A 137,837-nucleotide genomic window follows, 5' to 3' on the forward strand; every position below is an offset into this window, starting at 1 on the left:
GGCAGCCAGGTTCAGGATGCCTCATTTGATTTTACAGTCATTTCAGGGTGTACTGCCCCGTGTACTGTCCCGTGAACAGTCCGGTTTTCCTAGAGGGGCTGCTACACAGAAGCTCAGCGCAGGCATCCGGAGGCCCTCGCTCTCCTGAACGACACCCTGACCATTTAGCTCAGTGCTACAGGCTTGGATAGTTCAATGTCAACTTTCTAGACATAGCTGTTTTTGTTTGTTTTGATGGTTAAATCAGTGGGCAGCAGGGCCACAGCATCTGTGAACGAGCAGTACTCCTGGAAGCAGGTGCTGCAGCCCCAAGAGCAGTGGCACAAGATTCTGTTACTGCGGAGAGAAAAATAGAAAAGTGACTCTAAGAGGTCGGGCCAGGTAGAGATGGCTGTGACAGTGAGGACCAGGGAATTGATTGGATGTGAGTGGGGATGGAGAGATTGGGGGAGTTTATTAAGGAGGCAGTGATTCGAGCCAAGCAGCAAGGGATGAATGGATTTCAGAGATTCAAAGCAATAGGCAGAGGGTCCAAGTGGTGCTTTCAGAGTGGCTAAGATGCTGGAGGTGACACAAAAACTTGGGGGCTGCTGTACTGCTGAGCACCACTGTCGCCCACACAGATCCAAGATTTTCCAGAATTCCAAAGGAAATGAGGCAGAAAGCCTGAAAGCCTTGAACTTGTGCTTTGCGCTCAGAAGGGTTAACCCCAGTTGACCCCAGGCATAGCCCGGGCGAAGTTTCTGATGGGGAAAGCGGTGTGCAAGGCCAGGACCTCAGTGGGAGAGTGAGGGAGAAACCAGCTGTTCCACAGGCAGGTGGCCATGGCTCCCTGGCCACTCACTGGCCACTCCCTGGCCCAGCTGCAAAGCAAGGCTCCACCCGGAGGATGGGGAGCTCTGGTCCCGGCTGCAGACAGCTGAGGAGGCCAATGTTGTCTGCGAGGACAGCAGAGTCGGCACGTACTCTCACAGGCTCCCTCCCACACCTTTCTTTTCCTCCTCTGTTTCTCCCACCCCCACCCCTGGGCCCCTTTGTTACTCTCCTGAGCTAGGTAGGACCCCTGTATAATGGGGAGAGATGAGTTTTAGCTGGAAGAGAAAGTCTGTATACACTTAATAACACAGAGACCTTCAAGAACGAAATGATATCCTCCGCTGTGGTGGAGCTTTTAGTCGACTTGTATAATTCAATGGCTCAAACACACCACACACACACACACACAATCAGAAAAGACAGAGATCTGAACAGTAAGTACAGTGTGTAGTAGCCTTGAGCGAGTGAACTTGTAAAGACTGGGTTCAATAAGACAACATACTCGTTCCTCTCTCTCTCTCTCTCTCTCTCTCTCTCGGTTATCTTGGATTTATTTTTATTTGAAAGAAGAGACACACAGAGGACTTCCATCCACAAATTCATCCTCCAAATGGCTACAGGGGCCAGAGTGGGCCGTCCTCTGCTGCTTTCCTCGGCCATTAGCAGGGAGCTGGATGGAAAGTGGAGCAACTGGGACTCAAACCTGCGCCCATGTGAGGTGCAGGTACTGCAGGTGGAGACCTAACCTGCAATACCATGGCACTGGCCCCAGAAAGCATACTCCTTTCAAGTCAAAAGTGTATCCTGTTCTAGGCCATAAGGTTAACAAATGCTGAAGAGGCTTGGTCTTCTGGTAGGCCCTCTGGTGACCTGCCAGAGGTGACAGAAGGAATCACTTTGCTTTCCCTCATCTTCGTTTGTGAAAGGTGGACAGCATTGCTCGGTTCACAGACTTGCAAGAACTGAACGACGTTTATTAGGTTGCCAGCACACAGTGCCTCGGGGTGGGGTGCCCTGGCTGCTGAGACCTTGAGTCAGGACTCTATAAAGACAACGTCTGGGATGATGCAGCTGCGAAGCCAGTAGGTGTCCACAGAGGATGCCCCATGTCGTCCGCGCCCATGTCCACCATGCTGGGCAGCACAGGGCCGAAGTGTTGGTCTGACCCCTGGGAGATGGGGCCTTAAAGCACCTGCAGCTTCAGTTTTCCTGCTCATGCCCCGTCTCTGATCACTTGCTCTGGGGAAGAGCAGCTGTGGGATTAGGAAACCCCTGGGAAGCCCCTGCAGAGCCCACATGGTGATGAGAACTCCAGGCCATGGTCAGCAACAGACAGGTGTGGCAGCACCCTTGGGAGTAAGTGTGGAGACCCACCTGCAGTCAAACTCTGTCCAGGCTGGCGGCCTAACCGTGTCATTCTGAGAGATGCTGGGCTAGAACCTTCCAGGTCTGGCTACTTCCAGCTCCCTGGCCCTTGGAAACTGAAAAAACAAATCTTTATAATTTAGGCTTCTTTCAGTGCAACTTTTATGCAATAGTGTGTGTTTATAAAATAACGTTAAAATTACTGGTACCGATCAGCTCAGATAGCCAAAGTGTGTTGGGTGATCATATTGGTCAGACAAAATAATCCTTACACAATGCAGAAACTTCCACAAGAGGGGATTGGCACTGGAAGCTGGAGTGGCACTCTACAGCATAACAAAGAGACCCTAAGCAGGGAAGCTGGGAGGCCTCAGTGGGGCATGTCGGAGCCATGGGCTGGAGCGATGCCGGGTCCTGGCTCAGCATCCTGAGAATGTCTGTGACTGTCAAGGATGAGTAAGGCAGGCGAGCAGGAAGACAGGTGCCTCCCACGGAGCTGTGCTTGTTAAACTCAGCCAGGAGGAACATGGCCTAGACTCAGTCTCTCAAAGGAGAGTGAGGGGAGGGCGCTCCGAGGGCTGGGGGGCCAGGGGCAGGGGTGAGTCCTCAAGGAGGGATAGGGCAGAGGAGAGTCAGCGGGGCTTGGAAGCCATCAGTGGGAATATGTCAAGGAGGCAGATGGCCGTCAGTGGCCTGACCTTCGGAACTCAGCATGGACAAGGCCATGCTGCCAGCCTGGTACCATGGTCTCCTCTTGGAGATCAGGCCCCTGTGTGATCAGGCCCCTCTAACCAACAAGAAAGCCCAGAGGCTGCATTATTTGGGGACCAAGGGGAACTCAAAACTGGGACCGCCCCAGCCCTGATCCCTAAAGCCCTGCCCTTGAAAGCCCAATCCCGTCTCCTTTCCTTGTCTCCCTTGGCTGTCTTTAGTCCAACCTGCCCTCCCTGGACGCTGCCTCACGAGAGCCGTGGATCTGTCCGTGGCCTTCAGGCTGTGCAAGGTCAAAGACCATGATGACAGACCCACAAGCCCACCCTGTTCTCTGCGGGGGCAGATGTCAGAATTGGCACCGCAAGCTGATGACTAAATGACAATACTGCTGGGCATGGAAGGGCGTGGGTAGCACCAAAGCAGGGACTTGGTCCTCCTGCCTGGCTGCCCACTGGCTTTGCTGGATCCTGGCTGGCAGGCAGTGTGCACCACTGCTTGGTCTCCTGAATTTCCCGAGCTTCTGTCGAAGATAGAACTGAGCCCTTTTGGGGACCTTGATCACTGGTACATAGGATTGGAGGATGGGACTGGAGCTCTGAGGTGGTTCCGGATTGTGTGTCTTTATCCAGGTCTGTCTGAGACTGAGTTGGATTGGGGTGCTGCAAAGAGCTGATGGATATAAAAAGTTTGTTTTGAGGGCCCAGTGCCATAGCCTAGTGACTGAATCCTAGCCTTGTATTCCCCGGGATTCTATATGGGCACTGATTCATTTCTTGGCTGCTCCACTTCCCATCCACTTCCCATCCAGCTCCCTGCCTGTGGCTTGGGAAAGCATTGGAGGACGGCCCAAAGCCTTGGGGCCCTCACCTGCATGGGAGACCTGGAGGAGGCTCCTGGCTCCTGGCTTCGGATCAGCTCAGCACTGGCCATTATAGCCAGTTGGGGAGTGACCCAGAGAATGGAACATCTTCCTCTCTGTCTCTCCTTCTCTCTGTAATTCTGACTTTCCAATAAAAATAAAATCTTTTTAAAAAATTTACTTTGATGTAAAAATATTTTGAAATGGGTGCACATGAGCAGGGAGCATGTTGGGCTCTGAGTTGGGCCAGTGTGGTGCCATCTCTCTGAACTTGCCCGTTAATAGACTGTGGTTTTATCGAGGCTCCCGATTAGCTCAGAGTGAGCCTCAGCAGCATTGATGGACTGTCACAGGCTTCGTTCTGGTCCCAGTGTGACTAGATCTCGGCAGGGATGGCTGGGATTAGCATCCAGGGCTGCTGGCAGCTGTATTGCGGTTATTGGAGCCACCTGCTTGGGTTCCTCCGGGCTGTACCAGGCGGCCTGTAGCCTCGGTCACATCTCTGAACCCTGTCCGCACCCCCGCCCCAGTCCAGCTTAGCTGTTGAAGCTGGGTAGCAGTGAGTTCTATTCCATTTGTCGTCTGTCACGCTACCTGCGTGGCTGTGCGGCTCAGGAAGGTTTCTGCCTTAGGGGGTGGGCTCAGGACGGCAGCGTGGCATTTGTGTACCAGGCGATGTGGGTCTTCAGATGAGGTCCCTGCAGGAGGCCGGGGCTGCTGTATAGTAGGAGCGGGCTGCAGGACAGCAGCCCAGCCGGGTCACCTGCTCCTGGCCCACCTGCCGGGACTCCATGGCCCCAGACCATCCTAAGGCACAGATCCCTCCCTGTGTCTGCTCTGTGGGAGGTGATTGGATGCAGCCCGACCCCGGAGGGCCACCTGGTTACACCAGCTTTCCGCGCTGTTCCACCTCCCTGCACCTCCTCCTGAGGCAGACGCCCAGTCAGCAGCCTGTGGTGACCCCGTAAGGTGGTGTGCCCACAGCTCCTCTAACTCGGAGCTCAGAGTTGGCGAATCCTTTTAATGTCACTGACTGCCCGAGCTGGTGCCTGGACCACGCAGGGAGGGTGATCAGGGACCAGTCTGGGTTTTGAAAGTAAAGCAGGCCAAAACCCCGAGCTATTGCTGTGTCTGTTGTCAGTTCCCAATCATGGCCATCAACATGAGAGACCCTGGGACTTGGGTTGTTCTAGTGCTTTGTGGGTGCCCAGTGCCTGGACACTGACCTAGGGAAGCTAGCAGCCCGGGCAGGACAGGGCAGGGAAGCTGGGGCCTTAAGCCAGACCCTTGTTTTATGTCCCTGTTTCCTTAATGGTCTTACTACTCACATCTCCTTTTTACAAATGTGTTGAGGCCCAGCCACAAGAGCATGGGAGGTGGTCTCTCCCCACCCATATGCCCCTCCCCACGACCTTCCTCTCCACACTCAGGCTCCAAGATCTCAGCGGATGGTGGCCTAGATGGGACCACGTCTGGTCCTCCCATACCAGATCTGAGGTGGAGGTGGGGAGCAGTGGGTCCTTGATCAAGGGCTTACAATGTGGGTGCATTTCTAATGCTCGCTGTTGCCCTTCCTGGCTGCATCAAGTGTGTGTGGCTTTATTGAGTCAGGAGGATGGTGCACTTCCTCTGTTGGGTTGCAGTCTGCTGCCCCCTGGTGGATGAGCGTGCCATGGCCTCCTTGTGGGCCCGCTTCCCTTCAGCTGGTAGAAACACCTGCTCTGGAATCTTTCAAACAGGCCTCCTAGTGCAGACAAAGGGAACGTTTATCTCCAGGCTGGTATTCTTGAGGTGAAATAACATGTTCTTAGCTCTATGAAGGCGTAATTCATGTACTCCAAAATTCATCTTGTCTTCTGTATGTGATTCAATGATTTTAAATAAATGCATGGAGTTGGGTTTCCTCCCACTGGGTGGCTCATTTCCACCCAGCACTGGAGCACTTCTGTCATTCCGCACAAAGAGGCTATCAGTCCTGTCCCCTTCCTGCCTCTGCGTCCTGAGAGTAAAGCTTGGGCCGATGTGGACATTGAACTTGTGCGGCTCCTTCCACGTGGCCTAGCGTTTCCAAGGCTTGTCCCCACCGCGGCATCTGCCAGCGTCTGGCTCCTTCCCCAGGCTGAGTAACGCTCCATCACACGGAACATTCTGCAGCTCACTGCACTTGTCCATCAGCCGGTGGCCACCAGGCAGTTTGCACTTTTTGACTCCCTTGAGTAAGGCTGCTGTGGTCTTTAATTTCCCTTGCAAAACTAAAATGAGGCATGAAGGGGTCATGTTTGACTTTTTAAGAAACGTCCACACTGTTTGCAGCGAAGCCATACTGTTTGTGTTTCCACTAGTGGCGTGTCAGTTTCCCACATCCTCACCAACAGTTCTGCTTATGAGGCGTCTAATGGGTCTAAAGCATTCACTCCTGGAGCTTTTTATTTTAACTTCATTTCTCTAATGACTAGCAGTGTTGGGAATCTTCTATGTGCTTATTCACCAGTGGTGTGAATACTTTCACTGGGAAACTATTCAGGATTTTTTTTGGTCCATCTTAACTGGGCTGTTTTCTGCTATTGGAAATGACAAAAGTCAGATGCACATCCTTTATTATATGTCTGATTTTAAAAATATCTCCCCCAGCTTGTCGGCTTCATTTCTGTTTTTATGGACTGGTGTCCCTGGGACCCCAGCTACCATCTCCCCTCTGCCCCCCACCATTTCCCATCCCAGCAAATAGCTGTCCACTCCCCAAGTTGAACTGGAATCTTTTTTCAACGATTCAGTATTTTTTTCTCTTTAATAAACTTATAGGTCCCACATAGGTGTCCCTATCCCTCCAGTGGCCTTGAACTTGGCAGGATGCCATGCTAGAACTAGCTCTTGCTCTCCCCATAAGAAATCCCCCCACCCAGGCCAAACCCTAAGTCATGCCACATAAGAAAAAAAAAAAAAGGATGTCAAGAACAAGATACTGGGTTCGTGACAGGTGCAGGGTACCGCCTGGACTTGTGTAGCTGTATCGGGAGCCACGCCCCAGGAACTGGGGGCAGACATGACCTCAGTCCTGCCTACCAAGGTCATCACTCCAGTCCTTGCTGATCAGATCAGGAAATGTGAGCTGCCTGGGCCACTCTGCCCTGATCACCGTGTTCACAGCTCCCCACCTGTCTTCCACCCATCTTCCACCGCTGCTGTTCCCCGTAACTACCACACGGTGGCGCCAGGGAGCAAAGCATCCACTCCAGCCTCAGTCCAGAGCAACACTTGGCTTCCTGCCCTCTGGCAGGTGGGCAGGCCGCTGGCTGGCCTCTGTTCCTGGGACACAGCTCCTACCTGCACTCCAGCAGTCGAGCAAGACCCGGCTGGCTCCTGCTCCTAGGATGATGCCTTTAGCAGCGCTCATTTCACTCCATTTCCATCCTGTAATGGGCGAGTGGCCTGCTGCCCATGGTTAAGGCTGAAGGATCATGCTGGGAAGGTGAAAGATGCATACAGAGAGGTGGACGAGGGGCCTGGCGGTTATGTCGCCTGTGACCCATACCGGAGTGCCTGGGTTTGAAACCCACTTGTGGTTCTTGACTCCATTTTCCTCCGGTTTCTAAGCAAGCAGAGGCTCAAGTGATTGTGCCTCGCATGTGAGAGGCCTGGATTGAGCTCCCAGCTTTGGCCAGACCCCGGCCACTGCAGACATCTGGGGGACAAACTCGTCAAAGGGGTGGGGGCTCCCTCTCCCCCTCTCAAATAACTGATTTAAGAAGCACTCCTCTAGATCCCCACATATCCACCTTCTGGTGAAAAGCTCGTATGCCCTCAACACTTGGATGTCACCCCATGCCACCGAGACCTCTAGGAAGTCCTCACCTCGATTCTCCACAGCTGCTAAGGAAGTCCAGGCTCAGCGGGGTCGCTGTTTACCTGGAGCCACACAGCAAGCCAGTGTTCTCCCGCACCCCCTGCCCGGCTCTTGCGCTGCAAGTCTGGACCGCCATCTCCTGAGCCAAGATGGTGCCCTTGGACACAGCCCAGGCAGCCGGTGCCAGACATACCCTTTCCTACTGTCATCCTGGAAGCAGACGGGAACCCCCAGCCCTGGGAGAGCCTGGGACAACGGGAAGGCTGAAGGTCAAGTTCCTGCACAGCCCTGGTTGGGTCCCCTGAATCAGCCACTACCCCAGGCCTCTCCCCAAGACTCGCCCACCGTCTCCATCTCTGTTTCTATGATCACAGCAAGGTGGGCACCTCACCCGGCTCACCTCTCCTGGGAGGGGGCGTTGGGTCCTGGCAGTCCTGGACAGCCGACACCTGCGGACCCCTTCCTGGGACTGACTGCCTTGGGACAGAAATGACTCAGGTCGGCTGGCCTCTGGGCTGCGGTTCCTGCTTCTGTACCCTCTTTGGCCGAAAGTCCTCAGCCTGTGACCACTGGCACTGCTGCGTCCATCTCAGGGGCCAGAGCCCGGCACAAGGATTCCTTGTGTTTGCACTTGGGACTGCTGGCATCCAGGGCCATCCAAGCAAAAAGGGCCTGGATTTCTCCTCTCCCAGCCCCCAGTTCCTGAAACGGGGAGCAGTTGTCACCTGTGTATCCCTGACCGACCATATTCTTCATGCCAGGGGGCCAGGTCCAGCTGCGATGGGCTCCAGAATGTTCTGAGCCACAGTTGAGATGCCGCGCTGTAGACTGTGAACAGGTACTAACAGTGCCCCTTCTAGATGAGTCACAGGCCTGGGGAGGCAGAGCCATGGGCTTCACACAAGAAAAAAGTGGCAGACCAAGCCTGGCAGACAGGAAGTGAGGCATCAGAACCCAAGCCCTAACCAAGCACACTCTCTCCCTCAGACCTGAACCTGCTGACTCCTGAGGCTGCAGCCAGGGCTCGGGTCAAGGCCGACCAGAAACAGAACCTCCCCACAGCTCCAGGGTGAGGATGGCACTTCTGGATGATTTCTTCTAGAAGTTTCCAGAACCTGAATGAAGTAAGGCCTTGGCTACGAAATGGGTAGATGTAGGTGCTACCGTATGGATGCAGGGAGCTGCAGTGCCAGCCAGCCCGGCCCACATGCTGTGGTCTTCACTGCCAAAGCCAGGGGACATCAGGCTGGAACTAGAACCCCAGAGGTCCATGGTTGCCATGGTCCTGACTGTGACCTCAGAGGTTTCTGCGGCCTGCCAGGCCATTCCTGGCCAGAGGCCGGGGCCACAGCCCTGCATCAGCAGCCAAGGCGATGGCCACAGTGGGCCCCTCTGGCGACACGCAGCACATAGCTCCCGTGGCCACAGCCCCACAGTTGGCTCGCGCTCTCTCTTCTGGCTGGAGGACCATAGCAGCCCCTCCCTGGGCACACACATCCCCCTGAGACGGAGGCTGCGACAACAGGGCCCCAGCCAGCTCTGCACCCAGGGGCTCTCCAAGCAGGTGCCTTCCTGGACAGAGGCAGTTCCGGGACCTTTGGATCCAAGCCCTGGTAGTTGCCAAGGCCAGGAATTGGGCAGGGCTATCTGGTGAGTTCTGGACAACTGAGCACCGGGAAGAGTGACCCCAAAGCCATTGGGAGAGCCAGTGAATGGGGGCAGGTGGTCAGAGGTTAGAGGTCAGAGGATGCCTAGGACTCAGCAGTGGCCTCACTGCCCTTGGCGGAAGCAGGCTTGGCTGAGTTCACGTACAGAGAGGACTGTACCCGCGACTTCCAGAGACAGACAAGGGAGGAGCAGGCAACTCCCCTGTGCTCACACCCTCCCCTTCATCACGTGGATGCAGACACAGTAGGTGGGCTTCGGAATCAAATTCCCTTCCCTGAAAACTGGGTGACAATCCGAATTCTCCATCAAGTAGAGGAAATGAAGCCAAATGCACAGAGGTGAGCAGACCCAGCCCAGGCCTCAGAGCCTGTACCCGGACCTGCTGTCCAGTCTGACCCTCCTGGGACACCCCTACGAAAGCCAAGGCCAAGGGCTGGTGACTGGCCTGTAAGCACCCTATGGGAAAAGGCCACGTAGGATCTGACAGGCTGGGGCAAGGACTACCTCCTCTAAAAACTGGTGGTCATGTACAGGACTGAAGTCTCAGGGTCCGGGAGGCTGACCAGAGGACAGATCATGACAGGTTGGTGGCATTTCTGGGTCAGTGGGAAGGACCCCCGGGCTGGCAGATCTTTCAGGGCCAGCTCACAGGTGTCCAGTGCGTTCCGTGCTGAGGTTGGGACCAGTGTGTACTTAAGGCCAGCAGCGCCCCAACTGTCTGTCCTCTGCAGGGTTTCCAGCAGCCCCTTGCAGTCCCACGGTGGGACGTGTGGGGGCAGCACAGCCCAGGAATGTAACCACCGCCCAGGTCATTGGCCTTCTGAGGACACAATACCAGGCAGGGTCAAGCCCTCTGGGTTCTGTCTGAGGCTCTCGCCACATGGCATCATGTTCCTCCACTTGCCTCCTTGGACTGGAGAAGGGATGACACAGGGCTGGAAGCCAGATTGGGCAGGAAAACCAGGATGAAGAGCCGAGTACAAGAGGCAGAGCAGTCGCACTACGCAGCGGGGTGGAAGGAGGCAGGGAGGGAGGACGGGAAAGACACCTGTCTGTGTGTGTGTGTATGTGTGAGTGTGCGCACGCGCGCACGTGTGTGTGTGTGGCTAAGTCAGCGATGGGGTCGTGAGGAGGACCTGTTAGCTCTGCGCGTTTTCAACCTGCGTTCCCCAAGCTGACATTGGCAATGATCGCAGGGAATCACTCCTGCTCCCCCAGCCCACCCCTCTGCACTCGGTTCTCCAGGAGCAGGTGCTGGGGGGACTGCGCAGGTGCAGGTGGCTTCCTCAGGAGCCCAGAGTCCCCTGTCAGGGCGGGGGAGGGGAGAACAGGAAGTGAGAAGGGAAGAGAAATGCTTGAGGCTGTGTCAGTACCTGGTAGGCAGCTCTCCCCAGTGCCCAGTGATGGCGCGGAGTGCGGCTTGGAGTCATCGCAGCTCAGGGGTCAGCTCCCCGCAGCCTCCGCCTCAGCCTTGCCTGCGGCCATTTCATCTGCACAGGTGGAGTTGCAGATCTAGCCGCCAGACACAGAGGTGGGGAAGGGGAGGTGACAGGCCCATGCATCCGTGCTCCCCACTCAGCCAAGGAGGTTGGCAGAGGCCAGACTCCTGCTTCCACCACATGGGCAAGGATGCCGCGTCCCTGCTCTGACGGGGCCCTCTGTCTCTCAGCCATGGCTAAGAGCCGTGCCACAGCCTAGCCCTCTACCGAGATGGATCTGAAGGCACCCAGGAAGTCTCATCTAAGCAAGTCCAGAATCAAGGCCCAGGAGAGATTTGCCAAGAACTTCCCATACAGGTGCAAGGCTCCCAGACTTCCCTACAATCAAGCCCTGCTTCCCAGGACTCCCTGGGGGACAAGTTCTGCCTGGGGTGGAGGGGTGGGCAGCAGGGGGTGGACAAGAGTGGAGTGAGCACCTCTGGGCCCCAGGGAGCCCCTGAACCCCGCCTCCTTGCTCTGTTGACAGCTGGAGGGAGGGGGTCCTCCTTTACCCCCTCCCCCATTGCAGCCTAAACTGAGGGGCCTAATGGGGTTCTGTTCACAAGGCACTCAGAGCAGTTGCTGTGCATAGAAAGTTCTCGAGAGCTGCTGGGTTTGCCTAGTGGCTGCAGGTCCCCGCCACATCCCAGGTGTCCACTGCTGCAGGCTGTCCTGGCTGTCAGAGCCTGGCCCGGAGTCACTGAAACCCTGGGAGGTCAAGGACACCACGCAGAAGGAGAAGCTGCCCCCGCAGAAGAAGCTGGTGCCCACCAGGTCCATCCCAATCCGAGGGTAAGCCTCCTTGGTATCCATATGCCCCTAACCGCTGGGCTTCTGCATGCCAGGTCCACGCTGTCCTCCCTATGTGCTCCATTCCACAGCCCGGAAGGCTGAGTCCAGGAAGAGGATATAGAAGGCAGGCAGGCAGCTGCCCACACAGGCACTTCCGGGTGAGGTGCAGGGCACTGGACATAGGGGAAAGGCAGAGTGACCAACATGTTCTCAAACTCACCTTCAGATAGACCATGTTAACATACACGGGCACACACACACACCCTGCTCCCCACAACCATAACCCTGACCCCTGCCCTAGGCTTTCTGCCACCCACCCTACCCCTGCCCTGTGGGCTGTAGGTGCACAGCAGCCCCAGGCTTCTGCCCCAGAGCGGGGTGGCTGCGGGGAGGTGTGCTGCACTGGGGCAGGGAGCAGGGCCGTGCACGCATGCCCAGAGATGGGAGAGCAAATGAGAACAAGTACAAACATCATGACCACACGGAGGGTCCAGCTTCCAGAGAAGTTTGAGGACTACTTGCAGGATGGGCCAGCAGGGTGCTAAAGGCCTGCCTGGACCTGGGATAGGAATGCTGCACTGAAGCAGACAGCTGGCAGGGTCAGATCTGGATTTAGCTGCTGGAGAAGGTGGGATGGAAGTGACTGGGTGCTTCACAGGTGCGGGTTAGGGGTGAGGTGAGGGCAGGGAGCAGCGTCTTGGGAGGACTGGGTTGTAGGGATGGGATGTAGGGGAGAGGGGTGGTTTGTGGGGGAGGAAATCCATGTCCCAGGGCAGATTGGCATGACTCAGCCTATCAGCAGGAGTAGGATCTCACCCAGTGACCAAGCAGGATTCTGGACCATGCCCCCAGCCACACACGGGGGCTAGGGAGAGGCTGTGGGAAGAGCTGGGAGGGCTGGAAAGGGGTCTGGTTTCCTCGGTCACCTGGTTCCTCCTGTCCCCCCTCTTCAATCTGTGGCCTGCTCTGGAGAGTCATCCTGTGTGGTTTCCTGTAGGCTCGGAGCTCCAGATTTTGCAGCCTTATGGGGCTTCTGTCCGCGGCCATCGCTGCCTCTGCCACCGCAGCTGTGTAACCTCTGGGAGCTCAAGTTACTCAGCTGTCGCTTCCCCAAACAGCTGGCTCAAGAACTGTCCCTGCTGCATGCCCATACTAACCATCCCTACATTCCCAAGGAGGCAGCAAGGCCCTCCAGGAGCCTGGTCTAGAGCCCAGATGCTGGCCAGGCGTCCCTTGGGCTGCCTTCTGGGCACCTTGCCCTGGGTGGTGCACACAGACCTGAGCCTCTTGGCCATGGTGAACCAGGAGCTCCCCGTCTCCCTTCAGACAATGCCATGCCAATAAATTTTGCAGGTTCAACCCCACTTGCATGCTGTGTATCTGCTTTGCCTCCCTGAACCCACCCTGAGCACAAGGAGTTTTCATTTGCAGGCTTGGAGTAAGGACTGACTCAACACACACAGGAGACACTGGGCCAAGCTGTCCATTCTAGAACAACTAGGAACACCTGAATATCCACTCATGACAGACAGTCCTACTATGTAGCTACAGGTCTGCAATATTAGGCAGCCATCAAAATGAAGCAGCGGGCATTAGTCCATTTCTTGCTGTAGCAAGATACCCAAGGCTGGGGGCTGTGTGAGGAGGAGCAGTTTGTGGAGCTCATGATTTTGGAAACTAGAAGTTCAGGAAGCAGCAGCCCTGTGATCCGGGGCCCTGGCATGGGCCTGCTGACACCCAGTGTCATGGCGGGAGCCGAGTCGTGCAGCAAACAACACCCCCTGCCAATCCCAGGTCTTCCCAGTGCCACCTTCTCCCCTTGCTGCCAGCACCTGCACCCTTAGGGGACAAGCCCCAGCCAAGCTCCACCAAGCGGACCAAAGTGGAGTCTCCTGTGGGGAGCACTAGGAGGAGAGTACACCAGTGTGTATCATGCTACCCCCTTGTGTAGAACAGGGCTGTGGGTGTGGAGCAGGGGGAGCCTGGGAAAGGGCAGGCAGGAAGGCACACCTTTGTCTGAAGTTGTTACTGGCTAATTGAGCACCACATTGTTGCTGGATTGTGTGTGGCTAAATGAGAAGCAGCCTGTAATACAACAGGGGGACTCCCTGCTTACACCCGCCTGGGTGGCTGGGATAAGCCCCCGGAGCCCATGGAGCCCATGGGTTGTGGACATTTTTCTTTCAAATAAATTCAACTGAGGAAAAATGGTATCTCGATATCTTGCGCCCTGCTGATGGGGTACATAAGGAAGAATCGTGCCCGATGCCACTTGCTTTTCCACCCAGCCTCAAGTGGCGGAGAGTCCTAGGGTAACGACCGTTGTTCACGCACGCTTCAGTGTTTGGGTTTCTCCATCCACTTTCCAGCAGAGACGTCTCTGCTGCTGTGGATGCTGCTGCTACTCAGGGAATTCCTGTTCCCCAACCCCAATTCTACCTGGAGGACACCCCCTGAAGGAAGGAATTGTGGGTGGGATGGGCGGGTCCTGCCACCTGCCCCTCCAGCCCACTGACCTGTTGGCTGCTGCAACACTTAACTGGAGCAGCAGGGGGCAGCAGGGAAGCTTGCCTGGCCCAGGGTGGCCAGCCGGTGGGCACAGTGTGTGGATGGCAGGCAGCTGTGCCTCTCCAGCCGCGTGAGGCATGGGAGTCAGGCTGTTGTTGGCAGCGAGGCAGCAATGTATTTTAGACAAATGCTAGTCTCCCAGAAAGCTGCCTGGATGACAAAGTCACAAGATTAAAAACAAAAACACCACAATTGCCAAAATAAAAAAGGGGGGAGGAAGCACATTTATTTTCCTGGTCATGAAAACCAGGGAAGCAAAACAACGTTTGAACTTAAGCTAAACAACGTCTTTGTAACTCCATCCACCAGAGCTACCTCTGTCCTGGACACAGGTCAGCACCCTGTATTTTTGAGAGACCGGGAGGCTGGCAAGTGAAAGCCAACTTCAAGTTCAACCTCAGTGTAGGCTCTCAGTCCCTTTGGAATTTGCCTGCGGCTTGACTAGACAATCACGGGGTGAAAAGGGCGCCCTCTTCTCTCGTCCAGCTTGACTCAACCAGGAAGGACCTTACTGGTGGGTGGCAGGCGAGCAGCCTGTGACTTGTCAGGCCAGAGACGTCTGGCAGCAGCCGAAGAGGTCAGGGGACAGACCACAGCAGGTGGAACCCCCTGATGATAGCAAGGGGATAAGAAAGAGACCCCTCCCCCCGAGTTGCTACCATTCCCTCCAGCCCGTGGAGGCCTGGGCATGGCCCCCCACATACAGAGTACAGAGCCACGTGGCAGTGGGCACAGCTACACGCAAGACCTCAGCACTGACATGGGCGTCATAGCCAACAGCAACGGGGAGGACAGAGTAGTGTAGTGGCTGCCCCACCCAGGGGGGAATTGACAGGTATCAGAATGTCAAGGTGGGTGAAGAGGGGACTCAGCAGAGTGGCAGGGTGGCATTGAATCGTGGTCCCTGCTGGGCTGTGACATTGGCTGACATTGGTCAGCACACAGGTCCCATAGAGGCCATACAGAGGCCAAGTTAGCTGCAAGCCAAGCTGTATGTCATCACACTAGGTGTGTGCCTGCTAAGCGCACAGTGACAGGTGACAGTGGAGGCTGCAGAGCACCTAGTACTGGCTGTGTCCATGCTTCCACTGCAGGCCAGGCTCAGAAGGACTGGACAGTGGTCTAGGGAGGCCTGGTACTAGGTGTGGAGGGTTGTGAGGTTTTTGTGTCCCCACAGTGAAGGAAAATGGCCCAAACTCAGGGGAAAGCTAGTAGTGTAGCATCATGCCTTCCGGGGTGCCCCAGGGCTGGCCACCTCAATCCTCGCAGAAAGGGCCCCTGGACACAGCCTCGGGGTGAGGGCCCTGGGAGGGACAGTGTCAAGGTCAGGGGACAGCAGAGGCCAAGGCTGCATGGGAGTGGAAGTGGACTGTTGATCACTGGCTACCCACAGCTGGTGTTGGGCCTCACCCTTGCCAAGCCAACCTTCCTCATTGTTTCTTGTTTCCAAAGACTCAAGCACGCACTGCCAAAGTTCTGGCGTGTTCCCCAAGGAAAGTGACAGTAGCTATTAAAGTGACATGCAGCTTCTCTTAGGGGTCTCTCGTGACCTGCTGTGTCCCCAAAGGCAGCAGGACAAGCTGGGGCCTCATGGCGCCACAGTCCAGCACTTGCATATGCACACACACACACACACACACACACACACACGCATACTCTCACACATAAGAGGCCAAGCAAGGCCTGGGGTTGGCTAAGCTAGCTTGGGCTTTAATCCGTACCTGGGGAACTGCCTGGAATTTAACCTCCCGCACAGTGCCACCTCTCCCCACGTAGGCTTTCATGTCTGTGGGGACCCAGGCTGTGCTAGCATCTTCTCTTTGCAAGCATGTGTCAGTCTTCGGCCACCTAAGAGTAGCGAAGCTGATGTTCTGAGACCTAAGTGAGTTGCCCAAGACCAGGCAGCACTGTGCCCTCTGAGAATAGCACCGGGAAGTAGAGAGATGCCCCCCATTTCCACATACCCCTGTGCCAAACACAGAAAGTAACAAAAGGTTTATTGTTACTATTTTTTAAAAAGCCAGGTCCTGAGCAAACCTGCCACAGCATTGCAGCCGGGGCTCAGTGGACATTGGAGAAATCCAGCACCTTGCCGAGGAGACAGCAAAAGTGCCAGCCACACGGAGGCAGGGTGAGTGGGGGTGGGCTTTTCCTGGCTGACACAGTGCAGGCTGCTCACACTGGTCCCTGCAAACTTCTCACAAGAATGACCCTGCCCTGTGAGTGGACAATGGAAGGGCCTCTCTCCTTGCCAGCATGGGCCAGGTGGACGGAGCTGCTGGCTGGACCACAGGCTGCTGAGAGCCACATGTCCCACATCCTGTGAAGCTTACACAATGTACAGGTTTAGGGGTACACAGTTGATCCCCACGGGGGCCCCCAAAAAACCTGGTTATGAAGGAACTGTCCACAGCAGGAGGTGCCTGCCAGCTCAATGTATGGCTACTTTAGTGGGCTGCATCCAACCAAGCCTGGCGTGACCTGATAGCCAGGCCAGCTGACAATCAGGCAAGCAGTGGTGCCGTAGTTCTTCCAGCGGGGTTCCGGGGTCCCTGGATCTTGCCAGAAATGTGCCCAATTCGGTCCCACCGGAAGCCTGGGCGTTAGTGCAGCCGCAGGTAGGGGGGCGCGGAGTAATTGAAAAGCAGGAAGTCCATCTTGTAGAGGTCGAAGAGGCGCCTCTGGTAGAATGGGCTGATGTCCCGGAAGAGGAGCGCTGCGTAATCGCGCGCCGCCATCACAGCTTTGGGCCTCGGGGGTGCGGGGAAGCGCAGCCCCGGCTCGCCCGCCAGGCCTAGCACAAAGGCCGCGTCCTCAGCCAGCGTCTCGAACTTGCCCACCACGTCGTAACGCAGGCGGCACGGGTGGCAGAGCGCATGTGCGCGCTCCCAGTGCTCGTTGAAGGGCTCCTGGCGGCGCGTGCGCGGGTCCAGCAGGTAGGCCAGGAACTCGGCGAAGCGCACGTCGTGGCCGCGCGCCAGCGCCTCCGGCCCGGCCTGGGGCCGCAGGCGGCGTACGATGCGCGTGCCATAGCGCCGCTGGAAGGCCGCGCTGTAGGGCCGAGCGAACTTGTTGCGGTAGGCGGACGCCAGGCGCTCGAAGGGGTCGCGCACGAACAGGAAGGCCAGGTAGGTGCGAAGACGCCGGTTGATCTCGGCCGGGCTGAAGTCGGCCAGCGAGGGCAGGCGGCCGGGCAGGTGCGCCTCGTGCGCGGGGATGCCGCGTGGGTCTCCGCGGGCGCCGCCACTCAGCGTCAGCAGCACGCGCTTCCAATTGGTGCAGGCCACCTTAGGCACGTAGCAATAGAGTAGGCCGTGCGTGTCATCCACCAGCACGTGCCTCAAGTCCTCTGGCCGCAGCAGGCGCTGCCGGCGTGTATGGCGGCTGCAGGCTCGGCGCAGCTGGTCGCGCCGCTGCCGGTGCACCTCGGCCAGGGGCGAGCGCAGGCCCTGCGGGGCGAGACGACTGTGGGGACTCTAAAACTTGTTGGCTGATCGGCAAAGCTGAAAGAAGGCTCCAGCTTGTAGGCAAAGAAATGCAGGCTTCCAATTCTCCTGGCCTGCGAGCAGGGGCCGGCTTAGGAGGCCGTGTGTGCCAGGGACCCTTAGACCGTCCACGTGGATGGCTTCACCTATGGCAGCCAGCCATGGTGACAGTTTGAAAAGGTGACGGAGCCATCTGGTGAGGCACCATCCCTGCTGACTGGTGGCTGCGGGGTCCCCAGCAAGCAAGGCACCCTCTCTGAGCCAGGGCCTCCCCAGTTAGCTCCTCGGGGTGTGGGTCCAGCTCTGCCGCACTCAGATCTTTCTCCACACAGCAGCCCGAGGATTCTGACAATGCCACTCCTGCTTAACTCTACCCCCATACATGGCTCTCTACTGTCCCTGCCACATCTCTGGGGCGTGCTGGGTTGCTGCCAGCCCCTGCAGATCAACCCACATGCCCTCTTCTGCCCTCCAAACCCTGCCAGGCCCATGGCACCACAGTTTCCTCTGCCTGCTTGACCCCTACTGTCTTGCCCTTGATTGTTGACTTGAGGCCCCAGCACCAGGGATGATGGGACAATGGACCCCGCTTCTGACCCTGCCACCCTGCCATGGGACTGTCAGTTTTGTAAGGGCAGGAGCCCAGGCCACCTGCAACCACCAGATCTCAGCATCCTGAGCATGCAGTAGGCGCCCAGTGCATGCTGTCTGCACAGGTGCTCCTGTGTGCCTGGGTGTGCAGGCTCCCCCTGACCTCCAGTGGACTTTCTGACTGCATGGTAAGCTGGCAATGGGGGTCTTTCCTGGGAGGGGGATGGATAGTCTGACCCTCACCCCCTGGGGTCGTGGGGGGACACACCAGTGTGCTGCAGCAGCGTGTAGTGCTGCCTGGTGTAGGGCAGAGGGCAAAGCTTGCATTGCTGATATGATGATGTTTTCCACTGGGATGGGTGATCAGGCCATTCCTCCCACGCCCACCCAGGGTGCTAAGAGTGTCCATTCCGGTGTCTGTGTGTGTGTGTGAGAGAGAGAGAGAGAGAGAGAGAGACATGGAGGACCTAGCAGACATTGGAAGTGGGGGCAAGCGAGTCACCTGGGCCCTGTGCTTGAGGCTCCGTGGTGGTGGGGCAGCCTGCACATTGCCATGTTAGCTCAAGGTGCTGAGGTTACCAGGACCACTGTCCTCGCACTGAGGGCAGGCACAGGGCCTGGTTCTTGCAGTGATGACGTCAGGCGCAGGGTCACACAGTGTGGCCACAATCTACTATGAATGGGGAGGGCCACAAGAGTGCAGATGGCTGGGAACTGCTGCTCTCTAACATTCATCCCTTGGTGTTGGTGTCTGGATTGAGGCTATAACTGTAGGAAGGCCCAGGATGGCCAGTGTGGGGTCCAGACCCACAGCAGGTGAGTGCTGGGGCTGTTGGCTCCCATTCCTGGGAATCTGCCAGTCCACCTACCTGGTCCAGGTCATGGAGCCTTTGCAGAGGACTTTTCCTCCCTCTGAGCCAGTTGGGGCCCAGGGCCCTGCTCTCCAATGCTGTAGGGGGGGGGGGCAGAAGAGAGGTGCCAGTCAGCCGGTAGGGCAGGTGGTTCAGCTAACCTGCTGAAGTCACCTTTGGCCCCTCTGTGTCCACCCGGATGCAGGGGGGCTTGCTGGAGACAGGGAGGACTCTCCACTGGGGCAATATCTTTGGTGCCATGCCTGCCCCCATGTCCTGCTACCGAAACTGCAGGATGTCAGGCAAGAGGAACCGAGAAGAAGGAAGATGGCCCATAAACCACAGACCTTTCAGAAAAGTTCTGCCTGTCACCATCACCTGCTTCTGTCTGTTCTTGTCCCGTGCCCTCCCACCACGCCAGGCCAGGCCCCTCCCCGCCTCCAGGATGTCCACTGGACTCCGGCTCAAGGCTCAGGGGTCAGTGAATTCCAAACACTTGAATCCATCTCTGGGCTCCACTTCCTGCCTAAGGCACAGCCATTTCTGCTGAGAGACTGTGGGTCCTTCTCACCTTCTCACACATGAGGAGGGTCCCCCTGGCTGGGGTCACGCAGTGCCAGCCATGCTGGGGCCTTAGAGATGCAGGTGCCCATGGGTAAGGGTCAGGAGGAGGCAGTTCCCCCAGGTCCCAGGGCTTGCAGGCACCCAGCCTTCCAGAAATATCAATCTTGCCGAGCGTCTTTCATTCCTGGCCAGGCATAACTTGCAGGAGAGACCCCTCCCCACCACCCAAAAACTGTTGGTGGGGAGGGGGAGGGGGAAGCAGGCCCTGAGAGGCCCAGAGTAGCTGTTGGCAGTGATTACAGGGCTGGGCTGCCTCAGGCAGGCCCTGCCCTTCCTGCCATATGGATGGAGGATGGAGGGTGGGCAGGCCAGTTAGGAAGGGAGAGCCGTGGGTGGAGGAGTGTGGGGAGGGGGGCTAGCATGGAGATGCCTGGGCTCAGGACACCTGGGAGTGTCCCCAGCCCTTTAACGCCCACTGTCAGTGTCCCTGGTGTCTGGCCTGTGTCCTTCAGGGCTGCACTTCACGTCCAAGGTTCCAGGGCTGGGAGCTTCCTGGTTGACATAGATGTGGTGAGCCAAGGAGAGTGGCACTGGGCTGGGTCTGAGGGTGGTATAGGAAGTGTCTGCGGCCCAGAGGGAGTCCCCCAAAGATTCAGAGGGGAGTGGGGAGTGGGAAGGTGCTTTGTATACACTTCCCCATCAGGCTGTGCCCCCATTTCACAGACAGGAAAAGTGAGAGGCAGAGAAGCTTGCCCAAAGCCTCACAGTCTGCTTGCTGTGCCCGCACAGAGTTGGAGCCCAGTCCTGCCTGTGCCTCCATCCCTCCTCCACGCCGCCAGGCCAGTTGTCTCCATGGCAGTGTGGGTGCCCTGGGTACAGTGCCACCCCCAGAGGGGTGGCAAGAAGGTGACCAAGAAGGATGGCATGGTCCTTGGCACACCCACTGACTGTACAGGGTAGCAGGGCACAGGGGACCCCTGCGGGGTGATGTTCGTCCCACACATGCCTGGTGCAGCAAGTTGAGGTTACGCCATGCAGCACCTGGTTAATAAATTGCCACTGGTCAGTGTTGCAAAAGCTACTGTAGCCAGGCTGACTCCATGAGGAGCTTTGTGGTGGGGCCTGTGCTCCAGGGGACTTCCAGGGGGACCTTCCTTCTGGTGACACATGGGACAAGCACATGGGACAAGCACATGGGACAAGCCCTTCATGAAGACAAACCAACCGCACCCCCAGATTTTTGGGGGGGACTGGAAATTTTGGGTTAATTCAGACCCCACCTGTGGGACTTCACCACCTGTGCACAGTGGAACCCTGGTCAGCCCCGGGCAGTGCTTGGATGTGCATCTATCCGCTTTTGCCCTGCAGTGATCGGAACTCCACTTCTGCCTCCCCCGGCACAGTTAGCTGTGGCCAGGCCCCAGCAGGCATCCTGGGATGAGGAGTTTCTTACAGGGTCTGCAGGGTCTGTCCCCCTCCCTTCCAGGGACACGTGTCTAGAGAGTGCCAGAGGCTGCCAGTCACAGACGCTATGGAACCACACCCCAGACTGTGCCGGGGGACACACAGGGTCAAGGTGGGGTTGGGCATGGGTTGGCGAAAACGACTTCAGCTCCCTCCTGTGGGCTCCAGGAAACATCCAGGTATGGCTGGTTGGGTCCAGCCTCAGGGGAAGATGTGCCAGCCACTCACCTGACCCCACCCTAGCCTCATCCCAAAGACCAGAGGAGACCATGGAGGGAGGAACAGAGCATGGCCAGCAGAAGGGGATATTCAGCCCTTGCCGTCCACAATCTTATTGAAGTTCCTCTTCCAGCAGCCCTATATGTAAACACTTAGTGTTCCATTTTACAGATAGGACTGTTGAGGCCCAGGGAAGGGAGGGGGGAGGCTGATGACCCTGGCTGCTGCTGCCTCCCTTCCTGGGCCTAAGTCACCACCATGTTTCCCTTCCCCCCTCCTACCCCTGCTAAGACAGCCTCCTACCACTGCCCAGGGCCCGGCTCACCCTGGGGCATGGTCTCATGAGCTGGGGCCGAGTCTGAAGGATACAAGGGTGGCACTGGCCCACTGTGAGGGTGGAGGAGTGGACCCCCAAGCCCATGGCTCCCTGCACACTCACAGGGAGGGTGGACAGGACTGCAGTCCCCACCCTGGGTGGCCTGTGTACCTAGCACAGGAGGAAGACCCAGGTACGCAGGCTGCATGGATGGGCCCAATGTTGGGGGAACCTGCAGTGAAGGGTCAGATCGCTGGAGCAGAGCAGGGGGCGGGGGAGACAGAGGGCCCAGCTGCCACTCACCTGGATACAGGGCGCGGGGTGCCACGCACAGGAGCAGGAGCGCGGTGCCCAGGCACGTGGTCGCCAGCCAGCGCCGCCGGGCGCAGCGCTTTCCCATGCTGTGCAGGCGCGCAACGGTGTCGCAGGCAACTGGCCAGGGGGAGCGGGGCCCGGCCCCCACACAGGACCCGCCCTTCGGACTGGCTCTGCCTGTCCCACCCCTCCCTGCGGGTGGCGGTGGACCCAGGCGCCTGGCTCGCCTCGGGAGTGGAGTCTGAGGCGAATCCCTGCCGCCTGCTGGTGGTGGATCTGTCTCCCTGCCCTGCTGGATAGAGTCGGGCGCCACTTGTGCGGGGCAGAGCGGGACTGTGACGCTCCTGGGATCTGCCCTCGTCCGTGGGGAGACGGGGGAGGAGCAGGAGTACTGTCACATGGCCAGGGTGGGGGGCACTCCTGGGCAGTGCCCCTTTCTAAGCCAGGTCTGTGGTGAGCCAGGGCATCCAGTGGGCCCTGTCCCACTGCTCCCCCAAGCATGTCCCCTTCTCCAGGCCCTTCTCTCCATTGGCTCCAGGTACTGCCTGAACCCCAGGTCAGGAGCAGCCAGATTCTGGAAGGAAAAAATAGGGTCTCCGGGTCACCCTGTACCCTGGGTCTCAGGGCTGTTATCTTCATCTTACCCCCCAGGTAGTTGCCTGCACTAACCTGGGGGAGGGGGAGGGGTGCTGTCAGCACAGATAGGACAGAGTGAGAGTAAAGTCCAGCTTTGAAAGATAAACACAGGTGGCCAGCCTGGTGGAGGTGGGGATGGAGAGCCCTGGCCAACCCCCAGGGTCGTGCTGCCCAGAAGTGGAGCCGCAGGGTCCCCCAGCAGGCAGGTGGTTGTCCTGGGTGTGTGGAGGTGTGCCTGTGAATCATGGTTGAACAGTGGGGGTGTGAAGAGCAAACCCTGCCTTGAACTCTGGCTGCTCTTGGAACATGTGGGGACTCCAGAGTTTGCTGCTGTCACTCACGGACTGTGGGCTGGGGAGAGCCTGGGCGCTCTGTGTACCAGCTCTGTGCGCAACTTGTAAATATTTGGTGTTCCTGATCGTTTCACGGCTACTGCTTGGCGTGTGGTTCTGGTTCCTCTCCCACTTGTGCCGTACAGAAATTCCTTATGGTTGCATTTGTGGAAGTTTTGGGAGCTCTACTTAGAAACATTGAGCAGACAATAGCTGCAATGGCTTCAAGATGAGACTTTAAATGGTAATGTGGCAGAGGAATAGGAAACCAAGCTCCCAGAGATAGGAAGGTCCTCATGGTGACTTTCCCGGCTTTGGTAGCCTCCAGCTCATCCCAAGCCTGGTCATCACGTCCATGCTGGCTCCTGGTCTCATCTAAACCTATGTTCCTAAGCTCCTACCAACCCTCCCTCTCTAGTCCCCGGCCCTCCGTGCCAGAGTCTTGGTCCTCTTGTCTGCCATCTGGTGGCCAAAATTGAGTATAGCGTCTCAGGCCCACCTTGCCAGAGCCGGGCCTGGAAATAGGCAGATCTCAATGTGTGAGGGTGGAGAGGTCTGGCTACGGGTGCAGACCCCATTAGGAGCTCCCCCGAGAGAGAAGTGGCTCCTGTATCCTGCTGGCCGCTCATGGGCATCGTGTCTGCTGACTCACACATCCACTCAATGCCAGCAGCTAAAACCCCTGTCCTTCATGGAGACTTTCTTATAGACGAGGCCTAGGAAATAGTAGCAAGAATCAGGCCACATGCCCCGTGTCCCTATGAAGGGAAGAGCTGGGGTGGTTGTCCTGGGGGAGAGCTGTTGCTCCCTCTCGGCTCGGCCTTGAACGGCCTCTCATAGTGGGGGCCTCCGTGCCCTATGTCCTGCCAGCACAGACCTTGGGCTGTCCTCAGACCCTCAGGGTTCGCTGAACCCCATCCTCAAATCTGAAATACTTCATGTGTCCAAAGGCTTTGAGGCTTTCGCAGAAGGCTCCTCATGCAGGCACGGCTGGGGCCGTCACGGCCATGGGTGATCCACGAGCTTTCAGGGACTCTGCGGCCCCAGCTCCACCCCCGACCCCCCATGAAGATTCACCTCCGGCCTCAGTCTTCGTGACGTGGGAGGGTGAGAGGACCAGGGAAACCGCCTCCCCCGCTGATGGCAGATGACGTCCCCCTGTCCGCACAGGCGCTCACGTGGCTGTCCGCACCTGAGCTTCTGACACTCCTGTCCCCCCCAGGTGGCTGCCCTCACAGGTGTCTGGGAGGGTGGGGGGTGCAACATCCTCCATGTCACAGGGCTCTGCCCCCTGGTATGTGTAACGCTCTCATGGGACTGCACAGAAAACCGTGTTATGGCCCTGCAAGCTCCCTCTCCACCACACCAGCTCAGCCCGAGCCTCCTGCCTCAAGTCCAGACTGTAGCAGCCCGCCCATCGGCCGGTGACGCCCCAGCCTGCCCCTCGGACCTGCCTGTGGCTCCTTCCACACAGCCTGGGCCCAATGAGGGGCTGGGGGGAGGTGGCCCTGGGGGCGGGAGGTCCCTGCCCTGCTAGTTCCTGACCGCTTAGTCTCTTCCTGACCTCCCGTGGTGCAGGGTGCAGGCCGCCACCTCCCTCTCAGTCAGGCATGTCCAGTCTCCATGCACTGTGCTCCGGCCTGCCCCTACGACCGCTCCCAGAAAACCGGGGACGGCGGGCCGGGGTACCCCATGCCCCGGTCAGGACCCCCGGCCTCAGCCCTGCTGAGCAGCAGGTAAGACATCAGCCTGTGTACCCCACTTCCTCACCCCCACCACCCTCCCCAGCCAACCTGTGCACCCCCTCCTCCCTCAGCCCCACCACTCTCGTGGCCTCCAGGAGCTCCTGGGCGCTGACCTGGCCACACTGGCTGTTCCCTGGGGGTGACTGCCCTGGGCTCATCTCTGGGTGTAGGATTGTGCCCCCCCCCCCACAGTACCTATTAAGGTGAGGCTCAAGGTCACCCAGACAGGAAGTGGTGTTGCTACAGCCACCTCCCTGGAGGGAACAGGCGCCAGGCAGGTGTGAAGTGCCCCAATCCCTGCCAAGTAAACTTGGCCCTCACCTTAGCCCCAGTGGACTGTGCTCTGGTTTCTGTTGCAAACGACCTGCCCCCTCTCCCTGACCCGGGGGCATTCATGGCTGGTGGGAGTTGGGCATGCCCTATCCGACTGACCCAACCTGGCTGCCCAATGCCATGGCGAGCCCCGGGGTCTTTCTCAGTTGTTGAGCAGTTTCCCAGGGACTTGTGGAGGAGCTTACGTGGACAAAAGCAGGTAACACTGCTCCATATCATGGGTGTCCTCCTTTCTTGTCCTCACTCGGTTACAAAGAGACAGTGGGAGAGGGGCTTGGGGAAATACAGGGAAAATTAACGAGGGGCTCTCCCCTATACTCCTCAGATAGAGATGTTTTTCCCCTCCCTGGCAAGCACGGGGACAGATGGGAGTGGCTTGCTGGGCTCAGGCCATTTGGGCCAGTTCGGTGCCAGCTCAGTGCGAGCTCAGTGCCGGGGGGGCCTGGTTAATGTTTCTGCCCCATGCTCACCTGCCTGCTGGGCACCAGTGCCCTGACCTTCCACCAGCCGGGAGGGCAGGGACTGTGTTGGAGGTGGACATGGAGGGGCTAGAAGACTGGGAAGCCCTGGGGGTGGTGCCAGGGTCGCTGCCCTCCAGCTGATCCCAGACACCAGCCACGGTGGCTTCCTGGGCAGCTGCTGGCTTTGTACCGTAACTTGTTTTCCGCTGTTGTGCTTTTGTGATGTGTTGCTTTGCCTCAGACTTAACAATTTCAAAGGCAACTTTACCCAGATCAAGTAGACTTGTCTGAAAGTCTAATTTCCCAGTCACCCTCACCTCCATCAAGTCTGCATGACTGTGTGTTTTGCTCAGCCTTCCGGACACAAGCTGAGCCCCAGGAGGTGTCTGTCTGTGCGTCTGAAAAAGACAAGCAGACAGAAGGACGTTCTGGAAGCCTCCTCTGTTAGGAGGTCCTGGTCAGGTCCCTCTCTGCCCCACAGCCTAGTCTCCGGGGCCAGAGGTGGGTCCATGAGCGGCAAGAAGCGGGAGGGACCGGAGGTCTGCCATCGTTGGGGGAATCATGGAAAGCCTCCTGTAGGTGGTGACATTGCCGGTGGCCCTGCCTGGAGCAGTAGGCTCCTTCTGAGAGGGCAGAAGCAAGTCCAGTGGGGAGAGGCCACCATGGATGTTTGGCCTGAAGCCCCCAGCCCTCGTTACCCCCCCTGTCCTGCAGCTGGCACTGAGGAACGCCCTGCGCTACTTCCCGCCAGATGTCCAGGAGCTGCTGGCCCCCGAGTTCGCCCAGGAGCTGCAGCTGTATGGGCACATCTACATGTATCGGTTCTGCCCTGACCTTGAGATGAAGTGAGCACTGCTGGGCGTAGTGCCCAAGGGGGCCCAGGAGGAGCGGGAGGGCGCCCCGGGGAGGGACCAGGCTGGGGATGGGGATGGTCAGCAGTGGTGGGGGATCCAGGCCCTGCACACAGAGTGGGAGTGGTACATTGTCACCTGCCAAGTCTGGAGCCCGGGAACGACTGTGGCCCCCGGTCTGGCCAGAGGGCGGCAGGGCACCTGACAGACAAGAGTCTAAGACCGGGCCCTCCCGGCCCAGGCTGGAAGAACTGTGCCTTCTGGGGTACAAGAGTATTCTAGTGTTCCATGGCAGATCTCCCTCCCTCCCCCGGCGTGGTCCCGAGGCAGTCTCCCGGCCCCTGGAACTCCAGCTGGGATTTCCCACTGTGGTGCACCTGGCATTCACAGGCCTTGTGAAAGCCTGTGGGGCTGGGCCTCACCCTGGCTTCCTCACCCAGCAGCAGTGGGCCAGGACCTCCCTGGGTGAGACTGGCACCCTGGTATCACTCTCGGTTGCTCCTGCACCAGTCCGAGGCCAGAGTGGCCTGGAGTCATCTGAGAGCCAGTCATGTCCCAGTCTCTGATCCTTGGGTGCCTCCCAGTCTGGTGTCCATGGTAGAACTGGTGCCCAGGGGTGTTTGTTGAGTGAATGGCCAAACACGTGAATATATGCTACCCAGAGGCAGAGCCTGAGGAAAGCTGGACACACTCCACCCCTCCACCCATGCAGGGCCTATCCGATTGATCAGTACCCCTGCCGGACACGGGCGGCCGCGGCCATCATGCACATGATCATGAACAACCTGGACCCCGCCGTGGCCCAGGTAACAGCCAGGGAAGCCCAGAGCTAGTGCAGCAGACTGGCAGGAGTTGACTGGAGATTCACAGAAAGTTACAAAGCTGGGACTGGGAGGCCCCTGTCCCTGTTCCTCTGCTGCCCCCTGGTGCTGGCATCATTTCCATAGCACAACCTCAGAACTAGCCTGTCCATCAACACCATCGTAACAGACATGTTTGGAAAAGTGAGCCCAAAATGAGCTTAATTCTGCATTTTGTCCCAAGTCACCCATGAAGTTCTGATCTTAAGTCTTCCACCTAAACGTCCTTAGGGAAATGTTTGCCCTCTCTTTCCATGCTGAGTCTTTGCAAGCGTGGTTGCTAGCTGCCGTGTTGGATCCAGCCACATGAGCTTGTTGCAGCCTTCTTTAAGTACATGGGAGGGACAGCCTGTGAGACCCTGGTCCCCTTCCAGCAGACCCAGGCAAGGGGCCAGGGGTCTGCCACTCCGCATCCATCTGTGGCTCCATGGCCCCTGCCTGGATCCTTGTCTCATATGCCCTGGTGTCTCCTGCAGTTCCCCCAGGAGCTGGTGACCTATGGAGGAAACGGGCAGGTGTTCAACAACTGGGCTCAGGTAGGTGAGCCGTGCGGCCTCTCCCTGTCCTTTCTGGTCCAGAAGGGACCTTTAGAGATCCCAGGTCTCAACCTCTGAGATGCCTGTTGTGCCAGCCCTGGAGTTGGGCTGGTGACCCTTCAGTTACAAGGATGGGCAGAGGTGGGGGACCACTGGGGGCGCCAAGCCCTCTAGAGCACTGTGGTGACCTGAAGGGACTGGATTGTGGGGCAGGGACCAGGGTGGTGGCTAAGGGGCCCCAGAGTGGCTCTGTAAGCCCCGTCTGTGGTCTCCCTCCAGTTCTGGCTGACCATGTCCTACCTGGCCAAGATGACGGAGGAGCAGACTCTGGTCATGTACAGTGGACATCCTCTGGGCCTCTTCCCTAGCAGCCCAGGTGCCCCTCGGCTGATCATCACCAACGGCATGGTGGGTCCAAGCGGCGGGCATCGCACCTGCCAGGGCTGGCACAGTGGGTTGGGCCATAGGAGCTGGTATGCTAGGGGCTGGGAGGAGAGCCTGGTGACCTGGTTCCCTTGTAAACCCAGCACCTCTGCCTGCTGCCTCCCTCCTTTCCAGGTCATTCCCAACTACTCCTCCAGGGCGGACTATGAGAAGCTCTTTGCTTTGGGGGTCACCATGTAAGTTACTGTTCTCCTTTGTTAATCGCCTTAGCCACACCTCACCCTAAAACAAAACGTCAAAGTTGGGTATAAGTTTTGAAAACTCCCACCATTAAAATGGAGTGCTGGGATTGGTTCCATTCTTTCATGTTCTCCAGCAGGTTATTTTTTATATATAAATTCCATGGTTTTTAGACATATGTGAGCAACACAGCATATGAGCATGATTTTGAATTCTGCCTCTCCCCCTATACCTGACCATGAGAGATGTCAACCTAAGAAAATTGGAAGAATCTGCGTGGTTCTCTACCACTCCACTTGCTTCACTGCGTGTCTGTGTGTGCCTTGGTCCACTCATTTTCTCAGCTTATTTCTCTGTGCCTCACAAAGTGAGTTGTAAATCTGACTGATTGGAATTCAGTGGTTTTGTTTTTCTTGAAGTGAAGTTTGCACGTGGCGAGACACACATTTTAAGTTTTAAAGTGTTTATTCATTTATTTGAAAGAGAAAGAGAATCTTCCATCTGTTGATTCAGTCCTCAAATTGCTGCAATAGCCAGACCCAAAAGAGCCAGGAACCCCCTTCAGGCCTCCCCTTTGGGTGAAGGACCCCAAGAACTTGAGCCAGTCTCTGCTACTTTCCCAGGCATGTTAACAGGGAGCTGGATTGAAAGTGGAGCAGCCAGGACTCGAACTGGCATCCATAGGGAATTTGGCATGCAGGTGTTGACTTAACTTGGCGTGCCATAGCACCCTCAGGCAATACATGTCTCAACATGCCCCATGTGATGGGCACTGCAAACTCTGCACCTGTGTGATTTCTAACCTCTGCCTCCACCCCAGAGAGCTCCCTGGTGCCGCTGTCCCCTGAGTGTTTCTTGCTTGACAGCTCTGCCATCAGGTGTGGTCATGGGGGGCGGCTGTGGTGGAGAACAAGATCCTACACTATCCCAGATCCTCCAGAGCAGGTCTAGCTAATGCTTGCCCACATGTGATCTGGAGAGTTTTGGCATAGGTGTGCCCAGTCACCCCATGTAGAAAAGGTGTCCTGCCAGCTCACGTGTGCCTCCACAGCCTGGCCCCTGGGCTGTGTGCCACAGGACACCATGCTTATGCTCCACCTCATCATATCCCGTCACCTGTCACAATGTATGGCACCTTCCCCTGTGCTTCCAGAACCTTCTCACGGTCAGTTGCTGTCTGTGTGGCCAGATATTCTTCAGCATGGCTGTTTTTTTTTTTTTTAAAGATTTATTTTTATTATTTTTTCATTGGAAAGGCGGATATACAGAGAGGAGAGACAGAGAGGAAGATCTTCCGTCCGATGATTCACTCCCCAAGTGAGCACAATGGGCCGATACTATGCCGATCCGAAGCCAGGAGCCTCTTCCGGGTCTCCCACTTGGGTGCAGGGTCCCAAAGCCTTGGGCCGTCCTTGACTGCTTCCCCAGGCCACAGGCAGGGAGCTGGAAGGGAAGCGGGGCTGCCGGGATTAGAACCGGCGCCCATATGGGATCCCGGGCGTGCAAGGAGAGGACCTTTAACCACTTGCGCCACCGCGCCGGGCCCAGCATGGCTGTTTTAAACAAGCAAATACACAACCATTTGGTAGAGAATAAAATTTGGTTTTGTCTTTCGGGGTAGTTAACCGTTCATTTGAAGTCTTTTGAAGTGGGATCCTGTCCCCGGCCTCAGCCCATGCTTGCCCCTCTCTCGCTCTCTCTGTGGGCAGGTACGGCCAGATGACAGCGGGCAGCTACTGCTACATAGGGCCCCAAGGGATTGTCCACGGCACAGTGGTAAGAGGAAAAGGCCCAGACCTCGCCGCGGTGGGTGGCTTGTGGCTGTGGGGCCTGGGTAGTGGCTGTGCCTGAGCGACCTCCTCTCTCTGCAGCTCACCGTGCTGAACGCCGGGCGCCGGTACCTGGGGGCAGAGGACATGGCTGGGAAGGTCTTTGTCACCTCTGGGCTGGGTGGCATGAGTGGGGCTCAGGCCAAGGCCGCCGTCATCGTGGGCTGCATTGGTGTGATCGCGGAGGTGCGCTGGCTGGGGATGGGGGACGCTCCTGTCTGCAGCCCTGCCTACCCCCTCCTTCCTTTGTGACTGGACCCCTCGCCTTCCTCCCTGGACCCTCCCCCGCCTTCCCCAGAGAAAGGTGACAGGAGAAACAGAAAGGAGACCAGGAGTTTTGATTAGTCACAACTGTGTGATTTGTCTTGCATTGACGTTACACCTGCACCATTTATACCCGTATCTCAAACCAACCTGCAGATACTTCCATAAAGAAGGTTTTGTTGTTTTGTTTGTGTTGTTTTTCTCATGCAACCAGCTATGCTGGCCCGGGTTCTGTAGTTCAGAGACGGCAGGGCCACATCTCTAGATTCCCCACAAGTGCAATGGTGCCACTCAAGCACCAGCCATCAACTTCTGAGACAGGAAGAAGCAAGGAGGGAAGCTGTGAGACAACTCTGAGTAGGAAAGCTCCATTCCAGGAACTCTTTCCTCCCAGGAGAGGGTGGAAACAGACCACAGGCTGCTGTGGTCGGCTGGGATGTGATGTATGTCACGGGGCTGGGCACACTGTCATTCTGAGGAAAACCCAGGCTGTGCTGATGAGGGGCAGGTGGCATGAGGGTGGCTCAGTGCCTGCCCCCAGACTGCGGGAAAGGCAGGGTGATCTCTGTGGAGGGTGGTGCTTTCCTACTGAGCGTGGCACCCTTAGGGGCCGTGCGTCACTGTGTGGCCTGTGTCTTGTGACCCCAGGTGGATAAAGCGGCTCTTGTGAAGCGCCACCAGCAGGGCTGGCTGATGGAAGTGACCGACAGCCTGGACCGCTGCATTGAGAGACTCAGGTACAGGCCCACGCTCAGCTCAGCGCGAGGGGATGTGGGGAAACCTGCAGAGAGGCCTGGGGAGGGCTGAGCTGCTCCGCATGGGCATGATGAACGCATGGCAGCTGGCCCAGGTGGGCACCACCCTCCCAGAGGTCATGCTATGACAGCATCACAGGAGAGAGGGAGAGACAACTGCAGACATTCTGTTCCCGCCGGAAGTCATCGGGTCTGTGCCCGTGGTGCGCTGATGTACGGCTCATGGGTGTCCTGTCAGTGTGTGATGCTCCCAAGCTCAGCCACCGTGTGGCCTCACAGAGCCTGTCCCGTGGCAGGTACACAGCTGCCCGCCTGTGGAGGAGGAGGGGAGCTGTGGAGTTGGTTCTATGTGCATATCTCCGTGTGTACACGAGTGTCCTCTTGTGCCTGTACATATGTGTGTGCGCGTGTGTGTACATGTGTATGCGTCTGCAGGAGTGTGTGTCTGTGGAGGGGAGTGACCCCTCCTTCTTCACAGTTTTGTTTTCAGCAGCTTCAGTTGCCCCCGGTGAACAGCATTCTGGAAATAATAGTTGGATAATTCTAGAAATAAAGAATTCTTCAGTTTCAAATAGCTGTAACTCCAGTACATGGTTATGACTGCTTGAGTTTCTCCCAAGTGGGTTGTTGTGCATCGCTTACTGTGCCTGATTAATAAGCTGAACTTGACCCTGGGGTATATGGGCAGCATGGGGCACAGCAGACAGGGTTCAGCTGCCAGGGATCTTAGCAGAGATCCTCCCTGAGTAAGAAGACACACACTGTGTGCACATGTGAGCATGTGTGTGCTTGCACGCATGTGCACACTACATGCATTGCTCATGTGTATGCATGTGTGTGCATATGTGGATTCAAGAAACCGAACAGCCTGGACAGGTGTGTTTCCTGTTGCCAGTCCCCTGGGAGGGGGTGGGTGGGGGAGAGGCTGTGGGCAGCTGTGAGCAGCTGTGGCAAGGTCCTCTCTCCTGCTCTGTATCCTTTCAGGGAAGCAAGGAAAAAGAAGGAGGTGCTCAGCCTTGGTTACCATGGCAATGTGGTGGATCTTTGGTGAGTGGCAGGTGTTAAGTTGGTGACCTCAGGGACCCCAAGACACCAGATCCTCTGGCAGAGGCCTCAATGCTAACCCAGCGGTTCTCTGTCTCTACCGTGGCCAATCTGCCACCTTGCCCAGGGGGACACAGACCTGCTGACAGGTATGAGGGTGGCACAGTATACTGCCACCCCCGCCACCCATCCTGCCTGGCTTCCCCAGGGAGCGCCTGGTCTATGAACTGGATACAACCGGGGAGCTCCTGGTGGACCTGGGCTCAGATCAGACGTCCTGCCACAACCCATTCAACGGCGGCTACTATCCGGTGCAGCTCAGCTTCCCGGAGGCCCAGAGCCTCATGGCATCTGACCCTGCTGCATTCAAGGCCCTGGTGCAGGAAAGGTGAGGGCAGCCCACACTGCTGCCCTGGGCAGCCTGACTCATCCTACTGTCAGCACTCCTGCTTCTCCAGTGGCCAGCTGTGCTGCCCCAGGCAGGATTACAGCCTCTCTGTGTATTTGCCTTTTCCTGTTAGATGGGATCATGGTTGGTCATAGGGACATGCACCCCTCCTGGGAAGGCTGGGCAAAGCCCCTATTTCCTAGTGCGACTCCTGGCCACAGTATCTTCTTTGAGGGTGTTTGGAGGACTCAGCAGGGCACTAGGGGCAGAAGTGGCAGGGGGTGGAGTGGGCTTGGAGGGGGCAGCCCCCCAAGGCCCCAGACTCTCCTTGGTGCCGGGATTAGAAGTCAGCAGCAAGTTGAATGAACAGGGAAATGGGAGGGACAGGCCGCTCAGGTGCCTCCCTGATGGGTGGAACTGACACCCCCCTTCCCCTGTTGCTGCAGCCTGAGAAGGCAGGTCTCAGCCATCAACAGACTGGCCCAGGAACACTTCTTCTTCTGGGACTACGGCAACGCCTTCCTCCTGGAGGCCCAGAGAGCAGGTGGGAGAGGGAAGGGACTTTGGGCCTGGGCGGTTCACACCTGCCCCTGCTCTGGGGTTCCCAGTTTCCCTTTGTAAGTTCTTCCCTCTCCCACTTCACATTCAGAGTGGAGTCATCCAGGTAAGGCAAAGGGAGACTTCCCTGTCCCTCAGCCCAGGCCTTCCTTCTGGTAGCTGGGCTTGCTGGTGGGACCCTCTCTGGGCCCCAGTGTCCCCACGTGCTTGATGAACATGACCTACTGTCAGGAGAGCAGGTGCAAGGCTCAGGTCTGCGCTCCAGTGCCTGAGGATGCTGCTGTCCATTGCTGTGATGGGAAACACGCTCCCCAGCTGTGGGGCAGGTGCCTCTGTCATTCAGGCCCTGCCCCGCCTCCTCCCTGGGATGGTGTGCCTCTTTCCCTTCACAGACTCCATGTCCTGAGGCACACAAATGGCCATCTGCCATCTCAGGCCATGTCTGCCTTCTCCTCCTTCTTTTATTTAAAAGGGGACCCCTCTGGTCCCTCCCAGCCTCCCACGGAGTTCTTTGTGGACCTCATGTGCTCACCTGGGGCTGATGCCTCTGTCTACAGGGGCAGATGTGGAGAAAAAAGGTGCCAATAAGATGGAATTCCGCTACCCTTCATATGTCCAGCACATCATGGGGTAAGTGACCAGGTAGCCACTGGTTCTAGGACACCCATTGCTGCCTGCATCCCCTGTTAGGGCCTGGGGCCCAGCCGTCCAGGAGGGCAAAATCTCAACCTCTGACTGCCACTGAGACCTGCTGGTGGCCTGAGACGTCTGGGCATGGGTCACAGAATTTCTGAGCATGGGACAAAGGAAGGAAGCCCAAGGGGCTGCACCCAGCTAACTCTTGCAGGTGCAGGAGCCCTGAGTGAGCCCTGGGCCTGTGCACCTAAGGTCACTGGCCTCAGGAACTTGCCACCTGCGAAGGCTGGTTCAGCCCCTGTGACATCACCCAAGGCCAGGTCCTCACACTGGCTCCTTTCTCCAAACTCCTGAGTGTCAGTGGCTGACCTGTGGCTGGCCTGCAGCAGCATCTTGAACAGCCTGCAGCCAGAGCTAGAGAGAGGGCAGGCAGAGTTCTGGAAGGGCCATGGAGGGTGGGGGTACTTGGAGGGCTGGGAATGGGCACAGGGGATCAGGGGTCCTCTGAACTCTGTCCATGTCGGGACTTAGGGTTCCCAGCCCGTGTGCTGGATGCTGACCTCGGTGTCACAGGTCTGTCCGCCTGCTGCACATTCCTGGCCTAGCCGGTAGGTGTGGGCAGCTGGGAGTGGCAGCTGAGGAGGCTGTGTCCTTGCAGGGACATTTTCTCCCAGGGATTTGGGCCTTTCCGCTGGGTATGCACGTCAGGGGATCCCCAGGACCTGGCCGTCACAGACCAGCTGGCCACATCTGTGCTGGAGGATGTCATTGCTGCTGGAGGTGACACCACTGGGTGGGGACACTTGTGGGGGTTGGGTGGTCCCTAGAACTGCTGCCTCTGTAGGCACAAGATGCCTGTTCTCCCTGGGATCCCACATGCCACTGGCTGGTTTGAGCCTACTGGGTTCTCAGCTGACCACACCAAAGGGCTCAACCTCCTGGAAAGCCAGGGGGAGACCTGGTCCCCAGATGTCATGCAGGTGCCACATGGACACTGAGTTCTTGCCCTCCAGAGGGGACCTCAGCTCTGCTACATGGTAATCACTGCAAGAGGCTCATGCTCAGATGGCTCCCAGGGCTCAGGAAACTGACATTCAGGCTGCCCTGGATATCCCACAGTCCCTCTGCCACCCTGTCCCTGCTGTCCCCCACGGCCATGTCCCCGGGAGTACACCTCAGCTTGTGTCTCAGGCTGAGCTGCCCCCACCACTCTGGGCATCATGACCTTTCACTTGTACCAGGCCCATGGAGATTTCCCTTAGGTCTGTGCCTCTCACGTTCATCTTGAGTTACCTCATGTGTATATGAGGCAGACAGGGAGACAGCCAGAGAGTAAGCTCTCAGCCAGTGAGTCACTGCTGACGTACCTCCAGTGACCACGGCTGGGCCGGGCTCAAGTTGCTAGCCAGAAGCACAAGCCAGGCCCCCCGAAGAAGGGGCAGATACCCAGGTACTATGCCATCCTATGCTGCCTGCCAGGATCTGCACTGGCAGGAAGCTGGAGCCAGGGAAGACCCCCAAGCACATGTCCCCAGCACATGGGCACCTTAACCACAGTCTTCGATGCTGGGTCTGAGTCCTGTCCTGTGATGACTGCCTGAGCCTGCCTGACCAGAGCCTGCTCTAAGTGCATGTATTGGACACTGTCCATCAGCCTCGGGGGAGAAGGCAGTGCTATGACAAAACTTCCTCAGTTGCTGGAGCCCTTGCCTGTCCCCACCATGGCTTTTTTTTTTTTTTTAAGATTCATTTATTTTTATTGGAAAGACAGATTTTTACAGAAAGAAGCAGAGACAGAAAAGTCTTCCGTCTGCTGGTCCACTTCCCAAGTGGCCGCAATGGCCAGAGCTGAGCTGGTCTGACCTGAAGCTGGGTGCCATCCAGGTCTCCCATGTGGGTGCAGGGTCTCAATGCTTTGAGCCATCTTCCACCACTTTCCTAGGCCATACTCGGAGAGCTGGATGGGAAGTGGAGCAGCTGAGACATGAAGCAACACACATATAAGATCCTGGCACTTTGCTAGGGGAGGATTAGCCAAGTGAGCCATTGCACACTCCCCATTCTCCCCTTCCCCTTTCTCTGGGGCTTTTTGGCAGGTCTAGAGATACCCTCCTCTGGACCTGTCCTTTGACCTTGCTGTCCACTTTAAAGCCAGTTGCAGGTTCATTGGGCTGGGGTGGGGCTGGAGAACCAGGCTGAAGTTAAACAGGGCCACCTGCTGTGGGCAGGAAACCTGGGGCAGAGACCCTGCCCACAGCAGGTGGACTGCTGGATGTTTAGCCATCAGCCCTCCTGGAAGAACCACTGGGCTCTTGCAGCCGTTGCTGACTGTGGCATGGGCACTGCCAACATGGCCTAGGTGGCCCTGTGTCTGGGACTGGGCCATCCAGGGAGAGGCCCACGCCATCCTGCGGCATTTCCACTGGACAGATGACCTTGGCAGGACAGTTCCCAGGAAAGTGTGGTAAAGTCCGAGGAGGTGATAGCCTTTGTGTATTCTCTTCATTTTTGACACATTTTTAAAAATATATATGAGTTAATTTCTTTAAAATATCAATGACCTCTATGTTAATCCTTGGCTCATAGAATTCTAGAACAAATGCCTTATGTGCTCTCAGGAGCAAGAATGGACTGGCTCCTGGGCACCTGGGCCTCTGCCTGCCGCCATACTCCTCCAGCCTGAGCCCTCACAGGCTTGTCCTCCCAGGATGGGCTGAGCCTGGCCCTGCCCCAGGGCCTTTACACGTGCTGCTTCTCAGCGTGCGAGTTGACTCTTGGCCCTTAGTGCTCAGTTTGTTAACCTTCTCAGACAGCTTTAGGTCTCCCCTCACCACACCCCAGTGATTTGTTCTCATCACAGCTACAGTAGCTGCCATTCCTGAGCCTGGCACGGTGTGTCTGTGCTCAGCAGGCCCTCTCGGAGGAGAGAGGGCACTACAGGGCTGCATGTGCCCATGCAGTCATTCACAGGACTGTTGGCATCTCCTGAAGTCAGTAAGGCTGGCATGGTATGGGGTGGGTGCTAGGTCCGAGGCATGGCTCCAGGGCAAGGTCAGGCCCTCCGGGTGGCAGGGTCGGGGGCTGCTGTGGCACATGACCCTCTTCTGCTCTCCCCACACCCCGCAGTGAGGCCATCTGTGAAGCTGCAGTACTTGGACAATATCCGCTGGATCCGAGAGGCTGCCAAGCACCGCCTGGTAAGGGCATGGGGCCAGGGGCCAAGAGAGCAGTAGCGCTGGGCGCAGGCCCACAGGGGGCAGCTGGAGGACACTCCAAGCCAGCGGGTGGAGTCCCAGCAACCCATGAGCACGGTGCTGGTGCCACACTGAGCATGCGTCATCCTGCCAGGCTGTGTGCTTAGAAAGGCTGCAGGTGCTAAATGGTCCCCATTATGTGTCCCAGCACTACCAGACAAGTTCAGCGAGGGGTGTGTAGCCTGGAGTTCGGGGGTGCTGTGGCCTGAGTCAGTCCATTGCCCTTCATCCGGTGGCATGGCAGGGGTGGCCCTGTGGAAACAGAATGCTCAGACTCTGGAGCAAGATCCACTGGGCCAGGCCTGGGTCCCTTGCCGTGTTCTCAGCCGTGTGACTCCGCCCCTCTGTCTGGTCTGCGGAGGTTGAAGTGGTGCTCCAAGGGGCCCTGGCCGCACGCGGACCGCAGTGTCTGGGTCTGAGCACGTGGCCCCGTCCCAGCCCACGATTGGGATCCTGCCTGTGAGAGCAGGACGGGGGCTGCTCCCTGCAGAGTGCTTGCCATCTGACGTGTGTTCAGGACTACATGCTGGGTTGGTGTCAGCAGCTGGGCCATCCTCAGGGGGAGGCTAAGGGCGCCGATAGGATGGAGGACAACAGAGAGGACATTTGGTACATGCATTTTCAGCTGTGGGCCTCGTGTGGCCCAGTGGGTCCTTGGCCTGGGGTGGCAGGGATCGACGGACAGCTCTGGTCTCCTGGGCTCTCAACCTTGAGCTGTGGTTTGCATTAATCCCACAGCCACAAAACCTCTTATGCCAACCACAGGCTCCAGGAGACCCCCTTCCCAGTGGGAGGAACGCCTGGGGCTCAGGGAGGCTGTAGCTGCAGGTGGGATGTGGGGTGGAGGAGTGAGCCTTGAAGGAGGGGCCATAGCATGTCTGTGTAGGGGACACAGAAGGAGGAGGCCAGGGTGAGCCTTGTGACATGGCTGCAGGGATGGGGCTGTGCTTGTCTTCATCCTTTGTCTTTTCATTTCATTTTTATTTCTTTGAAAGGCAGAGTTACAGAGAGAGAGAAAGAGAGAGAGAGTCAGAGAGACAAGGATCTTCCATCTGCTGGTTCACTCCCCAGTGGCTGTAATGGCTGGGATTGGACTATATTAAAGATAGGAACATAGAACTCCATCCTGGTCTCCCATCAGGGAGCAGGGTCCGAGGAGTCACACCATCCTTCCCAGGTGCATGAGCAGGGAGCTTGCCTGGAAGTGCAGCAGCTGGGATGTGACCTTCAGCCCCACATGAGATGCCAGTGTGGCAGGTGGTTAAGCTCCTATGCCACCACTGCCATGTCCCCGTCCCTTGGCTTGGTGATCACAGAAGGGAGTCTGTGTTAAAGACTTCTGTGCCATTTCTTCTCCTGTTCTCTCTTGACCAAGTTGGCAGCCTTGTCTCACTTCCTCCCCAGTTCTTCTACCAGTGCTGGAGCCAAATTGCGACATCAATTTACACTGGAAGTTTTACAAAACGGATTTGAGGAGCAGGTGTGAGTAAAATAAGAGCTGTGTGCTTGGAACTTGCAAGAAGAAGGAAGCAAGTAGACTAGCTATTCTGGCCAAGCCCCAACTCACCAGCAGATGCCAGGCTGCCTCCCTTACTGGGTCCTGCCACTTTTGCCCTGGCCCATGCCAGGCGGCTGTGGCAGACCCTACTTCCTTCAGGCAAACCATGGTTCCTATGCCTCCACACTGTTGACTTGTGGGCCAGACCAGTTGCTTACATTATAAAGCAAATTATTTTCATTTTATTTAGGGGTAGGTAGGGGGCAGGAAGAAAGAAAGAGAGAGGTCTTGCATCCAGTGGTTCACTTCCCAAACGTCTATGATAGGCAGGCTGGGCTACCTGAAGCCAGGAGCCTGGCTTCATGACCCAAGTACTTGAGACCACACCTGCTGCCTCCACGGTCCATGTCAGCCGGAAATCGGGTCAGTGGAGGTGAAATGGATCCCAGCCACTCAGGTATGGAATGTGGATGTCCCCAAGGTGCAACTTAGGCCACTGTACCCAACAGCTACCCTTATTTCATTATTGTAGTGTATTCATTTGCAGGGCAAAGTTACAGAGAGAGAGAGTGAGAGCAAGACAGAGAGGAGAAGCCAGGAACCTTGAATTTTATCCAGGACTCCCACATGAGACAGCAGCCCAAGCACTTGGACCATCTGCCACTGCTCTCGCAAAGCACATTAGCAGAGAGGTGGATCAGGAGCAGAGTAGCCAGGATTCAAACTGACACTCTGCCACAGGATGCTGACCTTGTAGGTGGCTGCTTAACCTGATGTGCCATGATGCCAACCCCTGGCTTATTTCTCTCAGCATCATATCCTCAGGGTCTGTTCATGCGGAGGTCAGAATGCCCCCCCTTTGCTGGGCCTTGTGAAGGATGGTGACCCCACATTACATGTTACCTAAAGTGCGTGCACTATGCCTACCCATGCCAGCAGTACCCTCTGGACCCTAGTCATGGCCGGATTCCATCCTGGGGCTAAGCAATGACTCATTTTCGATCACTGAAGCTTTGCCTCCTGGAAACAGGGGCCAGTGTCCTCAAGAGGTGCCACCCCCAGACATACAGACACCAGGATCCCAGTTCCAACCTCTGTGTGGGTTGCTCAGCCTTCCCATGCCCCTGTCTCCTGACCTGTAAGAGAGAGTTTTGGACGACAATGACATCGTCTTTCTTGGAGGAGTGACGCATGAGAACTTGTGCATAACAGGCGTGAAAGCCCGATTTGAAACCACGCCAGGTGGTGTTGGCACTGTGGCTGGCACAACGCTCTCCGTAGGCACCTCCTGTTCTTACACATTCAATTCATGTTGTTAACGAGCATGCTTGGTGCGGTTGGCGGTCCAGGGTCGCTTCCTCACCATTTCTTTCCCCACTCCGTCTGGATCCAAGAAATCTGGAAATTTCTGCAGCACTTAAAATTCCCAAACAGGAGTGGAGGCCAGCGGCATGAGCTGCTCCAGGCATGAGCTCGTGGAGGGGCGTTGGGGGGGGGGGTCCCTGTGTGCTTGAGGACACGTTGAAACTGATGAGCTTGAGATTCTGCCTAGGGACCCACAGCCTCGACAGTGGTCCTGCTCCCAGGGGACCCCCAAGGCCTCTCTAGGGGCCATTCGCTGACGACGGGACAGCAGTGTCACCCTAATCTCTCTCTTGTATCTCCAGTGCTTGACATGGTCCCTCTCTTGGCTGAGGCGTCTCTTGCCTCTCCCTCTGCAGGTGGTGGGCTCGCAGGCAAGGATCCTGTACTCGGACCAGAAAGGCCGCATCGCCATCGCTGTGGCCATCAACCAGGCCATTGCCCGTGGCAAGATCAAGGTGTTGTGTCCTCTGTGTATGTGCCTGTGTCACCGGCCCCCTCCTTAGACCCCCTCGCCTTCAGGCAGAGGGCCACTGCTGGTCTCAGCAGCTGGTTGCTGTGGGGCAGGGGGGTCACCTTGGGACCCAGGCTCTACCTGGGGAGCTGGGGAAGGAGGAGGGAGAGCACACTGGTGGGGAGCCAGCTGCCCCTCTGGGACCCTCTGTGTGTCACAGTTCATGGTGGAGAGAGTTAACTGGAAGCCGGGAGTGATGTACCCCATCTTCTGACCTGTGCCTACTGTGTGACCTCAGGCACATCAGGTGCTCTCTGGACCTCCGTGTCCCCCTCTGTGAAAACAGTGACATGAAGCCTGGACGCCATCATGGCACGTGTGCCCTCAGCTCTGCCCATTTCCTTCCGCATTAGCTCTGCCCTTTAACAAGGACACGGGTCTCCAAGTGCACGTGCTTGCAGGGCCTCGCCTTAGTAGGCTCCGTTTCTTAAATGGAGCCCATTGAAGCTTTTTTAATCAAGGACCCCAGGGCCACCACGTCACTTGACCTGGGGCTTGCACTGGGTGCTCTGTCACTTGGGGCGCTGCGTCTCCCAGACCCTGCCCCGAGCGTCCTGAGCTCTGTAGGGGAACAGAGACCGTCATTCACACTTATAGGAAAATCCAACTTGGTGTCTCCACCTTGTGCTCACGGCTGCGGATGGCGTCAGAAACGGCTGGCGCTGCCCTTGCTGGCAAGCGCCCATTTGCAAGGCGGGGAACCCCAAAGGCTCCGGGTTGGCCTCACCTTCGTCCTCTGTCTTCTGCCGGATGGCCAGCAGGGGACGCTGCCGGCCCATACCTACTTCCTTCCCTGCTGTAGGCGCCGGTGGTCCTGAGCCGAGACCACCACGACGTGAGTGGCACCGACAGCCCCTTTCGGGAAACTTCCAACATTTATGACGGCTCCGCCTTCTGCGCAGGTGAGGAGATGGAGTGTGGACTTGACATTGAGACTTCAGACTGATGCATTCTTTTAGACACAAACGTGAATCACACCAGGGAAGTGGCAGCAGGATGTAGGGCCGCCCAGCCAAGGGCTTTGGGGTTTCCGCCCGGTGCCCAAGCAAACGGGGCTGGCTGGTTAGGTGCCCTGGGCTTGTAAGTGGACTTGGTCCTGCCACTTCAGGCTCCAGGGGGAGAAGTTGCTGCTTTGCCTTTTCTAGAGTCTAGAGCCGTGTTTCTTGCATTTCTTGGCCTGGGACCCCCTCCCCACCCTCACCTCCCTGCCCACCCTCACCTCCCTGCCCACCCTCACCTCCCTGCCCTGGCTGACAGCAGGAGAAGGTTCTTAGGATTTCTCTGGTTGCCTCCCCGTGAGCACCCCATGGGCTTCTTGGTGGAGAAGCCTGCCGGAAGAGAGAGCACAACCATCCTTGTGTCTGTGTCCCCATGGGCTTTGTGGTTTCAGGCCAGCTCATCTTAGCAGCCTGGGCCCCTCCTGTCACTGCAGGTGACCTGTCGCAACCTCCTCTGTGTCACATTAGATGGTCAAACTGGGACCTAAGCTCTCTGAGGGGGTCCAAAAAGGCTGTTTATTTAAAAGCTGGTCCCTGCCCCTTTGGCTGACCCTGGAGCCAATGTCCCTTTCCATCTGTTTGCCCCGTAGCTGGCATTCTGTGCTGGGGCAGAAGACCTGCAGGGCAAGAGGACAGGCAGTTCGGCCCTTGTGTTCCAGCCCAGGTTCTTGAAGCACTAACCCATCCCTGGTCCCCCCACCTGCCACCTTTGCCCAGTCTGCCCAGTTCAGGGAGGGACTGACAGTGGTTCCCTGTCCCCTGCAGACATGGCAGTGCAGAACTTTGTGGGAGACGCCTGTCGCGGGGCCACCTGGGTTGCCCTTCATAATGGAGGCGGTGTGGGCTGGTAAGGTTTCCCAATACAGCGCCTGGGGGTGGGGCTGGGCCCGGGGGCTCTCTCCCCAGGCACCCCCTCCTTCAGAACAGCTTCACTCCCTCACATTCCCATGCCATCTGGGAGGCCGTGGGACAAGAGGGCATCCGGGGAGGGGGACCTTGCCTGTGCCCGCTCACCTTTCTGGGTTTCACACAGGACATCAGTGACATCCTTGTCATGTCAATATGGCTTTGTTTAAAAAATGTATTTATTATTTGTTGGAAAGTCAGATATACAGAGGAGAGACAGAGAGGAAGATCCTCCATCCATTGATTCACTCCCCGAGTGGCCACAGCGGCTAGAGCGGAGTCGATCCGAAGCCAGGAGCCTGGAGCCTCGAGCCTCCTCCAGATCTTCCACACAGGTGCAGGGTCCCAAGGCCTTGGGCCATCCTTGACTGCTTTCCCAGGCCACAGGCAGGGAGCTGGATGGGAAGCAAGGCAGCTAGGATTAGAACCAGTGCCCATATGGGATCCCGGGCGTGCAAGGCGAGCACTTTAACTGCTAGGCTATGGTGCCAGGCCCCAATCTGGCTTTTTGAAGCTCCTTTCTCGTTCCCACCCTGAGCAGGTCCCACCTGAGGAGCTGAGCTAGGGTGGGGTAGGACAGTGTTGGTGGGGGGTGCGGTGAGAGATCTCAGGCTCTGGGTGCCAGCGTACCTGGCTCTCAGCCTTACCCCCTATTCAGCTACATCCCCAGTGTGCCCTGTGAGTGCTGGTGCTGCTAGGGAAAGATCTCACATCTGCTAATGCTCATGTTACTGTTCACAGTGAGTAACTCACGTGGCAGATGCCTGCCAAATCCCCGTGTCTACTTTCTCACCTAGCCTCAGAAGGATCTGCCCCTTTCTGGGTCAGCCTCCTTGGGCAGAGGACACAGGGCTTCTTAGCTTGCTGGCAGATGGGCAGGGAAACAGGTAAAGCTAGTGGCCTCAGGAGTTTGAGTCAGGGAAAGCGGATTCACATTTTGGGCGTAGAAAGGAGAAAAAACAAGAGCAGGACTGGCAATATCAAGGGTGTTTCCTGGGTGTGTAACTGACAGCAGAGCTGAAGCTGGTCCAGCAAGCCCAGAGGCACAGCACAGACTCCCCTGGGTAATGACACAGAAGATGAGGATGGTGCAGGTGTCCTAGGCTGATGGAGAAGAGAGCAGAGTGCAGGGATGCCACTCGCATCCCCGAGGACATAAACTCAAAGGAGAACCTGCAGCATGCAGGGTCCGAACAGCAGAGGAGCTAGTTAGGAGGCAAGAAATCGTGAAACTAAAGGATCCCGGCCTCCAGTAACTAGGATTCCTAGGAAGATCCGGAAGTTATATCAGACGATGAGGGAGCGATGCTAGGGGGCCTCAAGGAGGTGTCTCTGCAGGATTGCACTCACAGAACTGGAGCTGGAGCAGACAGAGGCCAAGGTGGGCTGGTTTGTGGGTGGGCAGGCCTGAAGCAGGACATGACACTGGATAGGTCAAGGTGGACTGGCTGAAAGCTGAGCAACAGCAGGCAGAGGCCCGCGTGTGCCCCCTCCCTACCTGGCTTTTGTGTGTAGCAGGTCTGCAGGCTGCAGGGTGGGCCACACAAGACAGGTCTCCTTGCTGCCAACGCTTGCAAAACATTGTTTCCGTCTGCTCAGTGCAGAGTCGGCCCAGGGCGTAAACTGGAACCCTGTGCCGCCTGTTTGCAGGGGCGAGGTGATCAACGGGGGCTTCGGCCTCGTGCTGGATGGGACCCCGGAGGCTGAACAGAAAGCCAGGATGATGCTCAGCTGGGATGTCTCCAACGGCGTGAGTTGCCCCCAGCTTCCCCAGTGCCCCCTCCTGCCCCTGGGCAGAAACGAGACCAAGTTCTGGGCATGCTTCCTCCACAGCAGTCAGAGGCTCCCACACCCTCCAAGCCCTGGCCTTACACCCTAATCTAGCCTTTGGCTGTCCCAGGTGGCCCTGTCCCTGTCCCCTCGCTGGATTTCAAAGTATCTTTCCACCTCTCTAAAGGCAGGGGCAGGTGGAATCCTGCCACAGTCACACTACAGCCACTGGGGGACCAGGAGATGATGGAGGTCAGAGGTCAGGGAGGGTGAGGAGGAAGGGATTTGAGGAGCCAAGGACAAAAGCCCATGAGTGGCTGGGAGAGTTCTGCCCACTTTTGCTCAGGGAGACCTCACTAATTGCCAAGCACAGATAGACTGGGGAAGGCTTGTGCATGTGTGGGCAGTGGGCAGGGGGAGGAAGGAAGCCTGATCCAGGAGAGGCCAGGTGGAGAGGAGGAAGTGGACTGGGGAAAGAATTGAGGCAAGAGCAGGCCCAAAGCTCCTGGCCCTGTGCCTCCCTGGGGGAGACGAGCTCTTTCTTGGAGATGGGGGCACTGGGGCAGGTGGCATATCCATCAGCTTCCGGTCAGAGAAGAGATGAAGTCGGGAGGGAGGGATGGTCTGGGCAAGAGAGGAGGAGGCCTGAGCTGCAGGTGGGGCAGACATCAAAGAGTGAAACTACAGATGACCTCCGAGGTCGCAAAGTGTATGGGGCAGGTGTTTGGGAGGCAGACTCCCAAGGGTGGGGTGGCAGGGTGGCGACAGAAGCTTAAAGATGACCTCTGAGGTCCCAAAGTGGATGGGGCAGGGTGTTTCCGAGGCAGAGTCCCTGTGGTGGCACAGCAGGGTGGAGGTGGGAACCTCTGGTGGTGGTGCCAACACTCCATGCTGCATTCCCCAGGTGGCCCGGCGCTGCTGGTCCGGGAACCAGAAGGCTCGCGAGATCATCTGTCAGACCATGCAGGAGAACAGTGGCCTGGTGGTGACGCTCCCCCACGAGGTGGCAGATGAGCGCCTGCTCCAGCAGGCCCTGCGGCCCTGAACCCTGGATCCCCTCTGTCCCCTCCTCCCAGCCCCCTCCTGGGCTTCAGCACCTGACATCATTGGCTCTCCCTGGGGTGGAGCCCCTGGAGAGGTACCTCAAGTGGCCCCATCGTAAAGATGAGCCAGAGGAACCCCGCAGAGCTGAAACCCTTTGCCCGTGACCTGTGCTCAGCCCCAGGTGGACCGGGGATGTCGTGGGCAGAGCTGAATCCTCCTCCAGCCTGTCATGAACAGGTGCCTGGAGGCTTTGAGGAATTACCTGCCTGGCTCCTGATTGAGCTGCACAGCAAGCAGGGTCCTCCTGGGCTTGTTCGGCCGGTTTGGTCCTCATGCTCCACCTCCCGCCTGCCTGTCCCTTGTCCGAAGCTTGCTCTCTATCCCTCTGTCTGGACAAGTACTGTCATCTGTCCTCCAGTGCCCCGGGCTTGGGGACACAAAGGGCTGGAGCATACCCTGGGCTATGCAGCAGTGTGAGGAGGAAGACAAACAGAATAAAGGGTGAAGAAGAGCTGTGCTGGCTGGCTGTCAGGCTGGGTGTGCAGACTGTAGTAATATCCCACAAGCCCTGCTTGGGACCTGGGGGTCCTTCGGGAGTCTCGTCATCCTCTGAGACTGGCACCTTGCAGCCCCCAGGGTCTGGCTCCACTCTTGGGTGTAAGGTCCTGAACAAGGCCCCTATTCTTGATTGATAGACTCCCCCTCTTACAGCACCCCCTTGCCTTGGGCCCTGCCTCTGCCACACCCCAGCAGGCAGGTCTCTGAGGGACTGCACGCTTATCCCCTGCTTTGAGCCAGGGTGGGGAGGAAGACAGAAGCATGGTGGGCCGGGGGAGGGTGGGAAAAAGACCACCCCTCCCCCCAGAAGCCCACCCAGGAGTGGGGACACTGACATCCTTGGGCTCACACAGGGGACGCAGGCCACGCCCTTTGGGGAGAGGTGAAGGAGGCTTGGCTGACTCTCCTACTGGTAGGCACGAACCCCCACCTTGTGCTAGGAAGCCAGTCGTTCATGTGTTCTCACCTACAGGGAAACAGCAGGGAATGGGATCCTGTGGCAACTTCACTGGCAAGGGCAGGGTAGCCTGGACCATGAACCCCATTTCTATCCCCCCTGCACCCTAACTAGGCCTTAACCCAGCCTAAACAAAAACAGAAGGAGACCAGAGTGCAGGTGTCTAGGGGCTGGATTCTTTCCCTCCCCCATCATGGCCACTTCCTCTTCTCCTAGAGGCCCCTCCCCCAGTCGGTTGCCAACACAACCCTGAGTTGCTCTGGACAGCCAGTGGCCCCATGGAAATACTTGCTTTTCCAGTCATCCGGCCTTGCCATCAGGCGTGACCCCTGGCCTCTTTCCGGCTATGAGATGAAGTGGAGCCAGCTAGGCAGGCCCCTGGGAAAGTGTTTCTGTAGCTCATGACTTTACTGAACTCTAAATGTCTGTAAGAGCCCCACCTGCAGACAGAGTCCCTTTGGAGTAAGGGCTTCACTATGTCTGTTTGGGGCACACCCTCAGGCCCTAACCACAACCACACCGTGACTATGACTGTGAAGACCATGGCCGCACAGGGAGGAGGGGGCGCCTGTCTGGAGCCCCTGGACTGACTCCAAGAATCCCCCACAAGCTCTTCAGGAGACCTCCCATGCCATCCAGCAGGCAGGGCCCCTCCGAAACACAGCCTTCATCAGCAAAGCCCCCCGGTACTTCTGCTTGTGTGGATGGTTTAAGTCCAGACTCCTCCATTCTCCATCAAGGACTGCCTTCCAGCATTTGGGACAGAAAGGGCTCAGTGGTCAGCTTCGGGCAACGTCCCAGGTGGGTTCCAGGCCCATGCCAGCCCCTCAGGCCATCTCTTGGCAGCACACCAAGCTAAGCCAGGAGGCCGACTACTTTCCTGGTGTCAGCCTACTGCCAGTTGTCCATCAGGGAGATGGGACAGCTGGCATTCTGGTGGGGTCACAACAGGGCAGCTGGCCACGGGCCATGGAGACTGGCTAGCACAGAGAGGCTTCTGATGTGTCCAGCTGAGGAAGACAGGAAGCTGGAGTTCAATTAGAAATGCTTTCACCAAAAATGGTTAAAATAGAGACCAGTTGGCCATGATGGCCTTGACAGTTGGATGCTGGGGATGTCACAGGTCAGACTTGAAGGCCTCTCCCTGAGCAGCCCCTGCTAGGCGCAAACCCAGAACCCCTGAAGCCCATGTACTTTCCTTGGTGGTAAGTCCAGATCAGAGAAGGAAGACTCAGTGGGGTGACATGCTCTCACAGTCTTGGCTTTCCTGGATGAGGCAACGGCCTTGAAGACCTGGGGGTCAGAGATGACCTGCAATTACATTACTTGGCCTATCCTGTTCTCACCTTTGGTGCAGTGGTTAACATGTTGCCTGGGGATTCCTGCACTCTGTATCAGAGGGCCTGGGTTTGAGTACCAGTTCTGTACTTGTACTTGAAAGAGTTACAGAGAAAGAATTAGAGAGAGCAAGAGAGAGAGAGAGAGCAAGCTTTCACCTACCAATTCACTACCCAGATGGCCACAATGGCCAGGGCTGGGCCACGTGGAAGCCAGAATCCGGAAGCTCTATGGGTATCCTAAGTGGGCCATCTTCTCCAGCTGTCCCAGACCATCAGGAGGGAGCTGAACTGGAAGAAGAGCAGCCAGCACTTGAACAGCACCCAGATGATGCTGGCATCACAGGCAGCAGTTTTGCCTGTGTTACATGACGCTGGCCCTTTGGCTCTGCTTCCTATTCCAGCTTCTGGCTAATGTGCCTTTGGAGAGGCATTTGGTGTCCCACCCTGTGCTGGGTACGGTGACACAGGGACTTTGATATACACTGAGACAAATCATGAAGTGGCCTTGTGCCTCCCTTTACCATGGCTCTGGCTGAGCCTGGATTTCTGGGGGTTGCCCCTCACTGGAGGACACCCCTGCTTGGTTTTCTCTTTCTCAGTCCTCTTCATTTTGCAGGGCAGGAAACTGAGGCACAGGCTGTGGTGGATTAAAGATGATTAAAAACAGAGCTGGCACCTGCAACCCCAGCTTTCCAAATGGGCGCTGGTTCATGTCCCAGTGGCTCCATTTCTGATCCAGCTTCCTATTGATGGCCTGGTAAAAGCAAGACCTCCTTGGGCCCCTGGGTCCACATGGGAAACCTGGATGAAGCTCCTGGCTTCTGACATCGCCCTGGCTCAGCTCTGGCCATTGATGTCATCTCTAGTGTAAAGCAGCAGACAGATCATCTCTATCTTCCTTTTTTTTTCTGTAACTTTCAAAACAAATGGATACAAAAAAAAAACACAAACAATAACAACACTCACCAAGAGGTGGAGCCTTGTTTTCCTCCTGGATGGATCTCTGCTGGCCTTGTGACCTGGACCGGTCAAGAGGGTGTGGCAGGGTCACAACATGGCCCCCAGAGATAAATGGCATCTATGGGCCTCCGAACAACTGGCCTGGGAGGACCTAAAGCAGCAGATTTGGGGGAGCAGCACACCCCACCAGTCTGTTTATTCTGTCTTGGGAAGGTGCAGGACGGGCTCTGTCCTCCTCCGGTTTCCTCTGTACTGTGAGACTGGAGGAGGTTGATTCTGCTGGGGCTCCTGCCAGGGCCTTGCGACTTCCCTCCTGCTCCTGGTTATGCCTGCTGCTCACATGACTCTTGGGATGCTGGTGTGAGACGCAGCGGGAGCATGTTACACTTCTGTCTACTAAACATCCCACAGAAGTTAACATACATGCCACAGAGCTAGCTGTCTGAGCCAATGTGAAGGGTGCCGTGGATTTGGGGACTTGAATGAAGCGCCTGTGTCACGGTGTGGCCATCGCATCGTCCAGCTTCAGAACATGTCACCTCCCCCTGCTCCCTTCCCCGACCCTGCCACCACCATGCCCCTTGCCGCTTCTGTGGCTCCAAGTCTCCTAGAAACCATTTGCAAGCAAACTTCTTGGGCAACTTGCTGCTTCCGTTAGCGTAATAGCCTCAAGTTGATCCGTGCTGAGCAGGTGTCAGGAGTTTCCTTCCCTTTTAAGGCTGAGGAATACCCCGCTGCTTAGACACCATGTTTTGCTGGGGCATTCCTCTGATAATAGACATCTGGCTGTTGGACAAACGGCTGCCGTGGCCATGGCTGTGCAGCTGAGTCCCCACTTTCAAGCTCTTGGCGCTGTCTTCCTGAAGTGGGGCGGCCGGGCCAGATCATGATTCTGTATTTAATTTCTACTTTTAGAGGCCATGTAAATGCTTCCCATGGTGGGAAAATACATACTTCCAAAATTTTTTATTTTCTCTTAATATTATTTACATAATTGAGAGGGATACACGCCTTAGGGGCCTCTGATTAGGGTGGGGTGGGTCAGGTATGGTGGAGGGTGGGTGGGACAAACACTTCAGTTTTTTTTTTTCTTGTGTCTTCAGAGGAAGAGTAGGGGAGAGGCCTCTCCTTGCTGTCAAACTACATCAGCAACCTGGGGATGGGGAACAGTCATTTGATGATGCCTTAGAGACCCCAATGTGGAGAAGAATGTTCTGTGCATTTTATTTGATTAGTTTTGTTAATTCTATAAAGTTGTTGGTTTCATTGCTCGAAGGTTGAGAAAAATCTTACCAAGGTCTGTTGGTAGACAAAGTCCACCTTAGTACATTCACAGTCCCAGGACATGCTGCAAAGCTGGGCCAGGACAATTGTCCAGACGGTTCTGCTTCCCTTCCTCTGATGAGGTGATTGATAGCCATGCTGCCCTACATGAGCAGGCTGTCATGTCGTCCGTGTGCGTCTGGACATGCTGTCCACTGCACAGGCATCAGCAACTGAAAAGGCCCAGGAGATGCATTCCAAGGTCAAACAACACAGCCTGTGACTTTTTTCCCCCAATGGCCGGGGTCTGAGTCCAGTAGTCCAGCTGGGGAGTCCCCCAAGAAGCCTCATCTGGGGTGACCTCAGGCATGTCAGCCAGGGCAGGGTCAGGTTCAGTCTGTCACTTGCCCCAGCCAAAGCACTACCTGCCAGTGGATGCAGATGTCTGCTCGGTTCTGCCCCAGCTCTGTACCTTATGCAAACTGATGGGTGCTGTGGCCCAGCACAGCCAGCCTGCCACAGACCATGCCCTCATGTACATGAGTGGGTGCCATGGGCGACTCCTGATAACCCCCACCAGGCCCATCCCCCGGTTTTTGTGTGTGCCGGACTCTACTGCAGTGTAGCCCAGCCCAGCCCCACATCCCATCCAGCTTTTGTATACACCCTTGCGTGTTGTGACTTAGCTCAGCCCACCCTGTCCCCAGACCTGGTCTTCAGGTATGCCAAAAAGTATGCCAGGTGTGCCAACCTTGTCCAGGTTGGCCCACCCCTAGCCCTGGTTCTTGAGTTCACCACAGCCTAGCAGGGGAGTGTCCAAAAATCCTTACTCATGCTTTAAAATAAATGCAGATGGCACCAGAGGGAGACAGCTAGTTGTCACAGGAACTGTTTCTTGTGCATCGTTCTAGAGAATGTCCAACCACCCGCAGGCGTGTGGCTGTGTGCATTTTTCCTTCATCACCAGATCGCCCTAAGCAAGGTCTCGATGGGCTTCGAAAGCATGTTTGTAAAGGAAGCATGAGTAACACAGGCATGGCTGTTCTGAGTACAATGACCAGTTTCTCATGGCCCCAAGACGCTGTGCAAGCGTCACCACTAATTCCAAATGACAACAGTCACCCGAAAAGGAGGCCTGCCGGTGTCAGCAGTCAGAACTAATCCTTGCCCCTCAGCCCCTGGTAACCATGACTATGCCTGTATGTGTTGACCTCTTCTAGGCAGTTTCTATAAATTAGTGCAATTATGTGCGATCTTTTTTGGGCAGGTATCTTCTCTGAGCATACTGCCCCCCAAGCACATCCATCATCCGTCTTGTGTCTTTCTTCTTCTTCTTTTTTTTATGACCAAAACATATTCCATCGGAGGGATAAACTGCAATGGGTCACTGCTGGTTATTAAAAATGTTGTTGTGAGGCCAGCGTGGTGGTGTAGCAAGCTAATTCTCTACCTGCGATGCTGACATCCCATATGGGTGCCAGTTTGAGTCCCGCTTGCTCCACTTCCAATCCAGCAATGGAAGATGTCCCAAGTCCTTGGGTCCCTGAACGCATATGGGAGATGCGAAAGAAGCTCCTGGCTCCTAGTTCCACCTGGGCTAGCCCTGCCTGTTTATAGCCACTTGGGGGAGTAAACCACTGGATGGCAGTTCTGTCTGTCACTTCCTCCCTTTCTCTGTAACGCTGCCTTTTAAATAAGTCTTAAAAAGGAAGAGCGCTGCTATGGATATTCACATACAGGATTTTGTGTAGACACGTCTTCATTATTCTTGTACATATACCCAGGACCTGGTGTTTGTATGAACCTGGACACGAACTCCAACCAGGTTTGCGTCTTCACGCCTGTTGCAGCGTGTAGACTGAATTAGCTAATATGAAAAGCAAGCAGGATGTAGGAAGCGCTCAGATGTTGTTTCTTGGTATCAATCTTTGGCTCCAAGGATTGAAAGCCACGTGGACCTTTTGTTGCAAGTGGGAAAATCCACTCGGGGGCGTGGGGGTCCCCACCCCGCGCCCCGCCCACGTCACGTGGGTCCCGGCAGACCTCGCGCGCCGCCCCGCGGCTCTCGCGCACGCGCGGCTGCGGGCTGCGGGCTGGGGGCGGGTTCGGCGCCGGTGACTACCGGCTGCGGGGCGGCCGCACGGTGTCCGGCGCTCGCTCGTGCGAGGCGGCTGGCTCTCCTTCGGCCGCGCGGCTCGAACGCCACCGCCGCCGCCGGACCCGACATGGACCTCCCGGTGCTGCTCCCCGCCCCTGCCGCGCGCAGAGGCCAATATGGCGGCGGCGAGCCCGGCAAGCTTCGCAGAGGCCCGGGGCCTCCCCTCTGCTCGGGCCCCGCGCGCCGCCGCCTCCTGCTCCTGAGGGGCCCCGAAGATGGCGGGCCTGGGCCACGGCACGAGGAGGCTCCGGGGCCGAGTCCCCCGCCGGCCGAGGACGGCGGCGACGCCTTCGTGGTGCTGCTGGAGGTGGCGCGCGGCACCGCCACTACCACCGAGGCTCCGGAGCGGCGCGAGGCCGAGCCCGCCCCCCGCTCCGCCGACCGAGCCGAGCAGGGCCCCAGCGGCCCGGCCGCCGCCCCCGCCGCCGCCGCCGCCTCCTCCGGCCCCGGTCCCGCCCTCGCGGGCACCGTCACCATCAACAACCAGAACCTGCTGGTGCGCTTCGACAACGGGGTCTTCACCCTGGCCCCCGCGCCGCCGCCCGCGCCCGTGCAGTCGCCACGCTGTCAGCCCTCCCCGGCCGGCCCGGCGATCGTGGTGAACCCAGCCGAGAATCCTCGCGGGGTCCCGGGCTCTGGCCCCGGCGCGCTGGGCTACCGCTGTCCCGAGCCGCAGTGCGCGCTGGCCTTCGCTAAAAAACACCAGCTCAAAGTGCACCTGCTGACGCACGGAGGCCTCCAGGGCCGGCGGCCCTTTAAGTGCCCACTGGACGGCTGCGGCTGGGCCTTCACCACCTCCTACAAGCTCAAGCGGCACCTACAGTCGCACGACAAGCTGCGGCCGTTCAGCTGCCCGGTGAGCGGCTGCGGCAAGAAGTTCACCACGATATACAACCTCAAAGCACACATGAAAGGCCACGAGCAGGAGAGCTTGTTCAAGTGCGAGGTGTGCTCCGAGCGCTTCCCCACGCACGCCAAGCTCAGCTCCCACCAGCGCAGCCACTTCGAGCCCGAGCGCCCTTACAAGTGTGATTTTCCCGGTAACAGCATGACACGAGTTGGGCGGGTGTGAGCTTCGTGGAGGTGGGGGGTCCCCAGCGGGCCGGGGTGTCTTGGTTGCCAGCCAACCCGACCTGCCAGCTAGATCGACCTGCAGGGGGACCGCCCGCCGGCGGCCGTGCTGCCCCGCCCTGCCCCGCCCATCCCAGCAGAATTTAAAGAATGGTTTGGCTCCAGTGTGTTTGTTTTAGTTCCTGCAAGATGATTGGGTTTGAGGTCTGGCCTCTGCCTTGTTGGGTTTTCTGCAGCGAGGTGGTACAGCTGTCCTTGCCAGTGGGGCGGCCACACCTCTTGGGCTGTTTCCCTTGAGTGAAAGTGAGGCTGCTTTTCGCGGAGTTGCTCCGAGTTAGGTCTCTTTAGCTTCCTCTTTGTCGTTTGCTAACGGTTGTTGGGCCATTGTGTGTTTCCAGGGGACCCACGCCCTGCCAGGACATAGGAATGAGTGTAGCAGGTGGAATGCCATCCTGCAGTGTGCCTAGCCAGTGTGGACATGGACGCATGCTATTCTGTTAAGATTCCTTGTTACAGGCTGTGGAAACCTAGGAAATTAGAGAGTAAGGTGGAGGGTGTTGACAGGGCCTGACCCTGCGTTCCCATGTGGCCGCTGGACTGTCTGGAACAAACCTGGGGAGAAGGCACTGGCTCATGGCCTCTTAGGGGGACCTTGGAGGCATGGCTGACTTGTGGGCTTCCCTAGCAGCAGGGGAGGACCAGTGAAGAAGCACCTCCAGGGACCCAGAACTGAGTTTTCTGAGGGTGTGAGCTAGGGTGTGCAGGGATGGGTGGTGAGGAAGGATCGCAGAGATGGCATCCCTGGGTACCTGTTACTCATCTAAGGGCAGGGTCTTGTGGAGGATGAGGGAGTTGGCTTCAGTTCCCAATCTCGCCAGTTGTGAGGGTAGACACCAGGATTGAGGCTAAAGTGGGTGGTTTTAGGGTGTTTAGAAAGATCCATGATTCCCAGTTAAATGTTGCTGGTCACAATGAGTTCCTTGGGCCGGATGCCTTAGGCTGTACTGTTCAGTGTTTGTCTTGGTGGCAAGTCACAGGCATCATGACAGCATGTCCAAGGCTGTGAGAGGAGCTGCACCTGGCATACCTGTTAACCGTGCTGTGACCTCCACTTCCTTCCCTGTTGGGACACTGAGGAATTCTGTGAAAGAAGTGCTGGTGTTGCAGTCTGGGAGTGAGAGCCAGGGGCTGAAGACAGCAGATGGTGCAGGCAGGGGACGCTGAGGAAGTGGGCCGAAGAGACAAGCAGTGGTAGAGGAAGGGCAGGCATTTAGAGGTGTCGGGGCGCTTTGTGCACCTGCTCCTGCCGGGGTGAGCGGTCTCAGCTGCTAGCATGGTTTGTAACTTTTCAAAACGTGCTCCTGGCTGACATAATCTTGTTTCTTAGTACTTCATTCCCCCTGGTTTTTTTTGGGGGTGGGCGTCTCAGATGAACTGCTGTGACGTCTGGTTTGTGGAAGAGCCACAGAGAGTGTGCGCTGTTAGAGCCTCAGTCCTGGGGAGTGGGGGCAGTGAGGGTGACAGGGGGAGGGACAACTTTGTCTTCATCAGTTGCTGCATCTCCAGGTTTTGGGCATGCCTGCCATCTCCTCTGCTGTAGCTGTGTTACGGACTCAGACTGGGCTGGCCCAGCCTTGGGCGAGGGCCTCTCCTCGCCTGCTTCAGCCGGGCGGCGGGGTGGGCGTGTGGTGCGGGCGTGCTGTGAGCGGCTTTGTTTCTCCTCCCAGGCTGCGAGAAGACGTTCATCACCGTGAGCGCCCTGTTCTCCCATAACCGAGCTCACTTTCGGGAGCAGGAGCTCTTCTCGTGCTCCTTTCCTGGATGTAGCAAGCAGTACGACAAAGCCTGTCGGCTGAAAATCCACCTGCGGAGCCACACAGGTGAGGCTGTGTGCAGGTAGCGCTGGCGGGGCCTCGGGCTGTCCTGTCGCGGCAGTGGCATTGGTGTTTATGCTGCGTGACGTTCTCTTTTTCAAGGTGAGAGGCCTTTTGTGTGTGACTCTGACAGTTGTGGCTGGACATTCACCAGCATGTCCAAACTTCTGCGGCACAAAAGGTGAGACATCTTTTTATGTTTTGGGTCTATGTTACCGGCTTTTGGAAAGCAGTGGTTTGTAAGGGGCAGAAGTCTGTGGATGAAAATATTTGTAGGTGTTACAAGTCATTAAAACAATGCCCAAGGTGAGAAAAATGAGCCAGGTAGGCAGCTACACATCACCTGAAGACCCCAGGGGTTGAGCTCAGCCTGAGCTGTCCTCAAGTGTCCAGGGGCCGCTGGGCACTTGACGTGTGGCTCTCACCCTTCATGGCCGTGCCAAGCAGGTGTGGTGATTCCTGTGCTTGTCTGAAGCCACCTCGCTGGCTGTGAGGGGTGTCTAAAAGCTGTTCCTGAAGGGGGTAACGGCCTTTGCCAGTTCCCAAAAGAAGGTATTGTTAGCCTGCAGCTGGGCCTTCTGCAGTTTGGAAAGCTCTGCTCCTGGGAACTCCTTGGCAGCCTCGCCCCTGCGCTTGGAGCTCCACACTTGGTGGGACAAGGCAGCATCACTTGTAGGTCTGATCCGCTGGCTTAGTCACAAAAGTAGTGTTTCTGGCGATAGGGAAGCTGTGCACAAATCTCACATGGACAGAGATGTTCTGAGCTTCCTCATCGCTTTCTAAGTGTAGAGTCTGTTTGTGGGTGTGTTTGGCACAATGTGAAACACGAGAGTCCCCTCGGGGCTTTGTGACAGTGAGGTGAGTGTGACATCCACTTTCTGCGCTTGTGTCCCCATAGGAAACATGACGATGACCGCAGGTTCACCTGCCCCGTGGAAGGCTGTGGCAAGTCCTTCACACGAGCGGAGCACTTGAAGGGCCACAGCGTGACCCACCTGGGCACGAAGCCCTTCGCCTGCCCTGTGGAAGGTAGATTTTAATACACTGCTTTGGGTTGTAAACCAAGTATCCTGGCAACATGACCGTTATGAGTTCCAGTTGTTCAGGGGTCAGTTGCAGTTGCTTGGTAGAAGCTGTCAGTCACAGCTTCATGTGTACAAGCCTCATGGAGTGAGCTGTGGTGTGGTGGCAGTGGTGTCCTGGCAAGTGCAAACGTGAGACTCAGAACCTGGCGTGGCTCCTGGTGGTGTCCTATTTGGGTCATGGCTCTGGTTAGGTCATCTGTGGAGTGTGATCATTGTGGAAATCAGGTGAAAATGGCCTTTTATGTGTCGGCCCAGCTGACTTTCTACAGAGTATCAGAGAGGTGTTGATATTTAAAATGCAGAAGCCACAGTGTGTTTGCCAAGAGCCTGTGTGGTGTCTCCCTGTTACTCTAGAACCATAGAAACCCGGCGGGGCTGGGAGCCAAGCCTGGAACAGTCATCAGCTCCAGCACTGGCCCTGCCACTCCCTGAAGTGACCTCAGACCAGCTGCTGTTCTATAACGTGGTTTTCTTACCAGGAAAAAGGGGACAGCCCCATTTAAAGCCAAGATGTGAGCGTAACTAACACAAGCTCCCGATTGGATGGCTGAGACAGGGCTCTCCCTCTGGCAGAACTGCAGGAGTATGGAGGGGCTGCCGGCAAAGCCTCATGTATTGAGAGGGGCCTCCTGTTCCGAGGAGCCAGGAGAGCTGCCCAGACATGCATGGATGTGGCACAGGTGGCCATGGAGGTGGGAGGCAGCAGGACCAGCCCGGAGTCTCCTAGGTGCTGAAGCAGCAAGCCTGGTGATTACGGTGCATGAATTAGGGAAGCACACTGGAGCTGTGGCTCCGCTTCATGGCTGGAAATCACAGATCTGTCAGCAAAGTCCTGCTCATCCTGGGGAGGCTGGGCTGGGCACCGCGGTAGCAAGGGGGAAAGCTGTATTGATGTCAGTGGTGGGAGGTTGTAGAGGGATGGTGATGGATTTGCACCCAGATGGTGCTCCCGGGGAGATGCTGTGGCTGGGGTCACTACCCCTGCTTGGCTAAGACACAGGAGAGCTGGCCTCAGTGCAGGTGTTAGAATTGGGTCTGGACAAGTAAGTTAGGGTGCTCACAGGACCCTGCTGAGAACCTGCAGGGGAACGGTGCTCACCGTGCAAATAATCTGCAGGCAACAGGGAAGGCATCGTTTGGTGCCAGGGCCACCCTTGGGAAGTGGGCATCACACCTGTTGCACAGGTTCACAGAAGGTAACTTGTGAGGCCACAGGACTTGTAGGTGGCTGAGCTTGAGCTGCTCTCTCAGCCCAGACTGTCTTCGTGGCCTTACATGCTGCAGCTGGGCGCTCTCCTTGGCCTGCAGCCCGCTAATGCTAACCCCTGGGCTGCCCCTGCCCCTGGGGCAGGGTGCAGTCACCTCCTGTGTTGTGCCAGTTGCAAGACCCTGTTCCCATGTTCTCGAGAGGTGTGCTGTGCCCTCTGCTCCTGGAACCTGTCTTCAGTCCTGAGTTAGTGCAGCTCTTCAGTGTAACAATGGTCCTGGTAACCTGGTCCTGCCAGACTCCAGGTTCCTTCCTGCCCGAGAGCGCCGCTTGCCTTGTTTTCATCTGCATAGGGCACAGCTTCAAGTGTGGGAAAGGAGGACACCCAGAGAAGGTGGCTGGGATTTGAGCTCAGACTTGCTTTTCACGCCCGCATGCAGATCTAGGGCATAAGCAAGTTGGGCAAGTGAGGCTGGTAGGCAGAGGGTGCAGGATCGGGCTCCACCGGTGTCCTTGCCTTCAGCTTGTTTGGTCCCTTTGGCCATCCTGTTTTCATGGTGGTAAAAATAAAAGGAGTGGACTTGAGTGATCTGGTGAGGTGATTTCCAACACTAAGTGAAGGGTTATTTCTTAGAGTGATAGCCTCACACAGAGGAGTGTAACATTTCTTGCAGTTGAAAGTGTAGGGAATTGTTTGGGCTTAATTGTCCCACTGCCCTTGCAATGGATGGTGAGACAGCTCAGTTTGTCATTCCAGGGCTGGTGCAGGGCTTAGAATTGCTGTGGTTTTCATGATCTCTCTTTGACCAAACCAGGTGGCTTCTGACCAAATCCTTGTTATGTGCTCGTTAGGGAATATTGGTATTCAGGAGCCCATGGAAAAGAATATTTTTTCTCTTTAAATGCATAGTGGCTTCTCAGTTATGGAAATGGGTAGTGATGGAGTCCTGGGGTCTGTCATACAGATGTGGGGGTGTAATGGAACATGCATCCCTGCTTCCAGACGAAAGATGGATTCCCAATTAAATTGTTGGTCATATGTAAACAGTGGGATGCTGACTGTCTGACATTGTCTGTACCAACAGTGTCAGGGCACACTTAAATAAGAGACTGAAAGAATTATGATTCTTTATGAAGGACTACACCATTGAAGTAAAACGGGGAAAATCTGTTGGGGGAATCCCAGCCTATACGAAATTGTACCACATAATTCAAAATTCAAAATAAAAATATGTTTACAAAAATTCATGCATAGGTTTTTTTTGGGATATAAAATTTTTTTTTAAACTTTCTGAGTATCCCTTGTCCATGTGGCTTGCCAGTGGTCAACATGTGGGGTTGCAGGTCTCGTGCTGTGGTGGGGTGAGCCATGGCAGCCACTGGTTCCTTGGTGACTCCGTACTCTATTGCAGGGTGTTGTGCTAGGTTCTCTGCTCGCAGCAGTCTGTACATTCACTCGAAGAAGCACCTGCAGGACGTGGCTGCTCCGAAAAGCCGCTGCCCCGTCTCCAGCTGCAACCGACTCTTCACCTCCAAGCACAGTTTGAAGGCGCATGTGGTCAGACAGCACAGCCGGCGCCAAGGTCTGCTGGCTGTGCCCTCGGGGGGTGGGCCTGCAGAGCATGTGCCTGGCGTGTGTGAGAGGAGCGGGCCAGGTGCTGCTCTGTCACCTGCTCCGGATGGTCTCTGACAGGGAACCGTAGTTTTGGAACATGGGTGCCACTTCTTGCCTCTGAGTGATGTTCAGTCTTTTCTGTTGCATTTCCCCAGTATTTTCCCTAAAGCTGTATGCACTGGGACCAGGGTCCTCAATTCCTAGGCCTGGGGCCCTTGTTTCTTGTGCCCGCTCGCCCTTGCCTCCTTCTTCCCCCTCTGCCGCTGGTCTTCCCCTGCCAGGTTTCCTGTGGGGGCAGGATTGAAGACCAGAGCAAGCTGTGTGGCAGGAGTGGCCCGGAGGCAGGCAGGACTGCAGTGGGAGGGGAGAGGAGCCTTCATGGTAGCCCAGGGCCATGTGAAGACAGCAGATTCAGCCCGTGGAGTGAGTGCCTGGTCACTGGGCGGCTGTGATGCATGAGTCTCAGAATTATGCCTTTATTCTGTGAGCAGGACCCTAGGGCATCCTGTGGGCATCAGTGGTGGCCTTTCTTGTTAGTGTGCCCTGTTCTCTGGGCTTGATGGGGAGCCTGCTGTGGCATTGGCTTTTGCTGTCCTGCATGATGGGGTGTGACCTTGTCCCTGTGGGTGTCCTGGGCAGAGGACAAGGCTCTGAGCCCCATACCCTCACCTTGGAAATGGGGTGGATGGGATGAGTGGCTGGGGGAGGTAACTCGGTGCCCCGTGCAGAGCTGGGGCTCAGGGAAGGGTGCTGACCTTCCTCTGTTTGTGATCCCTTCTGAAGTGGTCACTTGGTTTGTCAGGTGGCCCATGGGCTCTTGTGTCACAGTCCATATTAGTTGCCATTTACCTTTATGTCCAAAGATGTTGCTCCTCTAACCTCATGACTTGAGCAGAGTGGAATGCGTGTCCTCTGCCTTCAGGGTGGACGCTGTCCCCTGTGCTCCAAGGCTTTCGGTGGCCAGTTCCCTCTGGCTCTGAGCTGGCCGGCCTCGCTCAGCTTCTCCCTTTCCTAACTGGGCTCATCCGCAAGTCAGCAGAGGCGCAGTCCCTGAACTCCACCTGGATGGGAGACCTCGGGTGTTTCCCAGACCAGTGTTTATGATGTGAGGTCGTTTCCCCGCCACCTGTTGGGATGGGTGACAAAGCATCCCAGACTTCGCCTGCTGGAAAGCTTAGCATCATTAAATGACTATGGGCTTGTGCCAGGACCCTGATGCGTGGTTTGAGTTCACCCACTTGGGTTCCCAAGGAGTAGGTAATCTGCTCTGTCATTGATGACACTGAGGCAGAAAGGTCAAGGCCAAGGTCATACAGGTAGGATGTGTTGGAGGTGGCGTTTGGGCATCTAACCTAGAGCTGCAATGGCTGGTCAGCATACTGCCCCTAATCATTCCCTGATGGCTCAACTCAGGGTGCCTCTCGCTCTTACCAGCTGATGGGATTGGCAGACCCAAGTTCTAATCTAATCTATCTTCTCTTTTTCTGGGGAAGTCTGTTGCCAACTTGAGAATCTGAGACACAGATATAAAATGCCTGATATGGAACTAAACTGACCCTTCTCTTGCTGTGTGTGGGTTCCAGTGCCAGACCATGGGATTCAGGAAGAGGACAGTGAATGCTGTCCTAAGGGGAAGCTTGCCTACATCTGGAACTGAAGTCAAATGTCATAAAATAACTAGAGTATTCATTGCTTTTTCAGATCTCTTACCTCAGCTAGACACTCCAAGTTCTCTTACACCCAGCAGTGAACTCAGCAGCCCGGGCCAGAGTGAGCTCGCTAACCTAGATCTGGCAGCGCTCTTCTCGGACACTCCCAATGGTGGTGGTTCAGCAGGTGGGTCAGACGAGGCGCTGCGCTCCGGCATCCTGACCATCGATGTCACCTCTGTGGGCTCGTCTCTGGGAGGGACCGTCCCTGCTAATAACAGCTCCCTGGGGCCCATCGATCCTCTGGTCTTAGTGGCCCACAGTGATGTTTCTCCAAGTCTCGATAGTCCTCTTGTCCTTGGGACGGCCGCCACAGTCCTCCCGCCAGGCAGCTTCAGTATGGATGACGTGCAGACTGTGAGCACCAGACCACTGGGCTGCTTGGTGGCCCTGCCTGTGAAGAACTTGAGTCAAGACTCCCTGACCCTGACCTCCAGCACTACCTTGGCTGCGCATATCACCAGAGCAACCTCTGCAAGCACCTCCCAGGAACATGGTAGCACCCCAAAACTGGGGGAGCAGGACTCACCACCTGGCTGCACGGTGCTGGGGCCTCATGGAGGCAGCCCCGGGCCCCCAGCAGAGCGGCCTGGTGCCCAGAAGGAAGCAGAGCTCCGTGCAGGCCCTGGCAGCCTCTGTTTAGTATGACGCACTCTGTTCTGTCACCACCGTGTAGGTCCCACCCCGCCGCTGTGGGTTGTGGTCGTGGGAAAGCTATGGACCGACCCTGTCTATGCAGACGCTCTTCCTGCTTTGCAGAAGGACGGAGCCCTGGGCTGCAGGTCTGGAGAGCGGAGTCTTATGTTGCGTCTAGAACTGACACATCCTTAAGACCTTGAGCAAATCATTTAACCTATCTGAGCCTTAAATTCTCATTTATTTAAAAAATAAGGGGATTTGGCTAGATAATTTCTAAGGTCCTTTTGAGTTCCATGATTGGTGATAATGTGTTCCTTTTCTCAAGAAAATTGGGTCATTTTGTAATCTTGAAATGTTTTGTGTCTGTACTTTTCACGTTAAGGACAAGTCCAACAGAGGAGGCGTTGATACTAAACTACCTTGAAAGGCTTGATGGGAACTCACCATGCCGAGATTTTTTTTTTTTTTTTTAATCAGAATAAATGAAAAAGGAGTAGTTTGTGACCTTCATTGTTGGAGGATCCTCACAGCTCTTCACCTTGGAGGCTGGGGAGTTCAACAGACTATATTTATATCAGTGATAACATTTGCTATAATTTAACTTAAACTTATTTAATTAAAGATCCTGGGAGAGAGTCTTCCCTAGCATCAGATGGAATGATCACATGGTTGTGTTCCTTAGAGGCACAGGTTAGATTGGTTAGCGATGCTGCTGTCTTTGACAGCGCCAAGTCTTAATTTCTCACAGCTTAGCTCAGTCTCTGGGAGCAGAGTGTGCTGTGGGGGCACCTTGGGCACAGCGCCATGAGGCATCTGACATCTGAGCACAGGGCAGTCTATCTCTCCGTCTCTGGTGTCGGGCTTGTTGGTGGCAGAGGCTCACTTGCTGGCCATGCTCAGGTTGCTCCAGCTGTCGCCCAGGGGACAAGTGACTGGGCAGGGTCAGGCGGTGAAACAGATTGCAGTGAAGTGGGCAGTCAGTGCCCAGCACAGGGACTCTGGTGGCTGCTGCACCTGCAGGGCCTCACCTGGGTGGCAGCAGAGAAGCCTGCCACAGCTGGATCCCAACCCCTGTTCATTTTCTTGTTAGCTGCATTACTTTGGTGCCCCTTGCTTCCCTGAGCACCCGCGGTGTGTGGTGAAAGGGTTATAGATATTGCCAAGAGCTGATGAGGACTGCCTTTTGTTAGTTTGTTCTCCCCTTTTTGTACTGATAAGAATTAAAATTCTCTAATAAAACATGTACACATGTTTAAGTCCTAGTAGAGGACTGTTTGGCTGGCTGTCCTTCGGTAATTTTGCTCCAGCTGTTTTGACCTAGAAGCCACCGAGGGTGACACCTGCCGCCAGAGCCACCCCTGTGGCGAGCAGAGGAGTCAGGGCATCCGGGGAAGGCAGGCATTGGTCTCAGAAAGGGAGAAGTCCGCCCCACAGCTAGAGCAGATTCTGTGAAACGTTTTCACGGATGTTAGACTTAGGAATGCTCCACGTTGCTTCTCTGGCTAATAAAATCATGTTTACTGCTCCCCTGGTTTTGATCAGCTACTGCCATAGCTGATGCAGCAAGTGGTTCTCAGTGTGCCCTTGCCAGAGACTGCAGAAGTGGTTGTAGGTATCGCGGGTGGTCCAGCAGCAGACCTGGGCTCTGCTTTCTTCCCCTTGCTGCCCTGCTGCTACTGCACAGATCAGGTGACTGACACACTTTTCTTTGGTCTCAGGAAAGTGGGGGCTCAGCAAGAACTAATTACCGAGCCATTCAAATAGCCAAGGAAACAAAGCAGGAAGGAATGGAGAGCCATGCAGGTGAGGCACGTGCTGCAGGGTGGGACACAGGCTGGGCTAGCTGGCTGGGTACAGCCCGAGCTGGAAGCATGGGGGGCAGGACAGGTGTTTCTCTGTTCTTTGTCTCATTTTTATGTCGCATATGTCCTTTTCTGCTCCTTAGGTTTATCTAAACTTCAGGGGGGGAAATGTAGTCACAGAATTCCCAGGAATGTGTGATAGGAACATGTCCCGTGCTTGCCACCCCTCCCCCTTGCCCCGAAACCAAAGAAAGCTTTGTGAACATTTGGGGATCAAACACAGGTGTCACTTACCTGGAGGGCTGATAAGGCATAGAAGCAAAATGTGCCAGGTGTCAGGAGAGCAGAGCCCAGGACCTGGTACAGAGTGGCCGCTTTGTGCTGACCCTGGAGATGGGCCTGGCCCACTCTCCCCAGGAGACGTGTTCCTATGTGTCTTGTGGCCTTGTGGCCCCCAGTCCAGCTTAGGTTGGAATTGAAAAGTCAACACCATACTTGAATTTTCAAAAAACACCTTGTAGACCAAATAAGAATAGAGGGGTGGGAGAGGGGTGTGGGCACGGTCCAGTGCTTCCTTTTCATGTGAACATGAGCAGGGTGGGGACACAGTGGGTAAAGCAACTGGTGAACCTTTGATCAGGGCAATGGTGAATTCTCACAGTATATTCTTTTGTGTGTCTCATTTGTCTTATAATTACTTTAAATTTACTTTTAAAATGTCAAAAGGTATGTGGCATCAGTGATGCAATTTTCTATCTTATTTCCTAATAGTATTATGGCTTTATATTTAAAATAAATAATAACTTTGCTTTCTGTTGATGAGTTTCTTAAAGCACATTTTTCACTATAACGGCTGAGGGGTATGTCTGTGTTGACTGTGATGTAGAAAGGCTGCTTCCATGGCTCTCAGAGATGCTAGAAGAAGGCATGGTGGTGGAAGTTTACAGAAGGGCCCCACACATTGTGCCTTTGCTGGGCCTGTTAGGTAATCTTGAACTTGAAAAGAATCTGTAAGAATTTGGGTATATAATATATGTTATCTTTATTGCATTGATTGCATGGGAGAAATATCTAGAGGTGATTTTCTTTCATTGCCTTTATTCTTCTTTCAGCATTAGCTTTAAAAATAAGGGCCCTTTAAAAATATCATTGCCACATAAACCGTTACTTCTTGTAAAATCAACAGTATTTCCTTAACACAAGTATCTAGTAAGTATGTACCTTTTCCCTTGTCTCAATGATGAATATTTGTAACTGTTGGAATCTCTTCAGGTAAGATTCATGCCCGCTGTGCTGTGTCAGTCTCTTACAGCTGTAGCTTTCTCCTGTTTTTCAGACACTGAGTTGTTTGTTCATGGTGTTTACTGATTGTGTCACTGAGGTCAAATTCCCAGGTCCCTCTGTGTATGTTTCCTGTACATTAGCCATGACATCCAGTGGCATGATCCAGTTGTTCTGGGGCTGGCCACAGCGTGAGCAAGCTGGGGGAGACTCTTGCAGGAGGCCCCTGGTACGGGGGGTCTGTTCTGTGTTATTGGCAGCCAGTAGGGTTCATTGACTCAGTGCCTTCTTTGCTTGGAGGTCACAGGAAGATGGGACTCTAATTCTATCATTCCACTTTCCCCATCAGCTAGAATAATTAGGTAAGCAGTGACTGGCTGTCACTCCTCTGTCCTGAGGTATGGGTCATGCAGGAAAATGACAATGACCTTGCTAATGACTTTTCCTTCACGTTTTCTGTGATAATGAGTGTTTAGGGATTTTAACATCTACAGATGAGTACACAAATAGAACTTGTCGGCCAGGTTGCCCATTTGCGTGGGTACAGGCAGTGGGAAGCTGTGCTTGTTGGGGTGGGGACATTCCTTGCTCACCTTGGGGTGTCCTTACCTTCCTGGTCTTGGAATTGACCTCCTCTTCAGTGACCAGCCCACTGGGTGTGCATACTGAGTCTGGGAAGCCTTCCCCTGTATTTTGAGCTCAAAAAATTTTACATTTTAGAAACATACTTTGTATTTCCTAGGTGTGGCCTTGGTACTTCTCAGGAAATCCAGGAAGAACATCTGTAGCCTCACGTCTGTTCAGGTCATTTTGCTGCTAAATTGTCTTTGGCACCAGAAATAATCTTTAGGAGTGAACATTTGAGTTTTGTAGTTTTATGGGTTTCAGAATCATGGTTGAGGGGTGTGGCCCCGTGGCCCACGCAGACAGAGGTTGGTTGCAATGTGTTGGAACTGTTAGTGGAACTGGGTCACTTGTGCACAGTCAGGATTCCATGAAAATGAGACTAAAAGCAGAGTACATTTTTTTTTGGAAACGCAGATTTACAGTGAGGAGAGACAGAGAAAGATCTTGTCCACTGATGTACTCTCCGAAGGGCACAACGGCTGAAGCTGAGTCAATATGAAGCTAGGAGCCAGGAGCCTTTTCCAGATCTCCCAAGTGGTACAGCGTCCCAAGACTTTGGGTCATCCTCTACTGCTTTTCCAGGCTGCAAGCAGGGAATTGGATGGAAAGTGGAGCAACTGGGACATGAACCTGGTGCCCATATGGGATCCCAGCGTTGCAAGCAGAGGATTAGCCAATAAAACCACTGCATCAACCCCCACATTGGTTTTATTGTTAAAGCAGTGTCAGCCTTTATAAAATCTGAGTGGAGCCAGTTTCAGAAGTGGTAGGGCAAAGGAAAGACAGATGGCGTGATTGCCCTTCAGAACCTGTGGGCCCCACTTCTGTGTGTTCAGTCGACCTTAGATCCTAGTGGCACAATACAAGTGGTGTGTGCCACAATACTTGCGGGGATTTTTTTTTTCTTGTCATTTCCTGATACCTGTTTATTATTTCTCCTGTAGCATGTGTGTTGTGTTTGGTACTGGGAGTAGTCTGCAGGTGAAGTACATGGGCAGATGTGCACAGATAGGTGCCAGGGCCACCCTGTTTGTGTACGGGACTTGGACACAGAGTGTGGTCTCCCCAGGGGTTCCTGGAGCCAGTCCTGGGTGGGTACCAATGGCAGCTGTGTCATGGGTGCTTGCCCTGAGGGACAGAGGATGGCAGGATGCCTTGTGGCAGAGCGGAAGGTCTCTAAGTGATAGGAAAACTGGAAGTGAGCCTGACTGCCCTGGGCAGGGCAGAGACATGCCATCTGCGTGGCGTGGATGAGGCTCTTACCCTGTGTAGAAATCCTTGGCCAGAAACAAAGCAAACGAGGTGGAAGCAAATTATAAAATAGAAGGTTGGCGTGGATGGGAGAAACACACTTAAATGAAAAAGAATTGGGTCAGAGAGCTTCCCTGTGTCTGTGGTTGCTGTGTATGGGTACCACAGCACAAGTGTACGAGTCACAGAATGCAGTGGCAAGCAGCTGCTGGGCTACACTCTCCTGTTCAGCACCAGCGGCGGCATTTCCGGAGGGAGGATTCTGCAGAGTCCTGAGGAGGGCTCAGCTCTCATGATGCTGGACCACAGCAGGGTAGCTGAGAGTGTTGGTGCACTCTTGTCCAGTGACGATAGGGCAGCACCACAGTTAGCTTGTATTTCAAGACAGAAACAAGCACACCAGGCTGCAGAAGGGTAAACCCAGGTCTCCATGCTAAGGGTGACAACCTGTGCGTGTGTTCATAGCTTCCTGTGTGGAGCAAGCCCACCCACCCTCAGGTCAGCTTCTGCCTCTGTCCACACTGCTTGGCCAAGGGAAGCGAGAGCACCAGACTTGAGTCCCAGATTGCAGTGTTAGGTCATCCATACACTGATCTGCTGATCAAACAGGGGCCTGGATCCTCTCATGTAGGTGCAGGGTCCCAAGGCTTTGGGCCATGCCATCCTCAACCACTTTCCCCAGGCCACAAACATGGAACTGGATGGGAATCAGGACTGCCAGACATGAACTGGCACCCATATGGGACCCCAGCGTGTGCTAGGCAAGGACTTTAGCCACTAAGCTACCACGCCGGGCCTGAACCACATGTTTATATGTGCTAAAGTCAAGATTAGGAAAGGAGCTGAGTCATGTTGGTATTGACTGATGGGTCTTAGACAGGACAAGTATTTGAAGGAGAGATGGATCTTCCTTCTGCTGGCTCACTCCCCAAGTGGCCACTATGGCCAAAGCTGGACTGATCGAAAGCCAACAACTCTTTCCTAGTCTCCCACATGGGTATAAGTGCCCAAGCATTTGGGTTGACCTCTGCTGCTTTCCCAGGCCGTGGGCAGAGAGCTGAATAGGAAGTGGAACAGCTGGGACTCAAACCTGTGTCTATGTGGGATCCTGGCACTACAGGTGGAGAATTAATGTGCTATGCCACCATGCCATCCCTGTGATTAAGTATTTTTGAAAGGTTCATTCCAGTTGCTTTTTGGGAAAGAACAGGTGGCATGAGAGGAAATGAGGTGAGCAGTTGATGTGACTCAGAGAAAGGTGGTGTTGGGGCTTTCACTGCTGGTGAAGACAGTCCTGGGTCTGTGACAGCTAGGGCCACAGGAGGGGCTGGGTGTCAGGTGGCACAGCCAGGAAACCAACCTGGGAATTGTTTGTGCCCTGGTGGTGTGCCTGGGCATGAGAGTACATGCATAGATGTGCATCCTTAGAGCTAGAGGACTTGTGTGAAGGCCTTCCCGGGGATGCAGACAAGTGGGGGCTGTGTGTCTCCAGGGAGCATTCTCACAAGGTACATGGCATTGTCTGCTGAGAGTGAAAGAGGGCACACGAATATATTCCCGGATGGGCAGGGCAGGGTACAGAGGGAAGCTGGGGGACTGACTGGCCACTCGAGATGTAGCCCAGTCTCTTCTTGCACTGCTGATGACTGCTGGTCCCTCAGCCAAATCAGTCGTAGCCCCGGGCTGGTTACGTGAAGAAAAAGAGCAGCTCTTCATCCTGTTCTTCATCTGTCAGCCTGTGCTTCATGGAGCCCTTGACTTTGGCAACTGGTGGGTGGGAGCGGGATAGCAGCTTTCGGCCTCTCTGCAAGGGAAACAGGCTCGGTGGGCTGGGCCAGGCGTCTCTCCTGAGCCAGAGGCACCATGTGGCCCAGCTTGGGTGAGGGCTAAGGCCAAGGAGGGAGTCTGCCAAGCGTGAACCAAGCCTGGCCTGTGTGGCACTGCCCCTAAGAAGTGTGTCTCTGCAGAGTGGAGACAGGAGTGGCCTTCCCCAAGTGACAAGTGGGAGTGGCAATGGCTCAGCAGAAAGCTGAGGACCTCAGCCATGGGGAGAATCCCAGTAACAGGTGATGAGTGTGGCATGTGGGTCTGGCTGGAGTGTAGGTTGGGACGGGGGACCCTGGAGGGCTGAACCAACAGGGGCAGCTCTGTGCCTGCCCATAGCTGGATGGAAGGGCTCAGCTGGGCTAGTTTGCAGCCAGGAGTGAGGATGCAGAAGGGAGACTTGACATGATGGGCATCCTGGAGAAGGCAGGGCCCGGAGGTAGGGAGGGCCACCCCAGGAGGGCAGTAGGCCTGGCTACAGGTGTCCCTGTTGCATCCTGTCCTTGCTGCAAAGGAGCCCACTGCCCATCAGAGCCCTAGTGGCACCAGCTGCAAAGACAGCTCTCAGGGGTCAAGGCTACTGGGCCGCAGGCCACACCCACACACCTTCTTCTTGATCTCAGCCTGGGCTCGGGCCTGGGCCCGCTGCAGGCGCTCCTCCTGTAGCTGTTTCTGCATCATGACCTTCTCTTCTCGCAATCTGTGTGTGACAAGATGGCATGAGGTGGCTGGAGGGGCCCGTGCAGCACTGCTGCTGCCAGTCACCACCACCCTCATCCTGGGTGGTCCTCCCAGGCAGGCCACACCCACCCCTCATGGGAAAACTCCCAGCTGGGCCAGGGCAGGGGTTGGCCCACTGACCCACTGCTGGGGCACCTGACTACTAGCCAAATAATGGGCCCCTTGTGGTGTGCTGGAGGCTAGGTGGTATGGCATGAGCTAAGATTGCCCTGAGTTAAACCCCTCCAACCCACAGACACATTTCCCTCATTACTGGTCCACATGGCCAACCCATGTGCCTACGAAGGTGTGGGCACCCTTGGTGGCCCAGCACCTGGCTGGGGCAGTAGCTCTGTCTCTGTGACTATATTTCCTGCAGGAAAACCTCTGCCCAGAGACCTATCAGAGCAAAGTGACGAGGACCAAGAGGAGGAGCCCTCTGCTTGCGGGAGAGATGGGTAGCTGTGCCTCAGGGGCCCTGTGTAGACCAGTAAGTGGACCCACAGCCTACAACCCCACTGGGACCTCTCATCTCTCAGCTCTCATCCAGCATTGTGCCAGCAAGCTAGCACCCACCTGCCCTGCCACTTCACTCAGCATGCACCTGCCACCCCCTCCCACCAACATTGATCTTGCTACCCTTCTTACCTCCCCAGCCAGAAAAGACGGTTCAGTCAATCCCACCTTGCCCTCCCCATTGCCCCAGGTTTTCAAGGTTCAAGTTGTGCTGGCTATAGCCTACTGTCATCAGACTCGTCCCCTCCCTCTTCTGAGAGTGATACTACTATCCCAGACGCTGGCTTCCACCTCACACGTGGAGCCCCAGGGCTGTGTCTCCCCTGGGTGTGTAGCCCGACCTGGGAGCTGGAGTGGGACTAAGTGGGGTGGGAGGTAGCAGGCACTCGCCTGAGGCGCCGTTCCTTCTCCTTGGCCTTCTCCACCTGCTCGACCTTGGCCTGGGGCACCCGCTCCAGGTTCTCAAGCAGCTCGTTGAGCTGGTGCTCGATGATGGCCAGCATTTGCACTGTGCTCAGGTTGGATTCCTGCTGACTGCCGATGCAGCGGTGGTACACATCCAGCACCTTGCGGTTCAGACTCTCCAACAGCTTGTCCTGCAGAGGAGGGCGGCCTCCAGCGGGGCAGAGTCTACCCTGGGCTGCAGCGTGCTGGCCTCCCAGGGTGGGGAGTAGCCGGCAGCCCTGGGGCACTGCCCAGCACAGAGCTGGTGCTTGGGAGGGTTGTGGATTGAGACAAATTGGGGTGTGAGCTTTCCTGGGCCAGAGTAGCTCAATGTCATCATCCCCCTGACTGACCACTGTGGGCATCTAGATCTGGGGTCCCAACCTAAACTGGAGCTCACCCTATCTCAGCCCTTCCCCCAGCTGCATATCCTGCTGAGGTGCAGTTCCCTCCAACAGGGAGACCTCCATTGATCCTGGCTCCCCACAGACCCATATGCTGGGTGGCCATGGATAGAAGCTGTTCTGTTCTGATATTAAGGAATCTGCCAGGCACTGCCCGTGGTGGGTGGGATGGGGAAGGCACAGTGGTCAGAAGGGCCCAGCCATGGCCCTGGGCACACATAGCAAGTGTCCAGTGAGGCCTGTCTAAGTGTCTTTGCTCATGGTCTTCTCCTGGTGTCCAGCCCAGTGCTGGCACACAGCGGGGACTCTGTGGTTTTAATGCCTTAAGGAGAGAGACCCAAGGTGGGCAGTCATCATGGCAGCCTGCTGTTGTGGTCTTAGCTGCCTTTCACTCCTGCTCTCTCTCTCTCTCAGGGTCACCTTGCTGGATGTATGTGTATTTAAGAAAGTTAAAAAGCAAAGGAAGGAACAGTGCTGTGAGCAGCACTGAGTTGTCAGTACCTGGGGGGTTACATGCCTTGGGCCTGGCGCCCAGGGGCTGCTGGAGCATCTCCAGCAGGTGCCCATGGCCACCTCCCCTGCCTACCTGCTCGTCACCCATGTACTCCCCGAAGTGAAAGACCCGGGATTTGAGTTCCAACTCGGCGGCCGTCTCCTCCTCCTTGGCAATGGACCTGGTTAACGTGCTGATCAGCTGCTTCAGCTGGCTGACCTCCCTGTCCCTGGAAGGAGTGGGGCATCAGCAGGACACACCTCAGGCCATGGGCACCAACCCTTCTCCCCTGCTGTCTCACTGCCCCCCAGCAGCTAAAGGGCCATGAATGCCCAGGGGCCCAGGGCATCCAAATTGCTGGTGAGATTTAAAGTCTGCAACTGTTTTTAAAGCAAAGGGTCATTAAAATCTAGAACACAAACATTCAAGATGGTATAAAGTGACAGCCAAATGGAGGCAGAGTTCACATAGAAAGAACAGGAAGCCTACTCTGTGATAGCTTGGGTGTTCTATCGCCATCATTGTCATCTAATTTGGGGGCACTTTCCTCCCCCTGCAGCAGTTGATCCTCAATGCCCTGCCTCCCCGTGCCATCTACAAGCACCAGCTGCCTTTCAGCGTGCTGTGCTGAAGCTCCATTTGCCTGCGTCAGCGCTGGTCAGCTTCATTTCCTCCTAAGGCTGACCAATTGTCCGTCATCTGGACGGGGCACACAGTGAGACAATTGGCACAGTCCGTGGGGCTTGTTAGGCACAGGACAAACAAGCACAACCAGTGACCAAGTATAGCAGGTGTTCTTCAGGTATGGCTTTATCTTACCAGCGTCACGTCTGAGTGGCCCCTTTGAGGGCTTGGCTGCGTCGATCCTCTGCTCTTGTGTATTGCTGAGTAGCCCCCGCCCTTTGTATGTCTACTTCCTGGGCCCTGGCAGCTGGATATGGGAAGCTGCCTGGCATGGAGGAATTGGAGTCACAGCTGGCACTGTGGCTGCTCAACGGAACTGCCACTTACTTAGTTATCTGATGTCATCAGTTTTGTCATTTCTCTACAAACAGATCTTGTTTGTTTGTTTGTTTGCTAGATTTATACCCATATGATTGATTTTGGGGGTGCTAACCTAAGTGGTATTATTATGTTGTTAAGTCTTAAATTCTGGTTGTTCACGGTTGTTCTGGTTGTCTGTGGAAAAACAGCTGTCTTTTGTATGTTACGTTTATGTCTGCGACCTTGCCGTAATTGCTTAAGTGCTCCAGGAGTTCTTGGCTGCCTTTTTCCCACTTTCTCTGATAGACATGGAGACATCTGAAAACAGGCAGTTTTGTTGCTCTTTTAAAAAATACTGGTTGATTTGAAAGGAAGAGTGTTAGAGAAGTAGAGACAAAGAGCTGTCAGGCACTGGTTCACAGCCCAAAAGGAGGCAATATCTGAGGCTGGCTCAGGCTGAAGCCAGGAGTCTAGAACTCTTCCAGGTCTCCCGCATAGGTGGCTGGGGCCCAAGCACTTAGGCCGCTTCCACTGCCTTCCCATGGGCATTCCCAGGGAGCTGGATTAGAAGCACAACAGCCAGGATACCAACCAACGGATGCCAACAGCTCCAACAGTGGCTTAACCTGCATTTCTTCCATCCTTATCTATATACATTTTCCTTTGCTTGTTTTATTCCATTAGCTAGGACTCCCAGTATAATTCTGAAAAAGAATGATGAAAGCATTCGCTGTTGCCTTGTATCAGATCTCAGTAGGAAGCTTCTAGTTTCTCACCAAAAGCATGATCTTTGCTGTAGGAAGTTTGATCAAGTTGAGGAAATTCCATTCTGCACTATTTTTTTGGCGAGTTTTTATCAAGAATTTATTCTGGATGTGCTTTTTCTTGACAGAATCATGATTTTTTTTTCTTCTTTAGCTTGCTGATGTGACGTTGTATTGATTGATTGTAGTATACTAGACCAGTATTGCATCAATACCACTTAATTGTAGTGTACAACTCTTCCCATTCCTCGTTGGGTTTTATCTGCTAATGATTTGTTGAAGGTATTTGCGTCTGTGCTGATGAGGGACACTCGTCTGTGCCGTTTCTTGTAAGGTCTTTGGTTCCAGTTTTAGCATCATGATAGCTTCATCTCTGTGTGTGTGTGATGCTTACCAGCTTCGCAGGATCACAGCCTTGCTGAGAGTTAGTGGCTTCGTGTAGTTCTGGATGGACACTCCCAGAGACACTGGATCTCTGGGGCCTGGCAGACCCTCAGGGACATTGAAGGCTTGCCAGCCTGCCCCTCCAGGCCTTTGCATTTGCTGTCTCCTCTGTGTGGAGTTCTTGTCTCCAGATATCTGCTACCTGCCCAGACTACAGGACGCTTCCTCCTGCTGTCACCCTGCCCTCCATCTCCCTTCCTCACATCGCTGGCTTGTTTCTGCCTCATCTGCATCCAGTGTCAGAGTTGTGGGCCTGTCTGCCATGCGTGCTGCCACCACATGCCCCTCTGAGGGCAGAGCATTGGCTTACTCTGCAGAGCTGAGGCCCAGGAGAGAAGCTCAGCCAGTCCTTGGGGGGCAATTAAGGATGTATTCCCTGCTCTGGACAGGCTGCCTCTGGGGCCCCAGCCTGACCCTTCCTGGGATGCTGGCATTTGGACATGTGTATATGATGGGACAGGGACTGTAGTAGGTGGTCGGGGTGACACCCAGTAGGAAGGGTCACCAACACTGCAGGTGAGAACTTAGGAGCCTCCTGCCTCTCTGGCAGGACCGTGGGGGCTGGACCCTGACCACCTTACTATGCTGACCACTTCTCTCTGCCACACAGCTCCTTCTGGCTCTTGCTGGCATGTTTCAGCCACCCCCAACCTGGCCTGACCCGCCATGTTCTATGCCGTATCTCCCTGTTCATGACCATGCTTACTCCTGCCATCAGCTAAGCTGCCTGTGGAAGACTACACCTCACGATTGTCTGGCAAGGTACAGGACCAAAAGGCCTGGCCTTCCCCAGCTCCCTGCTGGAGATAGCTGATGTGCAATGGTGCAGTGGCTTAGCAAGTGCTGAGGACACACAGCTTCCCTCCCCTCCCAAACAAGCATCTGTCTTGAGAGCCTGAGCCTCTGAGTGACACATGTGGGTACCCAGGGAACTTGAGACCTCCATCCTGTTCCTGCAGGGAGTTTGAAGAGGAGCCCAGCCCCAGCTCCAGCAGGGCGCTCCACCCAGGGGAATATGCTCCCTCCCCAGGGCCAGGCCTGCAGAGGGACATTCACCCCTAGGCCCCTGGGCTGCAGTCTGTTGGGGGTGGGGCTGGGTACGCACATGCGCAGCTGTGTGTTCCTGAGGCTGAGGCTCAGCTCCTCCAGGGTCTCCTCCATCTCCTGGCGGTTCTGGATCAGTGACAGGTTCTGCTCCTCCAGCTGGATGAACTCATCCAGGAGCTGCTGGGGCTCCGTGAAGTACAGCGGCAGCTCCTGCACCCACCGAGCAAGCTGCTGCGGGGTGCAGGTGGGGGACAGCCACACTGCTCGGCACAGGGAGCATGGGGGGAGGGGGCCTGGACTGCAGGGGGGCAAGAGAGGACAGGACGCCTAGTGGGAGGATGGAGGAGGACGACAACAACATGTCCTGGGGAGGCCACTAAGTCTACCAGGCACCTGGGAGGGGACAGAGGAGGGCATGATGCCAGAGCCAGGCCACTGACCTCCCTGTCACTGTCAGTGTCCTCTTGTGGGGTGACACCCGGGGTTGGCCTGTGAAGAAAGGGTGGCTTCAGGGCTCTGGGGCTTGCCCTCGCCTGGCGTGGAGTGTGCCTTGTACTGCTGTAGCATGTCTTCTACTTGGGAGATCCCACTGGACCCCAAGCAGGGGATATCAGGCTCTGTTCATGCAAGATGCCCATGGAGGCCCCAGAGGGGCTATGCTTGCAAAGGGAGTGCAGGGGAACTCGCCTGCACTCCCTGGCATCCTTCCCATGTGACAGCAGGCATGATCACCTGCAGAGCTGCTGGCTCCATGGGACTCCTTCCTGGAGAAGCCTATCCACCATGGACATCACCCGTGGTGGACAGACTGCTCAAGCTGACACACACAAGGGAAGGTGAGCTTGGAAACCAGAGAGGGTGGATCTTCAGCCAGCCTGCTCAGAGGCCTGCATTTGGTACATTGGTGATTCAGGGTGGGGCTTAGTAGGTGTCAACATGGAACTTGGGGACAAGTGGGGTCAGAGTACGGAAGACAGAGGATACACAGCAGGTACAGGTCCCACAAAGGAAAGGGCAGTGCCTCCGGATGCCAGGAGAGAAGGCAGGAAAGACCCCTGAGCAGCCCCCTGCTCCCCATCTCCATGACCACTGCCCACAGCCCAGCACATCAGGCTCCGAGCCCCTAGAAGGAAGCACAGCAGGCTGCGACCAGGACTGAGCTTGGCAAGACTTCCAAGCAGGGCGCCAAGCATACTGTCAACATTTCAGCAAGATGAAGAATCCCTGGTTCTCAAAGGACAATGCTCACAGGTGAGAAGGTCTCGCATGGAGCCCAAGCTTCTCCCCCTCTGCCGCTGGGAAAGTACCACAAAAGCCACAGGAGATGCATGTCCTGCCTGCCACAACCACCTGTTTAAGGGCTGTGCTTGGCACCTGCTGACCCTGCAGCACCTGTCTCACTACTCCAGGGCAAGGCAATTGTCCAGGCCTGTGGCCCAGCCCCTTCTCTGGGGCACTGCCCCCACTGTGAATCCCTCTGCCTGCCTTAATCACCATGGGGATAGGACCAGGTGCCTAGTCATGGCCCCATGCTCAGAGCCCTGACACTATCTGTCTCCCAATAAATCAGTCTTCTATTTGCCTATCTACCCCCATCCCCCAGCACTTGAAGAAACTGTGCTCAGGGCTGCTGCCCACCGTGCCCCTGTCTTCTCTCACTCTGCCTGCTGGCCGGCCCTTGAGCGTTCCCACGTGACACCTGCTGTGGCACACAGAAAGCACCCTCCCATTCCTGAGGAACTATAGATAACCAACTCCTTCCAGCAGTCGTTTCCTGGGCCTTTTGACCTCAGTGGATCTAGGCGGCACCAGGGCTCAGAGTTGGGGTGGAAGGGGGGTGGCAAGAGAAGGGCAGGGAAGGGGTGCCACTTCCTAGTCCAGGCCCACTCACTTGTTGGATTCCACCTCGGCATGCGTGCTCATCTGGTTGACACTTTTGGCCAGGAGTTGCCCCAGCCTTGCCACCTGTAGAAACTTGGAGGGTTTCTTTGTGCTCTGGGTATCTGGAGGGAACCAGAAGGGAGGTTTCTGTGAACCTCCCAGTCTAGGCTGCAGGTTATCCTCCCCATCCTACCACCACCCTAGGGCAGCCATTCACCTCGGGTCCACAGGGACATTGCCTGGCTTTTGCTGCCTGGTCCTGTAGGAAGCAAAGGAGGACCCCCTAGATGCCTCAGTGGGTGCTGGGCTTCAGGTGATGCTGCTGCTGCTCCCAGCCTTAGGAGGAGGGAAGCGCTGGGGAGGAGAGCCCCAGACTTCTCCCCCACTCCCCCCCAACACAGGGAAAGCCTGGGCTGAGAACAGGGCCACTGTGGGGCTAGCCCAAGAGACCCAGGTCGTGGTTGCAGCTGCCTTGGGGCACAGAAGGGAAGGCTGTACCTGCACTGCTCTCTTTGGCTCGCTCAGCTGCAGCCTCCTTGGCCTTCCTGAGAGCCAAGCGCTTCCTCTCCTGCTCTTCCAGCCACTCTTTGGGTGACAGCTTATATAGGAAGTCCTTGTATCCCTTGTACTGTTGTAGCATGTCTTCCACTTTGGAGATTTCACTGGATCCCAGGTCAGAGGGGGTGGGGGTGGGGAAGGGGAGGTCAAGCTCTGCTTGGGCAAGGTGCCCAAGCAAGGGGGCCTGTGCCCTCTGCCATGGCCTGGCCTGGGCAGGCTCCCCTGTTCCACTGCAGTATACACGCCGAACAAGATGTGCCAGCATGGCCCCTGCAGGGCCCCACAGCCAACCATCGCTTCTTCTGGGCCTAGTAGGCATCTGATGGAGGAACTGGCCAGCTCCTCCCCACCTCTGGCACTCTGCTGCCCCTCCTTTCCCAGCCCAGCCTGCCTTCTCCCATCCCCCCTTCCCCAGTTGGTGTGGTCTTCCATCTCAGCCTCAGCCTCTTGTAAATTGGGAAGCTGCGCCCCTTGGGGTTTGGAGTTCCTAGGAGGCAAAGTCTTGAGGTTTGCGAGCTGCAAGCCTCCCCCTGCCTTTTAGCCCCAAGCGAAGTGCGGAGAAGGAGAGAAAGGGAAGCCTCTGGCCTCACCTCTTGATGTTGGTGATCTGAGTGGTGAGTTCTTGCATCTCAAGAATTTTCTCCATCTTGGTTTTGGTCTCCTTTTCAGCCCTGGGAGCGGGAACAGAGGGTCAATCATTCAACCTTGGGGGTGGGTGGCGAGGGTATGGGGGCAGGACTGGGAAGGGGCAGCCACAGCCAGCAAGTGGCCATAGGCCAGAGGACTGGCAGGCTGGCACCACCCTCAGGGCTTCAGGCTCACTCATTAATGGCCTGCATGCAACTCTGGTCGTTCTCTCTGAGGAACTCGTCAAAGAGGGACTTGTCCTTCTCCAGGGCCTTCTCAGCCTGCGCCAGCCTGGCCTCCTCCTTGTTGGCTACCATCTCTAGTCGCTGAATCTCTCGGTGCTTCATGTCCAGGGCATACTGTGGAGCCAGGCAGAGAGGGGTAGAAGCATCCAGCCAGACCCCGCGGTCACACCTCCTTGTCCTGGTGCAGGCAGCTCTTGTCCTGGGTGCGGCCACACCTACCTGGATGAGTGACATCTCACGCTGCTGTGTAATGTAGTTCCTGATGCTGTCAGACCGCATCTTCTTTTCTGCAGCGAGAGAGTGGGCCAAGGAACCAATGAGCGGGCTGGCAAGGCAGGGCGGGGGGCGGGAGGGCGCCCTCATCCTCTGTCACCAGCCCAGAGAGAGAGGGCTCCTCCCAGTCTGTGTCATTGTCCTAGGCTGCAGTCAAGCCAGGTGGGAAGCCCGTCCCCGGTCTGATTTGGTTCTCTCTTGCTGTACCACTGTTCTCCCAGGCTTGTGGCTCTGCATTCTCCCACCTTGAATGTAGCACCCAGCTTGGCTTCATAATTCCTGCAGGCCAGGACCTGAATGGGTCCCTGCTGGATCTTCGCCCCGGGCTCAGTGTGGGCAGCAGTCCATACAGGCAGATGTTCCCGCAGGCCTCAGCCATGGATGTCAAAGACATTTGGCTGAGAGTGGTCATGCTGTGGCCCAGGGACATCAAGGGCCTCTTCCCCTCTGTCTGGCCAGGCCCCAAAGCTGCCTACAGGTCTCTGGCCTTGTCCCTCCCAATCCCTTCTTGTCTGGAAGGGGCCCCAAGGTGCTTGGTGCTAGCAACTCTCTTATCTCAGTCCAGATGCCCCCACAGTGCCTTGGACAACCTGAGAGAGATCCCTGCCCCCAAAGGAGACCCAGCTCCTCACTGACAGTCAAGGTTGAAATGGAGGATATCTTGTTGCCCAAACCTGCTGGGTCCAGCCTCCTCATGGAATGTAGGGTGGGGGTAGAATTAGACAGCCCTGCTCCCTGGTGCCAGCCAGACACACACAACCCCCTGGCTCATACTCCTGGCAGACTCACAGGCCCCGGGTATGGGAAGTGCTGAGTCGCAGGACTCCCCCATTACCCTGTCCCCACTGCTTCTAAGAGCCTTTGTGTTGGACTTGTGGGAATCACCTCCAAACACCTGCTCAGTGCTGGAGACAAGAATACCAACAGCCCCGCCCCCCCAGACACATGGATCTTGTCTGCCTTACGACAATGCCAGGGCACAGGTCGCCCCCTCTAACTTCAAGGTCAGTGCTGACGTCAGCTGGGACAGGAAACAGATACCAAGATGGCAAATAGCTTGGCCATGACCATGAATCTCCTGAGGGCTAGAGTTGTGACTAGGCTTCTTTAACCATTGAGCTGAACTGCCTTTTTTTCCCCCCCTTTGTGATGGCCTAATATTGGGGTAGGCACCCTCTGGGTACATGCACCAGGAAAGGCATGGGGGTGGGGACGTCCCAGGCTCACTCGGGGTGGGGAAGGGGTAGAATGGGAGGCTAAGGGAGGGGCAGCACCTTTGGTCACAGCGAGCTTCCAGGAGATGTTGGGCAAGGCACGCAGCTCTTCCACCTTCTCATGCAGCTCCTGCTCCTCGGCCTTGTCCTCCAACTGCAGCTCCCGCCGCATGCGGCTGTGCTTGGCCGACATCATGGAGGAGTAGGTCATCTTCTCGTGCACCTGCATCACCTTCTTCTGCTCTCGCTCCTGGGGGGGCAGAGGCAGAGTGGGGCAGTGCCCAAGCTCTTCGTTCTACCTTGCCGTCCTCCTCCCAGTCACCACTGCATCTGGGCCCAGTGTCCCTAATATCCCCACTCCCCTTCCCATGCCCTAGGCTGCAGGGACACGTGCACACATGTACACACACGGGGACCAGGTGAGCAGAGGAGGTGCCAGGAGGACACCTGGGGACAGGAAAGGACAGGAAACCTCCGGCAGTGTCATAAGAATGGGGTGTCAGGCACAATACAGGGTGCAGCCCATGTGTGCTTGGCGGGAGCAGACTCAAGGCCAAGATGATGTTTCCTTTGACCTGAAGTCCCATTTAATAGAAATGATAAACTGAGGCCCAGGAAGTACACAGTTGGATCTGGGTCTCTATCAATGAGGTGGACCTGATACTAAGCTGCCCTGTCTGTACCTACTTCTCCAAGGATCCCATCATGGCCCAGCCCTCCCTTGGGAGGGAACCCCAGCTGAATGACAGGAGAGGGCAGGGTGGGGCTCCTTGCCCAGAGCGCGTCTCTGGCCTAAGCTCCCACCACCCATCTGCTGCCTAGGTCTTGAGGTTCTGTATGTACCTGCTGGTACCACTGTTATCCTCCCTCAGCCCAGCCCATTCCCTGGAGTCTCTGAGGTCACGGTCTTTCCGGCTGGCATTGCCCGATTCAATAAAGAACTCAACATGAACAATAGGCATTGGTCACTCAACCTGGCCAGAGCCCACAGGTAGGCACAGCTCTGTGTGCCAAGGGCCAGGATCTGTTCCCTGTATACTGTCCCCAGCTGCAGGCACTGGGTAGCCACTTCTAGGGAGTGCAGGCTGATGGTGATGCTCAGTAGGAGGCGGGGAGATGCTGAGGTTGGGCCATGAACAGGCTGAGAGAAAGCTCTACTTTGAGTCTCCGAGGCCAGGTGGTCAGGGCAAATAGGCCTGAGTGTGCAGTCACTTCCCCATGAGAAGGCCTCAGCCAAGGGGTGCCTGCCTATAGCTAGGCTGTGGGATGCATGTACCACCTGGGGTAATCTCTCTCAAGGTAGCGCTGTCAGCATCTTGTGAGGCAGGGCAGGACCACAGTGCTGATCCCTCTGTTCTGGTGTGGGAGAGCTGGTACGAAACCAGAGTGCATTTCCATGCATGCCCCACAGGAGGCTGACTGGCCTGGCTGTGCTGGGGCCTCAGAGCCCTGTCTCGGGCTGAAGAGGGGCCAGGGAGGGAGGCTGTGGCTGTGTCATCGGTGTGGGCAGGGCTGTACCTCCATCGGAGTTGTGGGCACACTGAGTGGGTGGGGGCGGGAGGTGATGCAGAATGCTGGGGCACAGCCAAGGGCTGGCAGGTGTCACGGCAGGTTACAGGACTTGTGGGGATGGCCTAGGGACAGGAATGTATGCTTCTGGCCTGCAGGAGTCCGAGGAGGGTGTGCCCAGAGCACCCAAAGAAATCTCTGGGCAGGCAGAAATCTTAGACATGCCTACAAGGCAAGGAACATGGCAGGAAGAGGTGGCGTTTCATGTAAGGGACAGTGGGACTGGTCACAACAGCCTGCTGACCATGGCCAGGTATGAGAGTGACCCGAAGAAAGCAGCTCCTTTGGGAAGGGAGATGGGAATCACTGCTGGGAACAGTGAGGTTGCTCTAAGGGGCTGGCCCCTGTCCTGGGGACAGTGAGGTTGCTCTAAGGGGCTGGCCCCTGTCCTGGGGACAGTGAGGTTGCTCTAAGGGGCTGGCCCCTGTCCTGGGGACAGTGAGGTTGCTCTAAGGGGTTGGCCCCCGTCCTGGGCACTTACTAAGAAAGCCCTCTTCCGCTCCTGCTCTCTGAGCAAGAAGAAATCCATGTCTTCAGGGACGCGGAAAGGATTGACCGGAGAGCTGGGGACATTTCCGGGATCTGAGGTGGGTGGGGGAAGATGCCTCGTTGAGAGGGGGAGGTAGTGGCCGGAGCCTGCAGGGTCCGGGTGCTACCCCCAGCCTGGCCCGTGACAGCAGGAGTGGTGTGTGTGTGTGTGTGTGTGTGTGTGCACACGCATGCTCCTGGATTCAGCCATGCCTGAAGCCCACTGCTGGAATGACAGACTCACCTCTGATCTTTAACTTAATTTGTGGCGGGCTTCTGTCCCTGGTACCTGAAAGAGACTTTGTGAACACAGCCCTCTGTGACTCCAGTACCCAATCCCCTGCCCTCCATAAGGGTCTCAGGAAACCTCCACTTTGCAGAGGAGGGAGCTCGAACTTGTTTACTGTGTGGGATGGGTGGCTGAGGCACTCACAGGACCGCTTACCTGGCAGTGTGGCTGAAGCCTGGGGGTATAGGAATCTGGGAGGGAACCAGGATCTGGGAGCCAGTTCCCACAGATCTACTTCCTAGTCCCCACAACTGTGCTCCACACTGTGACCTCAGAACAGGCAGTCAGGACATGTGTCCTGTTCAGCCTCAAGAGAAGTTCTAGAAAATTCTAGGAGGCCACTTGAGGGGTGCCCCCTTGGTCCTTATGCCTGTCAGCGCCCTGCGGGTTGGTGTGGTGTTCCCAAGTAGCTGGTGGCATTGCCAGCTGCATCTGAGTGCCCTTCTCCTCCAGCAAGAGCCAAAGGCTTGGTGCAGATGCATGACTGGGCACACATCCTCCACACAAGGAAGGGGTCACAGGACCCTGCCAGGATAGAGGACATGGGAGAGGGCAGAGCAGAAGCAGTTTCTCATTGGCCACTGGCTGAAACTGAAAGGAAGACACTTTCCTGGCCTGCAGGACAGGTTGTGATGGCAGAGGGGTGCGATGAGATCACGCCATGGGTGTACAGGGAGCATGCGTCCTGCAGGCAGGAATAGGGGAGGCGGACCACTTTGGGATACATGGTGGCCATGCTCTGACACATGTTGACAAAGGAGAATAAAAAAGGACAGGTGTCCTAAGAGGGGACCATGTCTTGTCAGCTGCCCAGTGTGGGGATGGATCCTAGAGGCGTAAGCTTGTACTGCTGGGTGGTGTTTAAGTTTTCATGATTCAGTAAAAGAGAAAGAGGCCAGGGCGAGGCATGGAGCCTAGCTGGTAAGCCTGGACACAGGGCAGCACCACAGAAGGCTCAAGACCTGTGGCTAACTGCTTTGCCTCTTTCCCCTTCTGATGGCACAGCAGTAGTATGTGGCTGCTCCACTTCCTTCCCAGCTCCTGCTGAAGCACCTGGTGGCCCAAGTGCGTGAGCTCCTGCCACTGACATGGGGATCTGGAAGAAGCTCCTGGCTCCTGGCTTTGGCCTTGTCCAGCCCCAGCCATAAGTGGCCGTTTAGGGCATGTACCAGCCAACGAACCATCTCTCTAACTGCTTCTTAAATATATCAGTTCTTAAAGATAGGAAGTTCAAAGTCTTTTCTGGTGAAGCTGGAACATTGGGCACTCCAGAGTTCCTGGAAGTACTGTCTGGCAACTTGGGTGCCCCGGGGTTGCCTGCCACCTTGCTCACCCTTAGCCAGAGAAGAAGCAAGGGCTGCCTTGCCACCCTCCTGGAACTGCAGGTATCTAGACCCAATTCCTCATGGGACAGGAGCCTTCTGCTCTGCGCAGAGGCCTACAGGCTGGGTCTGGGGGTGTTCGGGGACAGAGGGCAATGGAGGATTCGCTTCCTACCACCTTGGACTTGAAGCTCCCAGCTCCAAGGTTACCCTTTCTTTGTCTCTGCCCCTTTTTCCCCAGGTGTGCTGCCACAGCTGGAGGGGGACTGCTGCTCCTGGGACCTGAGCCGCTCTCTGGGGAGACACAAGTGCGAGAGCCACAGCTGTCACCCATTTGCATAGGGAATAGGGGAGCTGTCCAACCCTGGGGGCTCCAAGCACCCCTCCCCCCCGTGTCCAGGGCTTTTCTGTTACGGCTAGAAAGAGCTGATCCTGCCTCCTGGGTCCCATGCTGGTCCCCCCTGGATCTGGGTTAGTGAGGATGTTATGTGACCATTTAGGCCTCCAGGCATCCGCCCTGGGGACATCGGCACAGCTTCAGTGTGGAGTGCTGAAGGGGCTCGGGGCTCTCAGGCCCAGGCTCTGACAGGTACTCACTCGGCGTCCACCTGACCGTACCCGCTGGTACCTTCTCGGGCTCAGGCGATGCTGCTGCGAGACGGACAGTAGGTCTGACTTCTTGGTGTCTACTTGCTAGACAAGGGGAAAACACAAACAGAAAGAGATGTTCTTGTGACGAGCACGGTCCCTGGAAATCTCATAGAGGTAATGTGGGCAGAGGGTTGAGGGCAGTGACAAGGGGCCACCGAGGCAAGAGCCTGCCCCAGTGGAGCTGGCAGACATGTCTGCTGTGGTGGGCACCTGGTGGTGGGTAGAGCACAGGCCCGTGAGAGTGCTGGGTTTTGTTGGAAGAGCCGTGTGAAGTCAGATGAAAGGCTTGAGTATGTTATAGCAGGGTTTATGTGCAAGTCTGAGCCTAGAGGCTGTCGTTGGACCAGGTTGGTGACAATGGGCATGGGGCAGGTGTGGACATGGCAAGATTTTGTGTGTGGGAGAACAGAGGGAGTGACTCTAAAATCATGGGCTTCTGTGGCTGGGATGGGACCTTGAGGTGAGGTGAGCTGTAGTGTTGTAGGTCTGAGCTGCCCACAGCACCTCTAGAAGCCAACTAAGGAGACAGCCAGTAGGGAGTCAGGAGTTCAAGGTGGAGGTGGGGCTGGAGGCCAGGGCTTGGCAGTCCTGCACACTTAACGTGAAGGCTCTGTGAGTGGAGCAAAAAGGGGGGCATGTTTTAATGTGAAGGAGTTTGAACTCCATGTGTACAAAGGGTCGCTAAAAGCTCTATGGAAAATATGTATCACAAAGAAACTAAGTGTAGATTTCAGCCCTGCACCGAAGCCATCTTACTTCATTGTCTCATCTGTGCACACTTCAGAGGTGCCCCCCTACAGCAGGGTGTCACAGGACCCCAAGATTCGCAGTATTGCCCTTTTCCTGTGGCTGAGGAAGGCATGGACTGGGCTGTGCCTGCAGGCACTTGTGGCAGCCTGTGCAGAATGGGTGTCATGGTGTGGACAGAACCCACAAGAACTGCCACCCACAATTTTGGGATGCAATCCCCTGGGGACAAAAAGCACAGGACCAGCCATGTAAACAAGGTCCCCAGGCACACTGTGTGCCGCTGTCACTTTTTAAAAAAAGTTTATTCATTTATTTGAAGGGCAGAGGGGTGAGGATGAGAGAGATTTAAAAAGATTCATCATCCATGCTTCACTCCCTAAAGGCCCACAGTGGAGCTGGGGCCAGGCTGAAGCTGAGAGTCTGAAATAGTCTCTGGGTCTCCCATATGGGCAGGCAAGGACTCAAGTCCTCAGGTCACGTCTGCCTGCTTGCCTGCCAGGATGCATTCATTAGCAGGGTGCTGGTTGCTTCATGGAGACCATACTTGGTCCCAGGCATCCCAAGCAGCATCCTAACACCTGCGCTGCAGCACCAGCCTGACCTCCAGTTCTTAACAGGTGCAGGCACCTGCACGACAGGTGCCAGACACCCCTGTAGAGGTGAATCTGGAGAGGAATCAGAATTCCATGAGCTGTCATCACTGGGACAGGGCTCCTTCCTGGGGGCTGGGATTGTGCAGGTCTGTGGGGAAACAGCCACGCTGCAGCTGCGGGGTGGTTCAGAGAAGCGACTGGGGGTGGTGAATGCTAGGGCAATCAGGGGGATGAACTGCCCGAGAGCAAGTGGCCATGGCCAGGTGGCCGTCACGTGGTTTGCCACTTTGTGCTGCATTTCTAGGATGCCCCAAAGCAAGGCTGCAGCCCAGGATTGCCCTGCAGCCCCAGAATTCCTCAGGCCACTGATCCTGGCGACCTTCTCCCTCCAGCCTCACCTATGTTCACCTCTTCCTCTACTCCCTCCTGGCTTTCCCTGGGCACAGCCACTCCTGGTGTCAGACCTTAATGACTCCCTACTGCCCTGCGAGCCCCTCTGTGCTTGTCTACAAACCCTGGCCCAATGCCCTCACTCACACGCTGGGCTTTCCCCTCCGAGAAGTCCTCCCAGACATGCACATGGTGAGGACTCAGCTCCACCCGCATGAGACAACAGTTCCTGCTATCATTTCCCAGAAGAGGCCAGGCTTGGGAAGGTCCAGGGACTCAAGTGACACAGCCCACTGAGTGGTACTCCCCATTCGAGGTCAAGGCCCAGGGTACTGATTGTCACAAGAAAGGAAAGGAGGTTGGCTCTATTCTCCTTTGGCTTGGGGCCTGGCAAGCCCCAAGTCCATAGACTGAGCTGCAGCAGAGATGGGCCACAGTGCTGGGTGGTCCCCAGTCTCCTTTCTGCCCACTTCCAGAGCGAGAGGAGAAAGGCTGCATTTTCTAACTGACCCTTGTGCTTGGCCCGGCCATGAGGCTGTTTCAGAGCCCAGCTGAGCACACGTGGCAGGAAGGCATGACAACGAGGTGAGCAGAAGGGCTAACCCTAGCCCCACTGCTGAGTTGATGCCATCCGCACCAGCCTGCAGGTCCCGCCTGCACCCTGCAAGTCGTGGCAGCCTTCAGCCCTAGGACCTGCTTCCCCAGGATGCTGTCCCATGCAATCTGGTGTGGTCCTGATCCAAGGTCCGCCCCCCTCCCAGGTCCTGCATGTGTGGGGCAAATGAATGTGTGTATGTGTGCATGTGTGCACATGCACACGCATGTATAGGGAGCTATGGCGGCACTGCTGGGAAAGGCACTGGCTTCAGGAGACAGCGGTCTGATGGACGCTGGTGCATGCCCACTGTGTCTGGATCTGCCGCCTTCCCAGAGCGAACAGTAAGGCTGCGTGTGCACAGCACAGACCTCCCACACCAGGTGTTCCCTGCGGGCATCTGGCTTCTGCACACAGACCAAGCCCTCTCCTCCCTCATCCCTTGCCCTGCCCCAACCTAATCCAGCCCTCAGCCTTTTGGGATTAAGGGTCCAGGACTAGGATTGCTGAATCCATCTTCAGTCTGAGTGGGGTTTTTTGGGGGGTGGTAGGACAGGTAATGCAGGGAACAATGCCAAACTATTTTCCACCGAGGCTGCACCCTTTTCCTTCCCACCAATACTGTGAACACATCCTTGCCAATACCTGTGACTTCAAGTTTGTTCTTTGTAAATGCTTTTATGCTACAGTTTATTCACTTGAAAGGGAGAGAAAGTGAGTGAGTAAGCCAACAAGCAGGGCTGGGCCAGGCCAAAGATGGGAGTCCAGAACCCAGTCCAGGTCCGCTATGGGATGGCAGGGAGCCAACTTCCTGAGCCGTCACCACTGCCTCCCAGGACATGCTGCAGAGGGGAGTTGAAAATGAGGTGGAGTCAGGAACTTGAACCCAGGCATTCCAATATTGGACCTGGGCACCCCAAGGGGCATCTTAAACCGCCCCTCACCCCAGTCACAACCACCCTTTCCTATATGTGTGTGGGCAGCTATTCTGACAGATGCGAGGTGGTGTCTCTCCATGGTTGTGCTTGTGTTTCCCCAGTGACTCAGGAAGTTGAGCTTTTTCAAACATATTTTGTGGTCACTTGTTTGTCTTTGGAAAAACGTCTTTACTTGCTTTGCTCACGTTTGAGTTGTTTGGGTTTTTTGTTTATTTGCTTTACTTTTTTCCTGTGATTCCCTTCAGTTATAAAAATAGACCCCTGGATCTTAGTAATCCCTTGTCAGAGATTTCTAAGCTGACATATTCATCTGGCTCTCCAAGAGCATGGAGGGGTCAAGGAGAGTATACTTGACAGATACAGCCAAGGTGATCATATCACTCAGTGGGAGGGAATCAAGGGCCAGCCCCTGTGCAGACCCCAGCACCACCAAGTGCACGGTCAACAAGCACGCACATGTACACACATACATACGCACCCTGGGTTCTGGAGGACAAAGTCCTTTAGGCCCACTGCCCCTGGAGTGCTTGGTCACTCCCTCTTTGGCTACCTGCTGCCAGGCTGCAAGCTGGGAGCCCACCCAGCCAACACTGACAATTGGCTGCAACTTTCCCCCATCCCTACTCCATCCAGCTACACTTCCCCGGGAGCTGCAAGGTTGGCCACTCTCAGGGGTTCCAAAGAGCCGACCTGACTGCTTCTGCCCTCGGCTGTTTCAGTGCAGTGCCGGGTTCCTGGACGCTGCTGCTCGACCTGTTGGGTGACATCACGCTTATTCTGAGATTCTCTCAGATGCTTCAGCCAAGGGTCACTCGGGTTGTCCATTGCTGTGGTCACTGCTCATGTCTGTGTGTTGGTCTTGTCGCTTGCATCTCTACTAGATTAATTCCCTGGATCTATAGTGGCTCTCTGGGAAATTCTTCAGGCTTGTCTAAACACTGAACTATGTCATCAGTGAAGAGACAGCTCCACTTCCTCCTTTTCAGTGTATTTGTTTCCATTGCCTGGTTGCTTTGGCTCACACATTTAATACAATGTGGAGCAGCATTGCCTTGTTTCTAGTCTTTTTTTAAAAAAAAAATACTATTTAATTTTATTTTTGATGATGTTTTACACAGTTGGTTTGGGTGGGAAGGGTCAAGGGATAGGGGAAAGTGAGTGAAACCATTGTTTTCAAACTTTCTTTACTTCCTGTATTGGGGAAAGCAGGGAGAGAAGGGAAGAAGCTGCACCCACCCTCTCAACCACCTCAGCACCCAGGGATGGGGAATGGCCACCCAGCATCTTCCCAGGGTCCCTGATGTGGAACATACCCTGAGAGTTCTGCTCAGGTGATTTCAATAGTTCTATAATATTGTCATTTTTGCTGATTCAAGGATGAGGATATTCTTGCAAGGTCCATTGGCTGACATAGTCCACCTTACAGTCTCCAAGCGCCGATATATTTGCCGTCAACACTTGGCTGGGGTAGTTGACCATTTTGTTCTGCCCTCCATCCTCTGCTATGGTATCGGGTGTCCTCTGCAGGCCCCAGTGGGCTGCCATATACTCCATGTGCATCTGGGTATGCCATCCGCTGCTCCATCTGAGCCACTGAGGAGGCCCAGTTCTGACCATGTATTCCATGATCAGCAAGTACAGTGGCCTTGTCGATGGAAGTTCCTCAGAAGTCATTCCTTACCTGTAACATACTCTCTCACCAAGTCCTCCCCCCTTCCACACATCTGTTTGCCCCTTTCCCTGGTACAGTCCCAGCACATGGGGTGCCCTGTGCCAAATGGTGCTCAAGCTGAGCTAGGGGTCCGTGGCTCCAAATGGCACTGGCATGGGCCAGCCCAAACCAGGCTGGGGGCCCACAGCTCCAAATCCCCCCACATATCTTGAGATTGAATGAAATGGAATAAAAATAGGCTACTGTGGTGGCACACTGGTATAGGCAACACAAATTTGGCATTAACCGGGCCCAGGATGTTCTCCAGCTGTTGGCTACCTTTCTCCTGGCTGTTTAACAGTTGCGTAGGCACAAGGCAACCTAGGGTGTTGTCTACAGTTGGGACCTTGTTCCTAGTCTTACAAGGGAAGATTTCTGGCCAGTGGATTTTTACTGAGGCTTACTTTGGTCCAGGCTCTGGACAGGCATTCTGTTGGCATGAGAGGCGCGAAGAAGAAAGACATGACATGCCGGCCCTGCTGTCCTCTCAGCCTGGAACAGTCCTCCTCTAGAGCCTCTGTGACTCCCTCCTTCCCAGATTCTCCCAGCACTGGGAACACAGACCTGACAGGCAGCAGGTGTCAGCCCCCTTGGCCTCTCGGAGACTCCCTTGGCCTCATCCTCCTGCTGCAGTCCTGGTCCTGCAGCCTGGCCCCTTGCAAAGATGCTTGGTCACTCAGTGACCTACAGTTCCCATGGCACTGTGAGGCTCAAACCACATGCTGGGCCAGATTTTAGAGCCACAGAGATGGAGGGTCCAGCAGCAGGCCTCGTCCCCTGTACAGACTCTGTCCTGGGACTGGTGCTGCAGGGATGGGACCAGAGCAGGGGAAGGAGGATGCTGGTCCTATGGTCCCTGTCCCGGCCCCCAGCTCCTAGCTCTGTGTAAGAAGTCAAGGCTCTGCCCTGTTCTTTGCCCCCTTCTGCCTGGCCAAGACCTGGCAATCCCAGGCCCTGCCTGCCTGCCTGGTGTGCTCACAAATGCACAGCTCTTGAATTCATCCAGTCCCCCGCCTGCCACCTGCCCGCTACCCCAGGGCCACAGAGGAATCAGTATCATTTGTAGAGCCTCCCATGGCCTCTGACAGCAAATTCCTTGTTTTGCTTTGTGTGTGTGTGTGTATGTGTGTATGTGTGTGTGTGTACTGAAAGTCAAGCTGTTATCAGCCAACATTTCAAAACTCAACTTTTTTTTTTAATGACCCTATTTTAGTCTTTCTTCATCTTATAGTTTCCCCTGGAGAAAAAGGGCAGACATAGTGTGACAGGTGTTACCAGCATGGTGTTACGGTTGCGCACACTCAGAAGCAAGCTATTGGCTTATCAGTGGACTAACAAAGTCAGGCTGTAGCCACACTATAGAATTCTTGTTCTGCTCAGAAGCAGAAAAACAAACAAACAAATCCTAAGGCAATTCCCAAGGGACCTATAAGGACACATCCCTGCAGCCTAAGGAGTGAAGGCCAAGAGCCAGCTACCCAAGGTGACCGTTTGTGTGAGTCAAAGCTGAATCTACCTGTTTGTGTGTGCAGAAGCATGCAGGCAGAGATGGGTGATACCCTCTTCATGCAGGGGACACTGTGTCTAGGGCCAGGGCGAGGGAGGCTGTTCAGGGGCTATGGGCCTTTGGGTTTGGACCTGCAGAATTTTTTCCCATGTCAGGACCACCATCATGGGCAACCAGTCACAGACATGTGGTTCAGCCTGGGGAAGGGATGTGTCACCCCAGGGGCTAGTGGCACCCAGCCCCTTGGGCACAGCGGGAGTACAGCTGGGAGAGGCTCCCTGTACTGTGCTCCTTTCCCTGCCTGGTCCAGGTGTGACGTGTACCCCCAATTCCCACACTACATCCACCCCCAAAATCCCACATGGGCCCAAAGCAGACATGGGGTAAGTGTTCTGCACACACACATGAGAGAGTTCCAGGGAAGAGGAAGACCCCACACCCACCGCCCTGGGGGTCTGACAGCCACAACAGTCACTGTCATACCAAGGGCCTGTGATGCCAGCATCCTGGTCTGATGGAAAATCACCTTCCTCCCCGATAACCTCTGAGAGCCCCCTGCCTGCCGGGTACTCACCGTCGCTGGTCTTGCTCTTAGAGGCTGCCATGGACAACTTCTCGGACATCCTGGCTGAAGCCAATGCAGAGCTTGACCTTGGCTGAAGGAGCTGCTCACCTGGGAGGAGGGAAGGGCGCCTGAGCCCTGTGGTCCCCAAGACCCCCAATTCCCGCCCATCCTGCCCAGACCCCAGGGGGTACCTGGCAATAGCAGGCATTTGCTGAGGGCTGGTTGAGTGGCAGATTTATCCTCCCCACCTCCTGCCAGCTCTGGTTCCCTCTGTCTAACCTTTCTGTTCTTTGAGCAATCCGGAATCCTGGGCAGCCTTAAGGTCCAGAGTTTCTCCCACACCTAGTGCAGCTGGGGGCTCCCCTCCCCCACATCCCTTTTCCAGGGTGCCCCACCCCAGTATTTTTCTCTCCCCACCCTGACCTGCCTTTGCAATGACCACTCCGATCATCAGCTCCTGTACATTCATCAGTTTATTGTCAGTTTCCCTCTGGAGCCAGAAGCTCCATCAGCGCGGGGGGGTCTGCGACCTTAGCACTCCTCAGCTAGGCAGAATGTAGAGGACTGTCACGTTTGCAGAGATCTGGCTAGTGGGCAAGCCAAGGGCTAGGGCCTGGAATCCCACTCGGGTTTCCTTGAGTCTGATGTTTGTATCATTCCCGCTACACTATAACGCCCTGGAGGAGGGGGAGGGGTTCTGGGCCCGGCCGAGCCATTCGCAGGTGAGTGGCACCCACATCCTGACAGCTCCACCGCGCCCTGGTCACAGGGGCGAGGCACCCCGCTACCCCCAACCTCTGGGTGCTGGGATAGAAGGACTGGGCGTGCAGGGATAAAAGCGACATAGCAATCGCAGCAGCAGCAAAGAAGGGGTGGCTGCATAAACTCGCCGCGGGAGGGACGCTCCAAGGCTCCGCTCAGGCACCGCCCCCCCCCACCCCCCCGCCCCGCGCCCCTACGTTTTGCCCCCAGCCTCGCGCGCCCCCTGGTCCCGCGACACCCACCGGCGGGACAACGAAGCCTCCTGGCCACCGCAGTTCTCTGCCTTAGAGCACGGAGCTCTGAGTTGGCGTCGTCGCCCAGGCAACCATTCCCGGCTGGTAATGAAGTCACAAGAGTCGGGACAAGGGTGGGGAGAACAACCCCCGCACAAACCGAGTTTGCGCTCTGCTGGCTGTCTCGCAGCACTCCAAGCTAGCAGGAACGTCAGGCCGCAGTGCGCTTTCCAAAGAGGCGGATTTCAAAGTGTGGAGCCAGGCCTAGCAGCCTCAAACTTGCCAGGGAGTTACCAGAAAACCAAGTTTTCAGCTCCTGCTCAGAATCAGAGACTATCTGAGTGGAAGCCAACGAGCATTTTAGTTTTAACGGATCCAAGTTGCCCCTCGCCTCAGAGATACAAAAGGAGCTGCGGGGGGTGGGAGGATGGGACAAGCGTTCAGCAAGAGACCCCTTCTCACCACAATGACCACAAGTGTGCTGGGCCATGGCAGATAGGGTTTTGGGGACCTGTGGAACTGTCTTCAGGCAACCATGTAGCTCCATGACAGTGAGGAGGTGGGGGCAAGCTCCATGGAGTCAGGAGTCAGGAGTCAGGATGTAAAGGGGCTCTTTGAACCAGCACTTGTAGGACAGTATGCACATTGGCAGTGAGCACATTGGGAAGGGTTTCCTCATTCCTGTGTGTATACACTCATGGGAATGTGGATATGTGCATGCCTGCAAGGGAGTATATTTTTGGCTACCACTAGAATGAGATGCCCGGAGCAGACAGGTGAGGCCCTGTGACCCCTGGACACAGGTTCCTCACACTGTGGTTGGAAGCCCTAAATGACTGAGCAGCCTGGCTCCCTGCAAGCCTGTAAGCTGCAGCTGCCCTCTGGGGCTCTGTGGACGTGATTGCTGCTGAGATGCTGTTCCACAAACACCAGGAGCTCTGGCACGGCTTTCAGGAATCTAGGGCACCAGGAACCCTTAGGACAGAGCCAGTTCCCTGTTCTCGGCAACTTACTTAGGTTCCCACATGGGTCCTCTCCAGGAGCCTTTGGCATGCTGTCTAGGCGGCCAGCCTCTATGGCCACCTGAGTGATGAGTTCATGATTACTGCTGTCCTTCCACGGGGAACCAGCCAGTACCCCAGCTGGGGTGGACAGGCGAGCAGGGCGATCCCATCTTAAGTAGACATACTGCTGGCTCCAGGGACTAGCAGTTTAGCAAACCAATGACACATTAGCTGTGGAAACATGAAAGTCTGAAGAAGATCTTCACTCCCCACAGGGCCACAGCCAGCTGCAGGTGTGTTCAGTGGAGCTATGATGAGGGCCCATGCCCCAGCTGTGCTCGTCTCACCCACAAGGCTTGGCTCAACAGCTCACACCTGTGCCTTCCACAGGCTGTGGCTTCTGCGACAGGGGGTCAGGATGGAGTGGGGCATAACCTCAGCCCCAGCAGGGACCTTCCATGATTCGGAGTTACCAGGAGAACAGATGGCCACACGAAGTCATTTGGTCCCACCGAAGTCCCTGCAGCATCACAGGTCAGGTGCTTTTGTGACCCAGCCATGGCCATTTCTCACCTCCCGGGTTGGCTTCCTGGGAAGTGCCTTTTGCCTGGACTCACACCCAGACATCTCCTGTTTTATTCTGACCACATTTTCCAGGCTCCTTGCCCTCTGGTGTCTGGGTTGGTCTCGTGGGTAGCAGATAAAGGGAAGCAGGACCAGTGCCCCTGCTCTGGGTTCCAGTGCCACGCATGCCACCCATGGCCTGCAGCTCTGCTCTGAGGATTGTGTTTTCCCAACAGAAGGCGACACCCAATAGACAGAGGCAGGGGAGCTTGGTGGTCAGTGTGGATTGTGGCTTCCATCCTGGCTCTGTCCCTTACTGGGTGTGTGACCTTGGACAAGTGACTTCCCTGCTCTGGGTCTTGGTTTTCTCACCTATGAAATGGGAATAACAAGAACCACCTGGGAGGGAGTCCTACAGTGGATACCTGTGACTATCTATGCCCTACCATGATGTGTGGGATGCATCTGCTTGATGAGGTTCACCCGTGTGCAAGCCTGGCCCTGCACAAAAGTGGGCTGTAGTGTTATTTCTGTAAGAAAGCTGGAGATCAGAGACACAAAGCCATTTGCTCCAGGCCATACAACCCTTAAGGGTGGATTCTAGAGTTGGGATTCGGGCTCAGGCCATTGAGCCCTACGGAGGTCCAGCCTGTGCTTTTTCCCACAGCCTGGGAAGTGGTGGTCGGAGGTTGGAGGGAGTTTTGGGGTCTGGGGCTACAGATGTATTCTGCGATCCCATAGGCTGCTTCCTCCCCAGCTCCTCCTGTGCTTGTCGATTGTTGGGAGACCCGCAACTTGGGGTTATGCAAGTTGAGCTGCTTGAGAACTCGGCGGGGCACAGCTCCCAGCATGGGCAGGTCTGGGTAGTAGGCAGTCAGCACAGGCGTTGATTCCTCCAAGGTGTGTGGAGTGGGATCACGCACACTTCTGGGACGCCTTCCTGGGACTTCCTTGCCCAGAGGCTTGCACGTGCACTTCCCTTTGGCTCAGAGGTGGTGGCTTTGGAGAAGGAACTAATGTATGACTTCAGGACTTGGAGTCCAGGGCATTGTACAGGTAGTGCCACCACTGTGCGCTCCTGGCACTGTCCCCACTGTGCTGAGCAGCGATGGCCCACGGGCAGATGCTGTGGTGACTGAGCATCCTCCGTGTCTGGGCAGCTGTTCCCACTGGTGCTTGTGATGCTGCAGCCTGGCCTACTTTTATTCATCCTGCGAGCAGTTGTGTGAATGGCCTGACCCCTCAAGTGGTCAGATTCGTGGTCTAATGGAATCCTTGGCTTTGTGGACAGGGTGCCGTGATGTTTCCAAGCCAGTTATTGGTGGCGTCAGTGGCGGCTGAGGACATCAGGATGGAGCTGGACTCAGTCTGCACTTGGGAGGCCGGGTGGACCAGTGGGCTGTAGGCAGCTCCTGGGCACTTCCCTGGGCTTGGATGGCCTGTGTGCATCTGCTGTGTTGGTGATTGTTTTAGAAGAAGTGTGTGATTAGCTCTCCTCTGCAGACAGAAACTGCCGGAACGCACATCACCTGCTTCGTGGTTCTGGCACTTGTAAGTCTTGACTGTGGCTCCACACCTGTGTGCCATTAGCAAACAGATTTGGATGTTTGCTTTGGTAAAGAAAGTATTTAAAATGAGATGATGGTGGTAAGCACACGAGGCTGTGGCTATGACCCCTATACTGTAAATGGTGAGGTTTGGGGCTTATTACTGAATTTAATACATTACATGGAAAAGCAACAGCAAGCTGAGCCCAATGCAGATGCTCCTGAGTGGCCAGGAAGGAGTCAGAAGTTCTAACTGGATTGGCCACTGAGCAGGTGCACCTTAGTGAGAGGGAAGTTTCAGGAGGTGTTGGGGGAGGGGAGATGGGCACATGGACAGTCCCAGTGATGTCTTAGCCATGATTCTGTCTTCCTGTCCATACCTTCCCCGTAGCCTGGTAGGGAACCAGGACACCACAGCCAGGCCAGAGGCTGCTGTGGATGAGGGGTGGACCAGCCAGGAGTGGGAAGGCAGCACAGCTGTGCAAGAAGGTTCATAGCATTGACCTGGGTCATGCTCTGGGCCAGGAGGAGGGACAGAGACTAGACTAGGGTCAGATGGGGTCTTACAGTCCTGCCTGACTCTAGTTAGCTCTTCAAGAAGCAAAAAACACCAGCAGAAGTGACTTACCTAACAAGATATTATCTCGTGGACTGACTGGAACCCTCCTGGTCACATCTCTTTCACCTGCTGCCCACCCCCACCCCTCCTGCATCCACCCACAGCATACCCCATAGTATCCTGCCTGCCCCAAACAAGCCACTGGCCTGAGCAGGGACTGGATTCTGGGACGAGGGGGATCCAGTGCTGGAGCTGTGGCCTGGGACAAGGATGGGTGCCTGGAGACCAACTGGCATGCCAGGAGGGAGATTTGAGTGGACATCGGACTGGTCCCCATTGGCGACTATTGCACACACAGCTCCCCACCCTGGGGTGTCTGTGAGCCCTCGGGCTGCCCACCCCTGCATCTAGCCCTGCATGGACAAAGTGTGTGTGTGCCTGCTCCACATGCCCTCTCCGAGAGGTGGGGGTGCTGGGGGCTGTTTGTTCTCCCTGTGGAACTTTGGTTTTCACAGATTATTGCAGGACTGTGTCAAACAAGTAGAAGGAACTTGTTAGTGGCACCGATGCCCCAGGGAACACTCAAGCCCTTTGCAGTGGCTTAGGAGCCCTGGCAACTCGTTCCCTGGCCCCTGTACATGTGGCATAAGTTGCTCTGTCCATGTATCCAGTAGGCTGTGTCCTCTTTGTACCTAAAGCAGTGGTGCTTCCATGCAGGGCCCCAGCAGCTGGCTCTCCTCTGCTGCCCTGTGGGTCCCTGTGGCCAGGAACCCTGTCCTGTGACCCCTTGTTCCTTTGCTCAGGGCCTGCCTGGCACACAGGAGGTGTTCAATAACTTTTTATCACGTGAGGCGTTTTGCAGTGCGTGGAGAACAGAGTGGAGGGCACTGTGCGAGGTGGTGGGAGTCCTACGGGTAGAGGACACATGGGAGTCGCGGGAATGTTAGGGTCAGACTGTGTACACCCGTAGAAGGACCAGGAATGGGAGACAGGAGGAAGGGGGACCGGCTACGCTGCCCACACCCACCACACGAGGTCGCTCCCACATCAGCTGGGTCCCCGCCCTGGCGCACACCCTTCTGCGCAAAGGGGACTCAACAAAGCAGAACCTGTTGTCCCAGCGGCGGTGAAAGGTTGCCAGTGACGCAGATTTGTGTTAAACAAGTTAAAAAGACTCTGTGCTGCTCACTTGCAACAGACAAGACCACACAGATGGTGCCTTCATGACCTTGGCTGCCTGGGCTGATGTCCCCACTTTTCCTCCTGGGTGGTGGGAGTCTTGCCTGCTGCTCCTGGGCACCACTCTGACGGGTGCTGCAGTGATCCAGATAGTTCCTTCTTGGAATCGCTGCCGAAGTCCGAGATGCGGCAGGGGCGGCATGGGGTGGAGAGAACGGAGGAGAGCTTCCCAGATCGTGGATCTCCGCGCCCCTCCTACTCTGGCCGGGTCTCCAACCCTCACCTGATTGGGAAATCCACAGCCTGATTCAAGCTCCGAGTGGTCTCAGCCTGAGCTTCATCCCATCCCACCACCCTCCTCTCTTCCTAACACTGGTCCTCTCTTCCCCCAAGTACAAAGCTTGAATGACAGGGCCCTTAAGTGCATACCTCATCCCCAGACATCTCATGGCTCTAATCAGAGCACCCCCAAACCACAGCAACAAAATGTAACCATTTTGTACCATCTCCTGACACAAACATGGATTCATAGATGCTTCAAAACGCCATTGGCAACAGCAGAAAGGCACAGGTGCATTGCAGGTGTGGTAGAACACGATGGGGCCAGGCCAACTGCCAGGTCCCCGTCTCCCCTAAAACTCACCCCTTCCTGCGGACTGGGCTCACCATCATGAAGAGGACCCGTGACCTGCATCGCCCTGCTGCTTTTTATTTCTTTGCACTTTGTCTCATTTTTGTTTGACAGGCAGAGAGAGGTCCTCTACTTGCTGATTCACTCACCCAAAGCTGCAGCATGAGGGTTGGGTCAGGCAGAAGCCAGGAGCCAGGCACTTCACTGAGCTCTTCCGTGTGGGTGGCAGGGACCCAAGTACTGAAGCCATCACATACTGCCTCTTGGGGTACCCATTAGTTGGGATCAGAAACGAAGCTGGGATGCGGGCATCCCAAGCCACACCTTAAAACAGCCTCCTGAGAATGTGGGTTTTAGAAAACGTGTTCAGTAAGCTTTCCCTACAGCATCAAGTGTGCTGGGCTTGGATTCCTCGCTGCTGGTTGCATGTGATTCCTGGCACCCAGGGATACCCATGCTGCCAGCTCGAGTCTCATCAGAGCCAAGAGCCTGTGGTGCTCCCTGCTTTGTGACCAGATGCACTTGGGGGCACCTGTAGGGACTGAATGTCGACTGACTCAAGAGTCAGGTGTCACCTGTCCATGGTACAGCATCTCCTTGTGCAGGCATAAGGGACTTCAGAATACTTAGAACATGGACATTCAAGTTTATTTTGGTGCAAAAAAAAGAACAGAAATCCAAATCACCATGCACATTTGTAGGAAGTTATTAGAAGTCTGTGTTTATGTGATAGACACAGAGATCACCCCCCGGTTGTTTGATTCCCCACATGTCTGCAGCAGGTGAGGCTGGGCCAGGCTGAAGCCAGGAGTCGGATTCCTGCTGGGTCTGCCACGTGGATGATGGCAACCATCCCCTACTGCCTCCCAGGGTATGCTGACCTGGCTGGGAGGAGCCAGGAACTGGAGCACGTCAGCAGAAAACTGGAACCAGAAGTGGAGCTTGAACTTGAACCCAGGTCCTGCCACATGGGGAGTTAGTGTCCTACACAGTGCCTTGACTGGCCTAGGAGGTTTAAGGGAGGCCCAGGGACCTGCCTGAGATGGGCGGAGGCACACCTGGGCTGAGCCTGTCTTCTGCCCCTGCTGGCCATTCTGGGATCCAGGCCCTGATTTGCTTAGCAATGGCCTCCGGACAGAGGTCATGGCTTTTCCATCAGCGTAGTGTGGGTCCTTTGGAGTCCCAGGGTCTGGCTCTGTCACCTCCCCACTAGGGGACCTGACTGTGTCTTGGGACCCCATGTTAAAGCAGGACGATGAGCCGGCCTGCCTCCCAGGGCTCCGTGGTCACTTCAGGCGCCAGGACTCACAGGCAGCTAAGCCTGGCCCAAGTGCTCAGTCCTCCAAAGCCCTGGGAAGCCTCCCGCTGCTCCCCTGGCTTCTGCCTTGCCCCTTCTCCCCCAAGGTCCTCCCCACTTGGCCTCTGACTTAACTTCTTGATCAACCAGCAGGAGGAGACCTGTTGAATGGCTGGCAGGCCGTGTTTCTCTGTGTCCACACTGTGACCACAGTGGCTCCCTCCCTGCCTCTCGACTGTGTTGGCCATGCTGTCCTAGGGGTTTGCACTGCCTGCTTCCACTCTTTGAGACTGGAGCCACCCTGCTATGAAGCCTGTCCAAAGAGCAGCCCAAGTCCATGGTCTGCCCCAGGCAACATCTACCTTCCGCTCTGTGGGTGTCTCCCACATCTTTCCTCCCGCCCCCCTCCCCAAGCCTCTCATCAGCTTTCCAGCTCGGCCTACAAAACATATGCTTCTTGTGGGCAAAAACCTTTCCTGTTGTGTCCCTTGATGTAACCCAAGTCCCAGACAGTGCCTGGAGCTCACAAGGACACAGCCTCAAGTTTGAGGGACCAGGATCTCCAGGGTGATTTGGAGCGCCGAACCCACAGCTCTACAGCTTCAGGCCATCTGCAGAAAGGTGCCATCTTGCTAGTTGCCCTCTGTGACTCAGGCACACGTGGGCAGGGGACAAGGCCTGTGTCCGGCCTCTCACCATCCCATCCTGGCAGAGACCATGGACCAGGCCTGGCTACCAGGCCCTCGCTCACCAGTCCCAAATCTCCCTGGCTGCTCCAATGGTGGCAGTGTGCCAAGTGCTGTGTAAGGAACTTGGTTTTAGCAAGAAGTGGCCAGAGGCATGGAAAAAAGCCACAGCCCAGCCTTGAAAGAGATAAAGGCACATTTCCAGGTGGCTGAAGAGGTCCTGGCTTGGAAAAGGAAGCTGCAGTGAGCTAGTGGAGGAGTGGGGAGTGAGAGAGAACTGGGGAGGTAGGAGAAGGGGACTCGGGAAGATCCAAGGCCCTGGTAGTCCCATTCAGGGAGGTCCATGAGGCCTGGCAGAGCAGGAGTCTGGCCCTGCAGGATGACATCATGACCCCTACCCCCAGGCCTGTTGGAAGAATCACAGCCTAGGGGATTGCGAGTCCTTTAACCCTTTAACTACATGTGCATCTGTGGGTCCTACTTTTCTCCCTTCCCCCCCCCCCCAAAAGATGGAACAGGTCTGCTTGAAGCTTGTCCCCACCTTTCAGAACAGATATAGCCTGGGGGCTGCTCACTGCCTCCCCTCCCCCTTGGCCAGGGCCTCCCAGGCTGCAGTTGTTTGCAGCAGCAAAGGCAGTGTCCAGCAGGGGGCATTGATGAGGTGAGCAACTGGGACCATGGGCCCCAGCCAGGCACCAAGGGCCAGGGCCCTGCTTTTCCCAACTACACAGTGTTGCCAAAGGACTGCAAGATGCAGGCTCCAAGGGTGTGTTTTGAGGAGGGGGGTCCTTAGGTGGTGGGTAGGTGGGAGTCCCACCTTGTGCTGTGTGCACTTTCATCTGATTTGGCTGGGTGACCGTGATGTGAGTGACACAGAACCATTGGCTGCTCTGAAAGCAAGCGTGTGTATAGCCTGGTATGCAGAGGGAACAGACTGTACTTCCTGGAATACCCTCCTTGGATGGGTGGGGGTTCCTACTCTGCACCCAAGTGTGAGTCCCCAAGAGGGTGCCATGGGCCGGGGGTAAGGATGCAGACTGGGGACAGGGCTGCAGAACCCCCAGTAGCCTCCCACTGCCCTGGGCTGGAAGTGAGCTCTCTGCCCATGACTCTTAGCTGACCATGTCCTGGATGAGCTGACTTTGTCTCTGCCTTGCCTCAGGGCCTTTGCACATGCTGGGCTTTGAGCCAAGAACATGCTTGGAAGACCCTCGGCCTTGCTGAGCTCTTTTCTCTTTCAAGGGTCCACCTTGGCAGCCGCTTAAAGAAAGCCTGGCACCTGGCACCACGTTGCTGTCCAGCGCTGCCTCCTGCTCGCCTCCCCCTCTGTCTCATGCCTTGGCTTCCCCCATTGACGCTGCAGCTCAGCCCCCTCCCGGCAGGGAGGCTAAAGCACTTACATAAGTGCGCAGAGTGGCACCTGCATGCAGCAGCCGCATCACGCCCCTCTGCCCGCTCTGAGCCTTCAGCCATGATTCCCTGGCCCTGTGCCTTCTCAGGCCATTTGCACCTCCACTGAGCAGCCTGGATGACTCCCCCTGATGCCTCATCCCCGCCCTCTCTGTGTCCTCAGGCTGACCTCTGTGATAGCACCACTTGGACCTTCACCCCGGGGTTCTAGGGTGGTTGGATCAATAGGGGCATTGGCAGATATGGAGGAGGAGGGAGAGAGAGGTTAGGGTGCTTGCCCCTCTCTTTGCCCATATAACACAGGGAAAGAGATGTGCTCCTCCAGCTCCTCCAGGTTCTGGGGGGTGTGGTTCCTCCCCTGCCTGCCTCTGTGCAGCCTATAGGGGTGAGAGGGTCTCGCCTTTCTTGGATGCTGACTATTGCAATAGTATATCCTCCCATTTTTAAAGTGATAAAATACTCATAACAGAAAAATGATTGCCTTGAAAGGGAGAGAGAGACAAGGAGAGAGTGAGGGATGAGAGAGATCTTCCATCTCCTAGCTCATGTCCCAAATGCCTGCAACAGCCTGAGCTGGCTCTGGCTGAACAGAGGAGTCTGGAATTTCCTGCAAGTCTTCCATAGGGGTGACAGGAACCCCAGAATGTGAGCTGTCACCTGCTGTTTCTCATGGTGGGCATTGATGGGAAGCTGGACCTTCAGGGTGGAGCACAGATTTGAACACAGGCACTCTACTGCGGGTGTGGACACCTTAACTAGCTCCTTAAATGTTGGGCCACACCCTCACCCCCGATGGCCCCGCCAAATCTTGGGATGGTTACGAGAAGGGGAGAACTGGGAGAAGCCTGATTCTGGCTTGAGATGTGGGTTGTTCCTGACATTGGTGTATACCCTTGAGAACATTCTCCAGCACATTAGGCAGCCGTGGAAGCTGGGCCCAAGCTGTGAGCATCCTCCCACACACACAGTAAGGGAACACTCAGAACAGAGTCTGTCTCTCTCTCTCTCCCTCCCCTTCTCTGTCCCCGCCTCTCTCCCTCTCCCCCTCCCCACCCCCCTCCTCTTTCCACCTGCCCTGCGCAGAGGGCAGATGCCAGAAACACACCAGCTGCCAGCCAGAAAGAGGCAGCTGTAGAAGCTACCCAACCTTACCGCCAGCCAGAGGCGGAAACAATGGAAACAAATGGAAACAATGGCTAGACTCCCAAGTCCTGCGCCTCCAATGCCTCTCTCAGACCTTGGAGCAGAAGTTCAGGAGGCCTGTGCCCCAGGGTGCTGTTGCGTGGGTTTGTCAAATCAATGATGACATCCCTGCTGCTGTGGACTGCCAGGCAACTTCCAAAATGACTGATGTGATTCAGGCTCATTGCTTCAATGTGTATATATAGGAACAAGGTATCATTCTGCTAATTCAGAGTTTCACAAGTGACCCAGATGTTGATCCACACCTGTGTGGATAAGCAGGATACATTCTATGTTCAGTCTCCCAGAGGAAGAAAATTCTGACCCATGCTACTGGTGACAGGACCCTAAAGGATGTTATACTCAGTGACATAGGGCAGACCCAGAGGACGGATCCCCTGGGGTGAGGTCCACAGAGGAGCCGGCTCCTTAGAGGACTGGTAGGAGCTGCGGGGCATTAGGATTTAATGGGAATAGAGTTTGAGCCTGGAATGTTGAGAAAGTTCTGGAAATAGATTGGAGGCGCTGGTTGCGCAACCATGTACATGAACAGCATGTCTTGAACTGTACACTTAATAAGGGGCAAGATAGTGAGGTACTTTTTTATGTCTTGAACTGCTTTTTAATAAATAATGGGTTCCATTTTGTTATAGATAAAAATATTGGCACTGCTATGGCGATCAACTTTCTTTAATGCTTGTCTACCTCTTCAGATATTTCAGACAGAACAATTATATTCATAAGAAACTCATTTCAAAACAGCATATTAAGTTGCGCAATCAAAGCAAGGGTGAGACAGGGCCTCATCTTTTGCCGGCGTGCATGTTCCTTGTGGAAAGCCTGAAGCGAAATATGTGATGTTATAAAGAAAGATGACGTGTAATCCCATGCCTTGGTGTAAATACCTCTAAAACTATCAATTTCAAGGTTTTTCTAATCTTTTTAAAGGCTTAATTTATTTGAAAGGTGGAGTTTCAGAGATGAAGAGAGAGTCCATCCATCCTCTAGTTCATTCCCCAAATGGCTGTAAGGGCCAGGCTGGAGCCAGGAGTCTGGAACTCTGGGTCTCCCACATGGGTGCAGGAGCCCAGATACTTGGGCCATCTTCCACTGCTTTCCCAGGTGTATTAGCAGGGAGCTGTGTTGGAAGTGGAGCAGCTGGGACTTGAACTGGTGCCCGTGAGGGATACAGGCGCTGCTGATGTGGCAACAGCTACATTATTCCTTTCCAGTTTCTTGGGGGATGTTTTCTCCTCAGCACAGTCACATGTTGTTCCAAGGGTCTTTTCACTTGACCTTTCACTGGGGGCCTTTGAGAAACCTGCTTTGTATGGAGAAAGGATATGCCACTGTGTGCCTGCGTGGGGCAGAGTCACCATCAGTTACCCTTGGGTGGGAAGTCATCACTTCCCAGATTCTGTCCTGACCCCGCATCTGCTCATGGAATCAGCACCTAGACGAGGGCTTCCTGACTGAAAAAGCCACCTGGCGCAAGGTTGCTTCTGGAGAGGGACAACTGAGCCCCTTTCCTGCTGGCTTTGTTTTTAATTTTTAAAAATTAATTTATCTTATGACACAGTTCTGAAGGCTTTGGAACTCCCTTCTTTCTCCCACTGACTTCCCCTGTTTTTCTGGGTTTTTTGTTTTTTGTTTTTTTACAACAGTATAGTCAGTCCTTCAGAAAACAGTCATAAGTCCATCATTCTGTCATTTAAGTGTATCCTGACATTGTAGGTATGGAGAATGGCAGAGTCCAGCATCCTATTGCATATATATATATTAAACCATATATATAAAACCATATATATAAAACCATTTCATTGGGAGTCCATCTTTGAATGGAAAGTAGAGATGCATACTGCATCGTATCTTTACATCTCAATATGACAGTCACTGTTATACAGTTCCTCTAGATGACTATATATACATGAATGTTTATCTATATGTCTATCTTGCATGATGGTTGCCTTATATCAGAGAGAACATATGACATTTGTCCTTTTGGAATTATTTTACTGAGTATAATGGTCTGTAGTTGGGATCACTTGGTTGCAAATGATTGAATTTCATTCTTAATGGTTCAGTAGAATTCCATGGAGTAGATGTTCTAGTTTCTTTACTCCTCTTTTGATGAACATCTGGGTTGTTTCCATGTTTTTGCTATCGTCAATTGTGCTGCTGTAAATATAAGATCTCTTTATCATATGCAGATTTCATTTCCTTCAAATATACTTCCAGAAGTGGGATTCCTACTGACACAGTGTCCTACCCTGACACAGTCGCCTGAAAGGGGTATCTATTTTATGTTTCTCCAATCAGGGTGGAGGTTGGCAGTTTCCCAGAGCAGTCTGGCCCACCTTCTCTCCTCTGTGGGCAGCTTGGAGCCGAGCACTGGCCGATGACTCCGGTCACCTGGGCTTCCAGGGCAAGCACCCGGGGGAAGGAGCTGGGAATCGAGGGCTCAAGGTTGGCCTGAATATCATGCATTAGTTTGGAGGACTTTACCCAGCTAGTAGTGACTTATTAACTCCCTGTCACCCGCCGAGGCCCACTGGCCAAATTCAGCTATGGACAGCTGCCCAGGGCCTAGGAGGTGATTTCCTTCTGTTTTATTTGTGAACTTGGTTCTAACACTGGACACACTCAGTCCTTCCTTGTATAGTTTTTTCTTATAGGATTCCCACCTGTTCCTCCCACTGGATGCTTCACACACATGCCTTCTGCCAGTTGGGGTCTGGGTTGAGTTAGCAGGAGTATCAGCAAGGGTGACATTTCCAAGAACTCTCTGTGGTTCTCAATGTGCCTGTGTCCTGGTGGTCGGCTCATATGCATGGGGCTCACTGTGCCGTGGGAGTGACCATGGCACTGCCCTCTTAGAGATGTGGGTGGGCTAAGTCAGGTGGAACTTGCAAAGCGCTTAGAACCAAGCCTGGCGTCAAAGTTCTCTGTGGGCTCTGTGCCTGGCACACAGTGAATACTCAATAAAGTGAGCTATTGTATTAGCTGGTAGTTTATAGGAGTTTTTCCAAGAAAACTTGGAAATTCTGGGGGCTGTGTCAATGCCCTGGGGATGTTTTGGCCAAAGTCTTGGAGCAGAGGAGAAAATAGAAGCCCCATGGAATGTGTGACTTGCTCAAGTCTGTGTGCCTGGCTGGGGATGTGACATTCCTGAGTTCTTAGCCTCCTGTCAGAGACACAAACCCATTCTACCCACCATGCCCTGACCTGTGGTGTGGCTCCTTCCAGCAGGTGCCCCTGTGAGAAAGGCTGCGTCTTCCCCCTTTTCTTACTTCCCTGCCCACAGGCGGAAACCCATGTGAGAGAGGAGTCACCAGGGCCACGGATAGTGCTGCTGATTCAGCAGTGGTAGAGAAAGAAGGTGGAAGGAGCCCAGGCCGCTGCCCATCCAGTCCTGCCTCAGTAGCTGGGTGAGAGGAGAGTGATTTCTTGTGTAGAACCTGTTGCCTTAAGTCTCTGATTCCTGTGCCTGTGTGGCGGCTGGTCACTGCTGGGCCCTCCAGGCAGGGGCTGAGTGAGGCTACTTGCAGGGGAACTGGGGCAGCAGACACAGGGCCCGGTGAGTGCCTGCTGTCTTGATCCTAGAGATGCTGTGGCTGTTTCCTACTTGCTGTGGTTTCAATATTGGTATTCTTGTATTTGGCGCTGGTCAGTCCCCAGAGCCATCCATAAGCTAATGGTACCGAGAGGGGAGAGACTTCATCCGCAAATGATGTTCAGAAGGGAGTCATTTGGGAAGGGTTTGGATCAGGGTGGGTCACTGGTGAGCCCTGGCAGCTTTGTTGGAAGCCACATGGATACATCCGCTCCCCTCCCTGGCCTCACGAAGCTGCCCTACCACAGTGGGAACCCACCGAACTGCCCAATCGTAGACTGTGGCAATGAACCCCAGACCATGAGCAACCCCCTTTCTCTGCTAAATAGCCTCAGGCATCCTGGTATAGTTATAGGAGGTGTTCCCCAATTGCCACATCATGTCAGTCCATCACCAGCTTCATTCCCTCATCCTGTTAAGGGCTCCCTGCTATTTGACTGTGGGTTGCACACATAGGGTTCAGCCTTATCAATTATTCACCACTTTCACCCCCTTACCATGCTAGGGGCTCCCTGCTGATTGGTTTCCAGAGTGCACACCCAGGGCTCCCTGATCCCCACCTTGCTGGGAAAGGCAGGTGTACGCCAGCCCAGGGCCACACAGCCCACTTCAGTTTATGCAGTTGTTGTGCCCAGATTTTGTGATCCCCAGAAAATCATCAGGAGTCTGAAGTCGATGCAAACGCATCAGGGTGGTTTATTCAGGCTGGCCTAAGCTCCCAGCCGCCACCGCCACCCAGTGGGACTGGGGACAGGGCAGCAGCGGGCGCCACAGTGGCTGACGCAGGAAAAGCTGCAGCAGAGGGGCGGAACGGGCTGAGGTTGGACAGCACAGGGTTTTTATACATTTCAGACCAATTCCACGCAATCATACAGTCATGATTGGTCAGTTTAGCTGTTAACTTTTAAAAAGAGCAAGTTGGCAGGCTTCTCTTGGTGGGTTTGAAGCAAGCAACTTTCAAAAAGTACAAACTGGTGGGCTACAGGGCAGTGAGGAGCCTTATCTAACACCAGGGACCTCCTTCCTGAGGAGTGGTCTGCCTACGTGACCTGCCAGGTGTCCTGCCCGGTGTCACGTAGGCTGTCAGGCCTGGAGTTCACACAGCCCCCAGCCAAGCAAGTAAGGCAGAAATCACAAAAGCAGAAAACATGGAGGTTCTTTACAATCAGCCCTTTATTTGTGAATATCAACCATCACTCAGGACCACTGGGTATCTGGGAAGAAATATCCAGGTAAATGACAAGCAGCAACCAAAACTAAGAGGAGCTAACCGCTTCAGTGAGCTTTGGGAAGATGGAGGACCCACAGGCTGAGGCAGCTCTGCTGGGGGGGGGGGGGGCTCGGTGGGAGTCAGTGGGGATAATTCCTGTGATGGGACAAAGTTCCCTCTGTCACAAAAGTGTCTGTTTTTGCTCACCTGCAATGACCTGGACTATGCATGAGATTTTTCATGACAACATTGTTTGCAAGCAATGATCTTGATTTGGTGCAAAGGCACGTGTCATAGAAACGGTGGCTCATCAGTGGTACTGTAGGATGGGATGGGGAGCTACCCCAAGGGAAAGACCTCCGAGGCTTGATGTTAAGTGAGAAAGGCAAGGTGCAAGGCCATGCACCTGATGTGTTATCTTGTGTGTGAGAAAAGTGGTTTTCCATGACAAGTAGTTGCCTGGAAACTTCATATACAATCACCAATACTATAAAAGAACATCACTAGAAGTGCCCAAAGCAATGGATCCTACCCAAGAGTGGAGTGAAAAGAGCAGGGTGTGGGAAACTCAAACTAAAAGCTGGGTCCTGAAGCCAGCAAATGAAGTGTTTCCAGGAGTCCTGCAAGGAGAGAAAAAAGAAGGTGGAGGAAATGAAGAAGCCACAGCAAAGTCTCTGAGCACGAAAGGAAATCCCAAAGCTGTAGTCTGGTAGCTGAAGGAACTTGAGAAGAAGGACACTAGGTGCCAGCAAAGCCAAATGAGTCCTGGTGACATGTCACATGACCAAGGGCAAGGTGATTCCAGAAGCAGGCAGCCTCTGCCACAGCCCATAGAGGCTGCTGATACAAAACGCCCAATACCAATTGGTATACAGTAACAGAAGTCTGGCATCAGGGATTGACACGTCTCAGCATCTTCTCACTGGGTCGGCCATCATGGTGGAGGGGCAGGGATCCCTCCAGGGTTGTAACCACCCATCCTCTGCTGCCCCAGCTAAGACTCAAAGAGCCCCTGGTGAGGGAGAGATTCAAGCTGTCAATTTTGGAGGAACCTGAACATTCAGACCAGAGCATCCATGGAGGAATGAAATCCCAGCTGGACTTCCTTGTTAAGGCTGGATGCTGACAATAATGGTGGAACGTCTCCAGAGTTCAGACAGCACATGGTAGAAACGGAAGCTGTCAAGGGAGAAGCAGTGGCCAGGAGGGAAACACAAAACTAAAGGAGTGGCCTGAACCCTGGCTTGAGGGGCAGGAGCTTGAGACTGTGGATCCCTTTGTGTCAATCATGTGGCTGCTGTTTTAGGGACTTCTTGCATGTCCTGGACTGCCATCAGGATGGGGCTGAGGCATAGGGAAGCTGGGGTACGATGCAGTCTCCTCCTGGGAAGGGGGAAGACACTGCTAGAAGCTGCTGGCCTGATGGCCACGGTGGTCCCTTTATGGCCAGCCCACCAAGCCACTGAATAGCACCCTCTAACTGCCCTCTGGCTTGAGGGGGGAGGCGTGAGCCAAAGCAGAGGCCACAGGTCTTGGGGGCAGGAGGACGATGTGGGCCTATGTGGGGGACAGGAGTATAGGACACCCATCAGCAGTGAGAAAGAGAATGTTGAACTCCAGGATCTTCTCTAGACTCATTATCTCTCAGCTTGATGAGGAGCAAGATGGAAGAATCTTTTACTTGACTCAACTGGTATTTCTGGAGTATCCTAAATTCTGAGGATAGGCAGAGATAGGCAATACATGAGTGAGGACTATGAACACAAGACGATGAAACAATATATGTCAAGGTCAGCAGACGAGATCGCTGGACATGTTGGAGACGGTGGATGATGGTGATAGGATGGTGGAGGTCAAAGGAGGCGTATTTGAGCTGAGAGGTGAACAAAGGAGCTAGGGGCACAGGAAGTCACCCCAGGCACAGAGCTGGAAGAGTGAGAAGCCAATCTGGAGCCAGATGCCTACTGGCAAAATATGTCAAATCTAAGGATGGAACAAAGATGGATACCTTCTCCACTTCCGCAAGAGACACTGGTTCAGTTTCCTACAGGCCAGGTCATACTTGAACCACACAGTTTATAAACTTTAAGGACTTTCTCATGTTCCATCCTATAGACCTGGGTAGGAATTATTTTGGAAGGAAATTCTAAGAGGCTCCACCACTGTTGAGTTCTTTCTTGGCCATTTTCAGAGTTATGAAGAGAGAGAAAATTTCCATCTGCTGATTCACTCTTCAAATGGTTGCAGTGGCTGGAGCTGAGCCAGGCTGAAGCCAGGAGCCAGAAGTGTCATCTGGGTTTTCCATGGTTTTCCATGTGGGCAACAGGGGCCCAAGCACTTGGGTTGTCATCCGCTGCTTTCCCAAGAGCATCAGCAGGGACTGGATCAGCAGTGGAATGGGGCCCGGCGTGGTGGCCTAGTGGCTAAAGTCCTTGCCTTGCACATGCCAGGATCTCATATGGGTGCTGGTTCTAATCCCAGCAGCCCCACTTCCCATCCAGTTTCCTGCTTGTGGTCTGGGAAAGAAATCAAGGATGGCCCAAAGCCTTGGGACCCTGCACCTACGTGGGAGACCTGAAAGAGCTCCTGGCTTCAGATCGGCGCAGCTCTGGCTGTTGTGGTCACTTGGGGAGTGAATCATTGAACAGAAGATTTTCCTCTCTGTCTCTCCTCCTCTCTATATATCTGACTTTGCAATCAAAATAAATTAAAAAATTTTTTGAAAAAGCAGAATGGCTGGAACCCAAACCTGCACTCCTATGGGGGTGCTGGTGCTATGGCATCAACTTAACCTGTTAGGCCACAATGCGGCACCCAGCACCTTCATTTTGAAGATGCCTCTGACTTCATTCAGCTACCCTCTGTATTGGCAGAGCTCCTCTCCCTAGATAGGGGACAAACGGTGTGTGTCATTGCTCGGGCAGGCCTTCGGCAAACCAGACTGCAATTCTGTCCAACTAGGTGGCTCATTCCCTCAACACACATTTATCAGGCCCCTGCTCTACTGCGGGCATGGCACTACATAGAACTGGGGTGAGATCTGATCTAGCCTAAGGGTGGGAGGTAAGTTTGTTCTAATTCCTGCCGTTCACCCGTTTGGGGCAAGTTTATAAATTTTGCCAGGTTTCTTTCAAGCTGACCCTACTGGTTTAAGTCTTTCAACAATTTGCAGGCTCAGGAATTGGGTTCTTGGTGATTTTGGTGTTGGTGCTATGAAATGAACGCAGGGAAAGAAATCACTACTTCGGGTAGAATTGAATTCTAATGGAGGAATAAATAAGATGCAAAGCCGCTAAGTGAGAAAGCAATAAATGGAAAGAAAAAGCTTAAGTGGGTGATGGTGATAGGAGATGTTGGAGGCTGGGGTAACATTTTAGCACGGGGCAGGGGAGTGCCTGGCGTAGTGCTCAATGGCTAACTCTTCCTCTTGCAAGTGCAAGGATCCTATGTGGGCTGCTCTGCTTTCCAGTCAACCCCCTGCTTCTGACCTGGGAAAGCAGTAGAGGACCCAAAGCCTTGGGATGCTGCACCTGTGGAGGAAACCTGAAAAAAGCTCTTGGCTTCTCCCTTTGGATCAGCTTGGCTCCCGTCACGCCGGCCACTTGGAGAATGAGCCAGGGGATGCAAGAGCTTTCTGTCTCTGTCTCTCCTTCTCTCTGTAAACCTTCCTTTCCAGTAAAAACAAGTAAGTATTAAAAAAAAAATAAAAAGAATGAGGCAGAGGGCTTTCCATGAACAGGTAAAATCTGAATGAATCCTGAAAGATGCAGAGGGACCATGGGTACTGTGTGGGAGAGCAGGTGCAAAGACCCTGAGGAAGAGCCCGGCATGTTTGAGGAACTGCAAGGGAATCTGGGTTATTTGAGTAAGGTGAGCAGCGGGGGATGGGGGGGGAGAACAAGAGAAAGAAGGAGGTGAGACTTGTGGTATGGGTTTCCATCCAGTACACATGAAAGATTGCTGGGAACCTGGGCTTTCGCACCTGGGTGAGGCAGGCGAGAGTAGTACAGGTGTTAGAGCTGCGAGAAGACAGTCTGACTCGGTGTCACAGCAGCTACCAAGGACAGATGGGTCTTTCTTTCCAAGCTGCTTCTGACCCATGGCTGTGGCTCTCGCCCATCAGGTCAGAGGCCCTGGGCTAGAGAGCACATGGGGGCGGGGGAGGGAGAGATAAAGATGGAGGGCAGGCAGGGTAGTGTGGACGTGCTGCGAACTGAGCAGACGGGGGGCCTGCACAGAGACCAGTCGGCAGCCACAACCTTGCAGATCTGTGTCTTAGAAAAATGAGGCCCAGCGCGGTGGCCTAGTGGCTCAAGGGGAGGACTTGAACTTCCGATCCTGGTGACCATGCCAGCTGTATTCCCAACACCCACCTGGTGCTCAGGTCACCACCCTTGTGAATTCTGCCTGTGAATGTTTCTGCTGCAGCAGCGGGAAGCGCCCTAGTTGGGAGGGCAAAGAAGGGAGCGCAGGAAGAGGAGGAGGAACCCCCGGGGGTCCAGGGGTGCCTGAGCCTCACAGCTGTCCAGGGACTGACCGTCCCCACGGCGCCCAGTCTCTAGCGCCAACTCTGGGCCAGCCAGCCCGCACCCGCCTGACAACGGACAGGGCGTCCTTAGTTGGAGATGGGACCAGCGAAAGCTCTCCAGAGCTCCCCCGGGGATGCGGTGGGGTGGCCGTGCCAGAAGCGCGAGCTGTTAGCGCCAGGCCGGGCCAAATACAGTCATGTCCCAAGACGCTGACCCTGGCGAGGGCATTCCTCGGGGGACCCTGCAGTCTTACCGCGCCAGGGCTGGAGAGAGGCACGCGGGCCGAACCGTACTTCGGGGCTGGGACTCAGGCCGTCCATCCGCCGCGCTGGTGTCCGTCCCGGCAAAGCCCAGGTCCCTGCAGCGCAGCTCGCGAGCAGCGCTGGACCTGGAGCGCCGGCCGGGGGTGGGGCCGGGGCGGGGCGGGGCGCGTGACGCGCGGCGCTGGCCAATGGGGCGCGCGCCCGGGGCCGAGCCTCCTGCGAGCCTTCGCGGCGCCCGCGGCGTCACGTGAGGCGCCCGGAGTGAGCGCCGAGAGCGCCGGGGCGGGCGTGCGGGCGAGTGCTCGGCCGCAGCGACCCGCGGGCCAGTGGGCGAGCGAGCCAGTGGACGAGCCAGCGAGCGAGCGCAGGAGCCGCGCGGCTTGGCCCGCGGCCGCCGCCGCCTCCGGACCCGGGCTGCCACCCCCCAGCACAGCGCAGCCCGCCGGGCCGCAGGACCGCCGGGGCCTGGCCACCGGCCGGGCTTGCGCCAAGTTCAGGTGGGAAAGGCGCGCGGCGGTGGGTGACCGGGGTCGCGGTGGGTGACCGGGGACGCGCCGGCAGGGGCACTGGCCGGGCTCGGAGCGCGCGGCCTGGCACTAGCGCTGCTGTCCGAGGAGGCTCTGTGCGGGTGCCGGGCAAAGTGTCGGACCCGCGGGGGTGAAGTAGCGGGGTCCGAGGGGAGGTCCATGGGAAGGAGGCCCTCCAGCTGCTTCCCGGTCATTTGCCCCGCTCAGGTCCACGCGGCAGCCTGGACGCCCGGCCGCGCGTGGCGGCTGCGCTCCTCTCCGGGCCGGCGCTCCCATATGGCGGGCGTTCGGCCCGGGCCTGGCAAAGGAGCGGGCGGAGGACGCGCTGGCTGGTCCGAGGTGGCGGGGTGGGGGCAGGGGGGAAGGCGGAGGGGTTACTGTCGGTCACTGCAATGGGGGACGGGGGAGGGGGCACGAGCCCCGGGCACTGTGCCCAGCGGGCAGTGCTCCTGGACTCCACCGAGGGTCCGATCCCATCCCCTGAGCCTTCTGGGCACCACGCAGTCCACACTGCTTCGGGCACTCACGCGTTGTCGCCGTGCACTCTTCGCAGGAACCTTGGGGAGCTCCGTGAGCACCACGCCCCAACCTTCACACTCAGTCCCAGAAAGGACCCCGGGACCAATACCCCTCCCACCCCCATCCCCCGTGCACTGAATCCCAGGACCCTCACTTTTCGCCCCAATGTGGGGTTACCATTGGAAATCCTTCTGCTAGAGAGCCTGGGGGCTGCTTCTACCCCATAGCCTCAGAAGTGACAAATATCCTCCCCCAAAACCTCATGGCTGTGCCTCTCAAATCTCCTCTCTCCCCTGGACCCCAGGCCCTTGGGGAGCTCCCAATGCCCTACAGGTGCCAGGACACCAGAACTCAGCAACTTTGGGGCCTGCGGGGCCGGGCAGGAGCGGAGACTCTTATTTTGAAGGGCGGCCCCCACCGCCACCCCCGTGATTTGCACGCTGACCCAATGGCAAGCCCTTGGCCGGCGCTGGGCTTGTTATCAATTACATGTTGTTCCTGCAGCCGCTGTGTCCCCGGGAGGATAAACAGCAGGCCTGGCCGGGCCGGTGGGGGGGGGGGAGGCGGAGTCCAGCGGCCGGCCAGGGACGGTGCCCGGAACAGCGCGTCCCCTCCCCCTGCGCGCAGCCTGCGCCTCTGGCCGCGCCACGTGCTGCTGTTTTTTAGCTGCCAGCCGGCTTCCATCCCTCACGCATGTTCTTGCTCTAGGGCTGGCAGCACCTTGGTGTGGCCCCTCCATGAGGACGCCCACTCTGCCACGAGTCCTTTTTTCCTGAGTGCCTGACTCCCCTCCTGATCTCCCCAGGGCGCAAGTTCACTCATTGCGCAAAGTCTGCCCGGCGCAGTTTTAGAGTCTGGAGCAGGGCCGGGGACTGAACGGTCAGTACAGTTTGTATTCTGGTGGGGTTGTAGACAGGAGAGCGTGTGTGTGTGTGTGTGTGTGTGTGTGTGGACAGCGCTATGCAGTTTGCACGTGGAGCCTGTGAGGAAGACTGCCACGTGGGGTCCTTATGGGACAGAATGATCCCTGAACTGAAGTGTAAGCTATGGGCCCCCTCCTAAGTGCCGAGGGGTAATGGGAGGAAGTGGACAGGAGTTGGAGGTCAGGATGGGGGTGGGAGGGGAGCAGATTCAGGTGCTGGCCTTCTGTGGGGGTGGCTGGGTTCTTTGCAAAGCTTTTGGGGTTCACTTCGTTCTCTGTCTTTCCCCTGCCTAATTCTGCTGCTGCTTTTTCTATTTTATCTGTATCTCAATATATAGCTTAAAAAAAAAAACAAAAACCTAACCTCAATACCATGGTCGCACTTAGAAAGTAAACAGTAAATGTTAAATACTACCTTCCTGAGGGTCGCTGGTGTTTCCCAGCAGGCTGGGCTATAGGACAGCTCTGGGTCCAGGAAAGCCTGGAGAGGCAGAGGGGCAGATCCACTGCCTGGGCTGTATGGGTGCTGTGTGTGTGGCAGAGCCCTGGGAACTGCCTGATGGTGGAACCTTGGTGTCCAGAGAGAGTCACACACATTGTACCACCCGCCTGAGGGTACCCAGCCAAGCGGAACCACGGGTTTGGTCTTCCGGCATCCGAGTTAGTGAATGGTGCCTGCCTTGGAAAGCATGCCCAGTTTTAAACCCTTAGGCAAGTGTTTTTGTTTTGTTTTTAATTAAAAAAAAATCCTAAGGACCTTCTGGCAAAACTGCCCTGGGGCACAAGTCTTGCCTGAAGCTTGGTGGGTTAGTTGGGATGGAGGCCAGTTGTCTTGCGATCTGCCAGACAGATGGGGAAACTGAGGTTTGGGGAGAGCAAGGACTTGCCCCAGGGCACAGCTGAGAGTGGGGCCTGATTTCTCTTGGGCAGTACTGGGTGTGTGGCCCTTGGAGTGGTCCCTGAGATGACAGGGAACGGGGGTTGGGGGGGAAGCTGGCTTCAGATGTCAACCCCGATAAACAGCTGACCTACCTGCTGTGGCAGGGACCAAGGTCCAGAGAGGCGGCCCTGCCACAGCCAAATACTGTTGACTCTCCTCTGACACAGGAAATGGCTAGGCCTCTGGTACCCTTCTCCTGCCACCCTCTTAGTGTCCTTTGAGCCCCTGTCAGGCACCAGGTGTCACAGTGGGCACTGGGCACCCAGCAGCATCATGGCCATGCTGTCAGAGGAACAGGCGCTAGCTGGATCTTGCCAAGTGGTGAGTGTCCTGGGCCGGTAGAGCAGCCGCGCGAGCTGCAGAGCGGCTTAGCTTTGGACGTGGCCGAGGGAACTTGGGTCTAGTGCAAGCTCCTCTGTTCCACTGTACTGAGAACCCCCTGGGCCTCTGTGGCTCCCCCTGTCTCCCCTCTTGCTGGGAAAATAGCCCACAAAGGGGGCACGCTTACTGCTCTCTGAGGTTTTGGCCTCCAGACCATGAATGCTAAATGAAACACAGGCCAAGCAGCTCAGTTTGGATCGTAGGTGAAAATAAGCTGCTAGCATTAAGCCTGTCCCCTCTCCTACACCTGTGAAGAGTGCTACACAATTTAAAATCTGAAATTAAAGTATCACCGACAGCCTGGACTAGTATTTGCTCAATCTGACCCTATAGTGCAGGGGTCAGAGGACAAATGGCTCTTCTCCTACCTGCTTCTGTGACTCAACAGGCCTGAGTGGGGGTAGTGAGGGGCTGGGGTATCCTCAGAGAAGCAGGGATCCAGGCACTTCTGCTTCTCTGGACTTCAGGAGCCATGTCCCCTGCCACACTCAGGCACACACACAGCAGGCAGCATCATTTGCACACACACACACTCTTCCAAGATCATTCTGGAAAATCTGTTTGACACCACAAGTACCCTGTGTTGTGCAATGGGCCTGGAGAGGGCTCTTTTGCAAACAGGTGGTGCAATTGCAGAACACACTCTTGCAGGCTCAGCTCTCCCGTGGGATGGAGGCAGGATCCAGGCCTTTGGCCACAGACGGTTTGGGGGAAGGCTTGGTGGGGGCTGTGGGTCCATGAGGCGCCAGGTGACCGTGCCAGCCGCTGACCAGGCCTCCCTTGTCCCTTCTCTGTGCAGCCACCACCAGCACGGCCCGGCCAGCATGGTGGACCACTTGCTTCCAGTGGACGAGAACTTCTCGTCTCCGAAGTGCCCAGTTGGTTACCTGGGTGACAGGCTGGCCAGCCGGAGGGCATACCACATGCTACCTTCGCCCCTCTCAGAAGACGACAGTGATGCCTCCAGCCCCTGCTCCTGTGCCAGCCCGGACTCTCAAGCCCTCTGCTCCTGTTACAGTGGAGGCCTGGGCACTGAGGGTCAGGACAGTATTTTGGATTTCCTGTTGTCCCAGGCCACCCTGGGTGGCGGCAGCAGTGGTGGCAACTTGGGAGCCGGCAGTGGCTCCATGGCCTGGGGTTCCTGGCGCAGGGCCCCAGCGCCTGGGAAGGGCGAACACTTCTGCTTCCCTGAGTTTCCTGTGGGTGACCCTGATGACGTCCCGAGGCCCTTCCAGCCCACTCTGGAGGAGATTGAAGAATTCCTGGAGGAGAACATGGAGCCGGGAGCCAAGGAGGTCGCTGAAAGCGGTAGCAAGGATGCAGAAGCCTGCGGGCAGCTCTCAGCCGCTGGGACACACAGGAACCCCATCCATTCGGGCTCTGGCGGGACAGAGCGTGCTACTCCTCCGCCAGGTGCTGCCGCTGTAGGTAACGCCCAGAGCCCAGGCGCGGGGCCTGCGTCAGATGGCCCCGTTCCGGTGCTCCTGCAGATCCAGCCCGTGCCTGTGAAACAAGAATCGGGTATGGGGCCTGCCTCCCCCAGCCAACCCCCGGAGAGCGTCAAGGTCGCCCAGCTCCTGGTCAACATCCAGGGTCAGACCTTCGCACTGGTGCCACAGGTGGTGCCCTCTTCCAACTTGAATCTGCCCTCAAAGTTTGTGCGTATTGCCCCTGTGCCCATTGCTGCCAAGCCCATGGGGTCAGGAGCTCTGGGACCTGGACCGGCTGGCCTCCTCGTGGGTCAGAAGTTCCCCAAGAACCCAGCAGCAGAACTCATCAAAATGCACAAATGTACTTTCCCGGGGTGCAGCAAGATGTACACCAAAAGCAGCCACCTCAAGGCCCACCTGCGGCGGCACACGGGCGAGAAGCCCTTTGCCTGCACCTGGCCGGGCTGCGGCTGGAGGTCAGTATGATGGGGGACAGGCCTGGGCAGCAAGCAAGGTCCTGCCCTCATCCGCTAGCTTGGGTGTACATGCAAGGCCATTGCCACCACTGTTCAACCTAGCTGAATGGAAAGGGGAGCAAGGGTTACAGGTTTGGGGTTAAGGAATCAGGGCCAGAGCTGGCACAGCTGCCCAGGGACGTCTTTGTCCCTGCTGGTGACTGAAGCTAGGAGTCAACTGGTCTCCAGTTCTATAATGAACAGGTAAGGCTCATAGCAGCTTGTGCTGCCCACTAGGTAGGTAGCCCAGGACAGGGTGAGGGTTGAGGCCCAGCCACAGGGGAGGGTGCTTACAGGGCCAGCTGAGGATGATGGAGGGGCAGGGCAGCAGGCCAGGCCCATGGGGTAAGTACCACCCTCATTCCCACTTCTGTATAAGTGGCTGAGGAGCTCCCATCAGGCAAGGAACTTGGCCTGCTCACTGCCCTTAAAAAGGGGGTTGGATCAGGGAGATCCCATCCCGAAAAGGCTGTATGCCCAGATGCTGGGAAGAGCTTCATTTCCAGGAGTCTTCGAGCATGTCCATTGGGCCTGGACTCAGTTCATCTTTGGAGAGGCTACAAAGGCCAGCCAAGGAGACGTACTTAGGCACCAGCAGAAGGTGGCCAAGTCCACTAGAATTCCTGTCTGCTCTGTGGCTTGATGGGGAAGCCAAGCTTTCAGGATGTGGGGGTCTTGCCCAGACAAACCCAACCCTTGGCTGGCCAAGCTTGCTTGGGCTCTGGGGACTGCTTGCTGTCCTTGGGCATCCTTCTCTGGGATACAGGCAGCCTGCCGTGAGCTCCCCTGCCCAGGGTGCCACAGTGAGGCTGTCCTGCGTTTAGGATCCCCATCCCACAGCGATCTCTTGGAAGAACACAGGTAGCACCAACATGTTCCTGCTGTTTGCTGCCATAGCTACCACTGCACGTGTGACTGTGTGTATGTGTGGAGGGTGTAGACAGATGAACCTGCAGGCCCATAGCTGTGTGAGCGTGTGTGTGTGTGTGTGCGCGCGCACACACACCTCCTGCTTCCTATATGTACCATGTGACCCCACCTGTTTACACACCTTATGTCTGACTGTGTGTGCATATGTGAATATGGCACACCAAGAGCTGTTTGGGGCTTCTGTTTCCTCAATTGGGCCCTGGTTCTGAGAGCTGTGTGGGCTGGCCTGTGGTAGGGATGCTGGCTGGCTGAGGTAGCACCAGGGATAGGAAACTGCTTGGGGAATGGAGGTGCAGCACAGACATCCCTTTTTCATGGAGTGGGCCAGAGAAAGGGCTTTTCTTAAAGTGGCATCTTGGGCGTGGGAAATCTTAGCTGCACAAGAACAGCACTGCTTGGCACCCAGCTCCCACCTCATTGCCATGGGCATAAGATCCCTTGGTGTCCCCTTGAACTGTTCTATGGGTGCTGGGTGCCAGCCTGTTCATGAGGCTGGCCACAGTGGTGGGCGCACCTCATGGATGGGTGGTAGACACGAGAGATCGAGGGAGGCACCCAAAAGCGCCCTTAATTGTTAGAGGAGGGAGCATGGAGGAGGCAGTAGGGGGCACTGGGCTCGAGCCCACCCCTAGGTCCCTGAGCATCCCTGGGCATTGCCTGCTGAGGGACCTCAGTTTCCTCAGCTGTAGAGTAGAGGACCAGAATGCTGGCTTGGCATGCAGCGAGCTCCAGCACTGGGCGCCAGGGCAACTTGCAGGGATTCCTGTGTGTTCTTCAGTGGAGACAAGCAGGGACTGTGCAGGTGTTGGGCAGCTACTTGGCAGGCAGCACTTTCCCTGGGACACGATAGCTGCCTTTGCAGGAATCATCTCCCAGCTAATGCTCCTGCACAGTGATATGGATGGGCAGGCTACAGGGGAGAGAATGGGCCTGGTTAAGGTGTCCGCTCCTCCGAGCTGTCAGCTTTGCCAGACCGCAGACAGCACCCTCCACCCAGCGACTGTGGGAGGGACAGTGCTCCCCAAAGCAGGAGGTGTAGAGGGGCTTCAGCTTTCTGGTAGGGAGTCTTGGCACAGGTCTCCTTGCCCAGGACTCACATGATAGGCTTGGCCTCTATGGAGTCATCTATGGTACAGGAGCTAAGGACCCCTACTTCCCAGAAGGGCTGTATCTTTGTGGGTACAAGGACAAGCCCAGGGCTGCCATCCTGCACCCCCAGGCATGCCTCCCCAATGCTGTGTTTCTCTTTCACATTGTTTTCACTCACTTATCAGAGGAAGAGAGGGTCCCACAGCCCCAGGGGGAGGATGAGCCTAGCTTTGGAGGCAGCTTGGTCCAGACAGGAAAAATGATGGTGAGTAGGTTGGGTTACCATGTGCTGGGGAACTGCCATCAGCTCTCATTGACATACCACTGGCCTCTAAATGTCCCATCACCTGCAGAGGCTATGCTGGTCAATAAGTGTCCTTGGGACCTCTAAATGCTGTCTGGACTTGGGGCTCATCTGCAGAGTCTGCCTCTCTATGCTCATGGAAGCTCCGTAGGCCGGCTCCAGGTGCTCCCCTCATGTCAGAGGCATCTGATGCGCAGCGTGGTTAACCAAGCCCTCCACGGTCACACAGCAAACACTGGCTGGACTGGGAATCTACCTGGGGCCTCCTGCTATCCCTGCCCACCTGTGTGTGTGTTGGCAAGGGGTGGAATAACTTGCTTCAGGGGTGGGAGGGCTTCCCCTTCATACTGTGGCTGTGCCTGGCATGCACATTCCATGAGGGACCTCCCTCACCTCAGGGCCTCTGTTCATCCTCTCCTAGGGGCCCAGGTTCTCAGCCCCCCACTTCCTACTGCCTTTGTCTTGGACCCAGACTCCCCATCCCTGCTTTGCTGGCCTAACCTGGACTGACCTGACAGTCCGGGAAGTGCGTTTGCCTGCCTTCTAGGAAGCTTCCTTACAAGACACAGGTCTCCTTTGTTCTCATGACTGAACGTCCTGTCCTGGAATGGCCCAGAGGCATGATGCAGGAAGATCAGCAACAGGCACTGCTGTCAAGTGCAGAGGGCATGCTAGGTCCAGGGCATGGAAGCTGCAGATCTGAGGTCACAGGAGCTGCAGGTGGCAGGGACAGCAGGCAACCTAGGTGGCCTGGCTCCAAGCCTATGCTCTTTGAGCCCTGCTTCCACCGTTCCCTGTACGTGATGAGGCATTTTTTGACCACATCCTTAGCAAAAGCTGAGACTACCAGCAGTTAGGCAGGTCGGACACTGCACAAATGCAGGGAGCACTGTCCCTACTGCAACCCTTATGACTACCGTAACAACTTCCCACTGGCTGTAGGGTTGGTGTCTCAAGGAAGGGACACATTTACATAGAGGTGCTGATGTTACAGGAGGCTCTTGAGTCACCAGGGCACCTTGCAAGCTGGCAGTGTGAACCTGCACAAGCAGGGACTTCACCTGGGCTACGTGTTAGGCTGTTTGCAGGTCATGAGAGCTCCCAGTTCCTCAGCAGCTCTGCAAGCTGAGTGTCACTCCCAGGTCCTTCCTTACTTGCTGCCCTTTGCAGTCCTTGCAGTCACCTGCAAGGGGGATCATCATTCTGCTTCTCTCCAGGTGGGGATACTAAGGTCCAGCAAGCTTGGCCACCAGCCCAGCCTACCTGGTAAATCCGTAACAGAGCTTCCTGCCTGCAGAGGTGCCCACTGAATCCCCTATGGTACACAGGGGTGCAGTTGGGGCCACCTAAGGGCCCTTTTCCCAGGGGATACCAGCATATCCTGGGGTCGTGACTAGGGGCTGTGGAGGACAGGTGAGGACCAGCCTGGCTCTTTCTCAACTTCCTGGCCTGCCTGCAATGTCGCTATGGCCGTAGGGTGGTTACAGCGCCACGTCACTGCTTTTGGACTCTGAGACAGGCCTGGAGGACAGGCGGAAACCTTGGGGTTGTGGCTGGCTGAGGTAGACCTGTTTGTGGAGAAGCACACAGGGACCTGGCCGGGTGGGGACCTTCGGGCATGCTGTGTGACTGAGATTTTGCCATGTTCTCGGCAGGCATGCGGGGCTGAGCTGGCACCCGGACAAGGAAGGCTCGACCTCTTTTTTCTATACCTGTGCCCATCTCCCTGCCGCACCCTCCCTCCCTCCCCACCCCCACTCTGTCCTGGCTCAGCTGTATATGCACTGTAGCTGGGGGCAGGTGGCCCTAGCCTGGGAAACAGGCTGGGGCTTGAGTGCCAGGGCATAGGGCTCCGGTGACATATATAGCCCGGCAAGGTGGGGGGAGGGGTCAGGCATTTGTTGCTGCCAGGGTGGGCAGGACCAGGAAGGCTGCAGCGGGAACTGCTGTTGGGTTCCCCTTCTCTCCCCAGGCTCTGGGTCAAGGCCTCCACCCACAGGAACAGGGCAGAGGGGATCAGCAGCCCCTACCCTTGGGCTGAGTTGGGGACTGCTGTTCTGGGGTGCTGCTTCACCCCTCCTTACCTTGTGGCCACAGATCTGAGAGCAGGCGTCAGGCCTGGTGCTTCTGAGCATGCGTGGGTGTCTGTGTGTGTGTGATAGTACCTGTATAGGTGTGTGTCAGCACTTGTACATGCATATGTGTGCACAACTGTGCATGTGTGCGTGCCCTGGGAGGACCTGCTGCAGGAGAGCTCTCGGTTGCTCTAGGGATGCCTGCTATATCTGCTATTGTATTTCCTTGCACTCACTGATTCTCTAGCACATCCTACACCCAGGGCTGAGCACCCATGAGGCCTCATGGGACACATTGACAGTCATCAGAAAGCTGGAACCAATTTCAACTTAAAGTGATGACAAGGACAAGGAAAGAGACATGCCTAATGCCTGGGATGGGTTGTAGTTCTATAGGACTCTCCTGAGCAAGTGATGTTTAAGCTGAGCTCTGGGGAATGGGTAGGAGAGAGCATGTGCGAATGTCCTATGGTAAGAATCAGGGATGGGCAGTGTTGGTGGTACACAGGGAGGAGGCATGGGTGTGTGTAGTTGGGTGAGGTAGCTAGATAGGCTGGGACGAGGGAAGGGGGAATCTTGCTATCAGGACAAGGATCAAAGAAGGAAGAACCTCAAACCATGAGGTCCATCACAGCTATCTGGGCACTTTGCTACCACTCTGACTCATACCCGCCCTCAGAGCACCTGTTTGCAGGCCATCTGGGCAGCCACTTGTACAGGGACCTGTGCGGCAGTTTCTCAGGGGGCCTGGCATGCTGCAGAGTCCTAGGGTCAGATGGACTCGAGTCTGAGGACCACCTTTCCCTGTCTAGTGGAAGTAACAAAGGAGCCAAGCCCAGCTGTGGTTCTGGGCTGGGGAAGGCCATGGTCTCTACCCAGCCTCCCTACCCAGACCCCTAGAGAGATGCCTTCTGGGGAATTCTGAGCCATGGGGGCTAAGTGACTGGGTACAGCTGCGGCTTCTGACCCCATCTCCCCACTGCAAAGTGGGCCAGGTAAGTCCCTGACTCTGAGAGCCTGTCATGTCCAGAATGCTAACCAGCTGCCACAGGCCCCACAGTCTAGAGCCTGGAACCCAAGTGCCAGCAGGGAGCCTTCACTTTATGCCTCTTAGAACTGTGGAGAGAAGCTGGGGGACTCAGACTTCCCTGAGAGTGATTGGATCCCTTAGGAACCGAAAGTGCCCAGCCAACACCAGCAGACTGCAGATGCATGGGCGCCACCTGCTTGGGTGTGTCGGCCTGGCGGGACCTCGCTGACTGCCCTGTCCCGCAGGTTCTCACGCTCCGACGAGCTGTCACGGCACCGGCGCTCGCACTCTGGTGTGAAGCCCTACCAGTGTCCTGTGTGCGAGAAGAAGTTCGCGCGGAGCGACCACCTCTCCAAGCACATCAAGGTGCATCGCTTCCCACGGAGTAGCCGCTCCGTGCGTGCGATGAACTGAGCATGCCCCACGGGGCCTGGCCTGGTACCCTGGGCCTCACGGTTCTATGTCTTTTTTTTTTTTTAAGCAATAATTTATTTCCCTCTTTGAGAGGGACGTGACAATGTTACCAGCATCCCTTTCCGAAGTACGGGAGGCGTGCATCCAACAATCCCCCTCTCACCTTGCCACCTGATGCCTTTCCAGGGAGGACTTGCAGCCACACACCTCGCGATCCTGGAGGCTGTGTCTTCGGTGCACATGCGCGTGCACATAGGGCTGAAGGCCAGCCTTGGTGCCTTTATGCCTTCCCGTTGTAGGCAGTTTTTTTTGGGGGGGATGGGGGCTGGCCCTTCTCCCACTGGGTTCTCTCCTGGGCCAGATCCAGCTCCCGTATTGCTCTGCCAAGCAGAAATGTGCACTTGTGAAATGTTTGGTTACCAGAGGGAAATTTGCTGGATTGGAGGAAGTAGGCCAAAAGTGCAGGACTGCACTGTTGTGTGAGGGCAGCTGCGCCCCCCCAAAAAACGCCTGGCTCAACACAGTCACCAGAGGGGCATGGGGTGGGCTGAGGGGTATGCATGTGGGAAAGAGGTGGGGGTGCATGAGCTTGAGTTAAATGTATGGGAGCTGGAAGCTGCTGCCCCTCGCGTGGCTGGGGCTCTGTGGAGTACCAGACAAATCCAGATGCCCCCTCTAGTGTGGGGAGGAGCTGGAAGCAGGCTGCATGGGTATGGAAGGTCCAGCTAGTGCCTCCTTCCCCCACAACCCCCAGTTTAGAAATGCATTCCTTATCTCATTTAGAAATTAATCTCAAATGAACTAGCTTGTGTTGACAGGTGGATTTCACATCCTATGAATGTATGTAAATAAACTGTACATAGGGACATCTACATAAACTATCTTTTAATAACATCAGCATTTGTGTACATTTGAAATTTAAAAAAAAATCTATAAAGCCGGTGTACATATGTTACAATTATGTATATTTTCTTTGGGCCTTCATAAAAAAATATATTTACTTTGCCAATAAAAAAAAGAAAAAAAATTGAGCGGGTCTTGCAGGTGTGTGTTCTACTTCCGAGACTTGTTCTGGACCTTCAGACAGCAAAAGGCCACAAAACTGGGGTGCTGAGCCTGTGGTTTACATTGGTGTTGGCAGACTTCAAGGGAACCTCGCTTTTCTTTCCAGAGGAGGGACCCCAGGACTCTTGGGATGCAGCTCTGGCCCAGTAGTGAGGGGTTCCCAGAGAGCCCAGCACTGTGCCTGGGGCTGGGGCTCTGCATCAGTCATGCAAATCCAACAGCCTCTGTGAGAACCACTCGGAATCCAGTGGGTCTTGCAGGGATCATCTGTCTTCTGCAGGCTGTCTGAGGCCCTTGCTGGGCACTTCCTGCCTAGCGTTCAGTCTGTCAGGTGCACCTGCTGTGTGCTGGCCAGTGCATCCGCCATCCTCTTGGACTAACTCGAGGTAAGTGACCATGCTTTTTGCTCCTTGTGCAATGACTCTAGGTGTGCCAGGAACCTGGACCAGGCAGAGGTGGGATTCAGAGCTGCCAGCATATGCTGTGAGGGCATCTGCTCTGCTTCTTCCACCCTCCCCAACTCCCTGACAGTGCTTGAGCTCTCTGCCACATGGTCCCAGAGTGGAGGTTTAGATGTGCTGGGCAGCCACTAGGGAAATGGCTCCAAGAAGGGGAGGAGGACAGGGACTGGTCTGCCCCTAAGGTTCAGTAAATGCTAGATGGCTGCCACTCGTGGCCCCTTAACCTGCATGGGGCTGGCAAGAGCCTTCTGGACAAACTTGTGTTTTTCAGGGGAGGTCCCCGTACCCCAGATGTCTGACAGGAAGGTGGCTGTGTGGTTAGTATGTGGATTTGTATACTTGAGCAGGCAGTAGTCATTGCTATGGCTACCTTGGGAGATGGCTGCTGCTCAGGCGAGGCCTGAGGCGAGGACTGGAGTTGACAACCTCTGTCCTTTGCCCCTGTCCGCATGTGCCCTCTGCAGGCAAAAGTGCTCTAGAGGAGCGAGGCACGGATGGCTACAGTGGCAAGCACCTGAGTGGGAGGGACTGCTTTTTGTGCGAGCAGTCTGCAGCTGCAGGTCAGAGGGACACGAAGGGCTGGGGAATACTGTCATTTGGCCAGGGTGGTGGCACTGAGTGCTCATGTACCCCCTGTTCCTGGGGGCTGACAGGACACCCAGCATGTGCTTCCACAGTGACTGCTGAACCTATGGCCCCTCAGCTGACCTGTGGGGCCAGGGTGAGCGAGCCCACATGGGATCAGGAGTGTATGGGAGTGGTTCCCTTGAGGCTGAGATCCTGGGCCCTGCCTGAAGCGTGGGCTTACAAGCTTGCCATGTACCTGCCCCACAGGATCTCAGCTGGGAGAGCACCTGAATCCAGAGCACAGCCCAGGAGCATAGAGAAGCGGGCCCTTTGCAGCCACACATCCTGCTGCTCCCAGCTCTGCCACTTGTAGTGCTCAACCTCCGCAGATTTTAGCTTCTTCCCTGGCATACAACAGCCTTGCAAGCCCCCAGGTAATGGTGGGGTGGTGGATGGTGAGTGAGGGGACAGATACGATGGTGAGTGACAGCCAGTGATGAGCCTGCCCCTCTGGTAGGAAGGAGCATCTGGGAGTGTGGGTAGCTTTCTGCTCTATTGCTTGACCACCTCAAGCACGCTGGAACACAGAGAACTGCACCAAACACCTGCCTGTAGGACATTGCCATGGTATCTGTGGCTACAAGAGGAGCAGGTGTGTCCCCACACTTGTTAACAACAGGCAGAGGTCTGGACAGTGGCAGACAGATGGCCCTGTGGGATTCCCCTCCCAGGCTACCCTACACAGGATCCAGCCCCCAGGACCAGGGACAGGGTAGGAAGTAGCGTATGAGTTAGGTGGCTTGTAACAAAGATCTCACCCCTCTAGACTGTGGCTTAAACAGGTTGGAAGTTTATTTCTCACTGTTGAAAGAAAGCAGTCAGGGCTGGTGTGGCAGTTCCTGCATGGGGCACCGGGCTCCTTGTCTTGTCCTGCCTCCCTGCCTCTCTTAGCCCCTGCTGGGTGTTTATGGCTCAATGGACACCTGCCAGTGACTGAGCAGGTGAAGTGCCATGAGCCTCTTGCCTGCCCTCCAGGCACAGGCTGAGATGTGCACACTGGATCTTCATACCCCACTGGCTAGCCTCAAGAGGGCCTCATCACTGCCAGGGAAGCTGGAACATGCCATTTTCATGGGTATGCTCAGCCAGAACATGGCGAGGAAGCAGGGAGGCAGAGGGCAGGCATGTGGCTGCCCAATGCTGTGTCTGCAGCGGGTCCTCCCCAGCAGAATGGCACCTGTTCGGCAGAGGGTGGTCCCAGGGCACTGGGTGGGGTCATTTCCCTGTGGCTTCATCTACACTCCCAGAAGGCATGTCATATGGACCAGAGTGGGGCCTGCAGTCTAGCTTCTGATGCAGCCTAGGATCAGGATCCAGAGCTGAAATGTTTCATTTGGGAGGCCAAGGTTGCCCAGGACTGAATCATGATTCTTATAAGCAGAAACAGAGGCTTATGTCACCAGGGTCTGCCTGTGATGCTCCGACTGATGCGGGCATTTGGGGAAGTGAGCCATCTGTCACGCTGCCTTTCAAGCAGATGGAAATTTAGAATATATATATGTATTTACACACACACATATGCATATAAAGTTCAAACACTTTTGAAGTCTGTCTAGTTTTTTTGTTTTCTGTTTTGTTTTTAAGTAGTGTGCCTTTTCCAGTCATGACTGGGACTCCAGTCATGAAGCCAGGAACCTGGAATGCCATCCAGGTCTCTCAGCTCTGGTGCCATATTCCGCTGTCTTCTCAGGAATTTTAGCAGGAAGCTGGTTGGGAAGCAGCACAGCAGGACTTGAACCAGTGCCCATGTAGGATACAGGTGTTGCAGGCAGCTGCTTTACCCGTTGTGCCGCAGTGCCAGTCCTTTTCTTATTTTGTTTTTTTCTGCTTTAAGATGTATTTACATATTTCAAAGTCAGAATTACAGAGAGGGAGAGGCTGGGAAAAAAATTACAATAAGGCAGCACAATGTGTGGCACACAGCCAACTCTGTAGCCATTAGTGGTATTTTTATCACCCCCGAGTATCAGCACAGCATCTCTGAGAAGTTCTGAATGAACTCAGCAGGCATCTGATGCAATCGCACATTGACTCCTCCCAGCACCCGCACATCTGACTTGCAAATGAGCTTGGGGTGGGAGTATGGGCTGCAGCTCAGCCCTGGGAAGGGCTATGGAGCTCCCTCCCTCCTGGTAAACGGTGCCTTTCTGCATGCTGCTGCCCAGATCTCACATCCTCAATCACGGGGAGAGCTGATGGCCTCTGCTGACGAAATGTCAAGCCACAAACCCAATCCCAAATGGGAGCAGTGTTCACCCCTGGGCTTTTGGGTGCACTTCCTGTCCTGAGACTGCTCTATTCAATCCTGGACACCTGGCGCTTCTACCCAGCTGCATTTTTCTTGGGCCATCTCTCTTCCCACTGCAGGATGGGCTAATGTCTGTTGAAGGAAGAGGCGGGTGAGTATAGAGACCTGTACCGGCTTGGGGCCTGAGAGTGACAGTGGGGCCTTGTTGTGGGTGTGAGAGACATCATGCCAGGCAAGTCTAGGATGTATTAAGGAGTCTTTATTAACCAAGCTTGGTGATAAAAGGGCTCATTAGAAATTAGCAAATGACAAGTCCAGTGGCAATCCAGTCTGAGAGGAACATTATTGTGAAACCCATCCATTAAACTGAAGACCTGTGTACCAGCTTTCCCAGCAACAGAAGTTATCCTATGAGACACACAGTGAACAACCTGGGCTCACAAAGGTGCAAACATTCACCTTTTCCTGGCTTCTCTGCCCACATTCCATTACTGCTAGGCCTCGCCTCTCCTGAAACTTTTGAAAGTACACAAAATTAGAAATACAAAATATCTTAGCATTAACATCTCCGCTGAGTCACTTACGCAGTGAACAGAGGGTGAGAAATACAGATATACAGGGGCTGTGTTCAGGGGCTACCTGTCCTCGGAGCCTGTCTTCAGGAAGCCAGAGAGCAAGCTGGTACTGGGGAGGCCAAGAGTTGGAGTGCCTTTATGGGGGGGGTTTGTGATGGGAGTGGTTATGCAACAATGCAATACTGTCCCCTCTCAGGTTCCAGGTGATGGATGATAGGTGAGCATCACAGGTGGACAGATAGAATCACATAGGTGGGGGGTCTGGAGTACAGGGAGAGTGGCTTCTAAGCTCGTGACCCTGAACTAGCTGCCTAGGACCACCACACCTTTGGACACCTGAGCAGCTTCAGGTGGGTGAGCCCTCATCCAAGAGTGTCGTCTGGGCAGGCAGTGGTGGTTGTGGGTAGAGCTGAGTGTTGGGGACAGGGGCATATTCTATGCCAAATGTCTGTCTTTTCCTCTCTTCCTTGCCATTGCGTTGTGATCAGCTCGCTGTGTTTGGGGGCAGTCCACCAGTTCCTCAAGGCCATTGCTTTTTAGTTTCCTCACATTGGTTTTCTGCTGGGGGCCCCATCTGCTCTGTTGCACTTGGGAGTGATAAGGATTTTAGCCTAATTCATGGCCTTCACAGAGGCTTCTTAAGCTGCAGGGGACACTGGGCACACACAGCTACATGTGCCCCCCAAAGCAGTGTGACAAGGGGGAGAAGAAAATGAGGGAGGCCCTAGCAAAGGAAGAAGCAAAACAATCTAAATGTGTATGATGGAATTTCCATCCAAAAGTCAGAAAATGACGAATTGGAAATCTAACAGAATTTCTAGAACTGTGCAGTCAATGCCAAATACAGATAAATGGACAGGTGAATTCCATACCACTGGATCCATTGGAAATGCTGTGTCGTTGTTAGCTTGCCTCAGCCCTTGGCCAGCAGTGTTAACTGCTAGAATGCCGTACGTTGCCTGGGAGTTGGTTGACCCAGGTTGGTCTGGCTCATGTGTCTGGGTATCTTGGGGTGGACAGAGCTGGTGGATGCTGCAGTTACTAGAACCTGGGCCTGTTGATATAGGGCTTTGCTTCATCTGCCCCTCAACCCACTCCTGGCATTAGCTGGGACTTGTGCTCCCAGTGAGGGCAGAGCTGCAAGAGAGCAAGCCCATTTTCGATCCCTGCTTGAGTCCTGTCTGCTGTCCACCACAGGCCAACAAACTCATGGCCATGCCCAGCTCACGGTGAAGCACAGGAAGAGCTTGGCCCTGGGGCCAGCACGGCAGTTACTGTCTCAATTCAAAGTCAACAGAATAGAGAGCCTGACTTTCAGGACAGTGAGAAAAATCACAAGCAACATGGCAGTAAAGGGATTAAAAGCATGTAAGAGGATAAAACATACATTGATAGAAAACATAAAGGAGACCAAGGAGTGGTGCTGCCAAGTTTCTCGTGTGGGGAGACAGCACAGGAAGGACTCCAGGGTTTGCTGCAGTCATTTGTATCACAGTGTGCAGTCCAAGTCTGAATCCTGAGGAAAGTTTCAGCAGATGGACTCTGACTTGGCCCGAGCACTTATCAAGTGGAGCAGGTGGGCGAGAGCGCAAGACAATCGCACACGGTGGGGATGATGCTGGAGCAAAGCTTGCCAGCAATGTGTGGGAACATCCCCCGGTGACAAGCTTTCTGTAAGCCACAGTACTAGAGCAGACACGAGCAAACAAGAAGATTCTAGAAAGGGAGTCAGGCACAGATGGTGATTCAAGACAAGCTCTATTGCATACGTGGCTGCAAGACAACTGATTATTCATGTAACAAAAGAGGAAACACTTTTTTAAAATAATTGTTTATCTGAAAGGCAGAGTGATAGATGCACAGAGAGAAGATCTCCCATCTGCTGGTTCATTCTCCAAATGACCACAACAGCTAGAGCTGGTCTAGGCTGAGGTCAGGTGTCTCACCCTTATTCTAAGGAACCTAAGCGTTTGGGCCATCTTGCGCTGCTTTCTTAGTGCCTTAGCAAGGAGCTGGATTGGAAATAGAGTAGCTGGGACTAGAGTGGATGTACTGATATGGGAAGGTGGTGTTGCAGATGGCAGCTTAGCTCACTGAAGCACAGCATCACCCTGGAAGAGAGTGCTTTATCTCGCTAATGGAAAATCCACTCTACTCTGATGAAAGTGCCAATCACAACCCTGTACCAAACAAAGTCCAAGAAATGTGAAGATACAGAAGCCAAAAGGGACAAGGTAGATTTAACATTCAAGACTCCTATATATGAGCCTGACTGTGAATGCTGCTGGGAGATGAACAATACACATGAATAGAAACATGAGTCTAGGGCCCCACGCCATGGCTTAATGGGTAAATCCTTGCCTTGCAAATGCCGGGATCTCATATGGGTACTGATTCATATCCCAGCTGCTTCACTTCCCATCCAGCTCCCTGCTTGTGGCCTGAAAAAGCAATTGAGGACAGCCAATGCCTTTGGACCCTGAATTCACGTGTGAGACCCGGAAGAAACTCCTGTCTCCTGACTCCTGGCTCAGTACTGGCCATTATGGCCACTTTGGGAGTGAACCAGCAGATGGAAGATCTTTTTATCTGTCAATCTGTCCAATTAAAAATATTTTTTTAAAAAAACACATAGAAACATTTGTTCTGAAAAGTGGTTTGCAGCCCTAGAAAACAGGCAAAATAAATTTGTAAATAAAATAGCTTGTTGTAATAAAGTCATACTCTAATGGAAAAGTGGGTAACACGTTAATTAATGAGTAAACTATGTTCCCAGAACAATTCATGTCTGGGGATGATTTAAAATAATTTATTAAAATAGAAACCATGTCCACTTTTGGGCCCAGCCAACCTATTAAAAAAATCGTGTAGGGCTGGCACTGTGGCATAGCCAGTTAATCCTCTGCCTGTGGTTCCAGCATCCTGTGTGAGCACCAGTTCAAGTCTTGACTGCTCCACTTCCCATCCAGCTCCCGGCTTATGGCCTGGGAAAGCAGTGGAGGATGGCTCGAAGCCTTGGGACCCTGTACCCTGTGAGAGACCCAGAAGAAGATCCTGACTCCTGGCTTTGGATCAGCTGAGCTGTGTCTGTTGTGGCCACTTGGGAAGTGAACCAACAGATGGAAGATCTTCCTTTCTGTCTCTCCTTTTCTCTGAAATTCTTCTTTTCAAATAGAAATCAATCATTATTTTTAAAGTTCATGTGTCATCACATATGCATACATCCATCCTTCAGGGCATCATGGGGAATCCTGGTGTCTGGAAACTAGAACTGATGGAGGAGTATAGGGCTGTTGGACTCCAGCAGCTGGGCTCATAGCACTGGGTACAAGGCAGGCAGAACCTGCCTTCATGGAGCACAGAGCTACAAGAAACAGCACTCTCACATGGGAGTGACAGTGACAACGCAGACCACGTCAGGTTGGAGGAGGGCCGAGGTTGCAGGTGGGGACAACTGCATGCAAAGGCACAATTTCTGTGCCCAGGGCTCCCCTAAGGCTGACACTGTCTGTCATGGCCAGCATGCACCTGTCAGGACAATGGAAGGTGCATGCCATGCGACTCAACTTCAGACTTACTGAGCTTTCCCTGGTGGCCTCCAAAATGTCCTTTTCCTGTGCTGGGACCTGGCCCAGAATCCCCCACTGCATCCAGCTGCTTCCTCTGCTCTGCAACAGTCCCTTCATCTCTGTCTTTAGTGCCCTTGAGCCTGGTGCAGACGAATCGGGGGAGAGGAAGCTTTAAACAGGTTGGCAGATCTTGTGCACTTAGGCTTGAAGGAGCCAAGGGTTAGAGAGGGAGGAACATCACAGAAGAGGGAGCAGCTGTCACAAAATTCGTGGGTGGGAGCAGGCTGGGACTGAGTGAGCTAGAAGGGCAGTGCCTGGTGAGGCCCAGGGGGTGGGCACAGACAACTCTTGAGGGTTTTGGCAGCTCTGCTTCTCCTGGAGGTTTCTGAACAGGGTGGGTCAAGGTCAGATGGATTTTTACTGAGTCTGTGTGGCTGCGTTGGAGGACAGAGGTAGGGGAGGAGCTGGAGCGGTGAGACCTGGGTGGAGCTTCTGCAGTAGAGCCCGCAGCGCTTGTGGGCAGCTGGGGTGGAGTCGGATCTGGGCATATCAATCCTGATACAGCAGAAACTGCTCCGGCTTGAGGCTCAGCCCATGGCCTGCCCACTCTGCCTGCCTCCCCACCCCATGCCCCTGTGACTGCTTCTGCAGGAGGCATTCATGCCAAGATGCTGACTGCTGAATTCCATCCTTTGTGGACTGGATGATTCAGATATTAGCACCTCTAAACCGTTTCTATACACAATACAGCTTTTCTAGAAGAATGACCATCTCACTGCCCGTCTCAAAAGGAGTTCGTGTCTGGTGTGATCATGTGACTACGCAATTCTCTGCCAGTATACCTGTAGATTGTACCCAAGTCTTGGCAGCTATAGGTAAGGCCAAGAGGATACGTGCTCATACCTGGGATTTGAATGGTGGCTTTGTTAGGTCAAAGAATAGTCACTCTTTGCATCTTTATTAATTTTGCTAAAGTAGCCTCTGAAAAGTAGTTGTCAGGCCTAATGAGGGAATCATGTTTTCTACCCATCTTAGTCCTTTCAATTACTCATCCTTTACATGTTGACAATCTAGTAGCATAAACAGGATACAATGTTTACTTTTTCATATGCTTGCATAGTTTCAAGGTCAGATATCTTTTTAGGTGCATATTTTCATTTCTAAAAATATTTTTTTTTAATTGGAAAGGCAGACATATAGGCCCACATAGGATCCTGGTGCTTGCAAGGTGAGGATTTAGCCACTGAGTCATTGTGCTGGGCCCTCCAGAACAAATATTTGTAAAGCCACGGAGGTAGACATCCAAGATTGCTGCTAAAATTGGTGGGGTGAGAGGTCAAGACAGGAGCATGCCATGTAGGTGTTGGTGCTGTGGCATAGCCAGTAAAGCTGTTGCCCGTGGTGCTGGCATCCCACATCAGCACCACTTCTGATCCAGTTCTCTGCTAACATGCCTGGGAAAGCAAGGGTATATGGCCCAAGTGCTTGGGCTTCTGTGTCCAAATGGGAGACTCGGAGAGGCTCCTGGCTCTTAACTTTGAACCAGCAGATGAAAGACTCTCTCTCTCTTTTCATTTTTATTGGAAAGTCAAATATACAGAGAGGAGGAGAGACAGAGAGGAAGATCCTTTGTCTGTTGATTCACTTCCCAAACAGCCACAATGGCTGGAGCTGAGCCTTCTCCGGGTATCCCACACAGGTGCAGGGTCCCAAAGCATCGGACCATCCTCGTCATCCAGGTCACAGGCAGGGAACTAGAATGGGAAGTAGGGCTTCTGGGATTAGAACCAGCACCCATATGGGATCCTGGCAAGTGTGAGGCAAGGACTTTAGCCACTAGGCTATTGCTCTGGGCCCCCTCTCTTACAGTGCCTCTCAAATATTAAAAATATATATTTATATACATAATGTATATACTACATATATAGGATTTATTTATTTTTATTTCTTCATTTCATTTTACAAAGAGAAGGACAGAGAAAGATCTTCTACGCACTGGTTCACTGCCCAAATGGCCGCATTGGCCAACACTGAGCCAATCCAAAGCCAGACGCCTGTAATCTCTTTCAGGTCTCCCACATGGGTGCAAGGCTTTGGGCCGTCCTCCACTGCTTTCCCAGGTCAGAAGCAAGGAGCTGGATGGGAAGTGAAGTAGCCTGGACACAAACCAGCATCCATATGGGATGCTAGAGCTTAAAAGGGGAGAATTAGCTAATTCAGCCATCATGCTAGACCCAATAAATGATTATATATAATTACTTATATACAATCTATTATATATAACTTAGATTTACCTTATACATATTATATAGACATTTATATAATTTATAATTATATATAAATAATACACTTTTCAAAAGCATGTTACTTAACTTTATGAAGGTGCAATGGTGGACAGGACAGTGGCCCCCAGTGAGGCCCACAGCTGAATCCTCGGGGTAGGGATGTATGTTATTCTATGTTGCAAAGGGAGTTTCTTTGCCAATGGGGCTAAATTCGGGGATCTGAGATGGGGAGAGTACATGATTTGTTTGATGTACCTAATGACATCCTAAGCACCCACATGGGAGACATATGTCAGAGATCTAGAGATTGGAAGCTGCTAAATCGTGGAGCAAAGCAGGTGGTCTTTTGATGCTGGAAAAGGCAAGGACATGGTGCCTCCCTGGAGCCTCCCGAAAGGACCAGGCCTGTGAATGACCCCACGATTCTAGCCCTGTCAGAGAATAACTCAATAGCGGAAGCAGGAGAGTCATTCAGCTGCTTATAGGAGACTTCAAACACACGCCAATCCCAAGCATGCGTGGTCAGAGAGGCAGGCGGAAGAGGGGCAGAAAACAAGGGAGCTAAAGCACTAGCCCTTCCTCCTGTGAGCCAAAAAGGACAGTCCAGAGCTGCCCTCGCCGCCCGTCTCACATTTACTACCGTTAGATAAGCAGTCACCGCAGCGATCCAAACCAAAGCAGTGCAAAGTTATGATGAGCCTGCGTTCTGAGAAAGCTGTGTTTACAAAACTAGACAGCAAGATTTGTAGATTCCTGCCTCCCACTCCAGCCCCAGCCCGAGTTGAGCCACTAGGTGACCTCAAGCACCACAAGAGACACCTGTGTGTGAACTGCATGCAGCCAAGCCCAGCGGGGATGGCTGAATCATCAAAGGGAGCCAATGACATGAGGTAGGGTTTAAGGCAGCAATCAGTGGAAACTCGGGCCAGGTGGGGCCTGCCTGCTGCTGTTTGAATCAGAATAAGAAGTGAGAACTGTGGGAGGGGGAGATTAAGTTGGCGCCAGGCAGTCAGTGAGTGGCAATGGAGAGTGCAAGGTGTGTTTGGGGCGTGCACGGGGCATTCATGGGGTGTGCTTGATCTCCCGTGGGACATGCGGAATGCGTAGGTTTCTCAGCTGCTGGTCGGGATAAGCAGGTTTCCATTGGCTTGAAGGGGGTGGTCTTGTGGCCGGGTCTCCAGAGGGCCTCATCCGGTGCCTCCCTGGGGTCTTTGAACTTTCTCTTTGTAGTCCTGCTGGACTTCGTCAAAGTAAGACCTTTCTGGTCTTACTTTAATTTGTGACCTGTGGAATGGCCTCAACTTCAAATACAGCTGCATCCTGAGACGCTGATGGTTGGAGCTGAAAAGTTACGAGTCTCGCGGAGACCCAGCTCAGTCTGCAGTGTTTACTGGTCTGGGTGACTGGTGTCCTATTCCAAGTGGGCCTTGGGAGACACAGGTGCAGAGGGACAATGCCATGCAGCAATGAAAACGGCGAGCAGAACGCGGTAAACGGCCAGCTAAGGAGACTGAGACGGACCCTTGCCTGCACCCTGGAAGCCACCAGCCCTGCTGATGTCCTGCCCCTGACCTTCCAGAACCGTGAGCAAATGAATTTTTTCTTGTTCAAGTCTGTCGAGTACTTTGTTATGGCAACCCTAACAAAATCATATGCGCTCAAATATGATTGCTGATGAGAGGGACCCTATTCAACAATGAAGCAGAGGTATTTTTATGCTTTAAAAAAGCAGCTCAACATGTTGTTTGCTGCGCACCTGAAGGGAGAAAAACAAACAGAAAGAGGGAGAGAGACAGCTCAAGGCTCAGGCTCTCAGATGCCACCACTCCCATTGATTCAGGCAGGCACAGGTGTCTGAAGTCAAGCGCCATGTGCTGCAAGAAGGAGGTTGAGAGCCTGGAGAATCTGGAGCCCCCTTGGCAGGCCATAGCAGCCTGTTCCACGAAATGGGGGCATACATTGCACATCCAATTAAGGGAACTGGTTGGCCCAGCCACTTGTTGGAATTTGAGTCCCAGAACTCATCAATTTCAAGTTTATATTTCTGTTGGTTATGGTTTAAATGTGTATTCTCCAAATCTGGTTGTTACCAGTATCATAGTAAAGTCTTTGAAAGATGCTTAGGTCATGAGGGCTCCACACTCAGAGATTGGATGCTCTGATGAGGGGACTGGAAGCTCTCATGAAGGGATTGGATGGTTTTATGATTAGGTTAGACACAAATGAATTGATGTTCTTGGGAAGGGGTTGACCTTCTTATGATTGGACTAAACATTGTTATGAAGAGATGGATGTCCTCGTGAGTAGATTGGACACTCTTGTGAGTAAATTGGACATTCTCATGAGGGAATTAGACATTCTTATGAATGAATTGGACATTCTTAAGAGTGGATTGAATGTCTCATGAGAAACTGGATATTCTTATGAAGAAGTTGGATCTTATGAAGGAGTTTCACGTTCTCATGAGGGTATTGGATGTTCTCATGAGGCAATTGGACATTCTGAGGAAGAAATGGGAAGCTCTCATGAAGGTATTAGATATTGTTGGGAAAATATTGAGTACTCATGAGGGGATTTGAGCATATCATGAGTTCTTATGAAGGAATGGAACATTCTGATGAGAAAAATTGGATGTTTTCATGAAAGGGTTAGATATTCTGATGAGAAAATTGGACAGTCTCGTGTATGAATTGGATGTTCTCATGAAGCGATTGGGTGTTTTCATGAAGAGATTGGATGGACATTCTCAGGGAATTGAATATTCTCATGGGAATTGGATAATCTCATGAACAGGTTAGACATTCTCAGGAGGGAATTGGGTGTTCTCATGAAACTGTTGCATGTTTTTATGAGGAAATTAGACATTCTCATAAAGGGATTGGGCATTCTCATGAGAAAATGGAACATTATAGTACAATGATTGGGTAGTCTCATGAAGGGATTAGATATTCTCATGAGAAAATCAGACATTCTTATGAGTAAATTGGGCATTCCCATGAGGGGTTTGGACATTATCATGAAGGTATTGGATGTATTCATGAGGGTATTGGACTTTCTCATGAGGAAATTAAATATTTTCATGAGAAAATGGGATATTTTCATAAAGGTGTTGAATGTTGTCAAGAAGATATTGGATGTAGTCATGAGGAAATCCGACATTCTCATGAGGTGGATGAGATTCTTATGAGGAATTGGGACATTTTCATGAGGGAATGGGATATTCTTAGGGAAATGAATATTATGGGGGGATGGATTATTCTCAAGAAAGGATTGGGTATTCTTATGAAGGGGTTCAACATTATCATGAGAATTTGACGTTTTCATTAGTGAATTCTATTGGGTATTCTCATGAAGGTATTAGGTGTTTTCATGAGGGACTTGGACATTGTCACGAAGGAATTGTATCTTCTCATGAAGATATTGGATGTGCTTGTGAGTAGATTGGAGTTCTCATGAGGGGATTAGATGTCCTCTTGAGGGGCCTGGACAGTCTCAGGAAGGGTTTGAATGTTCCTATGTTAGGAAACTAGGAGCAGTTTGTTTTTAGCTTCCCTTTCTGCCTTTGATCATGTGAAGATGTACCAAAAAATCTCTCATTCTATCAAAGTCTGGCATCTTGACCTTGACTTGTCAACCTCTAGAACAGGAATAATCTTTCCTGAAAAAAATGAGCAAGTCTGATGTGTTCCGTTTCTGGCAGCAGAATATCACAAGTTATAAAGCAGTGTCCAAAATTCTGTGATTTGTTTTGCCACTCAAATTGCTCCAGATTTGACCAAGAGGAGCTCCGTCAGCAGCACCAGAATTCCTTTAGTACCATGTCATCATTGCGGTTTTGTTGTTGTTGTTGCTGCTGAGCACTTCCTTCCTTTCTGTCATTATGAGCTATGCCAGATTCAGCTCACATATTCCCTGCCACTGCCTGAGGATCAGCTGCTTCCCTAAGGAACTCTGCTCCTTTGGTTAAGAAACTCGGGATGAGGGGCATGCTCCTTGCTAAGCAAGGGTCTCCTCTTTAAGGTCCTGTCAACAGAGCCAAGAAATCTGCCTGTGTCTAGGCCAGCTGGTGTATGTCCACCATCTGTCAGTGTTTCTGAATGTGACTGCCTAGGTTAAGCTAACTGTGAGTTCACATTGATGTTTCACAGCATCAAATCAGACTACTTCAAAAGGGGTCATGGAAAATGGAATTAAAAGATCAACTTATTTTTGGTGCAAAAAAAAATTTCTTTGAAATCTGCATATGGTTTTCCTCCTGATACACATTTCCCATAGACCATTTGGAGAACCCTCAGACAATTGCACTCAACTCCTTGCTGGGTTTGTGGTGCTGAACTTTGGCACCTGAATTACTTAGTTATAACTTTTGTGGATGGGGAAAACAGAACACACAGAGTTACATGGTTGGGGCCATAAACTGTACATGAGGTCTACCCCTTGAGGTTCTCTTGATTTTGTGTTGGAGTGGGTTCTGAGTGGTACTCAGTGGGTACTGTGGGTGGGTGCTGGGTGGGTGCAATGTGGCACCAATCTGCTGGCAGGCAGTGGCATGGCTTAGGAGGAATTTTTGAGTACTGGCTCAATCCAAGGTCACACCTGCTTGCAGTGCAATGATGCCACTATCCCTGTGTTTCTGGTTTGAGACAGTTCAGCAAGGCCAACTCCTGAGCTCACATCTTGGTGGTCATGCTCGTTCTGTACTGTCTGCTTCCTTCCTGCCTCCCAGGGCTGTGGATCTAGAAGCCAGGATCCTCCCTGCATGTCAGTATCCCCCCTTTGGTTTGCTTCTGGGGAGAACAGTACCGTTCTTGGAGCAACAAGCCAGCGGGGAAGCTGCCCCAGCCCCAGCCAGTCCAAGGATTTTCCCTTCTTACACTGGGGACATTCATGTGGTGATGGCGATGCTGGCTTTCCATCCACCTCTAATGAGCAACCCATGGCCCTCCTGCTCTCCCTGCGCTTCCCCAGGCTCAGATGTCCTCAGGATGAGGCCACAAGTCACAAAAAAGCCTGGGAGTCATGGGTCTAGAGGAGAGGCGGCCTGTGGGATGCTCAAATCAGTTGCTAGAATTCTCATCAGCATCCAAAAGGCAGGAGGCATCAGTTGGGGCAGAGGGGTGTGGGCACGTGAGTGAGCAAAATTAGCAGAGGCAGAGGAAAGAACTTGGCAGGAGAACTCTGGCCAGCTGCTAACTGAGAGCCCAGCCTAGGACTGCTAGTCCCCGATCCAGCTGACTGCCACTGTGGGGGAAAACGGAGGGACTGTCTTGACCTAGCTTTGATCCTTAAAAACAAGCCAAAAGTCTTGACCGTGTGCAAGCATATGTATATGTAAGCATGCAGGGTTTTGTGTGTGTTAACAGAAATGACCATTTCATGCCCAAAACTCATAGCCAATGTTGCTGTGAGATA

General features: G+C 55.0%; 6 protein-coding genes across 8 annotated transcripts; 4 read left to right on the top strand and 2 right to left on the bottom strand.

Annotated features, from left to right (window-relative positions):
- The first annotated feature begins 10,976 nt into the window (after positions 1-10,976).
- On the top strand, positions 10,977-12,796 carry CUNH3orf22 (chromosome unknown C3orf22 homolog). Its single transcript, XM_040994877.1, has 3 exons — positions 10,977-11,062; positions 11,411-11,536; positions 12,534-12,796. The coding sequence occupies exons 1-3, from the start codon at positions 10,977-10,979 to the stop codon at positions 12,742-12,744; spliced, it is 423 nt and encodes a 140-aa protein (XP_040850811.1). The 3' UTR covers positions 12,745-12,796.
- A 3,911-nt stretch (positions 12,797-16,707) lies between these two features.
- Positions 16,708-21,994, bottom strand: CHST13 (carbohydrate sulfotransferase 13). Its single transcript, XM_040995088.1, has 3 exons — positions 21,898-21,994; positions 19,050-19,129; positions 16,708-17,553 (listed from the first exon to the last, which is right to left on the bottom strand). The coding sequence occupies exons 1-3, from the start codon at positions 21,992-21,994 to the stop codon at positions 16,708-16,710; spliced, it is 1,023 nt and encodes a 340-aa protein (XP_040851022.1).
- A 2,433-nt stretch (positions 21,995-24,427) lies between these two features.
- On the top strand, positions 24,428-45,173 carry UROC1 (urocanate hydratase 1). Of its 2 annotated transcripts, none has more exons than XM_040994924.1 (20): positions 24,428-24,613; positions 26,131-26,261; positions 26,980-27,073; positions 27,604-27,663; positions 27,943-28,071; positions 28,222-28,283; positions 29,997-30,063; positions 30,159-30,302; positions 31,029-31,117; positions 32,120-32,182; positions 32,388-32,567; positions 33,014-33,111; positions 33,683-33,755; positions 34,420-34,541; positions 36,888-36,958; positions 40,235-40,333; positions 41,192-41,291; positions 42,153-42,234; positions 43,944-44,043; positions 44,968-45,173. In XM_040994924.1, the coding sequence occupies exons 1-20, from the start codon at positions 24,488-24,490 to the stop codon at positions 45,106-45,108; spliced, it is 2,031 nt and encodes a 676-aa protein (XP_040850858.1). In that variant the 5' UTR covers positions 24,428-24,487; the 3' UTR covers positions 45,109-45,173. The 2 variants fall into 2 exon arrangements, with proteins under 2 accessions (XP_040850858.1, XP_040850857.1); XM_040994923.1 differs by having other exon boundaries at positions 24,488-24,613; positions 31,029-31,129; positions 32,042-32,182.
- Positions 45,174-51,836: 6,663 nt separating this feature from the next.
- On the top strand, positions 51,837-64,902 carry ZXDC (ZXD family zinc finger C). Of its 2 annotated transcripts, XM_040995322.1 has the most exons (7): positions 51,837-52,883; positions 54,642-54,794; positions 54,891-54,969; positions 55,687-55,817; positions 58,493-58,663; positions 60,397-61,046; positions 62,762-64,902. In XM_040995322.1, the coding sequence occupies exons 1-7, from the start codon at positions 51,911-51,913 to the stop codon at positions 62,996-62,998; spliced, it is 2,394 nt and encodes a 797-aa protein (XP_040851256.1). In that variant the 5' UTR covers positions 51,837-51,910; the 3' UTR covers positions 62,999-64,902. The 2 variants fall into 2 exon arrangements, with proteins under 2 accessions (XP_040851256.1, XP_040851257.1); XM_040995323.1 differs by having other exon boundaries at positions 60,397-62,855.
- A 2,789-nt stretch (positions 64,903-67,691) lies between these two features.
- CFAP100 (cilia and flagella associated protein 100) lies at positions 67,692-89,908 on the bottom strand. Its single transcript, XM_040994971.1, has 14 exons — positions 89,860-89,908; positions 80,493-80,593; positions 78,503-78,692; positions 77,175-77,242; positions 76,906-77,069; positions 76,674-76,754; positions 76,024-76,187; positions 75,536-75,647; positions 74,085-74,133; positions 73,703-73,854; positions 70,499-70,634; positions 69,455-69,660; positions 68,435-68,528; positions 67,692-67,808 (listed from the first exon to the last, which is right to left on the bottom strand). The coding sequence occupies exons 1-14, from the start codon at positions 89,906-89,908 to the stop codon at positions 67,692-67,694; spliced, it is 1,683 nt and encodes a 560-aa protein (XP_040850905.1).
- A 24,724-nt stretch (positions 89,909-114,632) lies between these two features.
- KLF15 (Kruppel like factor 15) lies at positions 114,633-121,653 on the top strand. Its single transcript, XM_040995324.1, has 2 exons — positions 114,633-115,714; positions 121,427-121,653. Exons 1-2 carry the CDS (start codon positions 114,633-114,635, stop codon positions 121,593-121,595), a joined length of 1,251 nt encoding a protein of 416 aa, XP_040851258.1. The 3' UTR covers positions 121,596-121,653.
- The last annotated feature ends 16,184 nt before the right edge of the window (positions 121,654-137,837 follow it).

The sequence above is a fragment of the Ochotona curzoniae genome, unplaced genomic scaffold (genome assembly GCF_017591425.1).
Source record: "Ochotona curzoniae isolate NIBS_2020 unplaced genomic scaffold, NIBS_Ocur_1.0 contig_908, whole genome shotgun sequence".
Taxonomy (NCBI): Eukaryota; Metazoa; Chordata; class Mammalia; order Lagomorpha; family Ochotonidae; genus Ochotona; species Ochotona curzoniae.

Bases quoted from the DNA above. Each gene is read 5' to 3' on its own strand.
- CUNH3orf22 (XM_040994877.1), top strand. From the start codon at position 10,977: ATGGATCTGAAGGCACCCAGGAAGTCTCATCTAAGCAAGTCCAGAATC. The intron at 11,063-11,410 runs GTGCAAGGCTCC...CCACTGCTGCAG, and splicing joins GCCAAGAACTTCCCATACAG to GCTGTCCTGGCTGTCAGAGC. The intron at 11,537-12,533 runs GTAAGCCTCCTT...GGTTTCCTGTAG, and splicing joins AGGTCCATCCCAATCCGAGG to GCTCGGAGCTCCAGATTTTG.
- CHST13 (XM_040995088.1), bottom strand. From the start codon at position 21,994: ATGGGAAAGCGCTGCGCCCGGCGGCGCTGGCTGGCGACCACGTGCCTG. The intron at 19,130-21,897 runs GTGAGTGGCAGC...CCCCCCCTACAG, and splicing joins ACCCCGCGCCCTGTATCCAG to CATTGGAGAGCAGGGCCCTG. The intron at 17,554-19,049 runs GTAGGTGGACTG...CTCGCCCCGCAG, and splicing joins GGCTCCATGACCTGGACCAG to GGCCTGCGCTCGCCCCTGGC.
- UROC1 (XM_040994923.1), top strand. From the start codon at position 24,488: ATGTCCAGTCTCCATGCACTGTGCTCCGGCCTGCCCCTACGACCGCTC. The intron at 27,074-27,603 runs GTAACAGCCAGG...TGTCTCCTGCAG, and splicing joins TGGACCCCGCCGTGGCCCAG to TTCCCCCAGGAGCTGGTGAC. The intron at 33,756-34,419 runs GTAAGTGACCAG...GTGTCCTTGCAG, and splicing joins TATGTCCAGCACATCATGGG to GGACATTTTCTCCCAGGGAT.
- ZXDC (XM_040995322.1), top strand. From the start codon at position 51,911: ATGGACCTCCCGGTGCTGCTCCCCGCCCCTGCCGCGCGCAGAGGCCAA. The intron at 54,970-55,686 runs GTGAGACATCTT...GTGTCCCCATAG, and splicing joins AAACTTCTGCGGCACAAAAG to GAAACATGACGATGACCGCA. The intron at 58,664-60,396 runs GTCTGCTGGCTG...TTGCTTTTTCAG, and splicing joins ACAGCACAGCCGGCGCCAAG to ATCTCTTACCTCAGCTAGAC.
- CFAP100 (XM_040994971.1), bottom strand. From the start codon at position 89,908: ATGTCCGAGAAGTTGTCCATGGCAGCCTCTAAGAGCAAGACCAGCGAC. The intron at 74,134-75,535 runs GTGAGTGGGCCT...CTTTCTTCACAG, and splicing joins GCCGAGGTGGAATCCAACAA to GCCAACCCCGGGTGTCACCC. The intron at 67,809-68,434 runs GTGTGTGGGTGT...TTTCCCTTGCAG, and splicing joins AGGCTGAGATCAAGAAGAAG to AGAGGCCGAAAGCTGCTATC.
- KLF15 (XM_040995324.1), top strand. From the start codon at position 114,633: ATGGTGGACCACTTGCTTCCAGTGGACGAGAACTTCTCGTCTCCGAAG. The intron at 115,715-121,426 runs GTCAGTATGATG...CCTGTCCCGCAG, and splicing joins TGGCCGGGCTGCGGCTGGAG to GTTCTCACGCTCCGACGAGC.